The sequence below is a fragment of the Populus trichocarpa genome, chromosome 2 (assembly GCF_000002775.5).
Source record: "Populus trichocarpa isolate Nisqually-1 chromosome 2, P.trichocarpa_v4.1, whole genome shotgun sequence".
NCBI classification, from domain to species: domain Eukaryota; kingdom Viridiplantae; phylum Streptophyta; class Magnoliopsida; order Malpighiales; family Salicaceae; genus Populus; species Populus trichocarpa.
The window spans coordinates 24,117,950-24,259,119 of NC_037286.2; the positions used below are offsets into that span (position 1 = coordinate 24,117,950).

At 33.6% G+C, this 141,170-nt stretch overlaps 15 protein-coding genes and 2 long non-coding RNA genes across 35 annotated transcripts; 7 read left to right on the forward strand and 10 right to left on the reverse strand.

The window, feature by feature from the left end:
- Positions 1-4,193: 4,193 nt before the first annotated feature.
- LOC7471190 (B3 domain-containing transcription factor ABI3) lies at positions 4,194-7,427 on the reverse strand. 2 transcript variants are annotated; one of them, XM_024595252.2, is made up of 6 exons: positions 5,666-7,427; positions 5,488-5,580; positions 5,305-5,405; positions 5,040-5,086; positions 4,821-4,897; positions 4,194-4,692 (listed from the first exon to the last, which is right to left on the reverse strand). In XM_024595252.2, exons 1-6 carry the CDS (start codon positions 7,406-7,408, stop codon positions 4,549-4,551), a joined length of 2,205 nt encoding a protein of 734 aa, XP_024451020.2. In that variant the 5' UTR covers positions 7,409-7,427; the 3' UTR covers positions 4,194-4,548. The 2 variants fall into 2 exon arrangements, with proteins under 2 accessions (XP_024451020.2, XP_024451019.2); XM_024595251.2 differs by having other exon boundaries at positions 5,040-5,092.
- A 3,966-nt stretch (positions 7,428-11,393) lies between these two features.
- LOC7471191 (uncharacterized protein At4g13230) lies at positions 11,394-12,346 on the reverse strand. The gene is made up of 3 exons (XM_002303053.4): positions 12,165-12,346; positions 11,968-12,075; positions 11,394-11,850 (listed from the first exon to the last, which is right to left on the reverse strand). Exons 1-3 carry the CDS (start codon positions 12,276-12,278, stop codon positions 11,635-11,637), a joined length of 438 nt encoding a protein of 145 aa, XP_002303089.1. The 5' UTR covers positions 12,279-12,346; the 3' UTR covers positions 11,394-11,634.
- A 7,434-nt stretch (positions 12,347-19,780) lies between these two features.
- On the forward strand, positions 19,781-20,458 carry LOC7471192 (glycine-rich protein 5). The gene has a single exon (XM_002301790.4). The coding sequence runs from the start codon at positions 19,935-19,937 to the stop codon at positions 20,268-20,270; it is 336 nt and encodes a 111-aa protein (XP_002301826.2). The 5' UTR covers positions 19,781-19,934; the 3' UTR covers positions 20,271-20,458.
- A 3,456-nt stretch (positions 20,459-23,914) lies between these two features.
- LOC7459521 (glycine-rich protein 5) lies at positions 23,915-24,772 on the forward strand. Of its 2 annotated transcripts, XM_052450218.1 has the most exons (2): positions 23,923-24,318; positions 24,364-24,772. In XM_052450218.1, exons 1-2 carry the CDS (start codon positions 24,007-24,009, stop codon positions 24,547-24,549), a joined length of 498 nt encoding a protein of 165 aa, XP_052306178.1. In that variant the 5' UTR covers positions 23,923-24,006; the 3' UTR covers positions 24,550-24,772. The 2 variants fall into 2 exon arrangements, with proteins under 2 accessions (XP_002301827.1, XP_052306178.1); XM_002301791.4 differs by having other exon boundaries at positions 23,915-24,772.
- Positions 24,773-26,927: 2,155 nt separating this feature from the next.
- On the forward strand, positions 26,928-27,943 carry LOC127905024 (uncharacterized). Its single transcript, XR_008058633.1, has 2 exons — positions 26,928-27,189; positions 27,301-27,943. It is a non-coding gene; the product is annotated as an uncharacterized LOC127905024 (long non-coding RNA).
- Positions 27,944-33,735: 5,792 nt separating this feature from the next.
- Positions 33,736-34,206, forward strand: LOC7459522 (S-protein homolog 1). Its single transcript, XM_002301792.4, has one exon. It carries the CDS (start codon positions 33,736-33,738, stop codon positions 34,204-34,206), a length of 471 nt encoding a protein of 156 aa, XP_002301828.3.
- Positions 34,207-35,735: 1,529 nt separating this feature from the next.
- Positions 35,736-39,934, forward strand: LOC7459523 (26S proteasome regulatory subunit 4 homolog A). Its single transcript, XM_002301793.4, has 6 exons — positions 35,736-36,285; positions 37,204-37,449; positions 38,047-38,216; positions 38,322-38,538; positions 38,715-38,855; positions 39,679-39,934. Exons 1-6 carry the CDS (start codon positions 35,803-35,805, stop codon positions 39,760-39,762), a joined length of 1,341 nt encoding a protein of 446 aa, XP_002301829.1. The 5' UTR covers positions 35,736-35,802; the 3' UTR covers positions 39,763-39,934.
- Positions 39,935-42,130: 2,196 nt separating this feature from the next.
- Positions 42,131-45,219, forward strand: LOC7459524 (uncharacterized). Its single transcript, XM_006386835.3, has 7 exons — positions 42,131-42,367; positions 42,468-42,499; positions 43,082-43,123; positions 43,418-43,504; positions 44,715-44,803; positions 44,874-44,924; positions 45,023-45,219. Exons 1-7 carry the CDS (start codon positions 42,291-42,293, stop codon positions 45,044-45,046), a joined length of 402 nt encoding a protein of 133 aa, XP_006386897.1. The 5' UTR covers positions 42,131-42,290; the 3' UTR covers positions 45,047-45,219.
- A 1,348-nt stretch (positions 45,220-46,567) lies between these two features.
- On the reverse strand, positions 46,568-52,650 carry LOC7459525 (transcription factor PIF1). 9 transcript variants are annotated; one of them, XR_002980485.2, is made up of 9 exons: positions 52,141-52,647; positions 51,244-52,051; positions 50,152-50,250; positions 49,988-50,053; positions 49,824-49,889; positions 48,310-48,693; positions 47,749-47,827; positions 46,847-46,970; positions 46,568-46,754 (listed from the first exon to the last, which is right to left on the reverse strand). XR_002980485.2 is itself a non-coding variant. In XM_024595588.2 (8 exons), the coding sequence occupies exons 1-8, from the start codon at positions 52,230-52,232 to the stop codon at positions 47,457-47,459; spliced, it is 1,716 nt and encodes a 571-aa protein (XP_024451356.2). In that variant the 5' UTR covers positions 52,233-52,650; the 3' UTR covers positions 46,809-47,456. The 9 variants fall into 9 exon arrangements, 5 of the variants coding, with proteins under 5 accessions (XP_024451356.2, XP_052306581.1, XP_024451357.1 ...); XR_002980486.2 differs by lacking the exon at positions 46,568-46,754 and adding an exon at positions 47,996-48,028 and having other exon boundaries at positions 46,809-46,970; positions 52,141-52,650; XR_002980487.2 differs by lacking the exon at positions 46,568-46,754 and adding an exon at positions 47,996-48,028 and having other exon boundaries at positions 46,809-46,973; positions 52,141-52,650.
- A 5,086-nt stretch (positions 52,651-57,736) lies between these two features.
- LOC112326594 (uncharacterized) lies at positions 57,737-59,166 on the reverse strand. The gene is made up of 2 exons (XR_008058480.1): positions 58,920-59,166; positions 57,737-58,626 (listed from the first exon to the last, which is right to left on the reverse strand). It is a non-coding gene; the product is annotated as an uncharacterized LOC112326594 (long non-coding RNA).
- A 1,423-nt stretch (positions 59,167-60,589) lies between these two features.
- LOC7471193 (chaperonin CPN60-2, mitochondrial) lies at positions 60,590-65,189 on the reverse strand. Its single transcript, XM_002303055.4, has 18 exons — positions 64,929-65,189; positions 64,788-64,815; positions 64,561-64,692; positions 64,181-64,340; positions 63,800-63,975; positions 63,538-63,633; positions 63,076-63,180; positions 62,863-62,949; positions 62,693-62,782; positions 62,499-62,579; positions 62,339-62,407; positions 62,114-62,191; positions 61,938-62,033; positions 61,761-61,860; positions 61,574-61,677; positions 61,097-61,202; positions 60,912-60,990; positions 60,590-60,817 (listed from the first exon to the last, which is right to left on the reverse strand). Exons 1-18 carry the CDS (start codon positions 64,964-64,966, stop codon positions 60,715-60,717), a joined length of 1,728 nt encoding a protein of 575 aa, XP_002303091.1. The 5' UTR covers positions 64,967-65,189; the 3' UTR covers positions 60,590-60,714.
- A 1,176-nt stretch (positions 65,190-66,365) lies between these two features.
- Positions 66,366-67,685, reverse strand: LOC7471194 (two-component response regulator 24). The gene is made up of 2 exons (XM_002303056.3): positions 66,873-67,685; positions 66,366-66,765 (listed from the first exon to the last, which is right to left on the reverse strand). Exons 1-2 carry the CDS (start codon positions 67,098-67,100, stop codon positions 66,577-66,579), a joined length of 417 nt encoding a protein of 138 aa, XP_002303092.1. The 5' UTR covers positions 67,101-67,685; the 3' UTR covers positions 66,366-66,576.
- Positions 67,686-69,201: 1,516 nt separating this feature from the next.
- LOC7471195 (two-component response regulator 24) lies at positions 69,202-69,729 on the reverse strand. Its single transcript, XM_002303057.3, has 2 exons — positions 69,453-69,729; positions 69,202-69,377 (listed from the first exon to the last, which is right to left on the reverse strand). The coding sequence occupies exons 1-2, from the start codon at positions 69,727-69,729 to the stop codon at positions 69,202-69,204; spliced, it is 453 nt and encodes a 150-aa protein (XP_002303093.3).
- Positions 69,730-75,600: 5,871 nt separating this feature from the next.
- LOC7471196 (CLIP-associated protein) lies at positions 75,601-86,972 on the reverse strand. 3 transcript variants are annotated; one of them, XM_052450327.1, is made up of 21 exons: positions 86,363-86,972; positions 85,362-85,517; positions 85,199-85,261; positions 85,026-85,094; positions 84,632-84,797; positions 83,649-83,810; positions 83,297-83,394; positions 83,080-83,154; positions 82,925-82,993; positions 82,761-82,846; positions 82,546-82,663; positions 80,985-81,083; positions 80,538-80,895; positions 78,547-80,258; positions 78,306-78,407; positions 77,105-77,209; positions 76,930-77,004; positions 76,785-76,853; positions 76,591-76,659; positions 76,316-76,417; positions 75,601-76,063 (listed from the first exon to the last, which is right to left on the reverse strand). In XM_052450327.1, the coding sequence occupies exons 1-21, from the start codon at positions 86,693-86,695 to the stop codon at positions 75,902-75,904; spliced, it is 4,248 nt and encodes a 1,415-aa protein (XP_052306287.1). In that variant the 5' UTR covers positions 86,696-86,972; the 3' UTR covers positions 75,601-75,901. The 3 variants fall into 3 exon arrangements, with proteins under 3 accessions (XP_052306287.1, XP_024450000.1, XP_024450001.1); XM_024594232.2 differs by having other exon boundaries at positions 78,547-80,342; XM_024594233.2 differs by lacking the exon at positions 86,363-86,972 and having other exon boundaries at positions 78,547-80,342; positions 85,026-85,123; positions 85,362-85,448.
- Positions 86,973-106,961: 19,989 nt separating this feature from the next.
- LOC7471197 (GDSL esterase/lipase At4g28780) lies at positions 106,962-109,608 on the reverse strand. Its single transcript, XM_002303059.4, has 5 exons — positions 109,242-109,608; positions 109,007-109,134; positions 108,236-108,478; positions 107,835-108,090; positions 106,962-107,397 (listed from the first exon to the last, which is right to left on the reverse strand). Exons 1-5 carry the CDS (start codon positions 109,492-109,494, stop codon positions 107,165-107,167), a joined length of 1,113 nt encoding a protein of 370 aa, XP_002303095.1. The 5' UTR covers positions 109,495-109,608; the 3' UTR covers positions 106,962-107,164.
- A 13,555-nt stretch (positions 109,609-123,163) lies between these two features.
- Positions 123,164-128,217, forward strand: LOC7471198 (tetraspanin-20). Its single transcript, XM_002301795.4, has 6 exons — positions 123,164-123,593; positions 124,202-124,301; positions 124,586-124,666; positions 124,759-124,863; positions 126,707-126,889; positions 127,814-128,217. Exons 1-6 carry the CDS (start codon positions 123,289-123,291, stop codon positions 127,883-127,885), a joined length of 846 nt encoding a protein of 281 aa, XP_002301831.1. The 5' UTR covers positions 123,164-123,288; the 3' UTR covers positions 127,886-128,217.
- A 1,833-nt stretch (positions 128,218-130,050) lies between these two features.
- LOC7459526 (uncharacterized) lies at positions 130,051-135,663 on the reverse strand. Of its 7 annotated transcripts, none has more exons than XM_024594916.2 (6): positions 135,484-135,663; positions 134,354-134,500; positions 133,716-133,795; positions 131,679-133,571; positions 131,016-131,169; positions 130,051-130,925 (listed from the first exon to the last, which is right to left on the reverse strand). In XM_024594916.2, the coding sequence occupies exons 2-6, from the start codon at positions 134,490-134,492 to the stop codon at positions 130,198-130,200; spliced, it is 2,994 nt and encodes a 997-aa protein (XP_024450684.2). In that variant the 5' UTR covers positions 134,493-134,500; positions 135,484-135,663; the 3' UTR covers positions 130,051-130,197. The 7 variants fall into 7 exon arrangements, with proteins under 7 accessions (XP_024450684.2, XP_024450686.2, XP_024450683.2 ...); XM_024594918.2 differs by having other exon boundaries at positions 133,731-133,795; positions 134,354-134,503; positions 135,484-135,662; XM_024594915.2 differs by having other exon boundaries at positions 134,354-134,503; positions 135,484-135,662.
- Between the last annotated feature and the right edge of the window lie 5,507 nt (positions 135,664-141,170).

Below are 141,170 nucleotides of genomic sequence, written 5' to 3' on the forward strand. Positions count from 1 at the left end.
AAATAAATAAGAAATATGTTTTGGGGTAAAGCTAGGCTAACATGTGACTCGTGACCTGAACATGAGATATGTTCAGATTACAAGTCTATCATGTGTCCCAAGTCATGATATCAGGATAATTTGATAGGAAAATAAATTGATGATAAATAGAAACAAAACTGGAAAACCAAGAGATAAATGTAGATTAAAATATTTAATATTACAACACGATTCATTTACCTAATTGTGTTTAATACATTTATTTATTAAAATTAATTTGTAATAGATTCAACACACAATTAAAATTTATTGAATATAATAAAAGAATAAAAATACTATGCAAGACTTCACATATTAAAAATATTATATAAAAACTAATATTTTTAATTTTTTAAAATAAACCTAATCTATATAAAATATATAAAAAAAACCATAGATCAATCATATTAACCTCATCAAAAATTAAATACAACCAATATAATTAAAAACTAATCGCTATTTAAAAAATGTTAAATAAGCCAAAAAAACCATAGAGAAGATATATTAATTAATATATAAACTTAAAAGTTATTTTTAAAAATGCATATAAAAAAATATGAATTCAAAAATTCAAAATTAAAAAAGAAAGAAGAAAAAAAAATGAGGCCTCACGTTGCTGGCCTGGTAAGCTCAAAATGGCCCGCTTTTATCATCTCCTGAACCTCTTGTTCAACATCTAGTTTTGAGGATGGTGACGGGCAGCACTGTGAAGAAGGCACATATTTGATTGCTGTATGCAGGCCTCTGAAGATCCCTCTTCTCTGTCTTCAGCCGTTTCCTGTACTGTACCATTTGCCGAAAGAATTTTAATCTTCCTTTTACTCTAACGTAGGGCCATTTTGTGTGTCCTGGTTTGAGCTTTCGATACTTGCAGCTTGGTTATGATGTCTGTTCTGATAGAATCCTGGGGAGAACACAGTGAGGAGCTTGAATCTTGAGTCTCAAAAACCATGATCGGGTTGGGAGAAGTAGGCTGGTTTGCAATAGCCTTCTCTGTCTCAAAACTCTGTCTGTTGGTAGAACTGTCATCTTCTCCCATTAGAAGACCATTGCTGGTAGCAAGTCTTCCTTTTCTTCGATTCAAAAGCTTTTTATATGGATGAAACGTCATGATTTCTGGAAAGAGAGTCTCAATTGGCAAAGATGTAGTATATGTCTCTCAGCCCCTGTGCTGATAAAAAGAAGCATCAAAAGTATCCACTTCACTCCTGCATTCGGTCACGAAAGCAGCTTGGGCTTGACTAGTCTCAGAATCATCATCTTCTTCATCTTCCAATTGTGGGCTAAAAGAGTTCATACTTTACTCTATTGTTCCATATGCGGGGTAGTTTAGATGATCTATCTCCTGAATATTGATGATGTAGTCCCTCCCTTCCATTCTTAATTAAGACTGTATCTTCTTTGATTGGGCTTGTACATTGTGTTGCAATCAGGAATTTCAGTGTATCAAGAGTGTTGAAAAGTAGGCTTATTCTATCAAAACCAAATACTCTTCCCAGAATATGCAGAATCTTCTTGATGCAAGTAACATTCAAAGCCATAATAGGAAGATTAGAAAATGTTACCCATGCTAAATGATCATTAGGGCCATCGGTCTGTGTCCATGGTCTAAGCTCATCAAAATTGTTCTTCCAAGCTCGGGTGTCCACTTGTAGCGCCGCCATCATATCCTCAGCAGAATCAAAAGAGATCAAGGCTTGAGTGCCTCCCATAAAACAGAAACCAATGAGTTGCTTGCCACTGTCTATGAGTCCTCTCTCTTTATGCTTTTGTAGTTAACCCCATCTGATCCTCCCAAATAAGCTAGTCTTCAACCATGCTATGTCTTCCTCAACAGCAACGTGTTGCACAATGGGTAGTGGAGAGGTCTTGCACTCTGAACTCATCGATGTTGTAGTTTCAACGGTAGGGGAGTTAGGCAGTGTAGGTTGTATTGCTCTCACTACTTCTGCGTAGCTTCTATTGTCCCGCTGTCTGACTGGAATGGATGCCCTTGGGGTGGCTTGTGGTCGCCTGGGGAGAGCTATGGGTGAAGGAGGTTGACGGTGGAAACGCACTGGGTTTGCTCGTAGTTTGAATGAATCAAACAATAGATAATTGAAGTGAAGAAGTTCTGTTTGGGAGAACCATGATTTCATAGTGACAAAACCGAATCTCCATTAATCTTTCTGGTTCTTAATTTCTCCTTGAAATGAATAAATTTATAACATCAGTACCATACTTGTAGAAAGCTCTTCTAAATAGAGTAAATTAAGGCCACCCATCAAGGATGTCTTATAGCCAAAAGGCCTTAACACAATGCCGCAATTGCAGTTGATAAAGCATGATGGAAGAATGAATCATGAAATCACCATTGTAATTCCCTGTAACAAGTTTGGCCTCGTGATTTCATCCTCCCAAAATGTTTTCACTACCACCATCTACATTCTAATTATGCAGTGTACAAAAGAGGGGGAGAAAAATGAGAGCATGCATAGACAACAACGAGGGAGATTTCATCAGAATCTTCAAAGCACTTATTCACACAAAAACAAAGTAATAGTCAGCAGATATGATTCCATTATTGCTCAATGCACTCAACACTTTGTTTTTATATACTAAAAAAACTTCAAAATTCAAAGCAAAACTCAATTAATTCACCACACCCACCCACATTCGGTCGAGCAGGAGGTTACATAGATAGATGGCCGCGTTATGCGCCGCAAGCCAGGCTATATCTTTTTTAAATATAAAAGAAAATTCCATGCAAAACTTGAGATTTAAAAAAATTTAGACAATTGGGTGGTCGAGGTAATCGGATTTAATAACCTTAACTAATCTAATAATACTTAAAAAAAATAATGATAATAAAAAAATTGAATTAATAAAAAAATTAACATCCAGATATATATAAAAAAATAATAATAGAAAAAAAAAACCGAGTCAACCCATCAAATCTCTGACTCAGGATATAAGATTGAGAAAATTTCAGGAAAGAAAGGGAAAAAAATACCAAAGGTTAATTCCTAACCAATCAAATATTGAAAAACAAAATTTTAAAAAATATGTTAAAAAAATAGAAGTCAACTAAAGCTAACTTTCTAAACTTATGACGTGGCCCCATATTATTGAAGATAAACCTGAAAAAATCATGAAACAAAATCCTCGATAAACTAAATGACAATGGATGAAATAAAAATAATAATTAAAAACCACAATCAAAGGAATGATTGAGGACTAAGTTTTTTTGTTATATTTTTTCAAAACTCATGGATTTTATTTCTAAATCTTTATAAAAAAATATATAATTTTGACATTCTTGCAGAATAAAATAATTAATCGATCCGGCTAACCTTGGTCAACTTACTCGACTTGTGACTCAGGAGCTGCTTGGGGTGAACCCCTAAGCCGGGTCTGAAAACCATAATCAAAAGAATGAGGATCCAATTTCTTCGTTAAATTCTTTTTATTTTTTTTAAAACCCGTCTTAAAACCCGTTGATTTTTTTTTTGTAAACTTTTGACCAAATTATGTTATTTTTTACATATTTGTAAAATAAAAAAAATTAGTTGCCCAGTACCCCTGGCCAACCCACCTAACCTGTGACCCGGGACTTGTCCGGGGTCGACCTCCGAGCCGAGTTTAAAAAATATAATTAAAAAAATAAGGATATAAATTCTTTGTAAATGTTTTTTAAAACCCGTCGAATATTTTTTTGAGGCCAAGTTGATCTAGGTAACCCTAACCAACTTATTAGATTTGTGATTCACAACTTGCTCAGAGTCGATTTTTAGGTTGGGTTTAAAAACTAGAATTAAAAAAACAAGAATCAAATTTGACATTAAAATCAAATAAAATCAAACAATAAAGGATAAATAATAAAAAAATCACATAAGAAAATAAATGAGGGATGGTTATATATGTGGACAGTCATCCTCTTCGTCCTTAATTATGCTATCAAAACAAGTTACAAATACACAACTACTAGCTAGCTAGGGTATAATTACTTGTACATTTTAAACTCTATTTAAATATAATGACAGCATCGATCCACAGCAATGCGCAAGGACTTAATTAGCTTCGACATATATATATACTAAGTTGAGCCAGATAAAATTAAGTACAAGAACATCAACAGCAGCAAGACATTGGACGTCGTACAAAAGGAAATATTGAACAGAAGGAGAGGCAGCCAATAACATATACGGGATCGACACCCCCACCAAGTGGTTATTAACAATACAATCATACATTAGTACAGGTCCACACATTTAATATATGTGCTAGCTTGAAATTAATATCCTTAAACATGGAGAACATCATGGCTAGTAAATAGCACCACAAGCCAACCCTCCTTTATAGTCTCGGCATTTGTGATCTGCAATCTCTACTTTGACTGAGAAACCAAAGATTACATGGTGATTGTAGCTAGAGAATCTAGGGTTTCAAACAAATTAACTAACTGCCCCAGCTGGAAATCTCACCCTCCATTTGTCCACTCATTTTCATGCATGAAGGAGAGAGAGTGTGCCATCTTCCTTGTCTCTATGATCACTTTACTGTTTGTTTTTGAGAGCCAGAGCCATTATTAGCAGCAGCTGGACAATTTGCATGCGAGTTTCTTTGCGATTTTCCTGCCCTCTTGTTCTCTGGTTTGGGCCCTGCAGGTTGCCGTACCTTCACTCCTCGGATCAACTGTGATGCGATTTGAGTTAGTGTTTATCTATCTATATCATCAGCCTAGCTAGCTAATTAAATCTTTGAAGAATAAATAAAAATACGGGATAATTATTAATATTAAAGCAATTAAGGTGCTCACTCACATATTTTCCACATTTCACATCCGAGTAGATGACTATGAAATCCCCTTCTTGGAGTCCATTTGTTCTCACAAAATCTCCTGAAATCAAGAAATATATATATTATGTATATGCATGCATAGAAGCAGAAAAAAGAAAGAAAGAAAAATTATCCATGAAAAAATAATTATAATTAATTAAATCAAATAAATTTTGCTAGCTAGCTATCAAATTAATACTCACCAGTGTTTTCGAGGAGATACATCCTGCTTTTGTTGTTGGGCCAAAATCTGAAACTCCACAAGGAGGAAAAAGAGACACAGAGAGCAGAGATTTAACTCACAAGTATATTTGATCAGAAATCTAAAGATGAAAGAAATCCATCAATGATTTGAACGATTAATTAATTAAATTAAATTATTTGCAAGTATATTTGAGAAATTAAAAGATGAAAGAAATCCATGAATAATCAGAAAGGTTAATTAAATTAAATTAAATTTTAGGATACCTATAACGCATGTTCCAAACACGAGAAGTCCCTATATCTTCCATGGCGATGGAAATTCCGTCCCTTGCCTCTAGCTCCGGGAGATGTGTTTCTGCTTCTTTCTGCATAAAAACAAAAATAAAAACCTGTAATTAGCAAGAAATTAATTAATTTATGTGTGTGTGTTGATGCCATGATTTGTACCTTTGGCAACACTATCCTCCCAAGACTCCCCACATCACTCTGCTTCAACACTTTCTGAAGGAGAAACCTCAGGTTCTTCTCAGGTTTCCATCCCTAGACAAACAAACACAGACATGCACATAAGATTTCACAAAAAAGGTGATAAAACGCAACGTGGACAATCAAACCAACTGCCAACCTGTCGCCTCTCGGCCGCGGCCTGCCGGTGATTATTAGTCTGTGCTTGCATGGCTGGTCGATCCACCGGTGCATCCACAGTGGTGGAAGCAGAACCTCCACCAGCAGCTGTGGGCCAGTAAACCCAACTACCAGGATTAGATTGACCTGTTGGGGCACCATTGGGATCATCTGAGAGCCTTTCATGCGGATCGCCAGCGCCTTGATTTTGGTGCTGGATATTGTGATGATTCTGATTCCTGTGGTAAGACAAAAACCTTCTCTGCCTAGCCATTCTCTTCTTCCTTGCCTCTTTTGTAGCTGAGGAACCTAACCTCGTCAACCTGTTATCACCATTAGCCGGAACATACTGATATGGGTACTGGTTACCATACCCGGTAAAAGCAGGATTCTGGGGTTGAGCTGACTGGAGATTATTGTCTGCAAATGAGTTGAAGTGTGAAGCCGAATGAAATTGTGAGGGAGGCCATGTTTGATAGGACTGAAGCATGTGATTGCAATCCTGTGGAGTCCCGTAAGGATGGCCATTTATATTAGAAGATCCATTTGAAAACGGGTCACCCATAAATCCAACCATGGGAGAAAAACCTGGCATGACCGTTGCCGGATCTGCGGCAAGATATGGCGGGGGTGCAACGTTCCAAGGTGACTGGGTGAAGCAAGGGTTTGAATGATCAGCTGGTATAGGATTGCAGTTGAGATTTGAATTAGGGTTAGGGTTTTGGTTCTGAAGAGGGTCTTGATTGTATGGATAGAGAAGATTAACGTTGGAGGATGATTCTCTCATGCGCCTTCTTTGTAGATGATTCGTTTGGACCCATTGGAGAATGAGCTTCAAGAGTTGTTTCATGCCTTCTTTACCACCACCTAAACGCCTAGCAGCACACTCTATAGTGGTCTTCTTGAGTTTGACTCTCCTCAAATCATCAGCTGAAACAGTTTCTTTGTTGCTCTTGAGCCAGTCTAAAAACACCATGGCCAGATCATCTGATCTTCCTCCTTGGTGGTCGGCCTCCTGATCATTTTTGCCTTTTGTAATCTCTTCATTTCCAGCTTGTTCATCATATTGAAGCTGTAGCTGATCTTGTGGTTCGTTTTGCTCCATTTGAAACTCCTCAAAGATGCCTTCATCAGGATGAAATATAGATGAAGGATCAAAGAAATCATTACTCTCAAGCAGATCTATGTATCCGAAATCCTCCATCACGTCCATGCATTCAATTCCTAATTCCATCGCTTGATCAGGAGGCTGAGGGACCTCCATTGAGCAAGTGGAAGACAAGGCCGCTGTAGAAACATCCACCGGATCATCCATCGCTTGACTGTTAAAATCATCATTATTGTTATGATGATAGCAGTGATTACGATGTTGATGATTCTTTTCAACATCTTCTTCTGCCTCTGACTTCAAAACAGCCCAAGCAGCCGCTGAAGAAGAGGAGGATGCTGACGAAGAACAAGAGGAAGATGACGACGAAGTTATGGCATTGACAGGAGCCAGAGTGGATGAAGAAGAGGAAGAAGAAGACATGCAAGGAAAATCTGGGAGTGGAGGGAAGTCTTCATAGAAGATCGAAACATCACTCGCATGTAACAGATCTTCTTGCCCTCTCTCAAGCCAGATCTCCTTATCTTCAACAAGGATATCTTGCTCTTCCTCCATAGCATCAAACCCGATAGTAGGGTTTCCTTCATTTTCAACCCCTTCATGCCGATCTTCACCATGCACTTCCAAACCCTTCATCTCTCTCTCTCTCTCCCCCCCCCCCCCCCCACCCCCCCCCCCTCTAATTAAAGCAAATAAAATACAAATAAAAAAGTTACAACTTGAGAGACCCTTTTGAGTTCTGTTGAGGTAGATTTAGAGAGAGAAGAAAAGGATATCGGAGAATACTGAAGGATAGGGTTTTCCTTGTACGGATAAGTGCAATGAAGAAGATTGTTTCTGATTAAGGAAGCAAAAGAGGGTAAGGGCCCGCTCCAAGCATCAAATCCTTAAGAAACAACATAAACTATTTGAATCTATCAACAACAAAGATAACATAAATAATACCTACAAACCATGCATCAAAGAAAGTGACCCCTCCGATCTCTTCTCTAATTCTTTAATTAATTCTTAATTACCTACTAATATTTTAATATATAGGATCATTAACTACTCCAAATTAAATTGAATAAGATCGTTATTAATACCTTAACCCCATCACCAATCCAAGATCAAAAACAGAGAGATCGATCGAACGAACAAAAATCTAGCCAGGCAATCCAAATATCTAGAGAGAGACAACTAGGCCAGGCTTGGAGAATCCCCACATGGTGAAACGCTTTTGAAACACAACCCCATATGTGTTCTGGTCTGTTCCAGGAAGTTTCATACAGTTGTCTAGCCTTTAAAACCTTCTTCTGAGATAAGTCCAAACCAGTTTTTTGTGGGTTTGCAACTATTCAATTAATGTTCATTAGAGATGAGAGAGATAGAGAGTGAGAGGGTGGTTTTAGAGAGATATAGAAACAACCAAACAAAAACAAAACCTCGTGCGCCGCTACTTTCTCAGCCTGACTCCGGATTTTGTGCCACCCGCCATACGTTTTCTCCTCAGTGGTGCAAATTAGCGGTGCCTCAGCCTTCAAGTTTACGAGTGCCAGGGAGTGGACTAAAGTACGGTTCGAATCTTAGCAGTAACTTCCAATAACCCCCATGCTCAAAATACATTATGTATTATTATACGCAAATCACACATTCGGTTGTAATTCCTCGGTTTTTCGTGTTTTTATTTGGGCTGTTTCAAAAATATTTGTATATTTTTTAAATAATTCACAAAAAAAATTAATTTTTTAATTTTATTTTTTAAACACATGTAAAACCAAGTATTAATCTAGTATTAGAAAAGAAAGTTGAAATAAATTATGAAATACAATTCATATTAAATGATAAGATTAAAAAAAAATTAAAAAAACATTGATTAATTAATATTTTTTTCCCTAAATAGATAGACTTCTATGTTTTCTAAAGAAAAAAAATAGTTTTGAAAGCTTACGCATCATATAAAGTAAAAAAAAATGATTTTTTTTATAAATATCTTAAAATTGATTGATGGATAAATAAATTGAAATCTTGGAAATATTTCATATTATCTTAATTTGGCTTCCAACTAATAGCAATAACTGTATGTCTTTCGAATATTAATTTGAATTTTAAGTTTAAAATTGAATGATAAACAGGTAATAATTTAAAGAACTAAGCTTATTTATTATCTTTTAAATTATTTTAATGCATGATAATCTATGGAATTTGCTAAAATTTGAATTTACAGTCGTTAAATTAATCCCCTTTTAGAATACATATAATTATATGGATTTGATCTCCCAGGATTTAAGTTTTGAGTGACTATACAATGCCATTTTTTCTCTCAAATTAAATAATTAAAAAATTGATGTTAATTTTTCCCCTGCAATATTCTATATTAATTCATTTAAATCTATTTTATTTATACAACGTAGAGCAGCACGAGTACTCTGAACTATAGAGATCAATCCCAAGCACCAAAAACCCTTTCTCCATCTCCATATTCACAGTTACATAATAATTTCTGAACTCTAACGACCTCTTTCTCTCTTCAGTTGAGTAATTTGAAATCTTGCAGAGCAGGGAAAAATGGATTCCCTCCCTCATGACATAATTTTCTATTGGTTTAACAACCAACATCCAATAAGGAGGTTGTCTTGATTCGTGGGCAAAGCGGTGCAAGGCAGGCGGTGCCCACTTTGACATTACAAATTCAGCTGCTCCTCTAGGAAACGTGTCCATGCAATGCCTGACGTAACCCTAGATCTGTCTCTCTATCCCGTATCTCTCCCTGATCTGTAGCCAATAACAGTGCTCTTCCGTTTCGATTTCCCCTCTTGATCTGATGCCCACCCATGGGTGTGATTACGTTCACCTCACAAAAGAGCAAGGCGTCTGACAGACTTCTTGAATCCTGCCACGAGTGCTGTTCGTCGTCCTGGAAGACTGCGATTGGTGCCTGTTTAGGTTTATATCAAATTGGAGTTGGGTTTTCGATTTCTTAATTTATGATCTTAAATGTGACAGAACATGTGCGCGTGGGGTTTGTGTATAGCTTGTTGACCTATGGTATCTTGCCACTGTTTTGGATGCCAATTTCACCCGTTTCAAAATTAGAATATATCGTATTTTTTGTAATTAACTCCGTCGCTAATCCCATCTGTATTTGAGAAGGGAGCGTTGGAGAAGACGAGAGCCCCGTCATGGCTAGATCATGATGTACCACAATGCGTTGTCTGTGAGTCAAGGATGTTTAAAAATTCTATCCATGGTTAAATACTGATGAGAAACCAACAGCAAACAAGCACAGCAAGATGTAATATATCCAGTTGTTGAGATAGATACAGAAATGACGCAAAAGAATAAATGAAGGAATAAATAATTAAAGTTTTCGAAGTTTTACTCTTTATATATTTTATAATTTCAATATTGTATTTGAAATTTGTAATATTAATCTTGTATGATTTATTTTGCTCCCTTAGAATTAGATACTGAAAAAAATCTGAACTTGTTAGAATTATGTTTATACAATATGCGGTGGGAACACCAGATCTATATCACAAACTACACGAGTATATGGACGGAGACGACGTAGGATGGCCCAGCCTGTCATGCTTTGGTTGGGAGACTAAGCTCATTTAAGCTTATTTTATTGTTATTTTATTTATTTAGCCCATTTGGACCTGCTCATTGTTATTTTATTATTTATGTTAAACAGTTTGACTTGATGGGCTGAATCCAATAGCGAGATGGTTTAAAGTTTACTATTTATATGTTCTTCTGTCATCTTGAGAGACAGTTTTGGATGATTAATGAAAATATTGCAGATTTTGCACATCTCCAATTCTTTTTTTTTTTTTTTTTTAATTTTATTATTTATTGCTCCGCATCATATGTATTTTGTATGTGTTTTATAAATAATAATAAAAAAAACATTGCACTTTATTTATGGAATATAATTAACAAGCAACAAATGGGGGAATGGGGGGGACTTGATGGGCTGAATCCAATAGCGAGATGGTTTAGAGTTTATTATTTATATGTTCTTCTGTCATATTGAGAGACAGTTTTGGATGATTAATGAAAATATTGCAGATTTTGTACATCTCCAATTCTTTTTTTTTCTTTTTTTAATTTTATTATTTATTGCTCCGTATCATATGTATTTTGTATGTGTTTTATAAATTAAAAAGAAAAACATTGCACTTTATTTATGGAATATGATTAACAAGCAACAAATGGGGGAATGGGGGGGGGGGGGGGGGGGACCAAAGCAACAAGCACTCTCTATAAAGAAGGTAACAATTGTTTTTAATAACCATTGAAATGCAAAAAAAAAAAATAAGAGGTGGAAATTAAAACACAGACTCAATGGTTAATATGAACAGAGGAGTCCTATGGTTGTTTTTTCGGTACAATCATGGTTTTAAAAAACTTTGAATTATTTTTTTTGAATTAATTATTTTTAATATTTTTGAATTGTTTTAATATACTGATATTAAAAATAATTTTTTATAAATAAAAAATTATTATTTTAATATAATTTCAAATAAAATTTATTTTAAAAAACAACGGCAAAAGTGAAATAGAAAAGGAGGTAGAGTGAATCAACAGCAGTTTTCAGTTTTCACAGTAAAGTGAAATAGACAGAGGAGCTGCAGTGTGGCACCAAAAATGTTATTAGTTTATTGAGAACTAGTTATGGTCTTACAAATGTCAAATGCCGATGCCTGTAAGCCCGGTATTTATTACAACAGACGTCACTCTAAACAGAAATGCAGTGATGTAAATCTATAGAGCTAGGAAATAAATAAAAGTAGGAGGAAAACTACAAATAAGAAATCAAGAATCAAGGGATTTGAACTTGATCAAAGGAGGCACAACATACGAGAATGTTGTGCAGCTCAGTTTTTGGTGTTCATGCTGCTCTTGACTGTCTCTGCATTTTCTTTGATGAATTCCTTTGATTCCTCAGCTTTGCCAACTACTGTGTCCTTGATCTTTGCTGTGGTATCTTTTACGGCTCCCCAAGCATCTTGAGCAGTTTGTTTTGCCTTGTCTGCTAGATCGTTTGAGGCCTCCGATGCCTTTCCAGCCACCTCTTTTGTTTTCTGGGTCGCCTGCTCCTCATCAAGTAGCCAAAAGATTAGTCTAAATTGTCAAACATTTAAGAAAACAAATTATAAACACAGTCATACAAATTAATTATCCATTTAGTGTTGTGATTTTCTTATTACATCTTCGACCACAGATTCACCAGCAGCCTTTGCTTCACTGGCTCCTTCTTTTGTGGCCTTACGAGCCATCTCAAAGCCACCTGATGAAGCCTCCTTGCGAGAACTTGCCTGCAATTTCACAGCAAGATTAGTGTTTAACACTCATTGTCAATCACAACCCAACATTACATTACTAGTCATGAGGTGACTTGATCTACCTGAAAACGTCTTGTTAAAGGGATGAAAACTCCAGAGCTCCTTTGGCTCCTAACTATCATAGCACCGAGTTGACCATACCTGGGAAGGGATGTGGTTAGGGCTAGGCTTGCCATTTTCAATATTTTTGTTTCTCAAAGGGAAGAAAAATGCTTTAGTTTTTTATTTTATTTTATTTTTGAAACCATCCACACTGCTTTATATAGGAAGGAAGTGAGTGAGATTTGCAAGTAGAATTCCATGCGGATTCATTGCTAGTGTTGGTGATGGGAACCCTTAGCGCTTTCATCTCGTAATCCCTTTTGAATAGCTACGACCCAGTATTCTAGGCTAGTCATTGGAACTCTAATTTTAGTTCATTCCAAGGCTAATTAATTAAGTGCATGGAATATTATTATCTAAAAAAAACTGAGTATTTACTAAATTAGCAAAAATAATTACAATACATTAATATAAAGAATTAAGTTTATATATATATAAAATTTGTGGATGATTAAGGCTAAGGGTGAATATTTTCAGTTCAGTTCGGTTTTTATAAAATAAAAGTAACCAAACCGAAATTATTTTTTTAAAAAAAACCGAAACCGGTTCAAACCGACCGGTTTCGGTTTGGTTCAGTTTTTTAGGACAAAAACCGGTTCAAATTGGTTTCGGCTCTGTTTTTTCCGGTTTGGCTGGCTCGGTTTTTTTTTGTTTGGGTTCGGTTTGGTTTTTTTGGTTTTAGGCTTATAAAACCGAAACCAAACCGGCCGGTTTTTTCACAATTTTAATCAGTTTTTTTTCATGATTCAGTTTTTTTTGTTTTTTTCCTAATTTTCTCAGTTTTTTTTGTTTTTTTGCTTACTCTTAACGCTATAGAATCTATCCATCTCTGGATTAGAGGTGTGTGCTTTTGACCTTTATTTTTGTTTATCTTAAAGAACATTAATTGTTTATTTTGGTGTTCGGTTCACAGAATTTAACTTTTCTCCTTAAAATCAATCTTCCAAAAGAAAGTGAACATTCTTGAAGTGAGATTTCTAGAAAAGTATATTTTAATATTTGGTTGAAATATGAGATTCATAGGATCATTCCTGCATTTATTTTACTCTTGAAATTCTATAAAAACCTGAAATCAAATTACCGTTTATTTTTAATATTAATTCTATTTTCCTGGTTTCTTAAAAAGATATATCAATACCATTTTATAATTAAATAACAAGGAGGAAGTTCATTGGTGGTTAACCAAGGTGTAACAATAGTTATAATATGTCGGCCGAGCAAGGAGTTCTTAGACAAGATAATTTAAATATTGCATTGTTATACCTTTTTTCTCATATAATTTTTTTATTATTATGATTATGATATTGGTTTTTATCTATGTATGTATATTTTCTCACTCTTTGAGATTTTATATTCTCTTATTTGTGAAGCTATGTTATTATCGGTTATAACAGTTGATTTCTCTCGTATTTCATAAAAAAAAAAAAACAAGTTGCAATGTGTTCATTTTATCTTTTTAGTCACTGTTATATTTTTTAATTATTTTGATGTGCTGATATTAAAAATAATATTTTAAAAAAATTATTTTTTTAATATATTTATAAATAAAAAATATTTTAAAAATTAAATAACCACAACTATATTTTCAAATACCCTCTCGTATATTAAATGATAACAGGAAGGTGAAAGAACACTATTTGTGAAGTAAATAAACTGAGTGGCTGCAAAGAGATTCATAACCTAAAACAAAAAACTATTTGAATGTTGAAAGCGCGAGCAAATTACAAGAATTTCTTTTATAATTGGTAATGAAGCACCAAAATTGCTATTATCAAAACCAAGAACATGTAGTGGCCAGACCTTTACAAACCCGATTCTATTCAAGTTATAGATTCAGCATGTAAACCAGGTTTGGAGTCCTGGACACCTTCGTCATTGGGGGAGGGCTAGGGTAGAATAGTTGTTTTTGGGCTCAAATGCCTGTATTTTAGGCCCAATTATTATTCTATAATTCTATATATTTTATGGAATGAGAATCTATCGCTTATAAAAAAAAATATTCTAAAGAAAGGCTGCAAGGATATAAATTTTGAATACACTGGGAGGAATTCAATTTCATGGATAGGTTGGCTCGCAGCCTAATCTTTTGCATACACCATACAGAAAAAAAATCGAAAAACCAGGAAAACTGAAAAAAAAAATCAAAAAAACCGAATTGTGAAAAAAACCCGACCGGTTCGGTTCGGTTTCGGTTTTATAAGTCTGAAATCAAAAAACCGAACTGAACCGAACCGAAACTGAAAAAAACCGAGCCAAACCGGAAAAAAACCGAGCCAAACCAGTTTGAACTGGTTTTTGTCCTAAAAAACCGAACCAAAACCGGTCGGTTTGAACCGGTTTCGGTTTTTTAAAAAAAAATTCAATTTAATTATTTTTTTTTAATAAAAACCGAACAAAAAATTATCATTCGTCATCCTCCTCTTTGCTTATTTGCTTAATTATTTGACCGCTCTCCTTCAAATATGAACCAGTCAGAGGCTCGTTCTCCATTACCAAAGCTTTCAAAACTAATCAAGATAACATATAGCTAAATTGGTCAGGTAGTACTGTTCTAGTACTACAAACCAAACCTTAGGTTACTGGAATTTTAGGATTACGCTTACATGATTACACGATTATTAATTTCAAAGTCTCATACCCATTACTTGCAGTTAAAAAAAAGAAACTAATTATGACCTCCAGAGAGATTTTCCAAGGTCAAGACAGGGCTTGATTATGAAATAAAGATCTTTTCTAGAACAAAATTCACTGTAACAACAAACCAAGTCCAAGATCACTTCCAAATCTCTCTTGTAAATTTTTATAACTGATTCTATCCTTCCATGGAATTCAGGGTATGATCAGCACTTGGACGAAAAAGAAAAAAAGAAACTCCAAGATTGTGTGTTAGCACCAGCATGCATGCAGCTAGATAACTAGCTCAGAGATACTTCAACAGCAGCTACAATGTTGGAGTTTCCAGGAAGAATGTGGCTGCGCTGGGAGATGAGAGGAGGACATTGTAGCTGAGACATGAGCATTAATTCAGAGCGTTGGTTTTGGTTGAGAATGAAAGTGGAAGCAGGTAGAGAGAGTAACGATGTCCAGCAAACAATCTGACACAGCATTAATTGAAAACTACGTCCGCAGACAACCAGTCCATTTCCTTACCGCCATCTGCCCATATCGTATCCGGGTGTCTTTTTTTGTTATTTTTTCTTTTCAAATTAGCACTTTAAACGTAAAAAATTGGCCCAGTAATATCGTTTTTTACATAAAAACCTTAATTCTATGAGTTTTTTATTTATTTCCCATTTGTATGCTAAAAAATAAACTCCGATTCAAATCTTAAAAAATTATTGTTCACACAGTAATTATCATTTGTTTTTCAATGTTAATGATATAGTCGGATTTATGATAATAAATGATTCTGAGCAGTCACGTGTATGTGTTTACCATAACTAAATAAGGATTTGTCCTTAAATAAATTCAGATATATTTATTGATCAGTAAAACAAATATAAGCACAAGAGAAGATTAGTCACGTCATACCAGAATAACAGAATAAAATGGTCATTACTTTTGATTCGGTTGTTATATCACACTTAAATTACAGGAGTTTCAAAATATTATTTTTCTTATAATAACCACTACGTTGATACATAAATCATCAAAAAAAAATTTCCTTGGGCTCCTGGTTTTAACGGTTTTAATTTTTATTTTATTTTTTAAATTAATTGATCAATTTCACTGAATATTATCGTGCTTCATAATAACGATATGAAGCGTAACAAAGTGGAAATATGCTATATATTTCACCAATTTTTTCTTCAAATAATATTATTCCATTAATTGTTTACGTTTACTGTAGTAATTTCACAATTTATCCATCGTATCCTCGAAGTCCTCCCATTCCTGTCGGTAAGCAAGCTGTCATCATTATATGCTCCCCCACGCAGACCTCCTCTCCTTTCTCTCTGCTTCTCTGCATTTGTGGTCTCTATCTTTTCCATCTATTTTCCTTTTTTCCCTTAATTTAACCAAAGAAAAAAAACTGGTTTAACTTGAAGTACAAGGTGGTATTCTGATCGAGTAGAGATTGCGTTTAATAGATATATTTAAAAGTATTTTAAAAAAATAATAGAAGGGTGGATTGTTTTTGTGTTTTTAAAATATTTTTTAAAAAAATTTATTATTTATTTATTTATTTAATTTAATATTTTTTAGTATTTTTAGATCATTTTAACTTGTTAATGTCAAAAATAATTTTTAAAAAATAAAAACAATATTATGTTGATATATTTTTAAATAAAAAACACTTTAAAAAACATCCATTATCATACTCTCAAATACACTCTTGAACAATTGATGAGTTGACTCAGCAATTTGATATCGAATGTTTTTAATTTAAATTATTTTTTATGTTAATATGGTTAAATATAAATATCATTACAAGTTTATTCGTGATTTTATTGAACTAATCAAACTCGTTTTAAAATTAATTAAGTCAAAATTAATATTTTTTTAAAAGTAAAATAATATTATTTTGATAAAAAAACTAAATTAACCTATAATTAAAAATTAACTTGATAGCATGTAGGTTAACAATCAACCCGAGTTAAGCTTTAATTAATAGAATCTACCACCTATGATTAACGATAAGAGGTAATTGCATAATTTCCCTTCATTTTGAAGCAACATACCAAGATTTTAATGCCAAGAAGGGCATACATACAGTTGTCGTTTTGGAGTAAATAAGACCATAAAGCGGTCATGACAGGATCATGTGGTCCTGTCATTTATTTATTTATTCATTTATTTACATCATGGTCCTGCCAGCTAGCTTCTATATCTTTTCAATTATTTTTTAATATATATATATACCTAACTGTTTTTCTGATTCTTTTATCATTGATATGATTTGATTTAGAATGTTTGAAAGTATGATAACAAATTTTTTATGTTTTTTAAAATTACATTTAATTTTAAAAATATTAAATTAATTTTTTTAATAATTTTAATGTTGCAGTATCAAAAATAAAATTAAAAAATTAAAAAAATTATTTTAATATATTCTCAATAATTTTTTTAAAAAAACAGTTTACACCACCCTACATTACAATATTAATATTTATATTCTCATGTTGAGAGAAGTACGCATTCCACATCTATAGCATCTATAGCTAGCTAGCCGGCTAATAACATGCATGGTTCTTCTCTCATAGTCCCAATCCTAGTAAAATTGCTCATGTATGTGCAACAACTAGCCATTTAAGTGTGTGTTTACAATGATGGCAGTTTTTATAGTTGAGGTTTAAGAAATACTATAAATTGAAACTTTTTTCAAATTTATTTTTTACCATAATTTTAAAAACAGGTTTACACAATAAAAACCAAATAATTTTAAAATTATGGTCTATTAAAAAAAACATTTTCAATTGCGCTACTCCACAATCCCAAACGATAGTTTTATTAAAAAAAACTGAGAGGGGTGATGAATTCATTGCTCCCTTAGACATATTTTACTGTGGACAGGAACAATGAATTTACCATCTTACCTTTTAGAAAAAAGTTTTAGTCTAATGGTTTAGAATATAGTTGTCTTTGCAACGGGGGCATTTTGACATTTTTAAATGGACGGAGGGCAAGATGTGTATTTGCCTTTTAAATTATACAGTAAATTATCTTAAATACCCTTAAGATTATAATATTGTTGGATGTTATTGAGGGGTAGGTTTGTGTTTTTAATTATGAAGTGTATACTTAAATAACCAATTTGTCCAATATATACGAAAATACTTTGATTGTCAAAGAAGGTTGTTTTGGTCTTATCCTTTTAATTTGAACAATCAGAATTCCTCCTTGTCCTTGGGGTTCGAATTTTTTTTCCTGTTGGATTTGAGGGCATTTTCGTTACTGCATTAGTGGTTTTTTTGTTTTTGATATTAGGTAAAGTGGAGGTTAGTTTTGTCTTCTAATAAATTAAAAGTATTTAAAAAATAATTGTTGACGCGTGATGAGTACGCATCAGTGTGTTTTGCACTCTACCGTATTTGGATGGCACATGCAACTAATTCTGACAACCAAAAATGTCATTCCAGAACGTCTTTAGATTCGTCTCATTGTCTCCTTCATGTAACGGTGGAATGTGTAGAAAACAGAATTCGAGTTTGGCTTCGACAGCCATTTCATTTTTTTTCTTCTTTCTTTCCTCTCTCTCCCTCGAGTTTTGCGTCTTGCCCTGCAATTTTTCAAACCAACCCCTTTTTTTATTTAGTCCCTGATCTTCTAGTTGATGTTTGTTTTATTTCAAATAACTTATAAAAATCACATTTTGTTTCAATTTCATTCTTATTGGATTTTTTTTACTTCTCTTTTTTTATTTAGTCCCTGATCTTTTGGTTGCTATTTATTTTATTTGAAATAACTTATGAAAATTAAAAGTTGTTTCAATTTAATCCTTATTTGATTTTTTAATTTGTCAGATTTGATCTCTATTTTTTAATTGCTATTTATGTTATCTGACATAATTTTTATAATTTAATTTTTTTGGCGATTTCACCCTCAATCATTTTTTCCTATAATGTTTTATCCTTATTCTTTTGATTTTTTTTGTTTTGCCAAATTTTTTAGTTTGATATTTTTTTTACACTTAATTCCATCATTCAACATTAAGTTAATTTGGATTTGAGTCTCCACTTAAGCCCGTTTTGGAATTTCATGAGTTGTAGTTTGAAAAATTAACTCAATTTAAGGATGTTCGCTAGGGTTTGCTTTGGTTTTTTTTTTTTTGTCATTCTTTAACGATAATATTTTTTTTAATTTTATCATTCAATATTTATTTTATTGGAGATTAAGGCTCTATGTTTTCTTTATATGCTTTATACATTCTTTGTTTATATATATATATATATATATATATATATATTTGGTTGAGTTATTTGGGGTCTTTTTATTTTTTGTTCTTTGTTAAATATATTTTCTCTAAATAAGGTTTTTTTTCTTAAATAAAATAGAATTGATTAATTGAATAGACGAATACTCATTTTATTGTGTTTTTTTTTCAATTTGCTTTTCCAGGGCTTTACTCTAATGAAGGTGGAGCTTGAATCATCTCACCAAACTCTTTTGGTTATGAGTGATGTCCACGGTGGAATGACGGCGGGTCTCTAATGATCTTTTTTTTCTTTTCTTTACAAATATAATACCGATATCTTATTTTTTTAGTTAATTATTGCCAAGTATTTTTTTATGATTCATTTGCTATTGTTAATTTCAATTTAAATTAAATTATTAAATTAACCAATCTTATTAGATATAGACAAGTTAATGACTTGAGTGCCAGAGTTTTTTATTTTTTAAGAAAAACATTGCATGAACATTTCTTTTTTACATTAAAATAAAATAAAATTAGCATGAGGCATTACGCGAGCTCCTAGTCTAGCTGCTACTAAGTGGCATACTGTCCTGACAATATAAGCCAATGTGTTTTCTTGCCTGTAATGATTTCTTTTTCAATAATAATTAGGTATTGAGATCTGCTGTACAAATCTTTGGAAAACAGTTAAATTCATTTTTAACGAACCACTATGTGCTCTCATTCAATATACATTTAATTCAAGAAACCTTCTCCCACATGTAAACCTGCCTTTAAAAGGAGCTTCAATGCATGGCAGTACTGGCACACCATTACTACAGCAGCAAATACTTTCTTGATCAGATTTAGTACGATAGAAATATAGAGAGACAACATGGCAAGGTGTTATTGCATTCTAGTTTTAATTGCTCTTGTTATTGCTCAAGCAAGTGCTAGGGACGTGCCCATAGACGCTGGCCTCGATGACCAAAAGAACTTCATCGCATATGGCGGTGTAGGTGGCTTTGCTGGAGTTGGTGGTCTGCCAAACCTTGGCGGTGTTGCTGGTGGCCTCGGTGGACTTGGTGGGGTTGGTGGCTTGGGTGGAGACTCAGGTAGTGGTGGAGCTCTTGGTGGAGGTGTTGGTGGAGGCGTTGGTGTTGGTGGAGGCTTGGGCGGTGGCAGTGGAGATTGTGCTGATGGTGATGCTGGCTCTCTCTTCCACCCTTGATTTCGCTCCTCATTGGCTCTTCGTTATATATCTACTTTAATAAGTTGCTATACGTAGACATTGTGCTTTTTAATTCTTCTCCTGTCATCTTTCATTGCTTTCGGATTACATAGGTAATTTGTCAGCAGGCTCTTCATTTGATTTGCGAGGATCTTTATCTATCTATCTATTTATCTGTCCTTCCTGTACTACGTTTTTCTTGATCAAGCCAATTTGTATTCAAGTCTTACTATTTCATTGAAAAATAAGAAATTAAAATTAGCATAAAATTGGTCCATTTGTTAATGTGGAAGAGCATTACAAGTTTACAACAGCTCAGAGGAGCTATAACAATGGTGCCCTGGAGACAATTCTCCAGAAGCACTCACCAGTCAATGTCAAAGAATTAGCCATCACAGCACTCAGTCATCTATATATGAATACAATGGAGCAAATAGTTTTCAAACAAGCTGCAACAGTAGTAGACAATTGTATTAGAAACCAAGAGGATCAAAATCAGTAAGCATCACTACTAGTAGGCTAGTAGCAGAAAATAGTATGCATACTAAGCTGTAGTAGCAGAAGAGGGGCAGCGCCCAAAGATAGCAACGATCAGTGCCTAAGTAAGCAGCACTTGAGACAATTAAGTATCCAATGGTGCGAGGATAAATGGGAGCATCAGGGAAAATTCTGACAAGAGAAAAAAATTCCAAGACACTCAGCAAAGAGGAAAATCCCATTCTGTCCCTGCTCCCAGAATCAATGACCGAGCTTAACATTGTTACTACTGACAGCTAAAAATTGGAAGGATTTCTTGACGTATGCTTCTTAACACAGACAAAACTAAGGGTTGCAGACGTGACCACAAAGAATTTCAGGACAGTACTGTAGCCAATCTTAATTCTGCAATTTCACCACCGAATCTTGTTCCTGATTTGACCAAAAGATGTTGTCATCAACTTGGATTAATTCATCTCGGATCGAGTAAGTTAATTTCTTTAATCCTAGTTGTATTTGTTGCCTTAATGTAATTGCAAAGTAATCAGAAGTTTTTGTTATCCAAATTCATGAATTAAGCTTCAGCTGGAAAGCTCAAATTAATGCATTACATATAGCCAACCAGTAATGATTAATATTATATAGTTGTCCCGAGCCATGCAAGTTATATCAAATATTTTTAATATAAAAAAAATATCATAGTGTTGCTAATATTTTCCTAGTAGAATAAAATTTAAATTGTTTGAGAGTTAACTTGAAGTAATTCGATCAACATGACAGTTTCCAAGACAATCTAGATGGCCTATAAAAATATAATTTAACTAAATAATTTTAAAAGACATCTTTTTTAAAATAAATATTAAAATAATAACATATTAGAACAGAGTCAGCCCAAGTTATCTTGTTAAATTTGTATTATAAATCATGATAACCTTATATAAACAAACAAAAACAAAATATGAAGTCAAACTCTCAATTAATAATATGTTGAATAATGAAATTGAAAAAAAAATCAATAAAATCTAATATCCACATAGAAAAAAAGAGAAAAAAAACCTCAAGTTGACTCGCGAAACGGATCATGAGGTGAGATAACCACATAGAAAGCAAACAGTGATAAATCATGAAGTCTAATATCCAATAAACCACATGTTAAATGATGAAATTACAGAAAAAAAAATAGATTAAAAAAGGCAAAAAACAAAATCTACTATAATGAATAATGTTTTGTGAGGTGGTGCTCATAAAAAACACCACCTCATTTACTTTTTTAGCAAACCACAATAAATCATGAGACTCAATCTCCAACAAATCAAATGTTGAATGATAAAATTAGATTAAAAAAATATTATTGCAATTAATAGTATTTTGTGAGGTGGTGCACAGTAAAAACACCACCTCTTTAAGTTTTTTAGCAATCCACAACAAATTATAAAGTTCAATCCCCAACAAATTAAATTTTGAATGATGAAAATTAGAGAAAAAAACATAGATTAAAAAAAAGACAAAAAATATACTATTATAATAAATAATGTTTTGTGAGGTGATGCAAAATCAATCTCCAATAAATCATGAAACTCAATTTCCAACAAATCAAATATCGAATGATGAAATTAAAGAAAAAAAACATATTTTTTAAAAAAGAGAAAAACACTATTGCAATGAATAGTATTTTTGTGAGGTAATGCACAGTAAAATTACAACCTTTTTTTTGTTTTTTGTTTTTGTTAATTTATCATAGTTAATTGAGAAAATGTTAAGAATAACTTTTGTTAAATAATAATATAAATCATATCTTCGGATCTCACTTAACAATATAAACTTTTTGATTGAGATGATTCTTTGACAAGGTATCAAAACCTTATCCACCCAGTAGTTACGAGTTTGAATCTCACCATTCACATTATATTTAATAAAAGTAAGCACAAGAAAGTAATAGCTCTATGCAAATTCCAAGTTCAAAAAGCTTTTACTTGAGAAATGTATTAAAAAATAATATAAATCATATATTGGAGCTCCACCTAATAATTTAAACTTTTGGATTGAAATAGTTCTTTGACAATCTCCAATTTTATATATATATGTTAATATTGCCTCAAAATAAATCTTTTATTATCAATTTTACCTTTTAATTTAATAAAAAAGTTATTAAAGACTTTCATCCTATTGTTCTTTTTTTTAATAAGTGAATTCATTTTGCAAAAAAAAAATTCATTAATTAGTCTACTAAAAATCTTAATTGAAAAATTAAAATAATTTATAAATAACATTAACGACGGTATCATAATAACATGGGATATATTTCTATATAAAGATGATTTAAAAATTCTTTTTGTTAAAAAATAATGAAGATTAAAACAATAAAGACTATTTAATTTTACTTTATTTATTGGGTGGTTAATTTAAAATGCTCAAGTATTGTTTTTATTCGTTTTTAATTTTCATGTCTTTAATTGCGGATCTTTTATTTTCTTTATAAGTTTCCTGACTTGAAAAACTATTTATATTTTTTCTATTATATCATGTTCTTAATGGTTATAACATATGCTTTATAATCATGCATAATTCATAATTCATAATTCATAATTCATAAAAATAAAAGTATGGGTATATATTTTGATGTTCTGCCCTGATGATCTGTAAACGAGGACCGGCCCTTGCATTCCAACCACATGTCATAATGGGGACAGTCGTGAAGTGCCCTGCTGCCTGCCAACAAACCATGTGTCACAATCAGCCATCCATCTTACTGGCAAACCCATGCCTGCATGAGGACACCTCTGGCCTAAATTTAAATTAACTACACTGTTGATTTCCTTGTAATTGTGTTTATTAGCTTATAATCAAGGCTGTTAAGACTAATTAAAAGCATGTTTAGAAGTGTAATTGTTTTTTTAAATATTTTTTTATTTAAAAATATATTAGAATAATATTTTTTTTTTTAAATCATTTTTAATATAGGATATTAAAATGATTTAAAAATATATAAAAAAAAATTAAATTTTACAAAACAGCATTTGAAACGCTACGGAGGCCAAGTCCCAAGACACGAACTTGAATGTCCATCCACATATACAACCAAAAAAGCCTTTAGACGAACACACAAACTCGGTGCATGGAAAATTTGAGAGCTCAAAACTCTGAACACGCATTCAACTCCATTTACTACCCTCAACTGCCCCTACTGCTCAGTTGGCCTTTAAAAAGAGGAACCCAACAAGCACTGAGGTACTAAGAAAAAAGATTCAGAGCTAGAGAGATGGCAAGGAGTTACGTTTGTGTTGTGTTAGTGCTTGCTCTTGCAGCAGTGCACACTAGTGCTAGAGACGTGCCTACTGAAAAGAACATGCATGTTGCTAGCACCAAAAATGCGCCAAGTGATGCTGGTCTCACTGACCAAAAGAACTTTGTTTCATATGGTGGTGTTGGTGGCTATTCTGGAATTGGTGCTGGTGGTCTCCCATTTGGTGGCGTAGGGGGGATTGGTGGAGTTGCTCCTTTAGATGGTGGGTTCGGAGGACTGGGTGGTGGAGGCGGCTTGGGCGGCTTGGGTGGCGGTATTGGAGGCTTGGGTGGCGGTGTTGGAGGCTTGGGTGGCGGTGTTGGAGGCTTGGGTGGTGGTGTTGGAGGCTTGGGTGGTGTTGGCGGTGGTGTTGGTGGCTTGGGTGGTGTTGGCGGTGGTGTTGGTGGCTTGGGTGGTGTTGGCGGTGGTGTTGGTGCTGGAGGCGGTGTAGGTGGGGGTGTTGGTGGTGGAGTAGGCGGTGGTGTTGGTGGTGGAAGTGGTGTTCTTCCTTACCCTTGAAATTAATATTTGCTCTCAAGTTTAGTTCCTTTTTAGTTTGTCTCAGTTAAGTTAGCTGAACGTGCAAGTGAGGTTGTCGTCTATGCTTTAGTTACCATACTGTTCCTTTTGCTGCTGTATCTGGTTTTACTTGTATTTCCTTAATTTGGTGTCTTTTACTTTGAGATATCGTTATTGTCATGTTTGAATGGATATCAATTAATTATGTCTAAAAGGTTAATTAGTTCCTTGTCGTTCTTGCAAGTCTTCTACATTTGAGTTTGATGTATTTTCTACATTGCCAATAACTCAAGAACTGATAGCAACACTAACTGATAAATAGTTCTTTCCGTTAGCAGGTAAATTAAGTTAAAAATACTTTCCTTTAATGCCGATTCTGGGTAAGTAAATTTCCTATAACTTTGCAGATGTTTCTGTGTTTTTTTTTTCTCTTTTAATGGTTATAACAGGTTTTTAATAGATCAATCGTAATTACCTGGGACGATTTGTCATGCCAATTAAAGAGTGGTACTAGCTAGCAATCCCATGAAGAAAAAACACAGGTATAATTTAAGAAGAAACATGTTTTCAAGCTGTGTCAAATGCAGAATGTTTTGATTAATGAGATACTGGCCCAGCATTTTGTCTACCTTAATTACGAGGAAAATCTTGGTGATATATAGTTTTGTACGTGCACCATTAGTATTTTTGCCTGGTGGCCTCTCTCCGGACACAACGCTGCATGCACTTAATTCCTTGAATGAAAATCTTCAAGTCGGTAGGGCATGCATCAGGTATTTCGGGGTTTTACCTCTGATCAGGGGCTTAAAGCATCAGAGACCTCGTCCTCAATCAACCTGATCAACCCTTGATTTCTAGTTTTATTTTTCTCTTCAATCCAAATACTCCATGGCTAGCTGGACAACCATCCAAATTAAAGAATTGATGGCCAGCAATCACTTGTTACAGTACTGTTAAATACTTTCGATCATCCTCGCTGTTGTGAGCTTGGGTTCGAGCCCTGCTGGATATCAGCAACTCTCCATCCTGTGACCTTTTCAGCCCTAACTAGAACTACAAAAATGTCCCCAGAAGCGTTCGAGCAATACTGAATTATAAGAAAGTAATGTTAAAACATTTTTGAGCCTGCTTAAGTCTTTTGATTTAAGATCATATATAGTTGTTTAATATAATAATCAAATGGCTATTAAAAGAATTTCAATTACAATAATCATTAAGAAATAAAATAAAATCTGTAACCTTAATTTGTTAATTTTAAATTTTTGAATGAAAATACTTGTTTAAATAATAATAAAATAGATAGGAGTAAACGATAAAAAAAACCTAGCCACGTAGTTCATTAGTAGTTTTTTAGGGTCTAGGTTTGCTCGTGCTTCCTATGACAAGTTGTGCCCGTGATGAATGTTGGGAATAGTGTTTTTTAAAAATTTAAAAATATTTTTTATATTATTTTTTTGTCTTTTAAAATAATTTTAATATAATAATGTTAAAAATAATTTTAATATATTTTTAAATAAAAAAATACTTTGATTGTAATTATTACCACACTTTCAAATACATTACATCAAAAAATATCCACCAAAAAGTTTATTATTTATAGATATGCAAAAGCATACCCTTGAAATTAAATTCCCAAAAAGCCAGACAATTCAAGTACTCCAATGTTATGATTCTTCCAACAAGAATTCCCAGAGATTTTTTATGATCGGACGGTCATCTTTGTGACCTGATCTCCAGGTTGGTGAATCCATAATGCTAGAAAACAGACAATCCGTGACAGAGATATTATTATGCTTGGTGAATCTTGCATTGATGAGGCCACCCGCTGCTAGCTAGCTCTTTGGATAGCAGCAAAGCTCTTGTGGCTATCAGGGGACATTGAATGACTTGAGTTGAATAATTCATTACCTATTGGTAAAGAAAAGCTTGCACGCACCTACCGTTATTACTGTACAGCAGGGCTGTTAGGTTCTCATTTAAGAACTTTGCTTCTTTGTAATGTACCAGTCAAAGAACATGTTGGCCTATAAATTCTGGGGAGCACACATGGTGCTCACTAGGGGTGAGCAAAAAAACCGATAAACCGAGAAAACTGAAAAAAAAATAACTGAAAAAACCGAACCGAAAAAAAAACCGAATTAACCGATTAAAAAATCACAAAAAAATTCCGGTTCGGTTCGGTTTTGGTTTCTAAAGTCTGAAACCGATTGAATCGAACCGAACCGAACTGGTTCAACCAGCCAGCACTTAAAAAAAAAAGCAAGTATAAATACAATCTTTTCTAACCCTAGAATAACATTAAGCCGCCCCCCCTCTGCATCTCTCTCATTTCACTCTCACTTTACTCTCCCCCCTCCCCTCCCCTCCCTTCTCTACATCTCTCTCATTTCACTCTCTGGCTGGTGGGCCGCCCCCCCTCCCCTCCCTTCCCTTCCCTTCCCTTCCCTTCTTTGCATCTCTCTCCCTTCACTCTCTGGCTGGTGAAAATCAAAGCAAAACAAGTTGGTCATCGTTGGCTTTACTGAGACAGAGAGTGATGAAGAAGAGTACTTGGCTGAGTTAACTCATCAAATGGCCCACTCCACCCTTGAAGATGATTTTAAGAAAAACGACCTCCCTTGCAGCACCGAAAAGACTAAGGTATTGCTTCCTTTATGTTTCTTTTTAAAGTAGAACAACCTGCTCTGGTTTCTGTGATTATGTTTTCTGGGGCTAATGTTCGAGTCTTGGGTTTTTTGCCTGATTTGCAAGGTTGGTTGCAGTTGTAGATAAGGATCTAGTCGTGGAAGCCCGAATGGGTCTTCACCTCCAGCAACTTGGGATCTGCTGTATGAGATTGCAGGAGAAGTAGAGAGGACCATTGGGTTTGAACCGGTTTGGAAGGGGAAAAAACCGAACCGAACCGAACCGAAATTAATCGGTTTGAACCGGTTTTCGGTTCGGTTCGGTTCAAAAAATTAAAAAAATAATAATTCGGTTTGGTTGTTTATTTTGATTCAAAACCGGACCGAACCGGAAATGCTCAGCCCTAGTGCTCACAGCATCACATATGGCTTTTTTTTTTTTAGTTGTAGGTGTTCGGATTAGTTTATATGCATCTCGATTAATATTTCGAGATCCTGAAATTAATGACTATGAAAGCTTTCAATGGTCCTGAAAGAACTCAAACTTATAATTATTAAAAAATAAATTTAAAATTTATCCAGTTAAGCTACGTATTCCTTTGAGTTCAGATATCGCCTTTCTTCTTTACCAGAGCAGTGGCAGCACAAAATATTGGGAGATAGGCACAAAAAGTTTTGATATTTTATAGGACATTAATTTTAGCATTAGATCGCTCGTTGTTTCCATGAATAATTGTAACCATATATAACCAGAACAATTTATTATGGTATCTATTATTGTTTTTTATTTTTGTTGTTAATGTTGGAGTCCACTATTTTTCTTAAGTACTTTTTTTTATATAATAATTAAAAATAAAAATCTTAAAATCACATTAAGTACCATATAGAAACTATTAATTTTAGTTTATTAATAATTTATTTTTTTCTGACTACGCATTAATATAGTAGGGTTAAAAATCTAAGAATTCCCTCTATTTTTTTTTTATTCTCTTAATATGATCCCTCGTCATTTTTTTTTAATAGAGCCCTCCTACTTATCCTCTCAGTTACTTAAACAAGTTATTTCATCGAAATCCATATATTGAACGCAAATCAATTGGCTTGATGCATTGGACCCAGTGCTTTCTATTAAGTTAGCCTTAATTATCTATCTACACCGCGACTCAATTATAAAATCATGATAAAATTGCATAAACTTATAAACTTAATCCTGGATTAAAAGAAATAAAGTGAGCAACTGATCCCACTCATGATATCAACTCAACTTTTAATATCCAGAGATTTGGAAGTAGTAGCGTATTTGAGTAAAAAAATATATAGAAATAGGAGGGCCATGTTACAAAAATTAATTGATAGATGGCCACTTTAAGAAAATTACAAAAATAAAAGTGACAATACTGTATAATACAACAATACCACATGAGTATGCTAGTAGCATACATGTATGGACCCATATACTACCAGAAAATTAACAAATTAAAACAAAAATACCTACGCAAACTTTTTGTCGGTAGATAATGGTTAACTTTACCGACATATTAGTCTCTCATTGTGTCCATCGTTGAATAAAAATGAAAATATTGACTCAGTATCTACTGAGGGAATTACAGTGAAAAAATAATGAATTAAAAAAAATCAAAAGGTGCAATGACATATTATTTATACAGAGGAAATTACCAGTGAAATGAACTTGTTTGTAAAATCCGTCTGTAAATCCGTTAGTAATAAAGTTATGACCTGGTGAGCGACCCACTTTCTCGTTTCTTCTTCTTCTTCCATTAGCTTTGCAACACAACAGAAACCCCCTATTTTATCACAAAATCAACCTCCCACCACAAATTCAGCCACCCTAATACTTAGTCTGTCAACATCCCTGTTCTGATTCAATTTTTTTTAGGATTCTCCATATCAAGTAAGCAAAACTACTATTTTTTTTTTATTTTCAACTCAATTTTAAAATGTTAATTTTTATTGTATATTTTTGTAGTATATATGTATTTTGTTTGTGTGTTTATTTGTTTTATAGTTTTTTTTTATAGAAATTTATTGTGTGAATGTATTATTTGTACATGTTAGGGTTTGTTTGAGATTTTAAAAAATTGTATTTTTTTATAATTTGATGAAATTACAAACAAATACAATTGTAGTTTGTTTGTGTGTTTACTTGTTTTATAGTTTTTTTTTTAATAGAAACTTGTTGTATGAATATTTGATTTGTACGTTTTAATTAGGGTTTGTTTGAGATTTTAAAAAATTATATTTGTTAGTAATTTGATGAAATTGATTTTGATTTTGTGACTTAGGTGTTTTGTAATGAAATAAATAATGACTTGTTCAATGGGTTCACTTTATATTTTATCAATTTTATTGTTGAGCTGGAAATTTCAATAAATGTATAGAAATTTAAATTTATGTAGATAATTGATAATGATTCAAGAGTACTATTAAAATAGATAGAGTAAGTTAACCAATGTTAACTAATTTATTTATTTAGTTTACATAATTAATTAATACATGTTGACATCAATATTCTACACAAGTTTGATATAAGTAATGGATTATCGTTCATGGATGTATCAAGATTCACTCGAAGGGCTGTGTATGGTGAATTATTGTAATAGGATTGAGGGCTTTATTAATTATGCATTATCTAATCCGAGAAATACTAATGGAGGCAGTATTAGACATCCATGTAAAAGGTGTAAGAATAAAAAATTTCTCGATCCAGATGTTATAACGGTGCATCTTCTACAAAAAAGAGTTCATTTAGAAATACTTGTACTTGTTTAAACACAAAAAACCATATGTTCCTTATGAGACCATGGTAGAAAAGATGGTTGAGTCAACTTTTAGTTCTAGTAATGTGTGTAGAGTTGTAGATGATAATAGTAATCTTTATAGGAATATTGTTATGGATGCGACAAAAATGAATCAGGCTTATACAAGGGAATGTTCAATCATAGATGAAGAATCAAATGAAGACGCGGCTAGATTTTTTAATCTTTTGAAAGACTTTAACGAACTATTATGGGATGGGTGCATAAATCACAGTAAATTATCAATCATTGCACATGTGTTCACCATCAAGACAGATCATGGATTGAATGAGGTCGATTACAAAAAAAATTATTGAATGGGTGGGAAGTATTTTACTTGAAAAGAATAGGCTGAAAGAGAACTTTTAAGCTACTAAATCCATGATGAAACCCTTCAGTCTATGATACCAAAAAATTAACATGTGTTTAAATTTTTGCATGTTATACAACCTTGAAAATACAGAGTTAACCAAGTATAAAACATGTGGGCATGCTCATTACAAACCCAGAACTGACAGAGAAAAAACTCTTATCACACATAGAAAATTTAGATACTTTCCAATCACTCCTAGTCTGCAAAGGTTCTTCATATCTTCAAAGATTATTGAGCACATGACATGACATCATTCATATAATACAGTAGATGAAGTCATGGTGCACCTATCCAATAGTGAAGCCTAAAAACGTTTTAACATGGTGTATCTTCAGTTTTCAATGGAATCTAGGATCATATATCTTGGGTTATGTACATATGAATTCAACCTATTTATATCATTTATTACTTTTTTTTTTTAGTTGTTGATACTCATGATTTACAACTTGTCATCGGAGATATGTATTAGGTCGGAATTCAAGTTTTTATATATGGTCATAACCGGTCCTAATAGTCCAGGTTGGAATTTAGATGTTTGTCTTCAACCATTGATTGATGAGTTGAAGTAGTTGTGGTCATCCAGGACTTTGACTTATAATGTCTCGAGAAAACCAAATTCTCAGATGAATGCAACTTTAATGTGAACTGTCAATGATTTTCCTTCGTATAAAATGGTTTCTGATTGGACCATGTATGGAAAATTAACATGTCCATATTGTATTGAAAATAACAAGGCCTTCATATTAACATATGATGGTAAAACCTTTTTTTTTTTTTTATCATCATTGATGGTTTTTGCCACTTGATCACAAGTACAGAAAGAACAAAAAAAGATGTTGCACCGCCGCTACCATCGGGTAAAGAATTATATGACGTGGTGTTATTATACGATGACATTGTGTTTGATTTGAAATCTGATAAGCAAAAGTTTTCTAGTTTTGGTTTGACCTATAATTAGGTAAAACAAAGTATTTTCTAGGATATTTCTGGTTGGAAGACCATTCTCCCCTATCATAACTTTGATGTCATGCACATTGAAAAGAATATGTTTGAAAATATTTTCAATAGATTATAGACGTTTGACAACATGTAGGCTAAAATGGATTTACCTTTGTTTTGTCACTATAAAAATATGAAGTTGGTTTATGATGGATCATGAGCTACAAAGCCCAAAGCTAGCTTCGCCTTAGATAAGAATGCATAGTTATTTTTATGCTAATGGCTTAATAGTCAATATTTTCCTGATAAACATGCTTCAAACATATCTAGATTAATGAATTTGGAGGATTGTATGTTGTATAGAATGAAGATTCATGACCGCCACGTGTTTATGTAAACACTCATTCCACTAGTTTACTAAGATTTATTGCTAAAAAGGATATAAGATGCACTCACAGAGATCAATCACTTCTTTAAATATATATGCTCCAACAAGTTGTAGACACAATACATAAAGAGAAGTTTGAAACGAATATTGTCCAGACAATCTGCAAACTTGAGATGATATTCCTTTTATCATTCTTCGACTCAATAGAGCATCTACCCATATATTTACCATTTGAAGTAAAAGTTGGAGGCCTAGTCCAATATAAATGGGTGTATCTATTCGAGATGTTAGGAATTACACATACATCATAATTAAATTTCTATTGTCTTTTTTTTTAATTCAAAACATTAATTTAATTTCATGCAGGTACTTGTTCATCCTTAAAAGAAAAGTAAAAAATAAAGTACATGTTGAAATTTCGATATGTGAGACTTATATTGTTAAATAGATCTCAACATTTATCTTGTACTATAGTTAAGGATTTGCAGACGACCCGAAATGTTTCAACCATTGGATGCTTGCAATTGGTTCCGAGTACTCAATCTCTATAGTTCCAGGCAATTTTAAACCAACAAGTTGAAGCTCAGATTGTCCATCTTGCTGCTGAGATGGCCAAACTCCGACTATTATACATGAAGCTGAAATCACACATGGGTAGTCACATGCTCCCCTTTATCGCCCCCCGGTCCCGGCAACAACCCGTCTTCTCATTCTCCTCATTCAGCCCCTTTCTTTTAGATGAATTGTATTTGAACTGATAAATCTTTAAATTTGTAATAAATCTTTGATTTTTAATTTTATTTCATTTCTTTTAACTATTTTCTACCTTGTTTAGTAGACTTTTCTTTTAAAAAAATATTTTAAAATCATTACTGACGGTTTTACCAACGGATTAAGTCTGTCTGTATGTTCTAGAGAGTTGAAAAAGAATTACTGCAAATGTCATTCTCATTGTTTAATCATCAACAATTTAATTCCATCTGTAATATTAAAAAATCACCGATGGAATTACATACAATCTTTTTGTTGGTGATATGTCATATTCATTGATGAAAATATCAATGAAATAAAACAAGTAAATTTTTTTTTATTGACATGCTTTTTCAGTTTATAAATCCATCGGTAATTATATTACCAACGAAATAATTGACAAAACAAGAATCATCGAGGAAAGTTTTTTTGACAAATAGTAATTGTCTGTGAGCCTGTCGATAGAGGTTCTTGCTGGTAGAATCAATTTCTAACTAATGATGGAATATTTTGTTGGTAAATTGTAAAATTCTAGTAGTGGATAGCTATAAAATTAGTATTATTGTAAATATAAAAGGATGGAGAAAAGAGAGAACAAAGTAGGTAATGTGAATTTTAGAATCATATTTGCGGAGTTTGGGTTTGTGATGTTTTTTAAAATAATTTTTTATTGAAAATAAATTAAAAGAATTTTTTTCAAATCTTTTATTTTTATTTTTATATTAGCACATCAAAATCATCATAAAGCACTAAAAAAACATCAATTTAATATTTTTTTTCAAGTTAAAAGAACTTTTAAAAAGCATCTAAAAGTATAGTTATTAAACTTGATCAAGTGACTGACCCGATCAAGGGTCAGGTCTTAGGTCACATGGGTCCTATTTAATTTTTTTAAATTAACTCACGGTAGGTCATAAGTTGAATTGTCGGACCTGTATCCCGTTTAACAACACTGCTAAATTCCTCTATAAATTTGAGTTAACAAGGCATGATACCAGATTGAACGAATGTCCCTAGCATTGCCCTTGTTTTAATCACGCGCATTCACCCAATTTAATGAATTTATCACCCTTTAAATTTTCGACTGATAATTTATGCCATTTTAATTCTATATCACGCTGCAAAATTAAAGCCATGATTGCACAAGAAATTAATTAATTACCCATGCAATCACATTATATATATATATATATATATAATATATATACACCTCTAAAAAGTAGATAAATATTTGAAAGATCGATCACAATCCACAAAAATCACTTGTTGGCTCATAGAAATAGCCATTTACCAATGATGAATGCCCCCAAGATCATCAACAAGGTTGTGGTTACAGCACTTGTTCTGGCGTTGGCCATCAATTTTACTCACCAATATTGTTTTGTAGCAGCCAAGAAGGAACGTATTCTATATGAATTCACAACATGGCATGTGTATGTTGTCAATGGACTAAGCAATAACAGGGAGCTGTCTGTTCATTGCAAGTCGAAAGACGATGATCTGGGCTTCCACTATCTATCAGCAGGCGATAATTTCACTTGGAGTTTCAGAGAGGATTTCTTCCTTAGAACACTGTTCTGGTGTGATGTGAACAAGGATGATGCTCATGCCGTGTTCAAAGTGTTCTGGCATGACGTTCTCCTCTTCTACAAATGCATGTGGAAGAACTGCGTTTGGACTGTAAAAGACGATGGCATTTACATAAAGAATCTTGATCATGATGGTCTTGATGAGCTTTATCGTAATTGGGAACCTGCAGGGCAGTAGATTGAATGTGTTAGCTGAAATGTTTTTATAAGGGTTTTTTTAAAGTGTTTTTTATTAGAAAATTTATTAAAATAATATTTTATTATTATTTTAAAAAAATTATTTTCGATATCAATATATTAAAATAATCTAAAAATAAATAAAAATAACTTTCAAATTTTAGCCAACCCCATTTAAAATGCAATAAGATATTTTAACGAAGAAGGATAATCTTTCTTTCTTGCTTTTGTTTTCTTTATCATTTCATTGTCATATGGAAGTATTAATAACCAAATCGTTACTTCTTATGCTATCATCCTATATTTATTTAAAAAAAACTAAAAGAAAAGGTTAATTTATTCTTAATTCTTTATAAATTACTATTCACTAAAATAATATATATAATTTTATTTTTTTAATATTAGATTTATTTAGAATTGAGCTTTGTAATTTATTTTAATTTGCTTTTAATAGGGTTGTATATCGTGTTCTTATGACTCAAGTCGTGAATTTGGTGAGTTAATTTGAGTTAAATCAAATTATTATTTTTTAAATTTTATCCTTCAATATTAAGTTGATTGAAAATTAAGTTTTATAATTTGTTTTGATTTGCTCTCCATGAATTTATCACGGTTTTATAATTTGGGTTGCGGATTTAACAGCTTAACCTAATTTGATCCAGGTCAATTTAATATGTTGTTATCTTAATTTTTTTAAAATAAATATATCATCTTAATTTTTTTTAAGTCAAATAATATTTTTATAAGTTGTTATCAACTCCACATAATTTATTTTTTATATTAATAAACACGTTCATAACATTTGTACATTTTTTTACGCTCATATAAAATTAAATCTGAACAATTTATTTATTTTGACTAAATCAAACTTTTTAATACAAGAGATTAATGGATATGCACAAATTTTAAACCGGGAAGAATTTCATTAAAATGATAAATTAAAATTACAGTAAAATCATTTTTAAGTCTCATTCAATGTGATGAGAACTTTATATCCTTTAAAAAATTGATAATAATAATTGTACGAATTTTATGATTCAAGGAGATGAGAACCTTCTATCTATAGTTTTGAAATTCGGCCTGGTTTAACGGGTTGACTAGAAACTTGACCGATCTGAGGCTGAAACTAGGCCGGGTTGAAGAAAGAACAGGAGAAGAAAAAACCCAGTGCGACCTGGCTGACCCGGCTACCCGATTGACCCAACTAGACCCGATCAAGATCCGGTTGCAAATCCGTTGACTTTTATTTTTTTTGTTTTTTTACTAAAACGACGTCGTTTTGATTTTTTTAGAAAAAAATTGAACCGGCCGACCAGGTCAAAACCCGGAACTCGGGCCTTAAACCGGGCCGGGTCTTAAAAGTATGCTTGTATCCTTTAATTTGAAACTTCAGGAAAACAAAATATTTCTAACTATTTGGGCCTAGACTCACGGGCCTAAAAATAATTAAGGCCAAGGGCCCAAACCTCAAGACAGAGAGAGTGAGAGAGAGTGACACCACTTGACTTGCCCCCAAAGCCAAACTCCTCTCTTCTTTAATAGAACACTCTACGTCTCTCTCTCTGTGTCTTGCAACAAAAATCAAGAAAATCGAAACATGGGTCAGGGACCATCGGGCGGTCTGAATCGGCAAGGGCTACCAGGAGACAGAAAACAAGATGGAAGCGACAAGAAAGACAAGAAATTTGAGCCGGCGGCGCCACCAGCGCGGGTGGGCCGAAAGCAGCGGAAGCAGAAAGGGCCGGAGGCGGCTGCACGGCTGCCCACGGTAACGCCGCATACTAAGTGTAAGTTGAGACTGCTGAAAATGGAGCGAATCAAGGATTATTTGTTGATGGAAGAAGAGTTTGTGGCAAATCAAGAGAGGTTGAAGCCACAAGAAGAGAAAGCTGAGGAGGATAGATCCAAGGTTGATGATTTGAGAGGTTCGCCTATGAGTGTGGGAAATTTGGAGGAGTTGATTGATGAGAATCATGCCATCGTTTCCTCTTCGGTTGGACCTGAGTACTATGTTGGGATTTTGTCTTTTGTTGATAAGGATCAACTCGAGCCTGGTTGTGCTATCTTGATGCATAATAAGGTAATCTTGGGGTTTATCTTTCTTGATTTTCCTTCTTTTTTTGGAAAATTTGAAGCTTTTAGGGTTTTGGATTGTAGTTGCTAGTTCAAGTGTGATGTTTTTTTTTTTTGGAGATTGTAATGTGAGGGTTTGTATGTTTTTTCTTTTTTGAGATTAGGGGTTTGTAGGTTTGGTTGTTTTTAATTTTGTTGGTTTTGAATTGTGTGGTTTTATGAGTTGCTTAGGTTTTGAACATGATTAATATGGGTTTCCTGATTTCAGACTAGAGCAGTAACTAGTTCTTTGGTCCAAGGTGCAGTAAGAAACTGATAATCTAGGTTTGGGTTGGTGATGGGTTTGTGTTTTGTGGTATTTGAATTGAATTGAGGGGTATAGTCTTGCTTGCTGGATCCTTAAGTGCTGTTGTGAACTGGGAATGTCTGCTGTGATGAGTGTTGAACGGAATCCAAAGCAATGAGCATTATCTTATACCATTATTATGATCTTAATAGATTTGGAAGTCAAGGTTTTTGCTTTTGTGTATGACATGATGGATGCTTACAACAGCATTATCAACCTCTCGCCCAGCTTGATCATATACTATCTTTCTTTGCAAATGTAGCTTCTTCTAAAATCATAGCTTTAAGTCTGGTGCAACATAATGCAATACTGTGGATTGCAAGTGGTCTGGAAAAATTAGCATTAAAGATTTCACAATGTATGCAATATGATTATTCAGGTTCTTGTGGAGTATGTAATTATTGGCTGGATGCAGGCCATATGGGTTATGTTGTTTGTCTCATGCCAAATTATGCATGTTTTCTTTAAAGAAATTGTAATTTAATTTGTTTCCTTATTAAAGTTTTCATGTCAATTGATATATCTCATTTATGAGAATGATTTCGATTATAACTTGGATGCTTCGTGACTTCTTGACAGGTTCTATCTGTTGTTGGGCTTCTTCAAGATGAAGTTGATCCAATGGTATCTGTGATGAAGGTGGAGAAGGCTCCATTAGAATCTTATGCTGACATAGGTGGTCTGGATGCCCAGATCCAGGAAATCAAAGAAGCAGTTGAGCTCCCACTGACTCATCCTGAATTATATGAAGATATTGGTATTAAGCCTCCTAAGGGAGTTATTTTGTATGGAGAGCCTGGGACTGGCAAGACCTTGCTTGCAAAGGTGTGTAATCAAAATATTTTCCATTGCACTGTTGCACTTCTTGATGTCATCTTTGACCTGAGTCTGAATCCAACATGGAGATTTTTCACCAAATTATTTGCTTTTATAGTTGGCTTTTGTTGCTGTGTCTCTTTTTGAAAGCCCAAGTAAACACTAATTTCATTGATTTTAAACCTAGAAACTGCTTATCAGATAACTACGTTAGTTTAATGTATTTCGACATCAAGCAATCATTGCCAAGTTTAACTCGCATCACATAAATTTTTGCTTTGTTCATAATGACCAGAGAGAATTTCATGCTTGCAAAATCAGTGACTTATGTTTCTACTCTAATATTCCTGGTATTTTTCATTCGATGCAGTAAATTTCTTGTTGAAAGCATACACGTAAGCATTTAGATGGTTTTTGTGCCTTGATGGGGTTGTTCTATTGAAGTGCTGAACGTTTATATGGTTTTTACATGGAGGATAGCTATCTTATCAAAAGTGGGAGAAAATTTATATTTTTTCTGTTAATTTCTCTGTAATGGAATGGCATTACAATTTTATATAAGCTGACCAAACTAAAACTGACTTCATAAGCCTTGGTGGTTTCCAGGCAGTGGCTAATTCAACATCAGCAACTTTCTTACGTGTTGTTGGAAGTGAATTGATTCAAAAGTACTTGGGAGATGGCCCAAAACTAGTGAGGGAGCTTTTCAGAGTTGCTGATGATCTCTCTCCATCTATTGTCTTCATTGATGAAATTGATGCTGTTGGTACAAAGAGGTGAGTTAGTAAAATTTACAGTTTACTCATAAAGAGGGAATAAATAAAATATTTATGTTCTTACTGATGTGATTTGAAATGTTTCTGCTTTAATATGTCTTACAGGTATGATGCCCATTCAGGCGGTGAACGTGAAATTCAGAGGACCATGTTGGAACTACTGAACCAGTTAGATGGTTTTGATTCAAGAGGAGATGTTAAAGTGATTCTTGCAACCAACCGAATTGAAAGCCTTGATCCTGCTTTGCTTCGGCCTGGTCGGATTGATAGGAAGATTGAATTCCCTCTTCCTGATATCAAAACAAGGAGGCGTATCTTCCAGGTATGCATGGCTTGATCGTGTGAAATAGCATTTGGAGATTAGCTTGATCATGTGAAATAGCATTTGGAAGCCATTCCTTTTGATTGTTTGTGATCTTATGTCTTATCGCTTTGCTTTTTTTATCATTGAATCTGTCAAGCTTGCTTTTACAATTAATGTCAATATGTGGATTGTAGATACACACAGCAAGAATGACATTAGCTGATGATGTCAACTTAGAAGAATTTGTTATGACCAAGGATGAGTTCTCTGGAGCAGATATAAAGGCAATATGCACTGAAGCTGGATTGCTTGCTTTACGAGAGCGGCGCATGAAGGTGAGCCACATTTTGATTTCCTGAACTTTTGTTAGTGAGAGTATTTGGATTTCTCTTGGTCAAGATTTAGATTGTTCCTCAATAGAAGTTTAGTCAAGCTAAAGTCACACACTTTGACATGTAGCGCTTGAATAGAAAAGGATCTAGATAAAAATACCTCATTCATTTTTCTGGGAGCTTTAAGGTACGGAAGCTTCATCCCATTGCCCACTTGAGCAGCAGTCTCTGATGGGATTTGTATGACATCCCTTTGGCAGTGGGCTTGTAGCTCCTATTTGAGATATTGTCAAACCATCTAGTAAGACTTTGCTAGGAGTATTATCAACCACCCTTCTCACAAGCAGGCTTAGACTAGCAGTTCTGTATCCGATAGCTTCCTCTGGTGAAGCATGTTCGAATCCCAATGACTCCAATTTCCTTCATTATTACTGTTATGTAATGGGGGATTGCTCCCCCCCATTGTGTAGCCCAAGGCTCATTTGGAACCCTCCCCATGAACTGAAAAAAAATAAAATAAAAAATATATATATATACACACACCCTACTCATCAACCCCCACCGCAGTGCTCCTGCCACTATTTGTTTGCTTTTTATTAGTTTGAACTTTGAACCACATACATTCAGCTGGCCTCAAGGCTGAAAAACATGGTCTGCAGTGACACCCTGTCCCTGTAAGTGCTGCTACTAGCTTCTGGCCTTCTTTAATGAGGGAACTTAATTTTTTAATGTTTTTTAAGGTAGTTTTTGAAGTTGTGCCTGTGTCTAGATATGTGTATATCGGATGGTTTTCCAGGTGGTCATGATCTAAAATTCTGCCCTGCAGGTGACACATACCGACTTCAAGAAGGCCAAGGAAAAGGTGATGTTCAAGAAGAAAGAAGGGGTGCCTGAAGGACTCTACATGTGATGATATTGTTGTCGTATCACCTGGGAAGTCCATTCTAGCCGTGGTTTTCTGTTTTTGGATTGTTTATTGTAAGTTCGAGTTCGATTATTTGTTCCTAGACTCGAGAATACAAGGTTGTCTGCCTTTGTATGAAGAAATGATGAAATTCTAATTGGGAAACACCTTAAATTTATTTTGCGATCTCCAATTTAAGTAGTTAAAACCAAGGAAATTCTTGGCATCCGCCCCGTTGTATGACAGCAGCTGTTATGACTTGTGAATGCCACACCAAAAAGAGTTTGCTTTCTTGGTAACTTGCTAAACGAGCCACTTGGTTTCTGGCAGACCTTTAAAATAGGGATCTGTATTATGAACTGGGACGGTTGATGAACATGCTTTGGCCCGGCTTGGTGTTGTTTGCGTTTTGTTCTAAAGTTAATTAATATATATCATAATCTTACGAGATTTAATGAAAACTCTTGAAATTTTATGGAAGAAAAAAAAGCTATAATTTATAGTTTTTTTTTTAAAAAAAAATTTATTTATTTTAAACTGTAATTACGGATTGATATCTCAATCTCCATTTAAACCATACTTGCTATATCCATTGACTTTAAAAGGGGCTTGATGGATTATTGAGTAAATTTTATAAATTATTTTTTTTATCAAATCCTTTACTTTTTTTTTAGAAAAAAATATTTAGTATTGACATAATTGTATTTGAATTGGATTTTATGGGATAAATCAAGGTACAAATTATTTTATTTGTTAAATCAACGAAGTTAATTATTTATTTTGGTTCAAATTAAAATTTAATTTAGATTAGATTTTAAATTATGGATATTTTAAATAAGTCAGGCCACTGCGCATGGGAGGTTTAATAACAATTCAAATAGTAATGGGTGCGCAGGTTTAATAACAATTCAAACCCATGGTGTATATCCACTTATCTTTTTAACGGTGTTTAATAAAGAGTTTGAATTTGTATTTTTTAAAAGTTTTAATCTTTTTTTTAAAATTAATTGTTTTATATTTTTAGATGTTTTAATATATTAATATTAAAAATATTTTTTAAAAATAAAAAAAATATTATTATAATATATTTCTAAATAAAAAATATTTCAAACCATAAACGATTTTGGGATCAACAGGCATTTTACTGTTAGGTAACGCTTGCGATGTCCTGGAACTTTTTTTTTATTAATGTGAGTGTCCGGGCCAGTTTGTGCGCACATCGATTAATACCACGGGCTCTGAAGTTAACGACTATGTATGCCTCCAGTGATCATCATATTAATAACCACAGGACTCGAACCTGAGATCATCGAGAAACTATTGATGCTTCACCAATTTCTTGAATGCTTCATTCCATGGCCTTTTATGATGCCTTCTCTTTTTAACCTTTGGGATTATTGATGATGACCAAATACATCCATACCCAGCGGCAGTAAGAGGCGGCGCCGGCGGCCAATAACACTAAGATAGAAATTAGGGTTAATTGATCCATCCATCAATGGAAGTATTTTCCTGTATGCACTTTTAAGAACTAATTTTCAGGCACTGTTTTGTTAGTTTTTTCTTTTCTTTTCTTAATTGATTGTTTAGAATTATTTTTAAAAGATTAGCTTTGAATGTGATGAAATTATTATAATCATATTAATTTGTTTCATTTTTAATCATATAAGATGATTTTTAAACTAGATTTAAGTAAAAAAATTAGAGAAATAAATTGAATTATTCCAAGATTTAATGATTGATAGTTATGATAAATTTATATAAGTCTTTAAAAATTAATTACTAAAAAAATTTCATCAAACATTAACCATTTTTAATTTAAACATGGATATAAAATTAACAATACATTTATGAATATTTTTTTTTAAATCACTGTCCACCTCTTTTTTTAAACATGGTATGAATGATTAAGAAAAATATAAGGTAATAAAAATAAAAGATACCTTTCTTCGTCTTCTTTTTATTTTCTGTTTTTTTTAAATTATTATTTTAAAACTAGACTGGTTTAATAATGGGTAAATTCAAAACCTAAATTCGGTCTAGATTAAAAAAATAATAATAACTCAGCTAATCTAGTCAATTTAGGCTTGACTCTGCAAAGCTTGACCATCAATTTGTTGAAATTTTTTTATTAAAAGAATATTTTTTTTATTTTTTTAAATAAAAATTAAATTGATCTTTTTAACATGTAAACCAGCCTTGCCTAGTAATATTGAATAACAATGAACTCTTATAGAAGGATCATAAGAATTGCAAAACATACAAGGACTCAATCAAATCAAAACAAAGTATCGGAACTCAATCAAAAACCTTCGAAGAATACAGGGACTAAAGTTTAAAGAAGAAGACAACGCTTATAAACCATCACAAATTCATCGTATTGAACCCCAAAAAGCTACCGCAGCAAAGAGGAGTCCCACAGAGAATCGGTGGTCGGTGAAGCGTCTCAGCCTCTCAGGGCCGCCATAGCTATTATTTCACAGTTTAGCGAGAGCTTAAAGAAGAAGGAAGAAAAACACAGAAGAAACAGCTTGATGGGAACCAAGCACAAGTGCCAAGTCTGTCATGAAGCTGAATCTAAGTACAAGTGCCCTTCTTGTCGTGTTCCATAGTAAGCAACAAAACCAGACTCATTGGCTTGCTGTTTTCTTTTGGACAGGATACAACTTTTCTTTATCTTTTGATGGAATTCGTGTTTTTCTTTTTTGCAGCTGTTCTCTTGTCTGCTTCACCAAACATAAAGGTATTTTCTTTTTTATTGTTTTATCTTATTTTTCTTTCTTTCTTTCAATATCTTGAACTTGAAGAAGTATCATGCTTGGAAATATATTCGAAATCCCAGGTGAATTATCAATTTATGTATTTATGATTGTTAGAAGAATGGAGAAGATATGAAGCATGCTTTTTTGGAGTTTATTTGGGATGGATGATAACTAGAATAATTAGAGGCAGAACACAAAGTTGCTATCAGGGGATGCTAGGCTTTCTTTTGATTTTACAGACCGGGGCACGGAATATGAACATAGAAAATATTAGGTGGTGGGGGCAATGAAGTTTGTTTTTTTGCAGTAATAGTGGTGCTCGTTTACTGATTTGTGAGGATGTTGTTGGAAACTTTTGTACACATGAGGTTTGAAGAAAAACTCATCATTTTATAATTCAGAGGGGAAAGAAAACCTTTCAGAGGTTGAGGCTTCTGGTCTAGTTTAGATTTAGGTAAAGCTGACCAGAGTTTATTGTATCACATATTTGTCATACTGCTATTGTTGGAAGTGGAATGGTATCTGGTACATGGACTAATGTGAGTTTTAAATGAATGGTGCAGAAACCCCTTGTGCAATACCAGTATCTGTGGAGGAAAAGCCAGGTAAGATTTTGTTCCTCGATGAATGTTGATGGATGATGTGATTCAGTGCTGTACTTCATGTTCTTGCAACTTTGTGATGTGTTTTTTTAATTACATGGTTCGTTTCTCCTTGCCACCTCCTTATATACTCTGTAGGCTGCTTGTAGCTCTATAACGATTAAAACTTTTAACAGAACAGAATATAACTGTTAATGTCCTTTCAGCTCAAGGAACTTCATTGTTATATGATACTTAATTCAAGATTTTATCTTAGAAGTTTATATTTGGAATTTTGTTTTACTTTGAATTTGTCAGTTGCTGATGTGAAAGTGGTGGAAAAAAGGCCAGTTAAAGTTGATGAACCGGGCGAGGTGCTGCTAAAGTTGCAACTAGAGTCTATAGGTATGTTCTTGTGACTATTGTTGAAGGTGATACTTTTAATATTTCTTTGTAGGAGAGATAATTTGCACTTACTGTCACATCTTTTGTAAAGAAGCTTTTAAACGCTGAGGAAAGTGACTGCCTTTTATTTCCCCTCAATTTCTCCATTTTTCAAGCAATATAGAGGCTCTTGAAGTTATAGTAGCATGGATTTTATACTGATGTCTAGGTCAATAAGTATCAAACTTATAAAAACATGGTAAAAAGAAGCAAATTCAGAGCGACTAGGATGCAAATTCAGAAAAATAGTTCTTGCCAAATGCCATTGGTTCCCAATGAGAATGATTTGCAGTCATCATTTTGTAAATTAAAATAGAAAGCATTCACAACTATGTGTGAGGTTTGCTCCTTGTAAGCCTTTCTTTGTTTCAGCATTATATAAAATTCTCAAATCCAAAACATGGTAAAACCTAAAGGAAATGGGAGCATTGCACTAAGCTCTGTACCTTGTCAAAGTGCTGCTTAACTGTAAAATAAAATAACAGGGCATTAAAATAACAAATACCTTGGCTTAAGGAGATTTATTGCATCTAAAACATGGCAATGAGATGATGAGTTAATGAAAGCAAGAAGAAGTGGAAAGGCTACTCTAGGAACCACTCTAAAGTACTTGTGAACCAAATAGGTGAACATGTTTCTTGTTTCTGCTATTACAATTTATACTTGAGGCATTTAAACTACCACTATATGTGTGAGGGCTCTGCCTGTTTGTTAATTGACAAAAAAATTATCCCAAGTTTTCTGGCTCACGCTGTTTATATCTTGTCCCGCAGCTCCTTGTTAAAACAACTCTGATCCTGTTCCCATTGAGACATCTTGGTCTCTTCTACCATTGATGTATAAGTTTGGTCATTAATTAGCGTAGTGTGCAGTGCAATGAATGACTAATCGTGTTGGCATATTTTCTCTTGTAATTTGTTAGTTGAATGTCTTTGTTATGTGTTACTTCATTTATAATTGTCAATTGCCTAGTGACATAATAAATTATTTGGGAATACAAGATTCTTTTATCTCGACACACATGTTATACGACAGAAGTTCGATGTTGTCTGATTAAGATAACTGGTCAGGGTTAGGAGCATTACTGGGTCCTAATATTTTAACTCCTGAAACCGTGACTGGTAAGATGCTCTTCTACAAGGAATGAATCATTGTCTTCTTTGGCATGCAGCTTCTTCCAGCGAAATTCGTAATGATTTGATGGACGAGAGCCTTCAAAAGCTCATACATAAGATCGATTGTTCCACGGACCCAGAAAGTGTAAGTACTCTGATTTCCACTTAAATGAGAGGAAGATGTCCTGTTAAAATCTGTTGTTTCCTCTGGATAGGAACTCGACGTAGCTATGGGAGTTGATGTATTCCGCATTTTCACTGACAAGGTAGCTACCTTATATTGCCAATTAGAGTTTAACATTCAGAGCTATAATGGTGAATACTTGTTGATAATGATGTTGCACTGCTTTTTCTCTGTTCCCAGATTCTGTCTGCTATTGGTTCATGACTGCCAGCATTCGTAGACAGAAGCGGAAGACATGGCTTGAAAGAAATTCGACATTCTGTATGATGTGGGCCTGGAATATTTTGCGCTATAATCTTTGAGCCCGTTCAACCGTTTCCAGAGTTTTGAGAAACTTACGGATGTGTTTAGCAATGTAAAATTATTTTCCTTTTCCAGTTTTCTTCGCCTTATCTAATGAAAAATTAAAAAACATGTTCATTTATTAAAAACGAAGATGAGTTTTTTCACTTAAAAAATACATAGAGATTACAACTATTTTTTTTTATAAGTAAAAATTATCATGAAAAAGAAAATTATATTGTAACTCAAAAAAAAAAATCTTTATAAATTATTATAAAAAGTAAATTTCTGACACTAACTAAATATAAAAATGTTAAAAAAGTAATTTTAATATTTTATATTGCTAAAAAATATCTATTTTTTCACATTTTTTTCATTTAAAAAGCAGTGAAAAACTTATAGAAGAATATTAAAGAGAATTTGTAGAATGTGTTTTCTAAACCAAAAAACCAGTTTTTTTTTATGAAATATTATATTTTAAAAAGAAGTTTTAATTATGTATTTATTTTTCCTTAACAGCCTTTATGTGATGATTCACTTCTTCCATCACCTTGTTGTCCCTTGTGTCATATTGTAGTTGGAATTTACTAGTGATGAGAAATATCGTTCACAAAATCCTCACCAACATAAAGAAACAGAGGATGTGATGGTGCATGCTCCCATTGATATATAGGTTAAACTTCCCTATCCTGTATGAGCAAGCAAAGCATTCCTTGTATCAGACGTTGAGATCTCTTCTGACAAGGAAAAGTAACCCTGGCAGATTTCACACAAAGGCATATCCTAGGAGACCTAAGGGAAAATAGCATTAGACAACAAGTTTTGGTCCACAACATCACTTGTCTGGACTCCATGGTTCGAGGGTTTATGATCACACAAATTATTCCATTCTGATACATGATATCTTGTATGGCAAAGTGTTCAATGAATCAAAACTTGATAAGTCTCTCTTGAAAGCAACTAATGGACCTGGATTCTTGAGGTGAATCTCCAAAAGCATACCTAAGTGGCTCCCTCTTGTGGAATCAAAAGTAGGCAAGTTAAATCATTTAGTAGGTGGCTTAGTAGTAAGAGCTTGAAACCAAGGAGTTTGATTCTTCTATGATCTCAGGTTCGAGCCCTGTAATTGTTAATATAATGGCGACTTGAGACTTACATGGTCGTTACTTTCAGGATCCGTGGGATTAGTCGAGATACGCGCAAGCTGGCCCCGACACCCACATTAATAATAATAAAAAAATAGACAGGTCAAACTCGAATGACTTCGTGATCCTGTAAAAAATCATGTTATTTGAATTTTTTTTAAAATAAAAAAAATAATATTGTTTTGATTGGTCCGAGTTAACCCCCTAGCCCGAGGCTTTAATTCACGTCGAGATTAATAACTTCAATAAAAAATCTCTTTTCAACTTCTTTACTTTATTCACAGGTTGAGATTTTCAGCTCAGGAATATGAAGAGACATGTCCTGTTCTTTTCATAACACAAGTTGACAGCAGAAAAATTATGTATGGGAAAGCCAGTTCAGCGTCACCAGCCTGGATTCAAGGCTTCATCTCTCTGTTCAAGAGGTTGTGAGCCCCCTTAATTAGGCTTGGTATTCATCATGTTCTATCATCCACCATATTTCACTGGTTTTGAGTAAATAAAAATGTTAACATAAGAGAGAACAGAAGTAAAAAAGATTAGAGAAAATTGGATTCTATTAGAGTGTAATAATTACATGTTAGCTGTGTTATGGTTGTATTAGACAGTTGGAAAAAAAACAGCTCTCTCCAATGTTGCTCTCTTACACTACAAAACTCAACAGGCAAGAGCCTTCCAAGGTAATCGGGAAAAACTTCAACCTGCTAAGCACAAGAAGCACCGTCATTACTACATATGTTCTCGAGGAGGGGCAGTCCACAAGCAATCCATAGACACAACTGATACCATAACGCACTACCAATCTGAGAGGCCAAGACCAGCTACAAAATGTAGTGCCGTGAGTTGTTAATCATTAGCCAACTAGGGATTCTATTATCAGCATATCATGTCGATTCAGGAAAAGGTTGACAACATTCAGAATCTCACCAAGAGTGATCCTTTCATGCAACTCCTGAATTGAATCTATTCCATGATCTTTAAGTATAACTTCAACACATATCATTCAATATAAAAGAGAACATGCAGAACCGAGTAGTAAATCCATATCATTTGGCTTTGATTGGTGGGAGGAATAGTGAAGAGAAAAGAGGGAAAGGGGGGGGGGGGGGGGAAGGAAAAGAAAATTGGTGACAGAATAGGAGAAATCCTGTATTTCAGTCGCGTTAGCACAACTTTTGAGAAGGGCTCTATTGAGATAGAGGTGGACACCCACGTAGCATAACTCCATTTATTCCTTTCCCCATTTTCCACTCCTGTTTTTTAGCCTGACTTGAAGGAAAAGCTTGAGCCATTTTTTCCCCATCACAACCTAAAAGAGAACCAATTAAGCCATCCAAGACATGACACAACGGTCACAAGCCAAAAACAGCACTGTGACACCAACACATACATTCCTATCTCAACTTATTCCGTTTATTTATTTCTATATCATATCCAATGGTGATCGTAAGAAGATAGATATATGATAGAGCATCTTACCTGACTGGTGATTGCCAGGATTCTCAGCTACTCGACTAGTACTTGGCTTGCTGGTACTTGGCTGAGCCATAGCTTGGTTCTGCAGACAAAAGCGGGCTTATCAACATGGTAACAACCAGAGCTTCTAAAACAAAATGATGATGGGGTGGCTTCGATTAAATTGACCCTGAGCTTGCGATTAACTCAGAACATAAAACAATATGATTGATTGGGGAAAAAAAACGATTTGAAAAGTTTGTATCCCCACCCCAGACATGTCCATGAAGTAACAAGCTCAGGCCTGAAAAACAAAAACTCTTCAAAAAACTATAATTGAAAATCTAATATGTCAAAAAATGAAGTCGCGCCAGAACATAAATGGATGCAAATCTTCCTTGTGTATGTTTATTTGCATTTTGCTTGCAATAAAGACCACCCACGATCAAACATGAAACAACTGAAAGCTTGGCAATTTCTTGTCAAGAAGTGATAATGGAATGGTGAACAAAGATATAAACACATAAAAGCTCTTGTTAAGTTGATGTAAAATGAGAAGCTTAAAAAGAATAAGTGTATATATACCCGTGGTACTCCTGGTAAATGCATCTGGTAGAGGCCAAGATAGTGCTGATATGGATCAACAAAATTTGGGACTCGTGGTTGGTTTGGATTCTGTTGACCTGGTGAGCCTAGCATAGGATCTACCTGGTTGGTTGGTTGGACTCTGGATGGATCAGGAGCAGGGATGGGGGGCACATGAAAGGGCGGCACAGGGAACCTAGGGACCAAATGAGCTGCTGCAGCTGGTGTTGCTGAGGGTGCACCCGCCAAAATATTGGGAAATGGCATCATTGGCCGACTCAATCCCATTTCCATGCCCATGCCCATCCCTATCCCCATTGGCGGCATGTACTGCTGGAAGCCAGGAAACATCATGGGGACCATGCTGCATCCCATAGACATCATCTGCAAAAAATAATCAGAATCTAATGCTAGCTGTATCTAATGCATGAGCTCAGATTGTATCAGTCAAATTTTAAGGCAGGCATACCATGGATATGCATGCAAAAATAAAATAGACAATTTTATCTATGAATTATAAACTATCGAGAGCCGAAAGATACCATAAAAATTATGAGAAGCCCATCCTGCAGAGACAACACTCTTTTTTCCCTGAGAGAACATGTTGTCATTGCCGTCTTAAAATTACTACCCTAGAAACCACCTAATACTTATTGCTGAGGAAAACAAAAACTTAGGGAAACCATATCTACAAGGCAAGATCAATGGTGGTGTGTTTAACTAAGATCACACTTTAGTTTCTTCTTAAAAAGAAATGCAGTCTTTCTAAATTTAAATTGGACCGAACCCCTGGGTTTTTCAAAATTTCACCAGATCATGGAATTTGGCATACTTTTTCTTCATTAATTTCACTATGACATAATCCCTGGGAGAGGGAGAGATATTGTGTTAATAATTCTCGAGCACGCGAACAGAAGACAACGTTGCTGTGTGGAAAATATTGAACTCACACTCTCTCCTCCTATTTGCCGAAGACACCACCCCCCACCCCCTTCCCCAAACCCAAAAATAAATAAATAAATCAGAAGGGCTTTAGAAATAGATGTCGAATCCACCATCCATCCCAACATAAACACCAAACTGACAAATAGAGCAACCTTGCATTGCAAGCTTGGCAAGTTTTGACAAATAGTTAATGCATGATTCTAATCACCTTCATTGGCAGGTCATTACGATTTATACATATCCTCTCAACTTTCAAGGATCCATTTGGAAAATGGAGTTGAGTAAGGCATTCTGAATGCAGGAACTTGTAGTCCCATATTCATGGCATATGATATGTGTCCATAGAAACATGTAATGCAGAGAATGCAAGAACAGGATAACTTACTCGAATGCAGTACAAACAACTCATCTAGATACCATCATCCAATAATATAGAACCATCAATTGTGCTAACTCAACAGTTTATTGGATGCAGAGTTATTTCAAACCCTAACCATTCTTTCAAACCATTTGACATAGTCAGTTTATCTAAGGAAACCCCAATGAAACATAAGATAGGAAATATACACCTGTACTTGCAACTGAAGCGATTTCAGGTACTCAATTGCCTCATCTAACATAGAAGCTTTGTCCGACTGAAAATTGGAAAGCGAGGAGAAAACTCATTATAAGGGGCAGATAAACGAGGTGAAGTGCGATACATAAAAATTGATCTTCAGCAAGATGAGAGAACCTTGTTGCAACGAGGTATGAGCTCTTGCAAAGCCCTCATCTTTTCATTGATCCGATCTCGGCGTCTCTGCAAGAATGTAGGGTCACTTCGTTTAAGGACGCCGACCACATGGAAAGCAACCAATATTTCATCAACAATTCGACAATAGTAGTAGCAGTACAAACCCTTTCTGATAGGTTGTGAACTTCTGCTGCACGAGATCTCTTCGAAGACATTGATCCACGAATTCGTTTCTTTGCATCAGCAGATTCAAACTCAGCATCCTTGAAGGGAAAAAGAAAAGGGAGATCATATTAAAGACTAATGGAAGAAAGAAATGATGAAATGCAATACCACTCTATACATGCACGCTTCCTTTATCTAAAAGACCTTTAGTGGATTTGCGGCATCTCTTCTACCCTGAAGAGGTTTCGAGCTGTCTATCGAGTTGGAGTTTTAAAGCATCAAAATGGCACAAACACAATTCAATAATCACGCAGCTCGAGTTCCTGTACAAATTTTGCCATTCTAGAGCACCTGCACTGTTTTGGGTTTTCTGCCTGATTGCTACTGACTGAGGTTGATTACCATGTGCCATTGTAATGCTTATTGCAATAAACTGTACAAATTATAGTTTTTTTTAACTCGAGTTTTTACGATGAAAAACAGATTTAAACAATCAAAACAAAATAATTTTTAAAATTATAATCTATTTAAAAGCATCTTCAACCACATAACATACAAAACACCATTGTTCACTCAATCATGAGATAAGGATATTTGACGTTCGTAGATGGATGCAAAACCTTATCCTATCAAATTTCTATCAGTACATGTATGTTTGTTTTTATTTTTTAAAAATATTTTTTAAAAAAATTAAATATTTTTTAATTTTTTACTTTAAATTATTTTTTTTATTTTCAAATCATATTAACATATATCAAAAATAAATTTAAAAAAATAAAAAAATATTATTTTAATATATTTTTAAATAAAAAAATATTTAAAAAAACAACTCTCACAACAATATCATACAAACATTCAATTCAACCCATTTTTTTTGTTTTTTTTTTGTTTTTTTAAAAAGTAAAGAAAATCCGGAAGGAAAAAAAACGTGCTCACGTTTACCAACGTCACTTACTCGGCGCACGATAGCCAAGGACATGATAATATTGCCTAATTTGTTATTATTTTTTAATAATGATTTAATAATAAAACATTAAACATACTTAATATGGTATTTAACTCGGTAATTAACAAAAGATTGACTCATTTACCTCGCTATGACACTCAGCTTCCTCTTCTCTTCCCTTCCGCTTCCGGTCTTCCACTGGAGACATCAGAGCCGGCAGCTCAGCGCTAGCACTCGAGCAACCAGGTGATGACGTGGAGGTCATCTCACAAGGATTCGTCATCGTCTCTCTATTACTTGAGGGAGCACTAGAAACCGTGCCTGCTACAGCAGCGCCGTTAATGGTCCCACACGTGTTATCCGCACTTCTAGCAAACGCCGTCTCCGAAATTCTCGCTGTTGGAGTCTCACACGAGTCAACAACCGTCGATTCCCTCACCACGCTCTTCGAATTAGACCGTCCAGATTCCGAAACTCCTCCCGCTCGGTGCCTCGAGAAGTACGCGAAGTTCTGCACCACCTCCGCTCTCCTCACAGGCGGTATCGGCGGCCTCGGCGCCGATACCGCCGGATAACTCCTAGCTTCCATTCTCTGAGTCGCACCTCGAACAGTAGACGCAGCGGCGTTGGTGACAGCAGCTTCCCTGGTGATGGAAGCGGTGGAAGCTGTCGGAGGATATAGCAAATCGGCGCAGAAATCATGGTCGAAATTGGTGTCGTTTAGAGGATGATTAAGCCAAGAAGCCATCTCATCTTCTTGCATAAAAAGATGGTGATGTTCTTGTTGTTGATCATGTGATGATCGGATCTCTTTAGTACCAGGTAATTGATCAGCTGGGAGCACCGCATCATCCAACTCGGACGGTGGAGGAGATGATTTCTTTTGAGATCTTTGACTATGCATCACTACTTGGCCGTTCTGCCATAGTAGCTCCATGATCTCTTCTTCCTGCCTGCACTTCATCAAGCACGCAAATCACTTCATCAAATCACATAATAATCAAAGTGAGCATGGATTTAAAAGAAAAGAAAAGGGAATTACATGGCTGGTTTTCTGGGGCGAGTATGGGTTGAAGGAGGAGGTGGGAGAGAGTAATCATCGTCCATTTCAAAATCAGGAACATAAGGATTCATGGTGTCTTTCTTTTCTTAGCAGCTGCTATGGAGGAGATGCGAGAGATGCAAGGTGACTAGTGCTTTAACCAACAGACTCAACTGTGAAATAAATAGCGATAATATTGTTATGGAGATAATTGGTCAGTTGGCAAAATCATGGACACAATTGTCAAGTACTGCCACTAAAGGCAACAGCACCCGCTTGTCGCTGCTGCTGCTGCTTAAACATGTCTGGACTGCTGTAACTAACAGATTATTAGAGCTACAGCTTGTTTTCTCTTTTTTCACATATAATTTTTTCTTGCCGATGCTCTAGACACGTTTCGGTGAAATTGTATTTATGGATGTGTGCATGGTTATTAAACCTAGTTTGGATAGGTTAATTTACTCGGCAAATATGTTAGTTTTGATCATAATCACCCGATCAGTGATCCAGTGGATTGATCCGTCACTTGAATGATATTAAAATGGGTCTTTTTGATAGATTTACCCAACAAGCTTGTGATCCAAAACTTGATCTAGATAGGTTTTAATTTGAATAGATTTTGATGTTGGCTCGATCAAATCTAAATGACTATATGGGTTTTGATTGATATTAAACTTGATAAAACTTAGTAGATTAACTCAACAAACACATAATCCATGATCTAGCATGGTTTGAATTTAATTTGAATCGGTTTTGATACTCACCCTACTAAACTTAAATGATCTTGAGGATTTGATTTGATTTGTGACCTAATTTAAACTTGACTAGGTTTAAATTAAGTAATATTTTTTTAAAAAAACCATTGCTTTAAACAAAAATAATAAAATATAAATTGACTGATAACCTTTAAGTTGATCTAACAACTTAATGATCCAGAATGGATTAACCCAACAAACACATAATCTATGATTTAGCATAAATTGAATTTAATTTGAATGGTTTTCATCCTGACTCTACTAAACTTGAATAATTTTGATGATTTGATTTGTGACTCGATTTAAATCTGATGATGTTTAAATTAAATAATATTTAAAAGAAAACTATTGGTTTAGATAAAAAATAATAAATATAAATTGATAAATAACATTTAAGTTGATGCAACAACTCAATGACACAGGTTTTGAGGATAAACATGGTATTTTTGAGGATAAACATGGTTGTTATCTACTTGAGAGCCTGAGTAGAAATTGGAAATGGGGAAGTTTCTTTTCCTTTTACGGATTTTCTGTTGGCTGCTCGTGCTGGCTCATGAATTTTTCGACTGTTTGTGCTGAAGATAAGGTCTCTCTCTCTCTCTCTCTCTCTCTCTCTCTCTGACACACATATGGTGTATAGGACTCCGAGCACACTATGAAGATAAAAAAAAGGGACGAGATTTTTTTGTTTCTTCTTTCCCGAGGCTCTGTTTTTAACTCAGGATGAGGCCATCTGGGGCCATTCATTCATACGCAGCATGAGCTCAACAGGGCTTGCAGTAAATGCAACCTTGTTTTATCCAATACTAGAAACTTAGCTGCGATCTAGTGGTAGTGTTGCCCCTGTCATATTCCTAGTTTTGTCAACAGATAGATGCCAAGTATTCTGGTGCCCCTGCCGATCTCCAGTGCTGCAGACAGACAATTTGTTGCTACCTAGGGTTTTGAGTCCAAGTACCCATGTTTAGACTAAAATTCACCTCGGTACAATTTTATCTTTTTTTGTTCTTTAACCACCTTGTTGATTCGTCAACCCCACCCCCCTCCCTCCTGCAGTTCAGGTCAAGACAGGATTTTTCGCTGCTCGTTATGTGTTTGTTTTTCCTTAGCTTTTATATTAGCGGTGAAATAAATACAATAGCATGTTTGTTATAGCAAAAAATTAAGTTTTATACCGAATGATTCATTAAAAAATTGAGTTAAAAATCCAGGTTTTATACAGTAGTTTTTATATATTTTTTTAATTGAGTTTCATAAGTATTTCTTAATGGTCTTCTTTTTACTGTTTTTAAAAAAATCTAAATATTTTATCTAAATATTTTATACATGTTTTTTACTATATATAGACTTCAACCACAATTTTTACCAAATACGTATTTAAATCCAACTAACTACAGCTAAAAATACTTTTTCTAAACTTACTTTTTTCAAATCACAACCACAAAAGCTACGTTAAAAACAAACACACCCTTAACAACCAATCAATCTAGATATATTCTGAAATTAAAATGATGTTTTTTGAATTTCTTTAGAAAAAAAAATTCTTTTAAGGAAAATAATGTTAGTTTTTGATAAAAATAAAAAAAATCTTAAAATTAATCCGATTAGGTTTCATTTATATTTGACAAAATTAATCAAGTCATGAGATAACTTGTCAGGTCAACTCTCGACTTGATTTGAAAACGAACTTGGCCCAATTAAGTTGTACGTCGACATGTTATATAGATCTCGGGTCAATTCACCGAACCTATCAAGGTTTTATATCTATGGTTATGGCAACGTGGAAGGGCTAGAGTGCATCTGGAAAATGTGATGATCAAACGGAAAGTTAGCAAGGAGATCGGAGGTTAATATGAACAATAGATTATATGCTCTCCTACCCTTTTCAAAGTGGATGGGCACTTTTCACGTCAAAAGTTCTTTAGGCAAAAAGTAGACGTTAACAAGACTAGACGTGCAGTTAAACCGTTAATTGTCATTTTCTAGTTAAAAACGATCCCATTTGGCGTGCGATTAATTAAATAATAAAACTTTTCAAAATTAATTAGTTAAATAGCTGGAGGTCAACTTCCAATCATTTAGCACTAATAAAAAATTCAAAAGAGTATTAAAGTTAATAGCTATCGTTATCACAATTTTTTTTTATTGAAATATATATATATATATATATATATATATATATATATATATATATAATGTTTATCATTTTATCATTTAATTCCAGGATTTTAACTGGTTGAAGTTGAAAACACAGCTAATTTAATTAAAAATTCAAAGATAAAATCTAGTTAGTTTCTCAAGTGTGATAAAAAAAATGATTTTGGTAAAAACAAAATCGGTTTTTGACAAAATCTTTGAATGAAAATCTTAGATATTTCTTGATTATTGATTCTAATAACATAAACTATACGAAAAATAAAAATAATTTTATGAGTTTTAGTGTTAAAATATATAATTTTGATAGTTATAGATTCCATCAAAAGTAAAGAACAATCAAAATTAAACCTTAATTTTTCTTTTTAATGTCAATTTATATATATATATATATATATAAAATCTTAATTGGAAAACGAGATAATTATTTAATATCATGTTTTTTAATCATAACTTTTTTATATCGTTCTTTTTGAAACTCTAATAAACACTAATTATATTATTTTAAAAAAAATTGATGGACGTTATTTCACCAAATTTCTTAAAAATATTTATGCTACCAATATATATAGCCAAAGTAGAAACATGAGAGTTGATAAAAATATAACAACGAGGCAGCACGCCATTAAGTTTTTGCTTCGTAAGGCGTGCAAACGTGGCAAGGACTTAGCGTGCCATGTTGGCCGGTTAGCCGACATTAGCGGTTCCATGCGGGTGTGCCCCCACTTATCTTCTTTTTTTGCCTTTTCTTTTCTTTAAAGAAAAGAAAATTATACAAATAAATAGTATTAGCAATGAAAAAATAATAATGAACAATATATATTTTTTTATCTAGTGGTAATGAGACATTTGTATTTATAAAGAAGGTATGAGATAAAAACAATTTGTGAAGATTTCGAACGTTAAAAAAATCTATTATAAGAGAAGATTACATTAAATTTTCATTTATCTTAGAAATAATAATGCTAAATATCAAGAAAATATAACAAATAATAATCTTAACATGGGATATCTATCACATGTATGTTAATATCATTACTTAATGTAACAATAATATTACAAAAGGTTTGGCATTCAATTATAAATCCGTCAGTATTTTAATTTCCTACTTAACAATAATTTCTGATGAAAAACTTGATAACAACAATTTTCATTACAAATTATATTGGCAATTCAAATACCAATAAGTTTTTTTTCTAAACCTCAATGAAATATTCCTTCAGCATTTTTTAATATTTTTATGGTAGTTAACCTCAAAGAGTTAACTAGATGGTTAATGAAATACACATATTTTCTTGAATTTTAAGGTTTAAATTTTGTGATCAACACCTAAAAAGATTTATTTTTCTAACCCAACAAGACGATGTGAGGATTGCGTCTTGACGTTATTGAAAATAATTTAATCTAATAATCACGTAAACTAATCCGAGAACACTCGTTAACATCAAATCAAAAACCAAAAATATCACTTATAAATTCCACTAATCTAATATTTCATTATATATATATATATATATATATATATATATATATATATATATATATATATATATTTAAAAGCTTATTCAAGTGTTTTCTTATCATACATGTAGCATTCCTCAATTGAAAATAAAGAAAAAGACACTAACTAGCCATATACATCATCACCAAACGACTTCTTGGCTCGAGGGAATGGGCGGGCAGACGAGCCAGTCCCGCATGAGCTTAGTCCAAGGCCACAGGTAAGTAGTAGTATTTGTAAATTGGCTGCCGTCAAGTTCCAATGCTTTTCATTATAACTAGATGCGTTTTGTAGTGTTCTCATTCCACTTCCAAAATTGCTCACTCCCTCGTTTTTTTTTTTCAACATCAAGAAAAATTTATATTTTTTAATAGCGGGTTTCTCAAAAAATTCTCATGGGTTAGGTAAACGTAGTGTGACATTAGTGGATCCGATAAATTAATTATTTAATTAATTAAATGATAGTTGAATTATTTAAAAATGTTTTGAGTATGATTAGAAATGGGACATATCTAATGATGAGGGGGATTCTTAATGTAAGCAATCTGCAGCTTATTATTACTCCAACTCATTAGGCTGCTCAAAATGTAAATGGTACAAACTACAAACCCAACTCATAAGTTTGATTAGTTTTTTTTTTTTAATAATAAGTAATGATTGTTTTTTTAAATGTTTTTTATTTAAAAATATATTAAAATAATATTTTTATAAATTTATTTTTGATATTATCACATTAAAATGATACTAAACATTAAAAAATATAATTTAAGGTAAAAAAAAATTAAAAGTTTTCAAAAACGCAAAAACAAACTTAAAATGTAAATAGTGTTTCGTATGTGTCTGGTATTATTACGACGCATAATACTTTTCAAAAATGTTTTTTTTTAATAATGCATTAAAAAAATTAGATTTTTTTATTTTTAATACCATTATATTAAAATCGTTAAAAATTCTAAAAAAATATTAATTTAATTTTTTAAACCAAACATGCTTTTAAAGCGGATCCATGCCTAAAAACTAATCGTCAAAGCTGATGACATCTTACCACATTGATAGTTTGATTGATGACAAGGTTGTCAAAAACGCTTTTTTGACACGACACGGAACATACAATATAAACTCAACTCGTAAACTCGAATCGTAAAATTGTAAAACCACAAGTAAAAATTTTTAACTAAAAATCGTAAAACTACAAGTAAAATATTTTAACTAAAATCGTAAAATCGCAAGTAAAATATTTTAACAATACAAATATCCAAACATCTTAAAATACATAATTGAAATAAAAATTCATACATGTCATAGAATTTCAATAACTAAAAGTTAACAAACCTAAAACAAACAATTTGTAGGTGTGTCATGTAAACTAAACACACCCTCTTTACCTTTATCTCCCTCATTATTCCTAAAACAGTCATCAAAATCATTACCATCTAAAGGATTCACAATTTGTATTAAGCACAATTTGAATTACAAAGCACTGTATTTTATTCTATATTAAGCATAGATGCATAGATTCAACAAAAAAAAAATATTATCTTATCAACACAGAAAACTGGTGTTTTATTCCATATTACTAAACTAATGGGGTCTGATGAACATTTTCCACTCTTCTAATCCAATCTCCTCAAGTGTCAACAATGGTGGCCATGGCTATATATGAGCATGTATAAACTCCCTCAAAAGCTCAAACTTTCCAAATTATCATCCTCTCCACCTATCCAACTCTAATCAAATATGGTTTTAATTCACACATCAGGAACTTATCAAGTGCTAGGTTATATTCATTCAACAGAAGTACTGCAAAAGACATTAGGAATAAATTACTACTAACGCTTGCAGTTTTCTCTGGAGAATTAAATGCAAAATATAAAAAACCTTAAAACATTGAGAACCAGCAATCTTACACCTAAATTCACAGAATACTTAGATAAATTACACCTAAATTCCCTTCACATTCAGTTTTCTCTCAAAATTTCATATAATTAAGAAGCTTAGTTAAAGATAATCTTACACGGTTACACCAGCAATCCTGGAATGCTTCGTTGCTTCGTTGTCTATGCAGAATTGCAGACTCTGCAACACCATAGCAAGCAAGATCAAACAGAGCATAGGTGAACATTACAAGTAATTACAACACACATAAGCAAAAAATTACCAGAAATTACAACACAGAAGTAAAAAATTACTAGCAGTAGTAAGATAAACACAGATAATTACCCTCCGAGAAAATGCCCAGAAGCAAACCAATTAATAGTAGAATACCCAGAAGATAAACACAGATTCACAGAATACCTAGATAATTTTTGTCTCTAATCACCACCATTAGACAGAAAAAACAAAGCTTGGGATTAGGAATAAATTCTTACTTTCATCTCGCCAAGAACGCTCCGGATCGGGGGGAAAGTGCTTTTTTAATCTACTGGGAAAAGGGGAAGGGAGTCGGGGAGAGTGGGAGACGGGGACGAAGTCTTGACTATGGAGTAACTGGAGTGGACTGTTGAATGTGGAGTGTCTGTGGACTGTGGAGTGTTGGTCAGTGAGTCACGGGTGGGGTGGGGGTGGAAAAAGACTGTTGAGTCAGAGGGCATTTCAAAATTTCTGCATTTGTTGAAACTTTTGGTTAACTCGTGAAAACGTTACGTTTTTACTGTTTTTTACGAGTTTAACCGGGTTTGATCGATTTTACACGTTTTATGTGTTTTGACTTGTAAAATCGGGTCCGATTTTACGAGTTAATACGTATTTTAAATAACCATGATTGATGAAGACTTGACTTATCTTTGACCGAGGACAACCCGTGTAGCATGGGCTGAACAGGGCGCATGGGATCCCTGTGTGGTTTCATGAGTTGGACGTAGCCCCGGGTTCGAGTTAGGTGACTCAGGAGTGAGTGTTACCATCCAAGGGTATGGCTAGTCTGCTGGTGAATTTGTCCCACCTTTGGGCCAAAACCTAAGCTCCATCCCTGAGTGCTACTAGTTTTCTTCAAATGGTTGTGCTACACTAATTTAAGATAAAATAAATGTTGACGCATAAGACTTACACTTTGTTCCTCAAGAGAGATCAAGAGGGAAGGAATGAATCGTGGAGGAGAGACAGAGTTCATTCATCGTTTAGCAAGAAGCATAAGAACTCCATGAATGATTTAGAGGGATCCCTCCAAATCCTCCCTTGTTTATAATTCTCAATCCTTTCAATCTGAATGGATTGGTTCATGCCCTTCAATTACTTGTTATTTTACAGTAGTTTCAATTTAGATGGATTGACTCACACGTCAATGGATAGTAAGATCCATCTTCTCTCCTCTTCATATCCGTTCTTCCTCTTATTCATCACTCCGCACAGCACATATCCTTAATTGGGAAGCGGCTACAAGTGCCGGCTTGTAATTAGAACCCATTATAGTGGTTGTAGTGTTAAATGAGAAAGTTAAGAGGAAGGGCTCAAGAAAGGAAACCCAGATGATAACCCTTTGCAAGTTGCAGCTCGGGGATATCTATTTTTAATGCCAAAACTGACAGTGGATGGTTAATCATTGAAGACACAACTCACCAAACAGAACCTCCCTGTCCCCTTCCAATTCACTCATTCTTGAATGACAGTGTATGCAATTATAATTTAAAGCATCCCCTCTATCTTGCTCTCTTGCTTGTATCCCAAGGTGTGAAACAGAGACCAGCACTCCATGTTGCTTCACACTACAACATGTTCGAGGAGTGGCTTCTTGCCCTTTTGCCAGGCCGCATCCACGACCTTTTCCAAGTAAAGAATCGAATCCTGTGTACATCGTATCTTATTTTACCAGATCAAATCAGCATTTCAAAGTTGTGGGCCTGGCATTCTCTACAGCCATTATTGTTACTGCATGCCATGTTCTTTCATCTGTTCTCATCCTTGGCGATGGACTTGCTGTCAAGGATGACAGTTTTTGCCATGGATTCCTAGCCAGTAACCAGGGCTAGTAGAAGCAGAGAACATATGCAGAAAAGGATCAGCAGGACAAAATTACACGATTACACAGGTATGAAGGGGCCAATTTTCAGGAAAAAATGAATCACCTTTCTTAACTTATAAAAGCATATGTTTGAATAATTGAAGAACAGGTAAAATTTGTGTCAATAATGTTTAAATCAGCGCTGATTTGTAATGCTCTAAAGAGTTTCAAAATCCCATGCCGCTCATGCCATTGCTTGCTGGGGTTTCCTTTTCAACCTTGGGAAGTTCATACACAATTGCCTCAGTTGTAGTCATCAAGGAAGACACACTGCATACAATGGAAATTAAATGGTGGTTGCTTCAAGAATGAAAACAAGGTTTAGAAAAATAAGGATACCCTCTTGAAAAGGATTTATAAATACCTCGCAGCATCTACCAAGGCTGTTCTAATGACTTTCAAAGGATCGATAATTCCTGATTTCACCATGTCTACATACTCGCCTATCACAAATAGGAAGCAAGTTAATATCAACGCAACATGACATATAACAATCCATGATATCATACTACTTCTTTCCATTTGGATATTGAAAGGAGAATGGCAAACCTTTGGCTGCATCATATCCAAGGTCAGGGTTGTCCTGCTCCAATAGCTTGCCAACAACAACTGCTCCCTCTACCCCCGCATTGCTAGCAATAGTGTGAACAGGTGTCTACAGACAAAAACATGCTCAATTGAGAACAGACTTATGAAGTGTATAAAACTAGGTTCACATCCTAAGACTATAGACGACACTGCTTGCTTCATTCTGTAAGGAAAAATGATTGATTGCATTCCTTGATAAAAAGAAACTTCAGCAAAATTGTATTTCTAGTAACTTGACAGAATGCGAGTTTAATAAATATCCATTGTCATCATAAATTATGCAACTTCTTGTCACTCCTCCAACCATGTGCGGTGTTAAAAACTTTTAATTACATGAATGGATCATCCATAAAAATGATTCTCTCACATCTTAAAATCAGAAAAAATGTCAATACGCATCAAAGATGAAAATTTGACCAGAAGAACAAAGGTCCGAACCTTGAGAGCATTCTGGATAATCTGGACACCGATCTTCTGATCAAAATTTGCAGTATGCAATTTGTCAAGCTCCTTAGAGGCGTAAAGAAGTGCAACACCCCCACCTGAACAAATGAAGGTTTTTACAGGTTGATGCACCATTACAAACTTAGAAAGAGGTGACCAACCCAGTCAAAGATAGGCTTACCAGGTACAATGCCCTCCTCTACAGCAGCCTTGGTGGCATTCAGAGCATCAGTAACTCTGTCTTTCTTCTCACCAACTTCAGCTTCGCTGGCTCCACCAATCTATCAAGCATAACAGTAAAGCTTGGTTCTGTATAGCAACAATCTGTGGCAGATGATTATCTAAAAGAGAAACCAACCTTTAAAACTGCAACACCACCAGAAAGTTTTGCTAGCCGCTCCTGTAACTTCTCTTTATCATAATCGGAGGTGCTGGTTCCGATAGCAGATCTCAACTGTTTTAACAATTGTACATTAGAAAACTATTACCTACAAAAATTAATCAAGGCAGAGCTTGAGCTTGAGGGAGACAAACCTGCTCACATCTTTCTTCAATGGTTTTCTTGTCACCAAGCCCATCAAGAATAATAGTGTCATCCTTTGATACCGTCACCTACAATTTAGCATATGGAAATGAGTCATAAGGTGAGCATCATGGCAATGGGCCGAAAGGGAAAGAGTGCCAAAAACCGTATTTTCACATGCAAGTCTTGGTCAATTGATATACACAAACAAATAATAGATTTATAGTTTATCTTACCTTTTTGCATGAGCCAAGCATTTCCAATCCCACATTATCAAGGTTCAAGCCGAGCTCTTCGGTTATAACCTACAAATCATTAAAAAAAAAATCAGAGACCAGTTCATGCACAATTCATGTAAAAGTTAAAAGGGAAACATAACTAATCACATGAACCTACCTGACCCCCTGTGAGAATGGAAAGATCCTGCAGACTGGCCTTCCTATTTTCTCCAAATCCAGGTGCTTTGATGGCACAAACCTTGAACCAATTCAAAATCCATTACCCTTAGTAAAACACATAAATCTCGCATAAAGGTCAGCCTTTTCTTTGATTCGGAAACCGGTTTTTTATATGAGAGAATTACATGATACCTTGATTCCAGCACGAAGCTTGTTCAAAATGAGAGTTGCGAGTACCTCACCCTCCAAATCTTCAGCAACAATCAGCAAAGGTCTTTGCCTCTGAGAAACATAGCAAATTGGTTCAAAAATTGGAGAACATAATCAACTCATTTCAATCCTCCCAGTAAACAACCACTGACCTTCAAGGCCAATTCTAAAACTTTGACAGTAGAACTCATGCTTGAGATCTTCTTTTCGTGAATTAAAATGAGAGGATCTTCTAATTCCTGAAAAAGAATAAAAAAGAATTAAGTCTTGGAAAATTTGCATAAAGCACTGTGACTTGAAACAGCACCCATGAGTTCGTTATAAATATTATGAGTTAACTAATTATTAAAGCATGAAGTGCTTACACATTTCTGGTTCTTGTCATTGGTGATAAAATAAGGGGATATATAGCCCCTGTCCAGCTTCATTCCCTCAACAACCTCCAATTCATTATCCATTGTTTTTCCATCCTGACATGAATTTGAGAGAGAAAAGTTCTCAAAATGATAGAAATGAGAAGGAAAGCAAAAGTTTGTTTTGACAGGATAAAAAGGCACCAACGTTGCTAATAGTAAAGACCAATAAAATTCATAAAGCCATGAAAAAATAAACCTATGGGAACTAAATAGCATAAAGGAAGAGATTGACACAAATTCACAAAATAAGGAATAGAGGTGGCAAAGTAATTTCCACCAAAGTTGCTTCTTCCTAAATTTAAGCATCCAATAAATACAGGAAAAACATAGAGAGTCTAGCAGGTTTCTGATGATATAAGCAAGCACAATGATATAGGAGAAAATAATGAAAGAATTCCAAAAGCAGCTTACAGAGATTGTAATGACACCCTCTTTGCCAACTTTCTCCATAGCCTTGGCTATAAGTTCACCAATCTCTCTTTCTCCATTTGCTGATATTGTCCCAACCTTATTACAAAAACATAATTTTAGTAATGCTTAAACTATATCCAATACAAATCTGTTTATTCCATCTAATTCTAACTACTACTTGAGCATTACTTCTCTGTTTTTCTTGGTATTACTAGTCCTATCTCTCGCACTTTGAAACAAAAGTAGGACACAGCAAACCCACCTGGGCTATTTCCTCAGATGTGCTGATCATCCTTGCTCTGCTCTTCAAGCTTGTCACAACAGCTTCAACTGCCATTGAGATGCCACGTCTAAGGTCCATGGCATTCATTCCAGCTGCCACAGACTTGCATCCTTCAGCGAATATTGCACGGGTAAGGACAGTTGCACATGTGGTACCTGCAAACATGTGAAAGAAAGCTCCTTCAACAACCCATCACAAAAGGTTCGACCATTATAATTTACAAAGAAAGAAGACTCTGATCATTCCTAACATTTGCAAGAACAAACACATTATTGCCCACAAAACATGTAAAAATTCATGGCCTTTCAACCTCAAAAAAGATAAATACTGAAAGTTCATATTCAAAATATGAAATCTCACCATCGCCTGCCACATCATTAGTAGCATTTGCAACCTGCTTCACAAGGCTAGCACCAATGTTCTTAACTCTGTCTTGGAATTCAATACTCTTTGCTACAGTTACACCATCTTTTGTCACTTTAGGAGCCCCCCAGCTTTGTTCCAAAACTACATTACGTCCCTGTGGAGAAGCCAAACATTGAAATTTCACGAAATATTTAATTGCAAATGAAGATTGAACCTCCTCCCATCAAAACGAACCACACAATCAACTCATCAATGCACAAACCATACAAGGTACATTTAATCACCAACCTAGTTTGTAAAACCAATTCCACAAAAGAACATAGAAACACATGATCACAACCAAAAAACAACATCAACCAAATAAAGTCGCTCACTTTAGGCCCCATGGTAACTTGAACAGCATCAGCAAGCTCTTCAACACCTCTAAGCATCAAAGCACGAGCTTCAACACCAAATTTGATGTCTTTAGCCGCGTAATTTCTCCTCCAAGCCAATCTACTACCAATCTAAACTCCCACCAAAAAAACAACACACAACCCCCATTAGATTTACACAAACAAAATCAAAATCAACCGTAAACAGATTGAGATTAAAAAATTACCTGCTTGGCGTTGTTGCCAGCCACCCCACTAACAAAAAATGAACAAATAAGAGAGACCCAGATGAGAAAACAACCAAAGTAATCAACTTTCTAGTTTAAGCCATTAACAGAGATACATAGGCAAATTGAAAGTTTACTTACCTGGCTTTGGAGGCGAGGCCAGAGGCAAAACGATACATGGCTCTCTGTAAGTAGAGTAGTGACAGAAAGAGAGTGCGGGTTTATTAGCAAGTAGACGTGGGGTTTAGTGATGGCGAGAGATAGAGAGAGAGAGACAACAATAATGAGGCAGAAAAGCAAAGAAGGAAGAGGAAGGAAAGAGAAGCTGGTTAGGGTTTAGGGTTTTGTGTGGGGGCTAAGGCACCAATCCGGAGCAGTGAGCACACGGAAGTGAAGTCAAGAATCTCTGAGACCAGTAACTGGGCTTGCTGCAAAGATGAAGGGGCCAAGAAAACATTTGGGCTAAAAATAATGAGATATGGGTTTTTTTAATTAATTAATTAATGGGTATTTCTTATTTTTAAGCAAACACAAATTTTACTTCAGAAAATATTTTTTCCATCTCTATTTTTTTTAAGAATGTATTTCTTACATGGAGAATTAAAAAATATATTTTTATTATATATAAATTTTTCAAAATAGAAAACAAGGGCTCCTGTTTGGTTTAAGTTGAAAATATTGAAACGAATTATCATAAAAAATTAAATGAACCAAATAAGATTTTATTTTTATAGTGGAATTTTTTTTCCAATTTTTAGAAAAGCAAATAATTATAAAAAAATAAATTAAAAAACAGCTTTTATTCCTAGTCAGTAAATGTGTTTCTTTAATTTTCTTTTCTTAAAAAAACTGTGAAAAAAAAAACTAAAATTTGTGAACCAATAATCCTCAACTCTTTCTATCTCTTTTTTCTTTAATTTAAATTTAAACATAGGATTTAATTATAATTTCTAACATTTAAATTCTAGGATCAACATGTAACAAAATTTATTAAAAAAATTTAAATGCAGATACGAGGATGTACCTTTAAAATTGTTTAAAATAAAATATTATTCTTTAATGGATAAATCGATATGAAAATATAAAAATAGAAATTATAAATAAAAAATACTTACTAATAAATCATAATAGCTGAAATGATTTTTTTGGTTCTTCAAAATATGTTAGGATTTACTTTAGCTACCCTATCAACCTCACGCTTCACAATAACAAATATATAATCAATGACAAATAATTAAATGTACCTAATTAATTGCTTTTAAAAATTTATTTATCAAATTAAAGAGTTTAATTAATAATTAATATTAGGATATTAATTAGGTTTGATTTGGTCAACTAGATCATGAATTGATCAAATCAGTTTAAAAAAAAAACTTGATTTAGACTAAACTCTGATTAATTATTAATAAATTATCGAGTTGATCTAAAAAGCATATTTGAATTTATTATTTATGATCACAATCCACGGAAAGCTTATAACTATAAGTTGCTTGCTAGTAGGAATTTGGGGTTCAAGTAGAATTTGCAGAGCTGAAAGACATCAAGAGAAGAATTTTAGAGAGCAAACAGAGAAGGAAAAGACAGAACTGAATCAAAATCTCATTCAAGAACTTGGCTTGGCAGAACACATGCTGCTAATTACATTAATACAACATCAAACACCAAATTGTAGGACTTAGACTATATGAGACTCACACAAACACAAAAACTACAACAGACCATGCATAGATTAACCTCCCTACTAACGTTAAACTACACACATATAAAATAGTACCATAAAAGAGGTAAGCTAGTATGAAATTGAGCCACTGTGATCGATCTTATGGAGGATGGAGATGATCTTAGCACTCGTCAAAGGCTTCTCCTGGTAATCATCCAGGCCAGCTTCCATAAATTCTTGAATTTCTTGTTTTACGCAGCGTGTTGATACACCGGCAATCATGCTACGTATGCCCATAGCTCGGAGTTTCCTTGTTGCCTGCCATCAAAGTACTATTTGGTTAGATCCTGCATCTACTTGCAGCTATTAAACATGGTATATATTTCACTGAATGTTGATTGATTGAGATAATAAGGTTGACATACCTCAATGCCATTCATGATAGGCATGTCTCTATCCATCAGAATGAGATCAAACTTTTTTCCCGAGCAATGGATATCAATAGCTTCCTTCCCATTTCTGGCCACCTGGTTTTCTATCCCAAGTTGTTCCAAGAGTCTGTGGTGAATAGTTTGATTGATTGAATCATCGTCCACGACAAGTGCAGTCATCTTGGTTCCCAATTTCCAGCTGCTATTGAAGTTTGTTGCCATTTGTTTTCTCTGACAGCCCTTGCTAGTCTTATTCTCCTGTGGTTCAACTCAGAACAAGTTATAGTGTCAAGCTATTTAAGTCTTAAATATATAGATGAAAAAGTTAAACTAAGAGAGAAACAATTAACCAATGGAATTGATTAAGTTAGTGATTTTTGAGCATATTCTCCAGTCAATGTGTGCACCTCTTGTTTGGTAAATAAGGGAAATGAATGTGATGTCACAACTAAATGCATGCATCTACGAAATGAGACATGCAACTAGAACCTTAAGACAAAATAACCCATCAAGGTATGCTTCATGCCTGGCTCCAATATTATTGCTTACAGTCCACAGAAAAAGTTGTGAGCATGCATCTTCAGGATATTAATTTTTATCCATAGAGGAGGGTTTGGACCTGGCTTGGCATTAGTATCATGTATTTTCGTAAAGGAAAAAGGGTTTAGGAAACATTCAATAGTATTGTATATAAACAATACAGTGTGGCTGGAGATGCTTTAGAGGAAGAAGAAAAACTGATCTGAGACTGGCGGATTCCAAGGAAAGTGATCTCTCCGACTGATTCAACAGTGAAAATGCAAGACATGATCATATATGTGGAAACAGTATCTTTTCCATGGCAAACATTGCAGTTTAAAAAGGTTCCATACCAGCCAATGACTTGGATTGTGTTGAAGATCACAAGATCTACAAAATGAGATTTTATCCCTATTTAGGGATGGCCACAATGAAGAGGTTTCCACAAAATCTTTAAACTTTTTTGCTTAGAATGGATAGCAGCACGCTTTAAAGATTTGAACCAATATTTCTAGCCTGCTTTAGCATTTCTTTCAGTTAATCAGTCCTTGGAAGGTATCCGATTTTTCATTTTAAAGGAAAAGGTTTGAGCTGAAATGATTATTGTTGTGATGCATCATTTCGAAAACCACGTCAATTTCCTTTCCTTTGTGAGTAGATATGCTAGCATCCTGCTTTGCAGATCTGCATCACAATCTAGTATGTAATCTGCTCTTGTTTGCCCAAAAGCGACCTGCTATTAATTATCTTCCCTGTCATTTTACTAAAATCAATACCATAGTAGGTGCATTATCAATGCCAATCCTTCCTCTTTTGTCATGATAATCCAATTTCTCAGTTCAATAAACAGAAACAATATCTAGGAATGAATTAAGACAAAATCTCACAGAAATCTTAGTGGTTTGCAGCTTTCAGGCTTCCATTCTGGTGGCAACTTAAAAGTTAAGCAACTACAAGATGTTTGATTAAGTTTTGGTAATCAATCAAGGTCCCGAATATCATAAAAGATTTGCATACCAGAATTGATGAAACCAACCATATCCCTTCGGTAGCATTTGATTACTGTCTCAGGGCAAAAAAGATGGAGATAATTCGGATAGTAACTATTTTAGAATGATAGAAAGTCATTCCAAAACTATCTCAAATACTGATTTATTTTTATGTTTCCGTCTCCATCTCTTCAACCAAACACGTACTTGTCCCTTATATGCTTGTCTCTTTTTTCATAAAACACTAATCAAACACAACCTCAAAGTATATTATTCACTGGTTAGACTGGGTGACAGACATGCTATGGATTTGAACCTTTTTGAAAGGTTAAGTTGGATGTTCACATTGCAACCCAATGAAAGAATTTTACCAATAAGCTATCATTTGGCTTGCTCATTTTATTTGACTGCCACCCATCACACATGCATCAAACTCTAATGTCTTAAGCAATGTTTTTTAGGTTTGATAAATCAGAGATCATTTCATTTCTAATTAGGTGAGGAAGAGAGCATGCCTCCTTAACCACCGGGTCAATTCTTAAGGTTAGGAAGTACAAGTGTCGCCATACTAGGTTAATAAAGCTCCAAAGCATTTTATAATGGAGATTCAGAGGAGATAATTAAGAGGACTCGACTTTATTGATATCATAGTCGCTGCTGCTACAGCTTCGTGGACTTGTTACTTCTTACTTTAACATTGGACTCATGACAAGTAAGCAAGGCAGGAAAAAAGAAAGAGAAGAAAGGACCAACTTAAACTAATAAATGTACCATAATTTATTGACTTGTGAAGTCCTCTATCAGATCCACAGTTCTTAAAGTTCATCATCAAGCTCCCTCAGAATCGGCAACAGGGTCGCTGGGAAGAATGGCTTCTCAATTGCTTTATTAGCCCCAGCATCAAGAATTGCTTGCTCATGCATTTCACACCAGCAACCAGTCATGCCTATGATCTTACAATTTATGCCCTGGCACGCATATACCTGATAGCCTATCATAAATCATAAAAGATTATAACATATCAGAAGTATGAGTTAGCAGATGCTTGATCATTTAAATCAAACACTTGCTACCCCAAGCCCATTCATGACAGGAAGGCTAATGTCAATGATAATGAGGTCAAAGGTGGAAGATGAAGCTGAAGCGAGGACAAATGCAGATAGGCCATTGCTAGCAGTCTGGGTGTCAACACCATAATATCGAAGAAAGCTCGACTGTGCTATCTGAGAAGACCTGTCACTGTCAACCAGAAGTGCTGAGATCCGGTTCCTCAACTGCAGAACAGGTATTCCACTTCGGCATCGATCATCTGATCGCCTAACAGGGATCATTTCAGGTGCCATTGTTCCTCCAGGATGAAAAATCACAAGAAAGAAAAAAATAAGTCAGCATTTTATTTTATTTTATTTAAAAAAAAAAAAAAAGTCAGCATTTTATTGAAAGCAACAGTGTTGGCACAAATTTATGCATACAGGTTCTTCTATAGGTCATAAATTTGCCCTTGATCGGCAGAGCTAACAACAGTTTTGTTCAATGTCTATATTAGCCAACTTGTTAATTGTATCTGTAAACCCTGTCAAGATCAAGACCATGACTAATAACGGGCAACAAGATTGGACTGTCTCAATGTTAATCTACAGAGTTTATGCCTGGACATGGTATTTTCTTGCCAATAACAGTAACAACGACAAAACAACCCGAATGCAGCAACAAGCATGAAAGAAAAATATTTTCTTTATTTTTCTTTAGAAACAAAGTGCAGTTATAAATGATTCTTCAGTTGCAATAATGGAAAGAAAAAACATAATAAATGCAGCTTATTCAATGGAAGAACTAGTAAGAGAAGCGTTTTTCAGCAGAAAAACACCTCAATCTTCTATCTGTTTGGAGATTTGATGCGGAATAATGAACCAAAAAAATTAAAGCAAGAAAGAAAGAAGTTTTTAGAGAAAAAAACTAAGAATTAAAAGTAGAGAAAAGGAAGAAAAAGCCAAAAAAAAGAGAGAATAATGGTGAAAAAATATGCAACTATGTAATTTTTATTCAAAGCATCAAAATTGTCTCACAAGCCAAAAGAAAAAACATATAAATAGCATAACTATAAATATCTAACTATTAAACTCAACTCATCAATTAAAAATATCTAACATAAATAATTCAAATAAATAAAATAAAACAATGAAAGAGACCCAAATGGATCCAGTCTGTCAACTAAAGAGTGACAGGTTGAGTCATCCTATGTCTTTTTCATCCATGTACTCGTGTAATTGACGGTGTGGATCTGGTATCCCCACCAACTCTCCTGGGATTGGAAAAACTTGACCCCATCGAGTGTAGCTATGGGCAACTCTAATAGTACTATCAATGATCTAGGTCAATCTGCTACAAAGTATCTATAGTGATCCAAGTGCAATCTGAATTAAATCAGCCTATCCAATGAACTAGAAACCGTTGAACCTTACCATTGCTGGTAAAACAAGTTGTTCATCTAAAATAGCATCAATATTATCCTTTTGTGTTGAGCTCAAGGTGAAAAGGGTAAAGGTTTCAATAGGATCATCAAGGTGGAATTTAGGTGGCATCTCAAAGGGATCATTTGGAATAGGATGTGGTTTCTGGTATGCAACTAAATTCTCAATATTAAATGTAGAGTTAATGTCAAAATAAATAACATACATATTTGGATCAACTCGTTGTAACACTTTAAATGGCCCTGCATTACATGAATGCAATTTTTTATTAGTTCCCTAAGGAAACTGCTCGGGTCTAATCCATATCATAACATAGTCTCCCACATTAAATTTATTTTGTCATCTATGTAAATCAGCTTGAAGTTTATATTGCACATTACTTACTTGAATTTGTTTAGTGATCTCAACATGCAAATCTTGAATTATATGTGCAAAATACTAGGCTAACTCAGACACCCTAGCAAGAAGAGACATGGGAAAAAGGTCTAAAGGTTTCTTACGCTTGTAACCATGTACAACTTCAAAAGGACTCATGCCTATTGACATAATTATTAAAGGCAAATTAGGTCATATGAAGAACCAAATCTCAATTTTTATTATGATTATTCACTTGACACCTCAAAAGGTTGCTTAAACTCCTATTAATCACCTTAGTTTGACCATCAGTTTGAGGGTGGTAGGCACTAAAAAACTTCAATTTAGTTCCCATTATATGTCAAAGGATTTCCAGAAATGACTCGTAAATCTAACATCCCTATTCGAGACTATGGTTTAGGGAAGATAATATAACTTGACAATCTCGTCAAAATAGAGTTTTGCAACTTTGGGAGCTGCTGTAATCTTAGTACAAGGGATAAAATGGGTCATCTTAGAGAAGCGATCGACAACCACAAAAATAGAATCATGCTTCTTTGTAGTACGTGGAAGCCTAAATACAAACTTCATACTTACATCCTGCCATGGGCAAAAAGGAACAAGCAATGGGGTGTAAAGACCAGTATTCTATTTTTTATGCATAGCTAGTTGACATGTTTGACATTGACCTACCAACTTAGCTACATTTCTTTTCAAACTAGACCAAAAAAATTGACATTCCACCTCTTCAATGCTTTTATTTCTTCCAAAGTGTCCTGAAAGACCTCCAACATGAATCTCTCATATCAAAAACTCACGCACGGATGTTTTCGGGATATAAAGCTTATTGTCCCGAAATAAATACCCTTCTTGGAGGTGATAACCATTTACAACACGGTTATTCTTATCCTTCAAAGTCATGTATATTTCTTCAAATTCTGGGCAAGATTCATACTCCTCTTTGAGTCTCTCAAATCCAGTAATTTCAACACTTATCATGGATAACAGCATTACCCGGCGACTCAAGGCATTTGCAGTTTTATTCTCCATTCTAGATTTATATTTCAAAACAAATGAATACTCTTGCAAATATTCAACCCAACGACCATGTCTATGATTGAGTTTCTTTTGGGAGTTGATATAGCGGAGGGCCTCATGGTCGGAGTAAAGAACAAGCTCATATGGTAGCAAATAATGATGCCAATAACGTAGGGCTTGAACCATCACATAAAACTTTTTATCATAGGTTGAGTACTTTTGTTTGGCCTGATTATGTTTCTCACTAAAGTAGCTACATGATGATGTTCCTGACTAAGTACTCCACCTAGCTATATCAACTCCTGAGGCATCACATTCTACTTCAAACACCTTAGTAAAGTCGGGGAGCAGCATCACTGGGGCCTCCATCATCTTTTTCTTAACCTCCTCAAATGTCTTATTAGCTTCTTTACTCCATTGAAACTCACCTCGTTTCAAACAATGTAATAGGCAATATGATGGTGTTAAATCCTTTGATGAAACGATGATAAATAGTCGCAAGCCCAAGAAAACTACAAACCTCATGAATAGTCTTAGGCTCTGGCCAATCTATTATCATTTGGAATTTTTGGGGATCCGTAGAGACTCCCTTACATGAAACTATAAACCCTATAAAAACCACTCGATCTGTAAGGAAAGAACACCTTTTGATATTGGCAAACAAACTTTCCTTCCGTGGGGTGGAACAAACTTGAATAAGATGATTTAAATGTTTTTCCTTGGTTTGGCTATAAATAAGGATATTATCAAAATACACCACCAAGAATTTTCTCATAAATGGCCTAAACACCTATGTCATTACTCTCGTAAAAGTGCTTGGTGCATTGGAAATGCTAAAAGGCATGACTAGCCACTCATATAATCCATCCTTAGTCTTAACTCTTAAATGCAGTTTTTCATTTATCTACCGAACGGATCCTAATCTGATGATACCCACTCTTCAGGTTAATCTTAGAAAAAATTTGAGCTCATGCCATCATATTTAGCTTGTCATTCAATCAAGGAATGAGAAAACAATACTTGATTGCAATTCTATTGATGGCTCGGCTATCTATATACATTCATCATTATCCATCTTTCTTAGGTGTTAACAGAGCATGCACTGCATAAGGGCTCAAACTCTCTCGAAGAAATCTCTTTTAAACAAGCCCATAGATCATTTAACTGTAAGAACAATTAAAACTCTAAGCACTGATATTAAATTTAACGCGGAACAATGAACCAAAAGAATTAAAGCAGGAGAGAAAGAAGCAAAGAAAGAGAAGAAAATGCCAAAAAAAGAGAGGAATGGGGGTTAAAAAAATATGAAACTCTGCAATTTTTATTTAATTCATCAAAATTATCTCACAAGTTGAGAGAGAAACATTTAAATAGCATAATCATAAACTTCCAACTATTAGATTCAACCCATTAATTAAAACTATTTAATATAAATAAAATAAAATAATAAAATATACCCAAATAAAATCAACCAAAATATAACAGGGATACCGGGGGTAATAATCCCAAAGCTCAAAGAGAAATGCAAGGGACTTACCAGCAAAGTCTTGCAAAGCTAGTGTTGATGCCAATACAAGTGCCTGCACATAGCTTATATAGGCAGAGCAGGGCTAACCTTTTCCACCTACTTTCAGAATTCCAGTGAGCAAAATGCACAGGCAATGGCAAAAAGTCCTGTCAGAAAACCGAGATTCGCGGAAAAGTGGCTATGCTGAAGGATTCAGAAAAACTGGTAGCTAGATTTTTCTTTCTTTCTTTTAATAGTATATCAGATTTTGTTTTGCCTTTCCCATTAAAACACATAAAATTGAAAAATCACCACGTTCTCGACGAGCAGGCTACTGTTGGTTACCTCCATTTTTGTCTCTGTGCATATCTGGAATTTAAGTTTTAATAAACCCTTGACCGTCAGGGGAAAAAAAATAAATATTTCCTTCTTTTCCTGTATTCATAATATTTTACACCAGCAAAACATGTTTCAGCAAAAAAATGTTTCGAAATGCAGGAGAGCATGGTTTTCGTATTTGCAGTGAAAGGATTGATAACATCCCTGTGGATCAGTCTGGAATGAACACCTCCATCCTTTCTTGTCGTCGGTAATTTTCTTCCTCGAATCCCATTGTGTTGACAGCTTAACTCTGATGAATTGTTCTTGATCCAATACATTACAGAAATTCATGTTTACTTCAGCATGCACATCATTTTCACTAAAACTCTTTATCAACGACAATACAATCATCATTAAAGAAGATGATTTACTATTATGAACCCTCTAAAATTCTGATCAACTAGAACGGAAGAAACACAAGGTGAAGGAAATTAGCTTAGTAAAACGGAGTTCTGCACGGTTCGCGAAACAATAGAGATAATGCCCAGCATTGCATGTCATAGGAGGACGGCAGTCCCACTACTTGACTCTTTCTTCTTCGTTCTTACGCATGCCTCCATAAACCCAAGAAGATTTCTCAGCAGTTTCTAGCCACGTTTGATTCACCACTGTCACTAAGACACTAAGATAGATTGATAGCCGTTTCAAGCAACTTTCTTCATTTGATTACCCTTGTCGTAATTTTTTTCTTGATCATGTGGGGGTTAAAGTTGGTGTTTTCATGATCTGATAAATGGCAATTTGGACTTGGGAGCTCTATTCCGACAGTCAAATGCATATTACATATCGTCTCCTTTGTAGTGCAGGAAACACATTCTTCAAGAAGACTACTAGGGGACAGAATTGTTGGGCACACGTATCCTAGGGCGTCGCCACCTCTAAAGAGCCGCTGTGTTTATGTTCGCTGAGCTTTTGCTCAGCTTCGTCCTTCATTGACAACTGCGCGTCTTTTTCAGCCATAATTATATAGCTCATAACAAGTAGCTAGAAATTTCAGTTTGGGAGACCCAAAATTATTTTTTAAAAAATAAAACTAAAACTTTAAATTTTCTATTTGAGTTATGGAAGGGTAAGAAAAAAAAATCTTTACAGGAGTGGGGCCCTTGCCAGCCCCCCTAATTAACCCCATTTTTTTATTAAAAAAAAACATAATTTTTTTAAAAAAATTAACGGCAATTCATTTTAAAAAAAAATATCAACAATTTTGTATCATGTTATAACTAGATTGATCATCGATCAAACTAGATTAAAACGACTCAATCGCCTCTATTTATAGTGAAACTAGCTCAAGTCAGATCCCAGTTCCACCCACCAGCCAGACGGGGCGGGTTTAATTAACAAGGTTTCCAGGTACTGAACTGAGTGTTCTTCCAAGTCTTTAAATTTCTTTTATTTTAAAAAAGTGCTTGGTGTGGATATGTTTCCATTACCATAATAAAGCACAAATCAACTTCCACAAGGGATAAAAAATTTCTTTCATATAACTAATACTCTTCTCAAAATAGTGATTACAAAATATTTGCAAAATAATACAATTCAATTTTTGTTTCCCACTGAAGCACTCTTCCCTCCAAACCAAACAAACACGAGGGTTTACACGCACACAAAAGAAAAGGGAAATCAATATACCGAGGGATCAAAAAGAAAATGAGAACGGAAAAGAAGATAATCACTCTCACAACGCATTCTCACAGATATACAAAATACACAACAATGAATTAACCAACACCACAAACCAACAATTCCTTCCTAGACGAAACCGAACTAATCATGGCTAGCATCTATTGCAGTACCTGTTCTTGCCTGTGATATCCGATTAGCATAAATGGTCACCAAACGCAGCTGTGTACTGTTAAGCCCTTCCAAGTGCGGCAAAAATGCTTTTCCAAGCATGATATATATATCCACCAGACAGAAAACCACAGTCTGCAGCACCAAACACCAACACGTAATGTGTTAAGAACTAGAAAACAAAAACAGATTCTTAGGTAGTGAAAAACCCCTGAAAGAGGATGTCAAGGTGTTTGACAGGGCACTTGGTCATTGACAAATAGCGTCATTGCCAATTAATTGTGATATGTTCGGTCATCATTTTTTTGTTTTATTTATACCCGAGCTAACGCATTTGTAAAGCGAGAAATATGAACTATCAAACAAGGACAAACAGTTCCCTATTACCTTGCGAACATCAGCACTCTGGTTTCCAAAAGCTTCAAAAAGCGCGGGCAAAAATGATGGTAACTGGACCATCAGCTCCTCTTGTGAAAGACGACCCACAAGCTGAAGTGGAAAACAAAGAGTAAAAAACAACCAATCCTTTATTAATATAGCAGAGAGTTTCCAGTTTGATACTTGAATGAAACTGTGTTTAGAGAATGAACAGACGATATGGAATCGCATAAGACATCAAAACTTAATCCTTCTCAATTTAGTCAATGGTTTAAGTGAAATACCTTAGTTAAACAGTTTATGCAGGTTACAAGAGTTTTCTCATCTTCAGTAACCAATAAAGGGACAATCACCTGTGAATCAGTTATTGCCAGTATCAGAATAATGCAAGTGTTACAGGAAACAAATCCATAAACTCTTATTTAAGAAAAAATGAGAATGTTTAGAGAGGGAGACACGGAATATCACAACCACATACACTTAAGCATCTGAATGGATCATACTGAGACAATGCAACAGTCAAGCAGTGCTCGGCTTCATTGGAAACCTGGATACGGACCAGAAACCAATGAGACATAAAGCAAAGAAGAATAATCACAGCACATGTTTGGAAAGAGAGTTACTTTTGGAACAATATCCTCTGTAACATGAAGCAGCTTCTCAATAGCAATCTCAATAGAATCTTCCATGGCATCTTTCTGGAAACATGGCAAGAAAAAAGAAAAGATTTTGCAATGATTATTACTAAATAAACAAAGGGAGCATTTCATTCAGAATCACATAAAGATGATGATGCACCTGATTTTTTAGCATTTCCACAATCAATGAAAGAGTAAGTTCTCGGATTGATGAATCAGAATCATCCAACACCTCCAGTACAGCCGTTAAAATTTGATTGAAGTACTGAAATTATAAATGAATCATCAACATTAAGCTAGAACTGATATAACAGCACAAAAGTGTCTACTCGCACAAACAAGACACTTTTTCAGAAGAACATGAAAAATAGAATGACCATGAGAGCACAAAATGATCAATGTACGAAAACTCAATCTGCAGAAGTAGTAAGAGACAGTAAATTTTATTGCTAATCATAATGTCTACCCCCACAATGTTGCAGTGTCCCTTTTTATGATGGAAAAACACACAATCCTAATAAACTTCAGATCATAGCTCTTAATTATAATTAATAGGAGCCACACATTATGGTTTAAATGCGCTAGAAAGACTTGAACATCCTGAAATCATTCCAGCTAAATTTGTCTAAACAAATATTACTACCAGAGTAAAGACACAAGGCACATCTACCATTATGCCCCTCACACCCCTCAATTCCAGGCCAAGTAAAGACAGATGCCAGGCTCTAAACCTGGACAGACTTCATCCCATTTGCAAAATTGCAGGTTGGACAGGGCAACCATCAGACAAAAGAGGCAGCGCCGTTGGCTATAATAACACAATCATTATCAACTTTTCGTTTCTTTGTTTTTTTATATAAAAAATTAAAATGAAATTCATTTTCCCAAAATCTGAACCTGTCCAATTAATTGAGGTGTCCCTCCAACATTCAACAAGAGCTGTTCGCTATGAATAATGCTAGGGGAACTTAAATCTTCAGAGATTTTCTTACTAAATGACATGGTATTTACTATATAGGAAGGTGTTTCTAATCATGGAATGTACAAATTCACATTTAATGGAAAATTTATAATAATGGATTGAGTGGTTAACAAAACAACAATTACAAGATGCCATGTCATTTAGTAAAGAAGTTTGCAACAACAAAAAAATGAGTACCCCTAGCATTACTCTTCCACTATAAAGACAAGGAATCATGGACAAGCTTAATAAAAGATGCAAAATGCCAAGAACTAGTTTCTCAATTATGACCAAGAAGCACCCTATTGCATAATAGTGCCAGCCAGAAAAATGAGTGCGAGTGCGCGCGTGCATTTGTGTGTGTGTGAGAGGAGGGGGGGGGCACTGAAAATGAGCATACTTTGGACCAAACAGAGGGATCGTTAGCCATAGAAGCTTCAATTAACTGCTGAAGTGCACCACGCTTGCTTGAGGTAGGGCTTTCATCATTACCATTGCATATCTAGAAACAAAAGGGAGGTGAGTATTCATTGAGAGGCTTTATCAATTATTTCTATTAAACTAACTATGTTACTATATATAAGCATTTTTAATGGAAAATTAATTATCAATAAGGAAACTGTTGATGTTAAATATCTCACCAGATGAAGAATTTGAGGAATGCTAGGACCAGTGTCAGCCAAAGAATTAATCTTCACAGCTGCAGGTTTATGATTATTAAGGTCCAACTCAGAAAGAACATTATTGTCATGCCCATAGCCTTCAGCAGCACGTAGAGGTTCAGAACTCATCAATCCATTAATGTCCATACCTGGGGTCAACAGCCCTTCAAAGTTAAGGCCATTGTCCATGTTTTCCAGCCGGCCAGGCCGGGATCCCAAGTTCAGACCGGTAGAACCAACCACATAATTCGAATCCCTATTTTTTGAACTATAGACATCAGTATTAGAACTAGTCTCAAAATTCTGATACAAGTTCTCCTGAGTTTCATCAGGAGCTGCTTGGCCAATACTTCCCGATATCAGGGTTGATTCTTGGGTAGAACTCCACTTCCTGCCGCCATCACTATCAACAGAACCACCAGAATACCTTCCAAAATAGTGACTCTTCTTTGATGCACCAATATATCCTTCTTCTGATGATGTTCCAACAACATCAGATGGGTCATAAGAGGACTTAGATCGCTGTCGCTCTTTCTTGCTCTGCACAAAGTTCATTAGGTCCACTTCAATACGAGGAGTGTACTGTTTAAGGGCTCGTCGCAAGGAATTTTGTTCTTCAACCGATAAACTAAGAATGAAATTGAGGACAGCTATGGAATCAAAGTGTGAATAGACCGATATAATGCAAGTAATAGCAGCTTCCTTGAGCTTAGTATTTTTATCATGTACTAACGGTGTCAGCTTAGCAAGCCATAACTTCAAAATGCCAGTATTCCCAGAGCCTTCAGAGTTCATTGCATGCTTGTTAAATGAACTGAGGGCAAACTCAATAACAGCCAATTTGGCTTTTGGTGACCTCTGCTCATCTAGTGAACGGAGCAATGCTGGTAAAAGAATATCAACCCCATAAGTTTTGCTGACAATTTCCAAAGTTGTGGAGCAAGGTTGCCTGACTAGCTCCTTTGGGTCAATTAATCGGGAGAAAACATGGGGTAAGATCCGTTCCATGTAACTCTCAAATGGCTTTCGGCAAGATGGAATAATATCTGCAAGTGTCGAGAGAGCTGCTTGTGCAACTTTATGATGCGGATCATCCAGATGCTGGAAAAACAACTTCATTACCTTCTCAAAATTCTGAATTACTTCTTGAACACCTTTTGGGCCTTGCTGCAGCAAAGAATGGAGGTAATTGAAAGCAGCAACCCTAGCATTCCAGTCAGAACTTGGACTAAGTCCCTCGCTCAATGCGTCGCTGAGAGATGCTGGACCTTCTACATAACTTGACACCTCTCCAAGTGAGAGTTGACTATCATCAAAACTCTTTCGCCTGCCCGCAGACATTCGTCCAGCCACATGCTTTCTCAAAAGTGGTCTCTGGAAGTTGGGGATGTGACTGCTATGTGAATCCCTGTAGTTTAAATCTTTGTAAGGCGTGTCCATATACTGCCTGTCTACATGTGGGTTCGCAAATCGCCTAGGTTCCCTAATGTCATTGTCCTCTTCAACTGAACCTCTTTCAGAAATCCTCTTTGTTGAATATGATGAAAATGTTGGCAAAGACTCGGCTGCCATATTATTCCGATATGATAGCTTAGCAGAATCTTTGGAAGCTTGAATTTGGGTAATAATATCAGACAAGACCAAGCCACCATTGCGGTTACTGCCTTTACCAATACCAGAAGCAGTTGATTCTGCTGTCAAAGAGTTTGTGAGATGATTAGAGGCAGGAACAGATGCAGGGAATGGTGGATCACGAGATGATGGAGGGTCAACTCCTGCACTAGGGGCAATAAGAGAGAAATTTAGCCGTTCACAAAACAATGTGAAGCTACAGTCCTCAATCATTTTGAAATTGAGTATTCTTTTTTAGAATGATTTATTGTTGAATTAAAGAAAAGGCTTGTATACTGATAATGACAAATAATTTATGAGATTGAGGAAGAAAATTGACAGGCAAAGTCATTTGATACCTAGATCCAAACTTGATGAACGGAGAGCTGAAGGATTTTGTTTGTCGGATAATTCCAAACCTCTAAGCATGCTTTCAATTGCAGTGACCTTCTGCTTACTAGCGTGCAACACACTTTCCAGACTACGTTCAGTACCTTTACCAAGGGACTTTGCTTGTGAGAGCAAAAGACCAGAAGACAGAGATGTCCCAGAGGATAAACTTGAAGTTCTATCCATTGCAACAATAGCCGAAGTTCCATATCCAGGTACATGTGAAGCCGCAGATGCCTGAGGGGTAAATGATGTTTGAGCACTTCTATCACGGATGGAAGGAGATGCATGTCTCCTGTGCAAGCCTCCATCCTCTTCGTTAACAATCTGTTCCAAAAAATAAAGAACACATAAGGAAAATATGATCTAATCAGTGAAGTTATTAAGATAAATGCATTGGGTACACAAGAATATACCCGTTGAATAACAGGATCAAAGGACATAAATAAACGACGGGAACGCTCTGGCCAAGTTTTTGCAAACATTCTGTAGCACATCCTTGCAGTTGAGCGCACCTGCCAAGTTACATATATCAGGCACACTTCCAGAGCCTTCACAGACACATACTAAGAATTAATGGAAAATAAGGTGAAAAACAAAATAAGAAAAAGAAGTACAAACAACAGATGCATCATACAGAGGAACTGTATGGAAGAAACTTTCCTTATTTTATGACATTTAACAACTCATCAAAGTTGATCATATAATATACATAGAACACTCATCCACTTCAAATCATTTTTTTCTTGGGTGTTGGAGCCTTACAGAGAAAACCAATGATTGAGAGAATAAAAGAAAAGTCCATAGACCAATAAAATACATCTCATGCTGAAATATATAGTATCATGATGAACCAAAGGAGATTGGCTAGAAGGAAGCTACACATACAAAACAACTGACTTCATCTCAAGCCAAGATTCATGCTCTTGCAATCCAAAATTCCTTCCATGGCAGCATTAACAAAGATTATTCTAGAATCAAGATACAGTTCTGATCATTATTCCACCTAGATGAAACTTTCTACGTTCTTCCTCACATTCATTGAGAGAAAGATGCATTCATAGTTTCAGAAACACTGCCAAGTCTTACCCTAACAGAGAAATGCAGCAAAGATCTAGTATTTAAAGGAAGACAGGACCATACAAGTATCAGTAATATACAAGAGATGCTCCATGAAAGAAGACAAGGGAAAAGAAAGTAACTAGTGAATATGGCAGAAAAGATTAGGCCAAAGTAGGAAATCAGGGGAAAATAAGTGCAAAACTTGGCAGGCCAAGGAAGCCAAAAACAGAAAAGAACATGTAAAATGGTTGCTTCACACTGTGCACCCTCAAAACTGTGATTAGTCCTCTCACACAAAATGCTCCACACCAGACATAGCAGAGCCACATTCCATACAGGTCCATTTCTATGCTCTCCATGCCTCACATCCCAAGCAAGCACACAAAATTGCAGTAAAGTTAATTACTTATCCTGCCATCTTCAACATCTCAAGTCTTTTGGGTCTAGCAACCATCTCCAACTTGACCCAGTTATTGTGCGGGAGAAAAAACCCAATTACTCCTACCATTTGACAGCTCCACCTGATGTAAGCTCCTCGATACAGCCATGGATGTTAAAATTAAATGATTTGAACAATTCCTTCTCTTAGAGATGCTTGTTGTTAGCTAATTGAAATTATATCCTACCAGATGTATATTTACCCTCAGCCATTTGTGGTCTGCACTTTACATCATTTTGAAACTAAACTTCCACCTCTCTGAAGTTAGATTAGGCCAGTATCCACACAGTCCCTTCAATATATTTTCCTTTTTACTCATTCACAAAAAAATAGTTGAGAAAAACTTCATCAGAACACAGTTTTTGCTTGTTGAAGCATGAAAGGCAAAGCAAAATCATAACGCAATAGCCTGACAAAACTGACAGACACGACAAACATACATGCATGCACAACATCAAAGATCTGAACACACATACCTCGCTCATTGCGTCTGCAACACAACATCTTATCAGATCTTCATAGAGATCAGCAGATCGCTGTATTTCAGGAGCATCGGGCCAATGTTCAAGTATCAATAGTGCATATTCGCAACATCTGCAATCCAAAGAGAGACATAATAGTGACCAAAATCAATTATATCCTAGACAAAAAATCGAATGCCAGACTTGGAGAACAAGTCGCATTGCCTTACCTTGCACGGAGTACTGCAGCGCGGTCATTCTTTGCACAATCAGCTATGCGAGGAAGCACACGAGCAACTTTACAGTTACGCAACATCTGAGAAGCCAAAAAGGAAACTATGAGGGAGTAGCATTTAAAAGAATTTTTTTGCACGTAATAATAAAAATCCATTACCGTTTTTATGCAGTTATCTGCAGATTCTGCAATTACAAGTACAGTAATCACAACGAGCTTGAAAAGGGCCTGATTATCATAGCACAGAATTAACAGAACTCTTTGAGCATATTAGATTTGCAACAATCAGTGAAATAAAAATGAAAGTAACTTACAGGAATGAACATCTCGGCACATGCCTCAAAATCTCCCAACAGATCCTTCGATAAAAAGCATAATAGATGGCAAGCCTTGAAAACACAAACACACACACACACACACTTAGCAACTATAAACCTTGAACTGGTGGATGAGGAGCTAATCTCTAAAGGAAGAGACCAAAAGAAGAAATCTATAAACCACCATCTACAGCAGAAGAAAATGCTGGCTGACCTGCTTCACAACGCTAGACCTTCGATCAGATAACTGTGTGTTTAGAGGGCCAACAAATTGCTTCAGAAGCCCCCGAAAACATGGGTAATCAGTAGCACCTGATATGAAGAAATCATTAACATCCCTTTCTTGAGGAAATTATTAAAAAAAAAACCTCAGTCTGTGTACTTTAGCATCCTCGAATGATCGGCAGAAGGGATTTTCCAACAATTTCAATCATTCAATTGCACATTCTACTAATTATAAGAAATAAGAAGATTTAACAGAATATCATAGATCAGGCTAACAATAATCTGATAGCATAATACTTTGGCAGGGAAAGAAGGATACAAGGAGAAAAAAGAAGGGCTACCTCCCAAAACAAGGCCTTCAACTCTCTGCATGGCAGCTATGCGGATAGTCCAATCCTTTTCAGGAACAAGGGTAGCCGCAATCTTCTCAAATTCCCTAATTAGCTCCTTTTCTGAGTAAACTTTAATTGGCTCTATGGGTTTCTCGGTGACATCACTCTCCGCTGCATAATGTGAAATAGCAACCATAGTGAACAACAATAATTCATGCTATAACAGTTTTCCTTACTTCGCCAAACAAGGACACTAGCTACAGTGTAGCTTGTATCAATATATACACAATTTTTTGCAACATCAAGACTTGAATTAAAGAAATTTTTTAATACCACAAAATATTTAAAAACAAATTAAAGATTTCATTTGATGCAATTATAGCGGATTCCAAGAATAAGAAATTAGAAAAAAAAATCTACAGGAATAAAAAAGAAATAAGTAAACAAATTCCTCGTTGGCCAAACAAATTAATCGACCATTTGCAACAACATGAGGATGAAAATGAAGGGAACGTGGCAGAGGATCATGGGATTCATTCATAAAAATAAAAAACTTGTAGTAATTTTTACTGATAATCAAGAAAATCTTCATCCTAATGTTTATAATAATTCCTAAACTAAAGATACAACTAATTTTGATCAAACAGGTGAAGTGGCTTTGATACAATTGTTGTGAAGACTTTTGTCGAGATATAATAAAAGGCTCCATGCAAACACAAAGGCACAAAATAGCTATTTGGAAGCTGTTTCAAGCAAATTTAAGTTTTCCAACTTATTCTAAGTAGAGGAGGGGATGAACATTAATTCTACACTCAATGTTCGAAATTGATGTGCTCCCTGGGGATGTTAAAGTTATTAATTTACCATGATTGGAGAAAGAAAAAAACAGAAAATGGAGGACAGAAAGTATTAAATAACACAGAATCAAACGTACCATAATAATGTCTAGGATATCTTAACATCCACAGTATTTTAGATAAAAGAATGCTAACCTCCAAAAAGAGATATCTCCCTCGTGGAACTTTTGGCTTTTGGACTGCTTTTCTTGGAATGAAGGCTTGTGGGCTTCATCTCAACAGGAGCAAAGTTACCGCCAAGTCCATCTGAAGGGCGTACTTGTGGTTCAATCCTCTCTAGTCTGGCATTGATATCTTTCATCTGCAGTTATGTATTGTACTACCACGTTAAAAATAAAGCTATAGCTTCCTTTCTTTGGCAGGCAGTGGTAAGACATTCATTAATCAGAGAATAATTTCAATGAGTACTACATTACATCTAGATATGGTGGACATGAGCACTAAAGACCAAACTAGCCTACATTTGAAGATCCTAGCACCTAATAATATAGAAGAGGGAACTGCAGATTGGTTTTTGCTAAATCTTCACCATGGAATTAGGAAGATGATGGCGATGAAGCTCGTCACGGAATTGGGGCCCGGCCTGTGAGTACATCTCCTGAAAGACGAATAGTCGGATTAATGCGACTGAAAAGCAATGAAAAATAGTTAAGCTCGCAGAAACAATAACATGGGAACGACAATGCAACAACTTCCACTGACCTCGATGCATAATATAGCTGCTTCCCTAACACCAGGATTCGGGTCATTCAACATCTGCAAAATCTGGTTGAAGAAATTTTTCAATAATTAATTTATCTCCACCCAAAGAACTATTTATGCAAATGGTGTAAGTTTGGAAAATCAGAAATGTTTTGGATCATACAGGAGGTAGAATAGCCCGCTGAAGAGGAAGCTCAGTAGATGCAAAAAGATTAATTGCAGATGTTACTGTTCGAGCAAACTCTTCCCGAACTCTCCAGCTTCTGTGTGTCCAGGCAAATGAGCCAGCTCTCTCAACAATTATTGTAGGCGAAGAAACCTGAATCACAAACACATATTGATATAACCCCATATTTAATATTTGTCCATTCTCTTTGCACACACAAACATGCAACTCATGAGCATGGTGTCATTGACTCCTAAAGGAATTAGAGGCAAGAAAAAAATATAACAAATTCCACCCAAACATATACTCAATCAACACCAATCAAATACATTGCCACTACCCCGTGTCTAAATTATAAAGATTTTACAAGTCCTGTACTATTGTCCCTGCTGAGCTACAAAATTCAAGCGACCATCTACAACTACAACTACAACTGAGTGTTTGTGTTCTTTCACTAAAATTAACAATGTATACGGAGGCCATTATCAAGATAAGTTATGCACAAAGAAACTCGGTCTAATTTTTAGAGAAGATTCGAGCCGCTCTACAAGGACAAGATGAAAAAGTATCTCTACCACAAAGAGAATGAACCGGTGCTTTTAGATCCCAGATTATTCATATTCTTCCAATGTCAACCTAAATTAATGCATGGTATTATGCTATTACGATTTCAACCCAAGGATAAAACAGTAATTCAATTGAGATCAATGAAAGAGAGTAATCAATCGTAATGACTTTTGATTCAAATTATTTAATTCTACTCAGAACAAATTCAGTAAATCTTTCTTTCAAAGTGAAAGATTAATTAAAACCAACAAAAATAACTAACAGTTTACTATTAAAAAAAACATAATTAATTCTCTTAACTAGATAAAAAGTATCAAATTAATTACAGTTTAAACTTTTAACTAAATAAATAAAAATCCAACCATTTGTGTGTGTGCGCGTGTATAAAAACATTTCAAATTTGAAAAAAAAAAGTGAAAAGTAAGAAAAACCTCCATGAGAGTGAGCAAGAGGCGTCGAGCGGCGTCACGAACGGGCTGTTTACCGTCACCTAGGCGTTCAACAACAGCAGGAACAAGCGCATTGAAATGCAACTTAAAGTAGTCACCAGACAAAACAGCAGCAGAAGCCAACGCCTGTAAAGCACCTTGAGAAACCTTGAAATTGTTGTCTTTCAAAAGATCCAAGCAGCAATCGACAAGCGACGTCGTTTCGGACGAACTCAAACTCTTTCTACAAGCTTCAAGAAGTTGGTGTAGCCTCTCGACTCCTGCCATCCTCTCCTTCGTGTCCTTCGCGCGCGCCAGTTCCAGCGCCTCCTCCATTTTGAAGTCTCTTGATTGTCGGATCTGGTGCGGTTCGCTCAGATCTGACGACGAATTAACTGAATTTAACTTAATTTAGTTAATTAATGAGGATTAAACAAGATTAGCGAAGAGGCTGTGTTGGTGACAGCGAAGTAAAGAGAGGAAGATTTAGCGGAGGAGAAAGTGGTGGTTTAGAGAGAGTGAAGTAAAGTGGCTCCGCTGCTTTGACAGGCGGAGTAGGAGGAGATAGTGCGACGCTTTTTTTTCTTTTCTTTTCTTTTTTCTCCCTGTCTCTCTCTCTCTCTAACTATAAAATGGTGGGGGTTGGAGTGGTTGCGGTTTTGCCACCAGTTTTGTGGTTAATTTACGGAATGTACCACTGTGGGTTGGAGGAGTGGTTAGGGTGTGTTTGGCAACAAATTCTGAATTTTTAAAATATTTTTTTATTAATTTAAAGTGCTAATATTAAAAATAAATTTTAAAAATATATATATTATTTTAATACATTTCTAAATAAAAAATATTTTAAAAAACAATCACTATCACAATACTAAACACTACTTTAATGCAATGACAGGAAACAAGATAGATAATAAATCTATTGTTTATAGATTCTAGGTATTATTAAACCCGGTCTAATTTAGTGAGTTAACTTGGTGATTTTTTACATGAAATTAAAGCCTTGTTTATTTACTGAAAAGTGTTTTTTAAATGGTTTTTTAGAAAATAAATTTCTAAAAAATGAATTATTTTTCAATATTTAGTAGTGTTATAAAAAAATGAGTTAGAAAGACTTTCTAATGTTTAGCTAGGTCATGAAAAATGAGTTTAAAAATAACGTATTAATATTTTGAATTTTTTTTCAAGTTTATTAAAATAATAAGGACAAAATTTTACAAATAAAAACGTTAGAGGATGAAATTAAAAAAAATAATTTAATACATTATTTTAAATAATATAAATAATAATTAAAATAATGAAGATCAAATCAAACATGTTTAAAAGTTGAAAGATGGCGAAATTTAAAAAAAATATAATTTCATAAATTATTTTAAATAATAATAAATAGCAATCAAAATAATATGAATCATATATGATAGGTAAAAAATTTCAATTAAGAAAATGATAAGAGAAAAGCAAATAACAATAAATAAAATAAGGATCAAAATTTATATAAAAATCAAATTAAATGAAATTCTAAATGATAAAATTGAAAAAAAAATCAAAACTAAATATAGAGCAATAAAAAAATTGTGAACCAAATTTGATATTATCAATAAATAACAAGATATTTCTGAGTTTTTCACAATTCCTAAAAAATGTTGTCCTCCCAAAATAAAAGAAAAATACTTTTCTAGAACACAAAAGTAAATTTTCTTTTTAACTGGAAAGTGTTTTTCGTTAACTAATTTTTCTAATGATAAACAAACATAAAAAATTTTAAAAAATGGTTTCCAGATGAAACAAACGAGCCCTAATATAAGCTAGGTTTTATGTCGAACTACATAAAAGTTGACCCTTTCAAACTTGTCGACCAGTCAAAACCCAAGTTAAACCTAATTCCACTCTAAAAAAATCAAAACAATATTATTTCAAATTAAGAAATAAATTAATTAAAATAATATTATTTTTTTATTAATCCATATTAATTTAAATTTTATTTGCCTAACTTGATCTGAAACTTGAAACTTGAGTCGGGTCATGAGACATACCAAGTTTTATAGCATTGGTTTAATTTAGAGGCATAATAAAGGAACGAGAGCATAAAAAATATCCAGTTTTGTTATAAAAAATTATTCAAGTTATAAAATGTGAATCTTGTCATGTGATGTCTAATAAAAGATCAAATATAATTTTTAAAAAATAAAAAAAAACAATCGCAAGTTGTTATGTCATATAGTCAAACAAATCTAGTAAAATTAAATGTCTCTCTGGCATCTTGTAAGATCAATTGACTAAAATTAATTTTTTTTTTGACAATCTTAAAAACACATCTTATATCAATTTAATATATTTTAAAATATAATTTTTTTTTTTAGATGTTGATTTCAATATTAGAGTTCAAAAATCCAAGATATATTGATGGGTAAGTAGTTTTCTTATACTACCATTTAAGCTAAACTAAGACCATGACTTTAATTTGCCTTCAAGGAATTAGGACGTGATAAAACTTTCATAACTCTCATTACCTTGAAAGCTATAATACAGGCTATATTTGCATGTTTAGAAATGTTGTTATAGTTGTTTTTTAAAGTATTTTTCGTATCGAAATGTATTAAAATAATATTTTTTTATTTTTTTAAAATTATTTTTTAAATCAGCGTATCATAACGATCCAAAACACATAAAAAATTTATTTTTTAGCAAAAAAAATTAAATTTTTTAGGAACGCGATTTGCACCGTGTTCCTTTTGTTTTTGTTTTGGTTTTTTCACTTTGAGGTTCATAATGTTTTTATTGTTTTCTCTTTATTGGAATATAATTTTAAGAAATTGTTTTAATGGTTAAAAAAGTTTACTCTCTCTTTTATTTTTTTAATTCAAATCCCAGAACTAACATTTAAAATATCTAAAATTCCTTTAAATATATCAGATCGGTAAGAAAAAATGTTTTTTTAAAATAATTCAAAGAAAATTTAATTTTAGTTTCTGTCGATACACAAAGAAATCCGACAATAAAAACTTTGCTGGAATATACACATTGCTAGTATTGTGCCAAATCACATGCCTTGTGTTACCCGACTTAATAAACGATCCGCTATTATTTTTTCATGGACAGAGTTTATAGTTGCTCATGACCACCATGAAAGAACACTCGGCTAGCATGCCTTTTCTTTACTAGCCGATGGTCTGACTAAGTTTTGCCCGGCCGGCCGCATGTTACCTTATGCTTTTTTATTTATTTATTTTCCCGGTGGCATGGGGTCATCAAGGTATTTAACAAATGTTACTTTGCATAGTTAAAACCTTGCTTGTGGGTTGACTAGGAAAAATAAAAGAGTGCAAGAACTTGGATAATCCGGTCAAAAATCTTGGTTGGCCCGGCAATAGCTAGACAAAAACTTGGTTGTAATCCATTGATAATTTATTTTTTTAACAAAAAAGACATTGTCTTGCTTAATAAAAAAAGTTAAAGTTAACTTAGAATGACTTGGTAACCTGGTCAAGACCCGTAACCTGGATCTTGAATTAGATCGATCGCCAAACCGAGTTTAAAAAACATGATTGCATGAGATGATTATGTGGGACTGCAACAATTTTTTCTGTAATGATAAGGAATTATACCTAAGAAATTGTTTGTTCACGGGTCAATTAATCAATCATACAACGGTAGTTAAATTAAAAGAGTTTTGTGGGGAGATAAGCTTCGAAAAGGGGATCATTGATGCAAACACAAACAAATATAAAGCTAACTTCATGACAAAGCCAAGCCACCAAACCTCTCCTACACATAGCTTGAGAGAAAGCATGTAAAAAGCAAAAGGGAGGTGTCCACTTCGGCCTTTTTCTATTAATTACCATTTCACCTAGGTTTGCTAAACTAGTTGGAATTAATTTAAATTTAAAGGGTTTCAAGCCTGACCTTTACAGGTTGGCTCCAAAGGGTTTTCGCTGTGTAGATCAGAATGTTCCTTAGCTTATGGTACAATTACTTGATTGTTTTCGCTCAGAAGAGTATGTGAGCATCACTTGCGGTTCACCCACTTTCGAATAACATTTTTTTAATAGTTTTGATTGTTTTTATGTTTTAAAAATATTTTTGAAATAAATTAAATTTTATTTTTTTTTGCTTCAAATTAATATGTTTTTGGTATTTTTAAATTGTTTTGATGCACTAATATCAAAAATAATTTTTAAAAAATAAAAAATATATATTATTTTGATACATTTTATGAGTGGAAAAACACTTTAAAAAGCAACCGCAACCACACTCCTACAAGACTTAGCCATCGTTTTGGTATTATGTTCCAAACAAGATTGGTCAAAAAAATTTTAAAAATTTAAAATTATTTTTATATATATATTTTTTATTGTTTTGATGTGCTGATATCAAAAATATTTTTTTAAAAAAATAAAAATTATTTTGATACATTTTCAAATGAAAAACATTTTGAAAAACAACCACTACTACACTTCCAAACAACCCAGTTTTTTTTTTCCCAAATCAATGTTGCTTCATTTTTTTAAGCCGAAACTTCGATTGGATGAGTCAACCGTTCAACCATTCTAGACCTTGAATCGGTTGAACCGTTCATTTGCTTCAAATACTCTTAAAAAAAGAAGGGAGGATGCATTTTATCATCTTTTAAATCCTTGACAGATGGGGCAGGCTTAGTATAATATCACATAGTTAATTGGGTTTGTATGAATTATATGAGATTAAATATCTAATTAAATCATCGTAATTTTATTAGATAGTTCTTAATAAAATAAAATAAATGACAAATGAGTTTGCATGAGTTGTAAATCCCGAAAAGAATGAATTGAGCTAAATGCTCTTAATTATAGCTTCCTTTTGTGCCAGTTTTGGCAGCCATACTGAGTCACTGACTCGATGTTTTTTTAGTAATAAAAATGAAAAGATCCATAAATTATTCCATACTTTATGATAGGAAATATTATGTCCATATCAAACCTATCTTTTATTTACAAAGATCTCAGTATATCTATATTAAAATTTAGAAAGTTTTTAAAAATCTTAACGTTATATCTATTTATTAGATTTTTTAATCTGTAATTTTAATGAATTGAACAGGTTAAATAATACAAATATTATAAAATGAGTTAATTTTTTAAACACACATAATGGATGCATGATTATAATGTAACTAAACCGATTAATATGATGATCCATTTACTTATTTTATTCTATTCTGGGATTATGATCCTATAAATTTTAAAAATGCAATAAAAAATAAATTAGAAAAAGACTATTGATGATGAAATTGATTTTATTAAAAAACCAATACTCTAGACGTAGCTTTCAAAAACACAAAAAATCACAAGTGTAAAATGGATGTGCAAGATAATGTCAGACAAATTTTTATCATTATTATTAACGTGGGTGCTCGAGCCAGCTTGCGTGCACCTCAACTAATCCCACAATCCTAAAATGCCAAAGACAAATTCTTCATTGTTAAATTGAGTGAGAGTTTGTTAAATAAAATTCTAGTTAATGGAGGAATTCTTAATGAAAAAAAATAATGTTTTACTAGTCAACTAGAATGTTTATTTAAATATTGATAAATCCTTATTATATTATAGTATGACGGTTAGAGTAGCAAATCTCCATATAAATATAAAAGCCAATGCATCCAAATTCTGAAAATAAAAGGCATGCTGATAAGAAGTATGTTAACAAGTGTGTTGATGTGAGGGTAAATCAATCAAATAAAGCATGGCAGTGACCTCTGCCTGATTTGTTCAAAGTATATGCAGCCGGGGCTCCTAGAGGAGGAGGAGATTCAGCTCACAGGTTCCATGAAGCTCGCTTGATGGCCCGGTGGCCGTCTATCAGGCATGATTTTGGACTGGAAAAGACTTCTTCCAAGTGTTTGAAGGGTTCAAGTTAACATGAATTGCAGGGTTTAAGGGAATATCTTCTTATAAATGGTTAGATTGCAGCTCGTCTTTTTTTCTGATCTCCAGCTTTTAGGGAAGTGGATTTATGAACCTGCTACTGCATATATAAGCCAAACCATGTAAACTGGCTAGCATACTACTGAAAATTGAAATATTCCATTGGTATTTTTCGATGCATACGGAATACTGTCGTCAAAAACTTACTCGTCGGGTTTTTTTTTTATTTTAGTTTAACGTGGGTGTTCGGGTTAGCTTGCGCGCACCTCGACTAATCCCACGGGCCCTGAAGTTAACGACCATGTAAACTTCCAGTGGCCATCATATGAATAACCACAAGGTTCGAACCTGAGACCACAGAGGGAGCAAACCTCTTGGTCCCAAGCTCTTACCACTGGGTCACCACCTAGATGGTTCGTTGGGTTTTTTTTTTTATCTACACGTAATGTATTTTAAACCATGTTTTTCTTTAATCATAATTTTAAAAATGCTTTTTAATCAAGACAACCTATTTTTACATGGATCCCAGTACTTGCTTGTTAGGGTTTTTGTTTTATCTACCCGTAATATGTTTGAACTATGTTTTTTTTTCTAATCATAATTTTAAAAGTGTTTTTAATCAAAACATTATAGTTTTGCATGATCCCGTCAAAAACTTTCTCTTAAAATATTAATTATAAAAAAACTATAATTTATAATATTTTTTTAAATTTATTTTTTGAAATCATAACTCCAGAAATTATCACAAATCTAAACACACACGAACTTGAAATCTCAACAGAAGGTTATGCGAGAAACTGTGCTGCAACTACTCAAATTTTAACATTTTATAGAAGAGGGAGTAGTGATCGGTTAGTATAATAATAATAATAATAATAAAAGATTGTTATTGCAATAATAAAAAGCTCTGAAAATAAAAGGTAGTGTTTCTGTACAAAGATCGATAAAGAAAAGGAGGAGAAGCCAGTGCGTGCGTGCGTGCGTGCGTGCGTGAGTGCTTGTGGGTGGATTCACTTGAGTTTGGCAAAAAAAAAACATCACAGAGTACAAACAACACTGAAAACAATGCTTGCACTAAATGAAAATGAAATGGTACATATCAAAATTCGTGACAATGCATCTTTGCATCCTGAAGCATTAACGAGTAAAATAATCGTTTAACCAAATTTAAAAAAATATTTAAAATTAATAAGAAAATTAACTCGAGACATTAAACCAAAAAAATTGGTAAGGGATTTTCTTTTTAAATCAATTCAATTTAGTTTTGGTTTTAAATTCAAAAATTAAAATCAAATAAAACTAGAACAAACTGATTTTTTTTAAATATAAAATAAAAAAAACTCATTAATTAGCATTGCATCAAAGCTTATCAAAAAAGTCCAACTAAAAGAATTATAGACTAATTTGATCTTTTTAAATAAAAAATCAAACCAAATTATTTGATTTGAATTGTTTGTTCAGTTAATTCGATTCAAATATGAAAAAAAATCCAATCCAATTTGATTTTGATTTTGATTTTAAATTTAAAAAACAAGAAAAATCAAATAGAACTAAACCAAATCGATTTCCTTCTAAATAAAAAATAAAAAAACTCATTCTCATTATATCAAAGCCTAAACAAGAAAAATCAAATAGAACTAAACCAAATGGAATTCTTATTAAATAAAAAATTAAAAAAAAATTTATTCTCGTTATATCAAAGCCTAAAATAAAATAAACTAGAAAAAATCATGAACTAATTTGGTTTTGTATACCAAACTAAAACGAATCATCCGATTTGAACTGGTTATTCATTTCAGTTCAAATATTAAAAAAAAAAATTGATTTGGTTGGAATATTTTGATCTAATCCGAACTTAACCAGCAGATGATCACCCTTCTTTGCATCTAACTTTCAAGAAAAATGCCCGTCCAGCTACCAGCTGGGAACAGGTCATGTGATCTACAGCTTGGCCAGATGAAACATCAACATTAAACAATTTGAATGCCACAGGCGACACTCTACAACCTTTAACGGAAGGCAGCCCACATGATACACTGACCCTTTACCATTAAAATGCAATGAAATGATTGAGATCAGCCGTCTGGTACAATGCTTGAAACACCATCCAATTCCATGATTTACAGCTCTGTGCAAACTTTTTCAGATCGATGGCGAGGAGAGACACAGATTAGCAGCAACATAGATTTGCCCAGGACATTTTCAACCTTCAAGCCTTGCCACGATGTGCTGCAAACCAACTGGATAATTTATAAAATTGATTTCAAAAATAACCCAGCAACTGTTTATACAGTAGTAAAGAACCAGCATACTCATGTAGAAGAAAAAAAACTAAGAAAAATAGGGAAAACCTGAAAATAACACTGAATAATGAAAAATGAAAAATCAGCATCTTCCGAATCTAACACAAGGGCCTTCCCAACCTCGTTTGGTTATAGACTAGTCACATAACCCGCGCGATGACGCGAGTTAATTTTTTTTATATAAAAAATACAAAAAAAAAACTAAGATCTAAAAGTGTTAGGTTTTTCTGCAAAGCTATATCCAAGAATCTTGGATTTGGTTATAATGTCTGATCCAAAAGTAATATTTATAATAATAATAATAATAATATTAAACTTGCATGACCCAGTAGGTCTAGGTCTAGCTCTAATACCAGACCCAATAGCCTTGGGTGTGGATCTGACTGCAAAGTCATGTCATAAAAATATGATAATTAAATAAATTAATTAAAAAGAAAAAAACCAATAGAAAGAAAAAAAAGCTAATGAAGAAAAAGAAAAAAAATCTGAATTAACTGGGTTAACCCGTCAAACCTTGGATTCGTGTCGTGAAAGTTTGATAACTAAATAGAAAAAAAAAATTGACGGGTTAACCCAGAATTAACCAGGCTAACCCGTCAAACCAGGTTACCTGTCAAACCCGGGATCCGTATCATGAAAGTCTGATAACTAAATAGAAAAAAAATTGAACATTAACAACTTAAACTAAACGAAAAAAATTAATTAAAAATAATAAAAAACAAAAACAAACAAAAGACATAAGCCTGTTACTAATGAGGAAAAAGAAAAAAAATCTGAATCAACTGAGTTAACCCGTCAAATCAGGTTAACCCGTCAAACCTGGGATTCGCGTCATGAAAGTTTGATAACTAAATAGAAAACAAAATCGATAAATGATTAAAAAGGAAAAAAACAAAAAAAAATTCAGGTTAACCCGTCAAACCCGAGATCCGTGTCATGAAAGTATGATAACTAAATAAATTTTTTTTTTTCACATTAACAAACTAAATTAAACAAAAAAAAATTCATTAAAAGAAATAGAAAAAAATGTGAACATTAACAACCTAAACTAAACGAAAAAAATTAATTAAAAAAAAAACAAAAACAAACAAAAGACATAAGCATATTACCAATGAGGAAAAAGAAAAAAAATCTGAATCAACTGAGTTAACCCGTCAAATCAGGTTAACCCGTCAAACCTGGGATTCGCGTCATGAAAGTTTGATAACTAAATAGAAAAAAAAAAATCGATGGGTCAAACGAAAAAAATTGATTAAAAAGGAAAAAAAACAAAAAAAAATTCAGGTTAACTCGTCAAACCCGAGATCTGTGTAATAAAAATATGATAACTAAATAAAAAAAATTCATTAAAGGAAAAAAAAACACAAAGAAAAAAAAAACCTATAGGCGAAAAAAAAAGGAAAAAAAAAACAAAAAAAAAGAAGAAAAAGTCAAGTGTTTCACTGTGCACCGTGTGCACAGTGATACATTATATGTAAAGAAACAGAAGAAACAAAAGCGAAAAAAAAAAACTTGCTGCTATGGTGAAAAATCCACGCGTTTTAGAGTATTCTATAATAACCAAACTTCTATAAATTTGAAACCGTAAAATTCCCTAGAAAAATTTAAGCATATCAACGTGTTCAAATTAAGGTTGTCAATTCCGTTTTGGTAGGTGTTTTGTTTTTTCAATTGGAATGAAATGTTTCAGTTTCAGAGTGTTTCGGCGTGCCGTTTCGGGGTTATACTGTTCATATATATTCAACAAACATAGTTCAAATTTAAGATAAATAAATTATAAATTATGCAATACAAACACAATGCCAAACAAATATAATTTCAAAATTTAAAATATTTCTAAATAGTCAAGATTAAATAGATCTTTAACTTAAAGTAATTCAATTTAAACAAAATATCAAAATATTATGAAAGTAAAATGTTTTAACACAAATATTTTAAATATAAAGTTAGGTCAATGTTATCAAGGCTAATGGAATCTAAAACATCCCTTGTTTTGCTCAAATTCTTACAAAGTATAAACATGAAAAAAACAACATGAACATAAACCATATATATTAGTGATAAATCTTATTTTAAAAAATTAATATCATTGTTAATGAAAATAGTAATAATAATTTTCAATATTATTATTAATATCATTGTTATTGAAAATAGTAATGAAAAAGAGCTTTTTATAATTGAGTGATTTAATTAATTAAATTGAACAAGGTTCAATTTGATTCAATGACTTTTCAAGAGCGGAACGGAACATGTGGAATGAAAACGGAACGTTCCGGGCAGAATTTAGCCGAAAAATCCGGAACGGATCGAGATTTAAAGTGAGATGAAATTTGTTCCGTTTTGTTCCGTTTTTTGAATTGGTATGGAATGTTTCAGCCATTCCGGGCGAAACGGAACGGAATTGACAACCATGGTTCAAATCTCTTCTTGGATTTTTCTTCATTTATCTAATCCGTAAACACATTTATAACACATTACTCATCAATAACAAATAAACACTTCTCTTTAAGAAACCGCCAATCAACACTAAATATATAATATACATTCGTCCGCGTTCCGCTGCGGTTCAGACTATTCTTTTTCTCAACTTAAAAAAAAAATGTTAAGAGTATGGAGATGTTTTTGGTAGTATCATTAAATCTAATCAAGCGATTCGATCTTAAAACCTGCCAACCCAGCTAATGGTCGTGGGAAACAATGTTTCCCTCACACCTGTTAGCTTAATATACTTAATATTTAATTACATGAAACATACTTCAAGCTTAAATGCTCATGTTGAAATAAAAGCAACCCCATAAATCTCTGTAGAGTACTGTATTAACTTAGAAGGGATAATAATAGTGAAGGTAAAAATATATTTGGTTGAAGAGATAAAGATATAAAAATAAATCTGTCTCTAAAATAATTTTAAAGTGAATTTCTGTACTTTTAAAATATAAGGCATAAAAGAGATATGTCTCCATAAACAATATTTTTTTTCTATTCCTAAAATATAATTGTAAAAAATTCTCAATTCTAAAATTATCAAATTAAGACATTTAAGGATAAAAATTATTACTATCATAGTTTTAAAACTTAACTTAGAGATTAATTTGAAGTAAGGCCCGATTCACAAGTTGAAAATGAAAAAATGAATTGACCTATGTCAATGTAAGAATAAGAGTGATTATTATTATAATTTTAAAATTTTACTCAGGGATAAACCTAGTGCAAGGACCAAGTGGATCAACCTTAGTTTTTCTGGGTCAATGTAATGATAAAATGATTATTATTGTAGTTTTAAAACTCGATTTGGGGGTTGACCTAGGGCCGAGAGGGTCAACCTGGTTAATGTATGAATAAAAATTGTTATTGTTATATTTTTAAAACCTGACTAGTGAGTCGATCCGGGGCAAGGCTTGAGTCACGAGTCAACCCGAGTTTCACTCAAGTCAATGTAAGAACAAAAGTGGTTATTATCATAGCTTAAAACTCGATTCAGGGATAAACCCAAGGCAAGTCTCGGGTCATGAGTCGGGTTGATCATTGACTTGTGTCAATATATGGATAAAAGTTATTATTATATTTTAAAACCCAACCTGGGATTCAACCCAAGGTTAGGCTCGAGTCACAAGTCAGGAAGGTCAACATAAGAATAAAAATGATTATAATCATAGTTTTAAATCCCAAATCGAGGGTCAATCTGGAGCAAGGCCCGAGTCACTAGTTAAAAGGATCAACTCGGGTTGACCGAAATTTTCTTTTTTTAAAAAAAAAAAATCAAAGCAAGCTTGTTTTGGCAAAAAAAATTCAAAAAAAGCCAACGAGTTTTTGACCTATGCTTTTTCCTAGTTTGACCCTGGTTTTTGATATGGTCAGGTCGAGTTAATTCTTCATTTGTTTTTTCTTTAAACCCAGACCGATCTAGGTCCCGGGTAGACCCGCCTAGCCAATCTGGATTTATAAATAGGGTTATTATAAAATCATTATTCTCAACATTCAATATAAACTAAAGTGAAAAAAATAATATTTAATTATTTTTTAATATGTAAAGTTGATAGTAATAAATATTAAGGATAAAATATATATTTTTATATTTTATTTTGTTTTGTTCAACATAACCAAATAATATACAAAAATAATCACTTTATCTTGTACACCACTACCAAATACAATTTTATGTTCGTTTTATTTTATATCTTATCTTTTCTATTTTTACCATCTTCATCTTTTCCATTCCAAATTAGTAATCAAATGATACCTTGAATATCATCATAAGGGACATTCACGACAAAAGATGAAGGAAGAATTAAAATTGGGCTTCCATTATGATGAAATTTAGCAACCACTGAATCATGACTTGGCAGATAGGACTGGGTATCACCAGTCGAGTCCAAGCACTCAGGACTACCAAAGTATTAACAAGTTTAATATTGGTTTAGATTTAAGCACACATTTCACATAACATCAAGGGGCATTAGCATAATATCCAAAAGAACATTCATTTCATTTTGTACTACTACCACTTTCAACATTTGAAATCTGGTTAGTGTCATAATACTCATTCTGATCTAATAAGTCAACTTGATAACCATTAAATTTAAAAGGGTATCTACAAACTATAGTTGGGTCGCTCCACTATAGATAAACCCACAATTCTCCACAATATAATCAACCAAGGGAAGAACATCTTTCATGAGCCTCGACAAAGTAAAGGGATTAAACATCTACAAAGTTCATCTGCAGCTTTGAGACTTTTGCCTAATACATTAAAAGTGTTGGTGGCAAATGGAAATTCAACTAACCTGATGCCATTATCCTTAATGAGATTCTCACTTGGCATACAAACAAGTTCATATCTAAGACTTTTCACATTATCCTTGCAAAGATCATTTCTCCTGAAACCAGACAAGAATTTTGATCATTATAACGTTTTCTGGAAGCATAGAATGTGGCCATACATTCTTATTAACCTGATTATTGTTATTCTATAAATTGAACAGTGGCAAAAAAGGAAGAAAATGGTGGATCCTGGTTATGCCAAAATCAGGATAACTTGGTTTAAAATAGTGTTCAAGAAATGAGAAAATTACAACATATCATATCACCTTATATTGAGCACACATAATGATTGTAAAGACTTTTATATGCCTGAAGATAATGGAAGTTTGCTTTCTTCATTCCCATTGAAATTATAAAGCCTTCTTACTATCTGTAGGAATATTTATCCTCTAGATACTAACATACTAACAACTCAATACAACACATTAGATTAGGTAGTTATGGGCATCTCACCAACCTCAAGTAGTCAGCAAAAATATATATAGAGGTTAATCAAGAACGGAGCATAAGTTGAGAAGAATGGATATACCTACATGATGAAAGGAATTATACAAATCCAGGAGGTAAGGAAACTTGATTAATCTCAAGAAAGCTAGATGTGTTGATAGTGAAGTGTTGTATTTCATATGCGTGCATATCAACTATTTTTACAGAACCACATATTGCACTCGTGAATGTTGATAAAAGCTTACAGGAAATGTACTCTATTGATGTCAACGTTTCACTGTTTTGGATCAACAGTTTGCGTAACCCATAAACCTATTGACAAGATAATCAAGATTTGGCCTCTTTCATTAAATCTAGACTTGGATAATGTTCAAAAATACAATGTGTGTGTGTGTGTGTGTGTGTGTGTAACATGTTATTTAGTGTCTTGAATAATGGTTATTTAATATATTCAAATACTTATATTTCATTTCTCTAGTCTCAGGAATTTCAAACTTATGGTAAAAGTTTGAGCACCTGCAAAGACAATCTCAAATAGGGGGACTTAAATATTCCCCGGTGATAAAGTCAATATATATGGGAAAGACAATAAATGTCTTAAAAGAACCTTTAATTCAATGAACAAAAATGTTTGTTCTGAAGTTTTAAGTAGGTTAATACTCTGAAATCTATAAGAGTTTATGTTACAAAATAAAAAGTTATGAAGCCTTATCTAGATGATTTAGAGGGTGTTTATACCCCATGAACTTTGTTATTTTTAGAGAAGAGAAGGATTGAAAAGCCCTATGTTTTCAGTAGCATTAATGAGGGACAAATATCTCTTACATATATTAATGAGACAATAAATATGGTAGGTACCTTAAGAGATCTTGTATACACTTATAAGTATAGGGAAATCATTATATCAATACGAATGATTATTCTAGATGAAGATGTATGAAAATTTATCATACCTTCAATAATTTTATTTTAGGGGTTGTCTAGGATTAGACACATAGCCTTACAACTTGGTAATGGTTGAATTCAAATGCTTTGGATCTAATATATTTGCCAAACCTATGTTTTTTGGGCTTGACTAACTGTTAAGCTCAAATTCTTTAGGTCTGGTATGTTTGTTAGACCCACACTATCTTGGGCTTGGCTGATTGTCAAGTACAAGTTCTTTGGGTCTGACTTGACTGGCAAGGTCAGACCCATGCTATCTTAGACTTAATTGATTGTCATGCCCAATTCCTTTAGATTTGGCTTGTTTGCCAAACTCATACTACCTTGGGTTTGGTTGACTGCCAAGTCTAAGCTCTTTGGGTCTAGCATGTTTGGCAGATTCGTGTTATCTTGGACTTGACTGACTGTCAAATCCAAGCTTTTTGGATCTGACATGCTTGCCAGATCCAAGCTACTTAGAGCTTGGTCAACTACCAAGCCCAAGTTCTTTGGGTCTGGTGTGTTTGCCAGACTCATTTTATTTGGTTAAGATTTTTATAAAAAAATTAACTGAATATTTTAACTTATCAATTACTCTTTAAGCCTTTAATACATAATCTTGCATTGAAGGCTTTAAAGAATTTTAAGGAGATAATTGATCAGTACATATCTTGTCTTTCTTTGAGAAGATGCATTATTGATTGATCTAAAAGATTTTCTAGGAAAATAAAAGGAAAAATATTTTTGGAAGACCACCCGACGGTGCAGAATAAATATTGCAGGCTTTTGAGCTTCTTAGGGCTATAGATGAGGTGTCATCTGTCTTTTATTCTTATCTTCACTCCCTTCTATGAATTTTACAAAACCTTTTTTCCAGTATTCTCTTAACTTAGGAATTTTCAATTTTTTATGATAAGAGAGTAATTTTACACCAGAGAGGATTTCTTTAGCTAGGTAAACCATATTTTATTCCTTTGTGTTTATGTAAAACCTCTTTCAATCTCTTTTTTCTTATACCATTAAAACTTCTAGAAAAGAAAAAGGAAACATATCTCCTGAAGGTTATTTCAATTTTAGACCCGAAACTAAAACCACTCGTCGAATATCTTTGACCATAAAAATTAACCATAGATTTAAGAGAGACAATGCTCAACCTTCTTCCACTGGAAAAAGAGATGAGGATGTTCCTCAAGAGGTTTCAAATCTAAGGGGACAATTAAGGTTGCTCATGACTCGTGTAGACGATACTCAATATCCTTTATAGTCAGCTAGAAGATTACACAGTGGCCGTGACCGTATTTCTTAGGTCACTAGCAAATATAGTGGGGGTGATATTATCATTACTGCCCCTTATGCTTATATGAGTTCAGATACTCATTTCTTTTACATGGATTTATAAAGGATATTCTGAGGTACTACAACTTTAGTCTTGCTTAGATTCATCCTAATGGACGGATCATTCTATCCTCATTTCAAAAGTTATTGAGGATCTTAAATGAAAAGTTTACGGTTAGGATATTTAGGTAGTGTTTTACCTTAATCAGTAGCACTGAAGGGGGACCTTCAATCTCTTGGTTTTTTATTTTATTTTTACCAATAAGCAAAATGGGTCAATAATGAATACCTTGAGGGGATAATCCACTCGCTTTAAAAAAATAGATGAAGCAAGGGGTAACAATAAGGTCTGATGGCCCAACCAAACCTCAAAATGGGTATAATCCAATCTGGAGTTGTACCCACTATTACAGGATATCCCAAACAGATGTAAATGACAACCCCTATTGGGCCAAGATAAGGAGAGAGTTTGCACCAGGTTGAACAACCTTTATACTAAATATGACAATGGTTGTATGACTAAAGGGCTATATGGCATTTTGGGTAATTTCGTTTTCATATGTTTTTTTAATTTCAATACCTTTCATTCCCTGACTATTTCTTTATATAAGGTCTTTACTTGGGACTGCTGGATTTGAATTTAGTGGGTCTACTCCTTCTAACCCAGTCACGTGTCTATGTCCTCTTCCAATAGCAGCTCTTCTTTTGAAGATAATTAACCATTAACACAAAGAAAAAGGGTTAGGTCTTTTATTTAAATGAACATTAAGGAGATTTCCACAGTCCAAGCTGAGGATGTCCCTGAAGACATCCGCGTAACTAACATTCCTACTAATGAGGTGTGTCAAGAGGCAGCAGGAGGGGTCATATTCTCCCTTATCAGGAGGCCCCGGGTGCTAACGCCAACCCAGTCATTCTGAAGGTCGCTTCATGATGGAAGAGAATAAGAGTCTTCATCTCTTTAGATTCTAATGTGATGATTATTCCTCCTTTACATAGCGCTCTTGCTCTTGCAAATCCAATTTACTTATTTCCTGGATCTTCTAGTTACTCTTTTACCCTCCAGAGTGGAGGATATCTTCTCCAATCTTAAGTTGGACCACGTTCCTATCCGTTTCTCTACTCTGAATGAGAAAGAGGGGTGGATAATGAAGATTATTCTCTAGGAAAATCTACTCTGGCACCTGATGGGTTAGATGTGATGGAGACATTAGAAAAACTCCTCACCTTTTTTTTTTTTTCCTGATATGGAAGAACTGACTGACTCAAGTTTCTAGCACTATTTGGCCATTATTGGACATATGAATTTTTAGGTAAGATAACAAACTAAGTTTTTTTTAATACTATTTTAAAAAATGACTTATCTTATCTCTTTTGTTATTTAGACTATTATGATATGTGCCTACTCCAAAAGTAGATGGGCCAAGGAGATAAGGGCTATAGAGGAGGTCATTAAGTAGTGTTGTGCTAACAAGTCTAAAGTACATAGACTTAAAGAAGAAAATATTGTTTAAAATATTGAGATGAACTCTCTTAGGACTGCTTACTCCAAGCTGTAAGGGTAGATGGGAGCCCAAACCTATATCTTGGAGTTAACTAAGTAAAAGTTGGCAGAGATTTACAATCATATTAACTTCTTAAAGATGCCTCAACCAAGAATGGAGTTTATTTGGCCTAGGGACCTGGTATAGAGATGTAGGTTCCTTCAGGGTTTGTTTTTGTTATTTCCTTAAATGTATTACAATATATTGAATACTTGAGCTTTTAAAGCCTTAAATTTGGCCATAAGACCTATAATTTATATATTGGTTTTTGAAATTTATGTTACATTACTTGCAACATTATTGTTTTAAGTATGTTAATAGGTTTTGTTAAGTAGCTAAATGGGTCCAACACCCACTTTTAGATTTCTCCAATACTTAGAAAAAAAATACAAAACAACATGGCTCAACACAGGTCCAATGCCTATAATTGGAAAGCATACATCCCATAAAATTTTTAACACCAATAGGGAAAGTTTAAATAACCAACATCCAACAATGGTTGTACATCCATGTTGGTCCCTACTAGGGGTGGAGATGATTTCTCTACACTGGGTAATAGTCTACATGTTATTAAGACCCAAGGCTTAGATAAAGGGACTATTGTCTTTAGAAAGAGCATTTAACAATTGGAGATTGCCCTTTGAGAGAACACATTCCATTCTCTAAGACTTTATAAGGGCTACTGCCCTAAAAAAGACCACATATCAATCCCTTGAAAATTGTCCTTGGAAAGAACACACAATATCCCCTGGGACTTTGTAGGGGCTACTACCTTAAGAGAGACCATATATCAACCCATTGAAGATTGCCTTTGAAGAGAACACATATCATCTCCTGGGACTTTGTAAGAGCTACTTCTCTGGGGGAGACCATATACCAATCCTTTAGAGATTGTCATTGAGAAAAACATGTACTATCCCTTGGGACTTTGTAGGAGTTCCTACCCTAAGGGAGACCACATATTAATCCTTTAGAGATTGCCCTTAGGGAGAATACATACCATCCTCTAGGACTTTGTACGATACACAGTGATAAAAAGATGAAAATATACATTTTTAGATGGTCTGAGTGCTAGACATGAAAGATATTCTTCCCTTCAATATCTTTTAAATGGTAAGTATTGGCTTTGATCACTCTTATAACTTTGAAGTGATCATCCTATTTTGAAGCTAATTTTCCCTAACTCTCTATGTTGTCTGTAGCCTCTAGTTTTCTGAGTACCAAGTCTCCAAACTTGAATATTCTATTCTTAACCTTGGCATTGTGATACTGGGTAGCTCTGAGCTTATAGGCTTCATTCTTAATTGCAATTGTCAAATGGAGAAGCATGTGTTATTGGTTGTGTGGGGGTTATAGTATTTGTTGTGGCAAAGAGATTAATAACAAGTTTTATTCCAGAAGTGTCCTGATTATTTGCCATTGATAATGATAATTAGATAAAAACAATTAAAAAATAAAGTTATATATGACTTTTTGTAAGTGTTCCCATAGACAATACAACTAATGATGTTCTAAAATCCAAGATATGTAAATAACAAGTTATTTAGTGTTTTGAGTGGTGGTTAATCAATATGTTCCAGTATTTTGATTTCATCTCTTTAGTCTCAGGAATTCTAGACTTATGGTAAAAAATTAAATACCTACAGAGATAATTTCAATTAGGAGGACTTAAAGATCATCCAATGATAAAGTCAGTATATATGAGAAAGACAATAAATGTCTTAAAATAACTTTAAATTCAAGGAACAAAGATGTTTGTTCTTGAGTTAATGCTTTGAAGAATGGTAGGTCTCTTAAGAGACCTTATATACACTTATAAGTATAGGGAAATCATTACATCAATACGAACAATTATTCTAGATGAAGAGGACGATGGTTTATCATACCTTCAAAACTTTTATTTTAGGGAATTATCTAGAATTGGGCACATAGTCTTAAAACTTAGTAATGATTGAGTTCAAATGCTTTGGGTCTGATATATTTGTCAAACTTATTCTACCTTGGGCTTAATTGACCACCAAGGTTATACTCTTTAGGTTTGACATGTTTGTCAGATTCACGCTACCTTGAGCTTGACTGACTGTCAAGGCTATACTTTTTAGGTTCAACATATTTGTTAGACTCACGTTATCTTGAACTTGGCTGGCTACCAAGTCCAAACTCTTTGGTTCTGACATACTTGCCAGACCCAATTAGACTTGGCCGATTACCAAACCCAAGTGTTTTACACTTGACATATTTACTAGATCCGTTTTATTCGGTCAAGATTTTTATAAAAATCTTAACCAAATTTGTAACTCATGAATCATATAGTAATCAAACATTAGCATTTGGAGCTTGACAACATTATGACAAGGAGAATTTCCCATTTTCAAGCATAATCACTCATAGGTTGCGTGAATTTGGTATTTGATTACACGGTTTCACCAAACGAAAGAATTATCATCCATGTAAAAAATCTATAGCAACATAGAAGAGCATCTAGATCTACCAAGAAAGTCATATTCAGAAGATCAAAATGTCTTCCAAACATGAGTGCTAAAATTGCTTCTCGACAGAAAAATACAAGAAGAGAATGATACCTGAGGTTGAATCTTCTCTCCCTCTTGCAACTTCAGTGCACAGGGAACAGACAGGTGCTATCATTATATCGAACATCAGGTTTTTTGTCATATTCTTTGCTAATTTCTATGAACCCACAAAACCATTTAATTTCTATGAGTAAACGAAAACTCCTTTCTATGATTGGTGGGGACAACTGCAAGAAAATCCCAAGTCCATTGTCCACTGGTGGGACAATAAAGTGAACTAGAGTTCTTCGAAAGTCAAGAAAACGAACTTTTAAGCCATTAAAATTAAGCCGTGACAAGAGGTTGAAGATTCGAACTCAAAACCTTTTAAGAAGAGCATTACATATTGACTTTGTAACTCTAATAAATACCACTCCCTCCAAGAAAGAACAAAACAGACAACGCAAATTATTAAATACATGTATATATCTAAACAATTTTGCATTATCTAAAATCAGACAAGCTGTAAAAAGTTTCACTACCGGTAACGTGCCTGGAACGGTTCCCTCCGAGCTTGTCTCAGTTCATGTTTTATAATTAACAGAAGAGGAGTTGATTATGTAATTAAAAAATCCGGGTTGACTCATTATCCAATAATCTTGTAATAAACTCATTGATTTTTAGTAATTTTGTTTTAAACAAGTTTAAAAAACCTAAATTAAATAAGATAAATTCACTTGATACATAACCCGGATCTTATCCTAAATTAATTAACTTTCAAATTAAGTTTAATAACTATAATATATGGAGCACTGGAAATATAAGGAGATTACAGAAAATTATTACCGAAGAAACATCCAACAGTTACATAACAAAAAAAAAAAAAACACAGACAGAAATCTTATCACATTACTAAATCCCTTGAATTATTTGTCTAATAGCTTGCCTGCAGTGATGACACAATTGAATCGATCAGAGTTCCAATTTAACTAGGACCGAAACAGGCATACGATGATAACTTAATTTAGAGCTTGGCATCCAGGGCCATGATGGTGCTAAGGTTCATCGGGTTCATGTACTCGGTAGTCCCTGTCATCAGCTGCTGCACAAGGACTCGGTTAGCCCTTTCTGTTGGATGGAAAGCATCCCAGAATACATAGACGTTCCTGTTGGGACACAGGTTCGAAACCACTGTGCATAATCCGAGTCCATTGTACAGACCTTGGCCACAGCACGCTACCTTTGATGTAACAAAGCCTGCACCAGTAATTGCCAGGAAATATCAGATATTGCAGAATTAACATTAATTTGATTAGCTGATTTAGAACATTTACAGTGGGCTTACAAAGAAGCATAGTTATTAAAACTAACCCAACCCAGCAGAGATAATTTAGAACCTGATCCGGCGGATTTTTTTCCAAACAGTTTTGAAGTTGACTTGTTTAAATTTGGATCAGCTAATGAATTAACTTATAATCTAATTGAACCGACTCCATTAAGATCCAAGGATATTTTAAAACTTTTTTTCTAAAATAAAAGTGATTTGAGTATAAAACGACAATGTTTTAGTTTTTTTTATAAATAGAACTATGTTGTTTTAGAATAGATTTGGGCTGACCGGCAAACTTGTAATCTATAAAGAAGTGAAGAACTTGTTCGTATAAGAAAAATCAAGATAGCGGCATCAAACAAACCAAATCTTTGGGGACTATTGATCAAGTCAGTATTCATTGCAAATGCATTAGCAGTAATGAAAACATCAGAGCCTAATTCTCTGTTGAGATTCTGAAGCATTTGGAAGAGCTGAGGATTAAATATCTGCGCAGCTCTTTGCGGCTCCGGTGCACATTCTCCGTTCGTGCTTCCAGACATGGCTAACTCCGCAGGAACACAACCCAATGGTCCAGTTCCAGTCACCAGGATCCTTCTGCCCCCCAAATCATACAGCCTCTGCAAAAGAAATAAAAAGAAAACCATGAAGCCAAAATCAAGACAAGCAAACACCTAATTAATAACACAACCTAGATTTTACAGAGTCGGGCTAGTCCCCGCACTGAAAGAGAATAAAAAATGAAGGAACTATGAGAATGATCACCATGAGGAGTTTCCTATACTCTGAGACAAGAAACCGGCAATAATCGGGAAGGGAGAATTGTCTTCTTCTAGGTGCGAATGGTGTCAAGAAATAGTTGTTAACGAAGTCATTACCACCAAGTGTTATAAGGACCAGGGCATTATTCACTAACTGCTGTGTCCGGTCTGTTCCTATAATTGCACTGACTCGTTGCTGGTATTCTTCAAACAGCTGAAATTGCCTGAACATTCTTAATATGTTTACCTGCAAAATGAAAATTTGAAAATTTTGCTTCACTAATTGATACTTAAAATCAATTCTTTAGCTAATTGTAACATGGAAAATTGCTCATCTTTCTAAAAAAAAAATTTAAAAAAAAAAAATTCTTATGCACAGTACGTACAAAAGTTGTTAAAGCTGGTTTGGCTCCATAGGTTGATTCACAAACCCAGGATTCGAGGGATCAACTATGTACAAGTTATCAGCAGAAAAAGGTAAAAAATGTGCTCAGAGGAAGAGTCTGAGAGGCTACAAATTGCTCATATCTAAACCCCAAGTAAACGTCAAGATCATGTTGCAACTTGAAAGCAAACTTAATTATTAATGAAGGGGACAGGGACCAACTGCTTCTTAAAAGTTGTCAAAAAAGGGTTGTAGTTCCATATATAAGTGTTGTCACATGCGCGCCAAGGCTTTCCATATCAAGCAACATAATTGAAAGAAGTGGCGTGTCAAGATATAGAGAATTAGAGATATGTAGTGAAATTTGCTTGAGCTCAGTATTGAACTTACAAATTGAATTCCGGTGTCATTGAGGATTCCAATTCCGGCAGAAGCAAAGTTGGCACCATTGAGTAGTCTTTGTCCATTGAGTTCTGGACTTAAGTATGGCAATGTTGGCTCTAAACCCATTGACTGACCTAAACACGTACATACAACAATATATAATATCATGTGTTAAATTAAGAAAGAAATTAATGCATCATTGCTTACAGTACATGGCACATGCAAAGATTTGGAAACTTACTGATGATATCAGGGAAGTTGAAGCCATTAGAGAAGCGGCCAGTTGGTCTGTGGGTTGGATAATCAATGCCATAAGGTGGAGAATCAGCACGAGCAGTAGTGGCCAAGTAATTGTTGTTGCCACTGTCAACAAGTGAGTCACCAAACACAAAGAAAGCACGAGCTGCCTCTGCTTGAGGTACAATTGTTGCAACCATTGCCATTGCTAGGGCAACAGTCAGGGTGGTGATGAGAAAAATCCTAGGAATTGACATGGAGACGAATTAATAATGTGAGCACGTACCGAGTGTCTCTCCCTCTCTCAGCTTTTTTCCCCTCTCAAGTACCTATGTCTCTATGGGAAGAGTGGACGATAAGATCGATATAGATTTGGTTGATATATATAAGGGTTTAGCTGTGAATTTTTTTCCCTTTTTTCCTTTTCTTTTTGTTCAAAATTACACTTATTAATTAGGCTAGCCAGTGCGCCTCAATGCCTTCATTTGGGATCAGATCAGGTAGGGACCAAACGAAGGTACTATCAACAAGGCAACTATGGCAAAATTGTAGCCAAGCACTTTTGCAGAGATCTATTGCTTAATTGGAAATGGAACATCGGAAAATTACTATTCGAGGCTGTTGGCATATATAACATATATATATAGTCTAGCTAGGTCAAAGTTATTGTGACGAGTCCCGCCATGGATGCATTATGATCTTTCTCAACCAAACATATGCATCTAGGCCGCATAATAAACCCAAAAGTTCACCTGCTACATATACAGGAGAGAACAAATTTCTAACCCTTTTTTGAGAAACTTAATTATGGCAACTTTCTTTGTGCAGAGGAAAGAAGAAATCATGACTTGTCCAAGAAAAAGAGTACATTTTTAGACTCCTATTAAGTGCATGTATCCTCTGATGCAGTACGCATGGTGCAGTCTGCGCAACCATAAATTTAAACATAATTGGTTAATTAATATATCTTTCATTAAAAATTCTCTTTTAAAATATTAATAATTTTTTTATATAATTTACAGCATTTTTTTAAATTATAACCTCATAAACTTTCACAAAATCAAGCCTACAGTACTGCGTTATTATTGTATAGAACCTATAGCAATACATTAATTATAGCATCATAGTCTTTTTAATCACTCTTTTTTTTCTTTGTAAACATCATATATCTAAAAAAATCTTCATGGCATCTATGTTGAGTCGACCAAAGCTCATGATACCTTTGTAAATGGGGTCAAAGGATATAGGGTTACTGTTAACAAAAGACTCGAATCCAAACTCTTAGATATGTATACGAGATTATTTACCTTTTGCCAACAATTCAAAAATATAAAATAAAAGAAAACTTGAGTTTTAGGCTCTTTTTTGTGGTGTGATTTGTATTTTACTTTAATTATATATATTTAAAAGTGTTTAATTAAACTTTTTCCCCAACTTTAATTAAAAAAACTATAATTTAAAATTTTTTTTAAAGCATAGCGGCAAAAACTATCTTAATGCCAAACATAAACACACATGCATATATACTAATATATATCCATGCCACCCACAGCCAAGTTAATTTTGTGATACAGGAGGAAAGTTATAGCTTGTAATTGCATGTACTAATTTAATTGATTATAAAACTTTGTTTGTTTTGTATTTGAAAATTATTTTTGAAAAAAAATAAAAATTTTTTTGTTTCAATTTAACTTTTTTTGGTGTTTTCAAATTGTTTTAATATGTTGATGTTAAAAATAAATTAAAAAAATATTATTTTAATTATATTTTTAAACAAAAAAATAATTTAAAAAACAACTAAAGTATATTAGCTGCAATGCATTTCCATGATTCCAGTGGGAAGTGCAAGACAAGTTGTCAATCAATTTCGCAACTTATATGGCATGCAAGATCTCTTTAGCCGTGGGTGCACAGAAGCTTCATTGTAAGAATCTTTCGTCCATAGCTAGAGTAGCTAGGTGCTGCATATATAGACACTACGTGAACTGGCTTAGGGTTATATATTTTCATGGCGCACAGGGTTAGGACTAATTAAGAAGGGCCTCAACCTTGAACAACATCGATGATTAATTTCCGCACCCGTGATATATAGTTGTCGGCAACTAATTAAGCCTTCTTCAACGATACATATATGGTGTAAATGCTGCCCTAAGCAAGGCCTATATATATGGTTACGTATATAGCTGGCAATATGTTGGATCGGTTGTGCATTTATATGCTAGTTCCTAAGGATCTTGATCCTGACCATTTAATTACTGGTGTCATGCAGCTAGCTAGCTAACCATTGAATTTGATTATGAAAGATGTTGTTCATATGCAGACATGAAAATAATCAATTCCCTCATCACGAAACTAAAAGTAGATGAAATTATATTCTAACTACATTGACATTATAGGCCTTTATACGTATAAATTTAAATTTTTGAATTAAAAGTAATATTCATCTAATGTATAGGCCTTTATATGTATAAATTTAAAGTCTGTTTAGAAATATAGTTGGAGTGCTCTGCATGAAATTCATGTTTCTAGAAGATCACATATGAATTTTATTTTTTTTTAGTTTAACGTGGGTGTCCGGGCCAGCTTGCGCGCACCTCGACTAATCCCACGGGCCCTGAAGTTAACGACCATGTAAGCCTCCAGTGGCCATCATATGAGCAACCACGTGGCTCGAACCTGAGACCACAGAGGGAGCAAACCTCTTGATCCCAAGCTCTTATCACTGGGTCACCACCTAGATGGTTATGAATCTTTGTACAGTCAAAAAGTGTCCTCACATAAAAGTTGATTTAAGCAGGTCTCTATCTGATTCAAAGAGTCTGGTTGCAAGGTTGTCAAATTAATCATTTAATATATACACCAGTGGCTGATTAAGCAACTAATAGATTAGCAGTAGTTTAACTATACTCGATCGGATGTCTGATCATCAGGACTGCACTAGTCCACGACTCCATGGAAGTGTTACAGATTCAAGGATGGCTGAAAACTTTCAAGCATAGGGTGGTCACAGATGAGGTCCTCAGAACTTGCATTAATGGAAACTATACACTTAACACCTTTTGACTTCCATTGAATCACACTGTTGGTACCAGCAACTGCAATTGGCCATGTTTTCCTTAGAGAGACGATCGACCACAGCCACCAAACCCGCAAGCTTCGATCTCTACTTGGCTCGAGGGTTTATTTATTGGGATGGCAGATCATAAAGTCCTATATAAAGTTAAGATGCCATGTGAATTACATAAATGGGGAGGGCCATTGGTAGATGAATTCCATCTATCCCCTTATCTATCTATCTCTCCGCATATTTAATCCTCCTCTTCCTTTCTCCTTGACAAGTCCATTGCTATGACTGGACTTGCTAAAAGGACGACTAGTGCAAGAACTAGTCATCTCAGTGTTCAGTCACTGATGTCCGAAACAACAAATATAGCATTTGGCTGATGTCAGCCCTAGCTAGGGGGCTTTGCTAGTGGTAGGGAGGAACCAAAAGTTGAGGATTGAGGGAAAATAAATGATTCTTGGGGTGCGAAACATGTAAAATTAAAGGGTATAATTATAGCTTTTCAGAATTCTAGGGCTATAATGTAAGGTTTTCTAGCTTTTAATCGGGGGTTGCCATGGCCCCCCACCCTTCAATGTAGTTCTTCTGCCCCTGGCTAGTGGGGCTGTAATTTGGCAGCAAAATATCAAAGTACCCTTATGGATGAATGGTATTTTGTATAAGCTGTGTAACTAGAGATTCTATGGGGATCCATCCATCATTTTCAACTGGATAGGCCAATTAATAGTGTGATCAGTGTCTAACACAGTCCATCATCAATCATCATCTATCTATGTGCATATACAGTCCATCAATCTATTGGATAGATACATCTACACACACATAAATTGATTTTATTTTAATTAGATTATAAAAAATGATAACACATGTGAATTAAGTTTTTTAAACAAAATTATATATCACGATAACCTAGAAAAATATATTTTTTAAAAAATAAAATAAATGATGTAACTCAATTCCGAACTCATTAAATATGGCAAGACAAACTAGAATAAAAAAATGATTTAAAAAAATCAACATCGGTCAACCCGAGTTAAAATTACAAACTTGTAACCTTGTTTATTAAAGTCGAGCCAACCTGAGATATTCGGTCAATCGCGCAACCTAAATATTCAATAGATCGGAATAACCTGATAGAAAAAAATAAAGAAAATTTAAAGGCTATTTTTTAAGAAAAATATCAACTCGATTGGTAAAAATAGCATATCATAAATTTAGATTGAAAAATAAAATTAAAAGCAAATTTTCCTAAGCTGACATAATAATAACTACAAAATCATTATGGAAAAACAAAAGGCCCTTTAACACTTGTTTTAATATTTTTACATGGATCATGATCAACCATGTAAAACTTCACTGCAATATGTACTTAATTGCTTGTGGTATATCTCTCAAAGGGATTTGAATGTTTTGATGAAAAAGCATAGGTTAAATCAATTCAATCAAGAAAAATACTAAAATAGTATTTGCCCACGTATTAATTTCCAGGTGATGAATCACCAGAGATCCCCCTTCCCTAGTGCGCTCCACAGAGTAGAACCCCCTGTTTTGTTTAATTCTTGCCACCAACCTTCGCTTGGTTAGCCCTAGCTTTTAATATCGAGATGACACCTCACCACTAGATATCATCGTGAAACCTACATATCCACGTGGTTCCACTATTTCATGCTAGTGACATCTAAGTATATAAAAATAATTGAAGTAGTTCATGTTTTTTAAATTGTTTTTTTTAATAAATATATTAAAATAATATTTTTTATTTTTAAAATTTAATTTTAATATTGTGCATTAAAATAATTCAAAAAATATAAAAAAACATTAAAAAAAAATTCAATTATATGCTTTTGAAAAGCATAATCACACCTCAAAACAAACAATATCTTAATATAAGCTTGGGAATGAGATGTGTTGATGTGATGTTAAGTTTTTTATAGGTAAAATTCGTTTAAAGCACAAATAACACCTCATTAAAGCTAAAAATCATGTTTTTCGTTATTTTTTTTAGATTCAATCATATTAACTCAACCACATCTCACCTGTTAAACAACAAAGAGGGACTAATATATATATATATATATATATATACTCACTCAAAAGGCTTTTTCCTCGCAGATGCGAGGATTGTTTAAAAACATGGTTCAACTCATGTTTTTAAAAAAATTAATTTTTTAATATTTTTAAATTATTTTGATATACTAATTTCAAAAATAATTTTTTAAAAATAAAAAAAACAATATTCATTCTTTTGTTGAATCCTAAAACATCTACATTGTATAAAACAAGATGTTTGGAGCAAGCCAGAGAAACATAGACAGTCCCTCAGGTGGCATCGTCGGTCGATTGTCAGATGTTATTGAGTCATCATGAGTGCTAGATGATCATCAAACTGGAAATTCCTGTGTCCTTACTCATCATCACCAGCTCAAATACCCCTGACCCTACACCTCTCTGTGCTGTGTAAAACTCTGAGGATGCATGCATATTTATTAATATACAGTACAACACAAGATCAGTGGTCATGAACTCATGATCTTGGTTAAGTTTTACGTCATATCTGCCTTAAATATAGATGACAGTGCTGTTGCATTCAGTAGTCCAATATTTCTGGAGTCCCCAAAAGAAATATCTCCAATGGTATGAGACCCATATCCAATTATATATACGGGAAAAAATGTAGTATAAAGGTAAGAGATGGAAAAAAATAGGGTTTTTTAAACCTATGTTGTAATCTTAAACTATAAATAAAAATATATGTTTTATAAATGTTGGATAATATAAAATATGCTCCGAAATAACTTATAAATATGTGTAAATCAGAGTTAAATCGACTGAAAAGAAATCCCAGAATAACTAGAGAAATAAATAATAAAAAAAAAAAAACAAGAAAAGTAGAGAGAAGAAAATCTGAATTCAAGCGTGTTCTTGACTTGGTGGGCTCTTGATAAAATTTTAACCTGATACAAGAATCAAATCAAATTTATGAATTAGAAATCTCATTTTGACACATTCAAACTTTTTCTTGAATTTCGTCTTGTCTGTGAACATAATCTTCATAATTTTGATTGACTATGCTGGGCTCTACTGCGTGCATGATGAGTGCTCAATTTAAAGTGGAGTACAATTTCTCAGCAGTACTGAAGCCGACACAAAGTTAGCTCGCGGCTGTGACAGGCAAAATCTAACTTCTCGGCCATTGAATACCCTTTTAGCACTTGCAAATTTAATTCTATGGACCACTGGCCTTCAGATTTTATTTTTTTATCAGACATTACTTCACCTTGGTTGCTTTGAGCCAAAAAAATATAGAAAAAGAAGAACCTCTTAATTTATTTAAGTACACCAATTAATTAACTACTCAAAGATTCATTCCTTAATAATGTGATTAATATGATATCTCAACAAGTAATATATAGACATACATGTATTTATTAAGTCGGGCTCGGATTCACGCCGAAGACCTATTCAAGGTCAAGGTTGAGATTATCAAACTCATGACGGTCCTTGACCATCTATAACCAGATTCAAGGTTCAAGTCACGAGTTGAACATGATATTATATATTATTTATACTATGCTTGTACCATGCTTTATCTTTAATTAATTGGTTAGACAGGTCATGGATGGGGAGTTGGCAATAAGTACTAGTGAGCATCTTGTGGTGGTGTACATGATTCCAATGATATATTGCGTTTATAACCTTTGGAAAACCAGTGATCGATGAATCGAATATGAGGTTAAATTTAGGTTGTTAAGAGTGTGTTTGGTATTGTGGTAGCTGTTGTGGTTGTAGTTTGAAAAAAATTGTTTTATAAAAAGTACTTTTAGTTGAGGTTGGTTTAAAAAAATAAGTGTTTGGTTAAAACTGTGATTAAAATTGAGGTTGAAGAAAAAGTTGTTTAATGTGTTTGATTAATAATGCTTTTAAAATTAAGGTTATAAAATAATTTTAAAAATATATATTAATATTGATGATTTTTAATTTAAATATTGTGGATTTAACTATTGTTATTATATCATGAAATAAATCATACTTTATATAAAATATTTTTTATTATTCCATGAAACCATTTATAATTTCATTACGTACGAAATACATCCGACAAAAACTATAGTTTCCATAATATTTTTAGCATGTAATAAAATTAGATAAAATATTATCAGGTATAAAATTCACTCTAAACTAGTTTTTTTTTTTTAAAAAATAAATGTTAAAAAAATTAACACACCACTTAAAAAAAAAAAAAAAAGTTCATGCAGGCAAATGAACAGTGCAAGAGAATTGCACTGTTCACTATTTTTAAGTGAACAATGAAAAAAAGTAAGAAATCGTTGCTTTTCTTTTACTGCGTTTCTAACGCAGAAATTAAGTGGAGCCTAGTGAATAGTATATTGATTTTTTCCTTAACCAAACGGCTGCAAACTGCGTTTTAAATAAAACGCAGCCGCAACCACAGCCACAGAGCCAAACGGGCTCTAAGTCTAGAGAATACATGAAAAATAGATTGCTAAATAGTGATGTAGTAATGATTGTAGTGTTTTTTAGGAATTTAAAGCATAATTGTAAAACCTGACATGAGGTTGACTAATGATTAAGATTGCGTCATTGATTAAGAGGGTTAACTCATAAATTTTATTTAAAAAGACAAGTTGAAGATTAAGTTTCGACTGAATTAGACCCGTGTTAACCTGAATTTTTTATTAGATCATCTAAATTTTTTCCTTTTATTCTTTTTCATTTCTAAACCAATTCAATTATGAGATCAAACCATGAGTCTTAGGTCAATCTACTAGGTTAGTCTAGGTTCTATAATTGTGATCTGAATATGCCCAACTACTTCAACATGGAAAAAAGAACTCTTTAATTTATTAGATATCGTAGTGGGGAGGACTTAGACTCTATTTGTTTTTGTTGTTGGAAAGTGTTTTTGTAAAAAAATTGAAATTTTTAAAAAAAAATTAATTATTTTTTTTGTGTTTTTAAATTGTTTTAATATGTTAATGTTAAAAATAAATTTTAAAAAATAAAAAAAATATTATTTTAATATATTTTTAAATAAAAAACACTTTAAAGCAGGTACAAGCTTACAATACTTACATAGTCACTCAACTATTTCAATGACTCGAAAACCTGATAACTAGGGCAACCAACTTTAACAACATAGATCAGGCCCAGCAGACATTGTGGCCTAGGAACCCTAAATAATTAAACAGTAATTATTGCATGCATGGTTGCTACTTTTGGATTTCCCAGAAACTGTAGGAGAGCAATTCCAGCCTGGAGCTTCACTTCCCTGTATCCTTTTGTTCTTTAAAGTGGAGAACATTAATTCAAGGCATTAAAATTATAAAACTCAATCCATGGCAAATCCATGGCAAGGTTTAAATTACGAATCAAGATAATTAATCATAATTTTAAAAAAAAAATGGATTGATTGTCAGGTTTTGAATGAATCACTGGATCAATCCTAGGTTTTTACCGAATTAACTAGTTTTTTTCATTTTTTGTTTTTTTCTTTAATCCAAACCGGTTCAAATCCCGGGTCATCTCATAATTTCATTCCAGGCTAGAAACAATGCTTACCATCAATGGAATATTAGATGAAGTTCAACCGTCTGGTTGGATTTTTGAGAGACACGTTGCCCCTCCCATGTCACTCTAGCACGTGGCATCATTATTTAAGCACCTTGCAAAATATCGAAATCGAATTTTTTTTCTTCAACAGTTTTTTATTAGTTTGCTTAAATTATTTGACAAGAGGTTTTTTCCTCTTTTTTTTTCTTAAAAAAAACAGATTTTACGTTTCAAAAACACTTTTAAAAAAATTTAAATTTTTTTATTTTTTTCTTTATTTCAAATTAATATTTTTCAGTGTTTTTAAATCATTTTGATGTGCTAATATCAAAAATAATTTTAAAAAAAATAAAAAAAACATTATTTTAATGCATTTTCAAGTCAAAAGTACTTTGAAATGTAATCGCAATCACACTCCCAAACGGGCTAAGTATTGATAAAAACAAAGGGGATGATTGCACTGTTTTTTCATCTGTTTTTTAATTGAGTTTATGAATTTTAATTTTTTTTTTTACTTTTATGCACCTTCCATCGATTTTTCTATTATTTGATAACGTGTTATTTTTTCTTAAATCACTATAGATACTCTAACTTTTATTTTATTTCAATCAAGTATATTAACTTTGTATTTTTTATTGACATAAAATAAAATTCGAAGTACCAATGATAATTAAAAAAAAAACATTAGATGTCATCAAATAACATAAAAATTGACGAAAGGTGGACAAAAGTAGTTGATTGAAAGTTTTTAAGAAAGTTAGTGTATTCGAATTCAAAAAAAATTAAGTACATGTACTCAATTGAGAAAATATATAAAGTTAGTATGTTAGTAGTGCAATCATCCCAAAAATGAAATCATGTGACATTGACCAATATGCTTTGGGTTAATTGTGATATATGCACTTCCAAATCCAACCTTTCTCGAAATTAGTTTAATTAAATGAGTTGTTTTTTAATATTTGACGATAAAAAAATATTTCCGGATCAAATTTATTTTTTTTAACCAATTGAGATTTAGGCTGAAAAGACATAAAGTTTGAAACTTTTTAGATATTTTTTAAAATTATTTTAGCATCTCCATATAAAAATTATATCTGAAATATTTTAGTGAATGTTTATTACTATAGTGTAGTATGTTTTTCAAAAGACTTTTTAATTGAAATTATATTAAAATAATATTTTATTTTATTTTTTATATAAATATATCAAAATAATACATAAACATCTAAAATCATTATTTATTTAATATATTTTCATGCGAAAAGAAATTTGAAAAATAAATTTAAATGTAAAAACAAACACTATTTAAAAGGGATCGATGTAGTGTTTTGTCAACATGCCAGAGAGTAGTATAAAACCATTATTAGAACCTTATTTAATATTTTAAATCTTTGGGTTGAGATTAATCTTTTACATAGTATTAAAATTTTAATGACCAAATAGTTAGAGTTCAAATCTTATCATTCAATTTTATATAATTAAATTAACAAAATTAATCATAAAATAATGATAAATTTATGTACTAGCTTTCACTTTAAAAAATATATTAAAAAATAATATAAAACCGTTTTTGAGATTTCCTCTAGCAAACTCACTTTCAGATTTCTTAATTTAATTCCGGCCCGATCTAAAAAAATTTAATTATTAAAAAAATTAATATAACTCATCCCTTTTTTATTCCATCTTTGTAAGTAATAGTTTCTAATTTGTAATGTCAAAATAGTAAAAACAAAAAGTAAAGACAAAATAAACAATAAAGATTCATTTAGCTTATACACAATATCCGAAATAAAATCACACGTTGAGTTAATTATAATTTAATCCTTTTAATTCCTTGAATATATATATATATATATATATATATATATATATATATATATATATATTATTCTTTTCTCTCCTCAACTCCTTCTCTTCTCCTTCATGCTCAGGTATGTCTTCTTCTCCTTTCTTCTTTTTTCTTCTTAATTTTTTTTATTTAGTATACTTTACGAATTTATTTATTTTTCTTCTTAGCTTCACTTGCAACTACGTTAAGATAAGATTTTTTTGTTTCATGTTTTTTTCACTATATTTGTTTTTTATTTTATTTTTAATTGTTTTTGTTCTTAATAATTGTATGAATGTTGTTGTATGATTTTTTTTTCATATGAGATCAATTTTTAGTTGATTTATTTGTAGGATTTTTAAATTTTTTTCATATGAAATTTTTTAGTTGAATTTATTTGTTGCAAATTTGTTTGAGTTGATTTTCTTCTTCTTTTTTCCAAGCATTTTGAGTATTATAGAGTGTTGATTTATATTAATTTAATTATTTATAGTTTTGTAAAATAGATTTTTTTTAATATTTTTAAATAATTACAGACGGAATTACATATGGTATTTTGCTGAGGGAAATACCGACAGAATGAAGCAGGTAATTTTTTTTTTGCTCGCTTTTTTCATCAATAAATCCATCGGTAATAAAATTTTTTTTATTACAAACGGACTTACCGACGGACAAAAAATTACCTACGCAGATTCACCGACAAAGCATTTTCGTCGGTGATTTCGTTGGTAAATTAATTACCAACGGAATGATAGTGCAAATACCGACGGAAAATTCCTTTGGTAAATCTAAAGATTGTGGTAGTGTGCGCGCGCGTGTATAACCTTTATATTTTTAATATATCTATAACTTTCATCAGTTTTATATTATTTTCAATTTATTTAATTTTCTTTTGTTTTAAGAAACAAAAACGAAAAAAAGAGAAAGTAATTTTTGAAATAAAATACTTTTGAGATATCATTTCCCGCATTGTTATAAAACGCAAATTGACCTAATAAGTCAGTTTGAGACCTTGCCAACTTGAGGTTTGGACTGATTTGAGTTGAAGAAAAAATAGGTTAAGACGACCAGGTGGACCCTTGACCTAGGTAAAACTTGGTCCTTGTTTCGTTGATTATTTTTTTATTAAAATGATATCATTTTAATCCTTTTAAAAAAAAACTTTTATGGGTCAATCTTGATTAATCTTTCTGATTTGTGACTCAAGCCTTATCTAAGGTTGGACATCTATTATGATTTTATAACTATGCATCATATACATTTGCCAAATTTGCAAAATTAAAAAAAAATACAAAAAAAATACTACAATGGAAGGGAAAAACATTAGGGCTATAGACTCGTATTACTATTTACTACTACAATGTGATTACATTTTTACCTTTTCCATTAAAAAAAAAAACCAATGAACTTACATTTAAGGGTAATCCAATCTTTGCATGTAATCCATTAGTCATTATGAAATTACCTAGGGCAACTCTTCTTTTTGAATTTTTTTGCATAGTTAATTTATTGGATTACTTTTAGAAAGAAAAAAAAATAATAAGCTAAACACTAAAATGGCGATCATGCCTTTAAAAAGCAAAAATGAATAAATAGTTTCCACAAGGCTTTTTGTTTTTCACTAAGATTTTTTATATATATTTATGTTAACTTGAGGTCAATTTAGTCTTTTACTAAGTATAAGGTATTTTTATATATATATAAAAAGGTTGTGGATGTGTTCATAGCGAGTACTAGATGCTCCATCGTATTTGAGCGACGCGTGTGGATGATTCTAGTGGTTAACTATTAATAGGTCCCAACGACATCTTCCTTCCATGGCGGTGCATGTGGCATTCTGACTTTTGATCTTGTGTCAATTGTTTTTTCTCTCTCCCTACCTCAGTTTTCGTGCATGCCACCTTGAAATTTCAAAATAGTCAATCAATTTGTATTTCATCCGGATTTGATCCTTATTTTTTTATTTGAAATGGTTTATAGATTTGAAATTATTTTTCAATTTCATCTTCTTTTTGTGTCAAATTTGGTTCTCAATCTTTGGATTTTTATTTATTGTGTTTTAGATAAGTTTTTGAATTGAAGTTTTTTTTTACGATTTCATCCACCTTCAATTTTTTTCTTATATGATTTGATCCTCATTATTTTTTTCTTTACAAATTTTTTTAATTACTTTTTTTTTCAAGATTTGATACTTCAAAATTAAATTGGTTGGAAATTGAGCTTTTTAATTAGACCAGGGTCTAAGATTTTGCTAGTTGCAAGTTTGAAAGATTAACCTAATTTTAGGAGATTCACACTGGTTTACATGATTTTTTTTATTTCTTTTTTTCATGCTAATATTCTTTCAGTTTTATCATTCAATATTTATTTATTTTCAATATCACCCTCCGTTAAATTTTTATTTGTCATATTTGGTAATCATTTTTTTTATTTCTATTTGTTTTTGTTTTAAATGGTTTTAAAATTTTAAGCATTTTCATGATTTCATCCTCCTTCAATTTATTTTCCGATGTGATTTGATCCTCTTTCTTTTATGTTGCAATTATGTTTTATTTGACAAATATTTTAGAATTTCATCTTACAACATTAAATTGACTGGGAATTAACTTTTTAGATTAAACTTGCTAGAATTTCATGGGTTGTGAGTTGGAATAGTTAACCTCGGTAGGAAATTCACATTGACTTGCTTTTTTTTTTCTCTTTTTTTTTAACTGGTATTGTTTTGGTTTCATACTTCGGCATTTATGTATGTCTTAAACTTTTTCTCCATTCTTTAATCGGACCCGGGGTTAGTTGAGACTCAGTCGAGTTAGTTGAGACTCAGTCAAGGCCTAATCGAGAAGGGAATAAGAAAAGAAAAAACAAAGACATAGATTTTCCAACAAGTTAACTCATTGTTATTGTATTCATTGCTTGAGTCATTGATTTCGCGGGTTAGCTCGAGTCAATATAGCGTTTCATCATCTTTTCATTTCACACTTTAAACTTTTTTTGAATGTCCATTCTTTCATGTTTGTTGGTTGTTTCACAATGTCAATGCCATATTCTTTTCATAATCAGATTGTTGTTTGAATAGGCTGATAATTTCTTTTCTATTTCATCAAGTCACTCTAATATTTTTTTTTTACCAAGATTAATTTGATCTTATATATTTGTTGAATTTCTTATTTTCATTTCAAATATTTTATCATGTACATAAAAAAATATTGGTGATAAAATATTTTTTAATATAATAGTAGGGTTTTGAACCGACACGCGCTGGATTAGTTTAGATCCCGTTTGGCATTTGCAAAAATTTGTTTTTTTTTTTTAAATTAATTTTATTTTATATTTAAATTATTTTAATATATTGATGTAAATTTTTTTTTTAATATATTTATAAAAAAAAAATACATAAAAAAAAATACATCCACTAACTTATATCTATTTTTAAAACTAAAAGCACTACTAACTTATAATTACCCAATAAATTTCAAAAATCACTTTTACTTTTTCCACGGAACATAAAAATAAATTCTCCAAAAATCTACAATCTTTCACCACCATTTCTCTGCTCCGAGCAAATCCTCGTTAGGGTTTGGAAAAAAAATGGAACGCAATTGCTGCCATGTACCATTAGCATTCGTCCTAAAACTCTTGAATTTCCTTCAAGCATTTATCGGAATTTCAATAATTATTTACTCATTTTGGATGCTTGATCAATGGAACAACAAAGTCCCCGTCTTTCCACCTTCTGCTCCTTCTCCAGATTCTTCGTTTTCCTCTTCTTCTCTCTTGCTTTTGCCGGGCTCTGAGTCTCACTCGATTCGGGATCTTGTCTTCTCCGATGTGGTTCCTCGGTTTGAAAACGGGCTCGACTTCGACTTGAATTCCTTCCAGCTTCCGGCTCCTTGGTAATTTCGATTTTCTTTCTTAATTTTACTAGTAATTGCTTTGGATTTAATGATTTTTTCGTGTGTGATTTGATTGGTTTGGTTTAGGGTTTTGAATTGCGTGATTTTATGTAATTAATATAAAAGGAAGGATTTTTAATGCTTAGGGTTTTGAATTTTGTGATTTTTTGTAATTAATATAAAAGGAAGGATATTTAATGTTTTTTTTTTTGTTTTTGGTTCCTTGGGAGGCCCGTTAAGCATTGTGCTATACAACGGGGTAGCCCTGACCTGATTACACAATAATCAATTGAACTAGAGTCACTGGGAATAGAACCTGCTTCACTGAAGGAATTTTAGGCTTGTTGCATTCAGTAGCTTTCAATTTTGGTTAGATTGATCTCTGCTGTAATTTTATCTTGGATTTTTTTTAACTGATTTTTGTGTGTGTGAATCATGAGTGATTTTATAAGATTCATATTGTGTGGAATGGCCCGCATGATTTTTTGCATTAATTCTGCTAAATCGTGAGTGTTTTTGTGGTTGTTGTGGCTAAACGTGTGGCATTTGAGGGACCTGCACGGAGGGTGTTAATTCTCTCACTCTCTCTCTCTCTCTTTTTATGGCAGGTTCATCTACTCTTTTATGGGAGTGGGCGTTATATTGTGTTGCATTACCTTCATCGGCTGTATTGCAGCTGAATCCATTAATGGCTGTTGCCTTTGCTTTGTATCCGACATATATTCACCGCACTCTGTTTATTTATTTCCACTTTTTTTCACTAACAAAGGCTCTGCAGATACTTTGAGTTGCTTCAACTTAAAAATAACATAATATTCCTTCTTTTTTTTTTTTTTTTTACTTTATACTGGTAAAAGGATCAGACCGAAAATACAAAACACAAAAAAACTTTTACGGTTTCATTATTCTTACGAGTCAAACTGGCAGCCTATAACATATAATTTGTGGTCTGCACTCACTTAACTTGTTTACCTTGACCTAATCAATTTCAGTACACAATACTCAAAATTGTATTCATTCTGCTAGAAGCAGCCTTGGTTGCATTCATTGCAATTGATCGTCGTTGGGAAAAGGTAATTTATTTTTCTTTTAATAAAGATGCAGGTTGGCAGTTTCATTCCTTTGTACATGTAACTTAAAACTCCTTTGGGTTACTCTGTTACAGGATCTTCCATTTGATCCAACTGGAGAACTGCAGAGCCTTCGTATTTTCGTTGAAGAAAATGTTGATATATGTAAATGGGTTGGTATCACAGTGCTCATAATTCAGGTATGTTCCACAGTGATTTATAAACGAGAATTCTGTCACATCTTTGAAAATAAGTCAGTTCCACAATCATGATCCAGAAGTGAAGTTTTGCAAATTAAAGATGCTGGTCCTGCTATGTATATATTTTTATTCCGTGAGTTTCAAATTTTGCGCTTTAAAAACTTTAATCACAACTTTAAAAAAAAATGATATGTTACATGCATGTAAAATGAAGGAGATGAAAACATTATCAAGATCAAAAGATTTTGTGAAACATGTAAAATGAGTTACTTTCGTCGGAAACTAGGTAAACAAATCTAGTCCTTTTTTCCCCCCTCAAGTATATTGAAAAATATCTAAATAATCCTAATATCAAGATTGCTTCTTCCTTTTGACGTGTCTTCTTGTGCCCAGTGGAAACAAGTTAATCATCTGTTTAAATTCAAGTGAAAATTTACTGAAATAAAGAAGACGAGAAAAATATTCAAATGAAATCAGTGGATAATGAGGTGCACAAGGACTGAATTTTGATGCAGGCAGGCTCTCTATCATTTTTCCATGTACTGAATATGAGCAGCTCAATGACAACCTATCTTTATTGTCCAGACAATTGAGATTTATTTTTGTTTTGCTAAATTTATTGCCATTGGGACCTCCATGATCCTGTCATTTCAATCCGAGACGCTATCTGCCTTCCACACACTGGCCACCTGAAGCAAAGGAGCTGTAAACTGTGCACTTAGAATTTGATGGGATTAACTACTCTTAAAATTATGCATAGTTCATGGATTTTCCATTGAAATGCATGTCATCCTAGAATCCATCAAGTTATGTAAGAGTGAATATATTTTAATCTCAATTAGTCATATAAGATCCTATTGTTCTACCCTTGTAATGGTGCCACACATCCAGAGTCAAACTGTGAAATCTTTTCCTGGTCAGGGGTGCTAATTCCTACCACCGGTGCCTCATAGATAAACGAGTCAAACATTTGTTAGAGCCTAGAGGCCTACTTTCTCCTAGCAAGGTAGAAGTTCTTTGCCCGGAGAAGGGCCGATTGAGAGAAGATATTTTTTTCCAGACTAAGCGTTAAAGAAACCAGAGAGGAAAGGGTGCAATTACTGTAAGAACAACAATATGTGTGTTCTTTTCATTCATACTTGTGCATTTTATATCAATAGCGGGTTGCATGTGAAACTATAATTCACGGCAATAAAATATAATGGTTCTCCACAGTCAGGAAGTTATCTTGAGGGACCAAAAGTATGAGTCCATCATTAATGAATCTTTTTGTCCAGCCATTTTTAGAAAAGATGAACCCACTGAATGCCTCAATGACCACAGTTGGGGATCAGTCCTCAACATGCAGCCTGAAGGCCAAGCAAATGGTTTTCAGTGGCTTCTAGAATTAGGTCACTCTGCTTAGTTGTTTTTTTTTTGTTGAATTTATTTCTTCGGAGTATTTAAATTGAAGAACAAGAAAAATTGATTATGCTCTGTGCTGGTATTTAATTTAGTGAGATGCTAGAAATATGATCATATTCTCTACTGTGATTTTTTCTCAACAATTTTTTTTTGCATCAAGGGAAATGAAAGTGTACTTTAATTGCTATAGGAGATCCAAAGAAGGAAGGCCAACCACTAATAGTTTTGAAGTCAAAAACTGGATGACATTATTCTAGATATCTATTTCTTATAAAGGAAGATATCAACTCTTTTTCACAATATAAATGCCTTTTCACTTGTAGTATATTTTTATAAAGATTCTATATATTTCCTTGATATTTTACTAGGAACCATGGGCATGGAATATTGATGATTTCACAACTGCTTTTTCTAATTCTATCTTTGGTATTAATTCCAGGCACTAGCTCTGTTACTAGCAATGATTCTGCGAGCTATGGTTTCCACTCGGAGAAATGAGTTTGATGAGGATGATTTTGAGAATGTTAGAGGTAGAACTAGGGAGCCACTCCTAAACCAGTCAGGCCAAACATTTAGTCCAGGGACTCATTCAGACATCTGGACCTCACGGATGAGAGAGAAGGTATTTTTCATTTAGACACATTGTACATAAATTGAAAATTCTATAGTTAAGAGCACACGTTTGGCTTTCTGTTACTTATTTTAATCTGGTTGACTGGCATATATATGCTTAAGTGAAAAGGAGGTGGTTTGCATGATGCTTGGCCAATGTGCTATCACAGTTTTACTTGAGCATATGTTAAGATTTGCAACAACTAATAACAGTTGCCTTGTTGATGACTATGTAAATCAGCTGCTTTTTATAACCATTGGAACTGGGAGCTGTAGCATTGCTAAATGAAATGTTGTAGCAGTAATGATTGCTGATAGTAGCTTTGAAAATGTAACTTTCTAGCGGTAATAAGTGCTGATCGTTGAAAGTTCACTAAACCAGGATGAAATCAAAGTGGGCAGTGTTGTTTGATTGATGAAATTTTTTAGCAAACTAATTGCTTTGATTTCGCTCTTGCTCTCAAGCAGAGAAGACTGGCTAGTAATTGTATAATTATTTTTTATTGAAACAAAATCCGCATTTCGTGTACGTAAAACAACCAGCTATTAAACTTAGTTTTTCTCGTATTTTAAGTGTTAACCCTTTATTACTGTATTATTAACTTTACTATTAAAATCTATAATATATAAATAATTAGCCTTTAAATCATTGGTTATGCTATTCCAATGAATAACATAACATTAATATATAACGGGTTTGTTATATGATTATTTTGTACTTTTATGTAAAAAATAAAAAATAAAAAAATATTGGATTGGGATGATGAGCAATCATGTAGATTACAAATTAATGTTGTTATGGATATTAAGCTGATTGAACATCTCAAGGCATTCATGCATTTCGTGCTGAACTTAGTCAGCTTTCTTCACATATTAAAAATCTACTTGTTTGTTGATTGAACTTCTGATGGCATTCATGCATTTTGTGGTGCAGTATGGGTTGAGCACTGGAGATAAACCCAATCTACTTAATCAGAATGCATCAATGAGCACGAAATCCAAGTAATGAAGATCAGAAAAGTTTCTGTCTCACAAGGTGGGAAGAAGGACACCAAAGTATAGACTCGTTGTCTCGCCTCTTACTGACGTACATATAATTGCCTTTTAGTTGTTTTTTCTTGAGCTTTTCTGGAGGAAGTTGTGATATGTATAGGTCCTTAGAAGCTCCCGTGCACGTCGATTTGTACTGATTGGGGAAAACATACTTCGTAAGGTAAAAGCTTTTCATTTTGTGTTGCTATTATGCTCTCACTTCTCAGTGTCCTCATGTGTGGTTTGTTAATTGTTGTACACATTTGCTGAAATAATACATTGTGTGTTTATTCAATGTGTTAAAAACACCCATGTTATCCTCGCTAGTTTATACTCTGTGATCACCTCAACCAAATAATTATAAGCTAAAATGATTAGAGATGTAGAAATTTTTGTAGAACCCTGAATGGGTTGTGCTTATATTTGTTTGGTAGTTTGTTGAGATGTGATTGAAACTGTGTTTTGTTCTAACCATTAATTTTTTTAAAAAATGTTTGGCTAATCAACACCTTATAGTTTTGCATTTTGCATAGATTTTACTGAAAATTCTCTATTAAAAACCTTGTTTATGAAAAAACTATATCATCTATTTTTTCAATCCGCAATCTCCGCAATGCAAAACACAAACTTTTATGCAAGTGGAAGTGTGTTGAGTGGACATATGAAACAGACTTATGGGATCTGCCTGCTGCAAGAAGTGTTTTGGTGGATCCAAGGGATTACGGAAATCTCTTTCTGTAGATTTCCTCTGTCAACATCTGTTTTAGAGATCAGAGCCACAGATGCTCCTCTCTCTGCCTCATAGGTACTCCAAGCTCTTCTAATTTATCCATAGATACCGCTGTAAGTCACGTGATCTGTACCTGTTCATTAATTTTGTCAAAAAATGTCCTTGTCTTGCATCAAGTTTTTCTCTCTTCACCCTCACAGAGACTTGAAAAAAAAAGTGTTATTTTCGTAGTATACCATGTTTTTTTCACTCCGTAATAGAACCAAAATATCTTTAATTACATATAATTCTTTTTATAAATAACGATATTAGATGTTGCCTTTATATTTATATTCAGAAACTATATATAGCTATTTAAAAAAAAATAATCATATTTACGTAGTTTTTAAGGATAGCTATTTTTAAAAATTAAAATTTTACAGGCAGGCCATGGGACCTCTCTTCTATTGGCTCTATTTTATAAGCTTAACAGCTGAAGATTTTTGGCTGGTAACAGTAGATTCCAAGTACACACTGGCTTGTGTCAGCCATCATGGAATATTCTCCCCCTCTTTTTTTCTTTTAATTTATTGGTGTTATGACTTATGAAGTGTATCGTACTCATAGTAGTTCAATGCTGAGTCGATCGAACAACTGAAATTGTATATTTGGTATTGTGTTAAAAATGTTTTTTTATTTGAAAATATATTAAAATATAATTTTACATGTTAAACATATTGCTAAAAAAACAAATCAATTTGATAGAAATTTGCTCACTTTCTTTCATCAGTAGCTGTTAAATCTGCCGTGATTTGATGAGCTGATCAGAGAAACTTGCAAAATAGAATCCTGTATGAGTTTGAGTTCCTAGTTGAAGTAACAAAAAAAACACAAAATTGATATAAACAAGTTTTAAACACTTCAGTTTCCCTGATTAAACCTGATTGGTATATCACAAAATCATTTTAATGATTTTATTTTAATAAAAAAACAATCTACTCAAACACCGAGTCCATTTCTTTACCGAGTCAAGCCAGATCTGACAACTTCGCTATTTTTAATTGAATTTTAATTTGGACTCGGTTACATGTCCATTCTACATTTCAAACAATGATACTCTACAATTTTGATGATAAATTAATTTATAACCTTATCACAAATTTATTGTTGATTTATAGTATAAATGAACACCTCAAGCCAACTTAACCATATCCCTCTTTACTGGATTTAAACGCTAGCATTTATTTAAATAATAAAAGATGAGTAGAAGGGATTGATTCATGAGAGACCACATTAAGAAAATTATGTAGAGAGAATTCTGAGCTTAACAACTCATCTTCAATGGTCAGTAGCAGTACAATTCCACTAAAACCTCACACAACAGGATATCTTCGATGGACCATCAGCAGCTATCAAAAAGTGAACTCACATTTGCCAAATAGCACATATTTATTTACTAATTTAGGCACTTACAGGTATTGAACAAATAAGGTGGGGGGATCCTCATTGTTGAAATTCAATTACACAAATAGATAGCTTGATGCAATAAATAGGGAAAAAAGAGTTAAAAAGCCTCATCACATCCTACCTGCGAAATCAATGACAGTCTCCTCAACAAGTTCATCCAGCAGCTTTCCTTCTATTTCGTTCTGTAAAGTATCTAACTCCACTCTCATCTTATCTATCCACCCTTTCCCTACCACCTCCTTCCTCACCACCATCTCCACCACCAGGCTGTTGCTGTCCCCACCACCATCCCCAGAAGCACATCTCACATCACTACAAAACCATTCCTTCATCTGAGCCCACACGTATTCAGCTACCATGGGTTGTGCATCCTCTACCAACCTGTTTTGTACCCCACTGCTCGTCATAGCCCTTGTGCTCCTGTCTGATCCATGACCTGTGATTTCAACAAGTGCTGCATTCACACTGTCAAATACAAGTTTCTGATTCGATCGTCTCTGCCTTCGCTTTGCCTCGTGCAAAAGCTCCTTGTCATTTGGATTTGCGTATTTGTCTCTCAATGATGGGTCCAATGGGCTTTCAGGTGAATGCCATCTGGAAAAAAATGAATCTAATTGCACTTCGCAATCAAGGCCAGCTGCTGTTAGTAGAGTTTGGACAAAGGAAAACCAGTACTTTTCATCTTCCTCAGCACCCAAGGAGACCGGAGAGGGAGTGGGTTTTAGTGGATAAGAACTAGCTGTCTCCGCACAAGAATTATCCCATGTTAGGGTTCGAGCTACTGATTCTATAGGTGGTGATTTACCAATCAAGTTAGACTTAAGAGGCACCTCTATTCCTGCATTAAAGAAAAATTTCATATGATCTGACTAGGAACTTGGCAAGTGTACAGGAAATTTCTCAAAAGTTCCTAAAATGGGATATTTACCTCTACAATCTGGCTTCTGTATCAAGCCAGAAGCCTCCAGAATTGCGTTGTCATCCTCTTCAAATGGGGGTTCTAAAACTGAGATTGGACTTGGCTGATCCTGATTCTCATTCATATTCCCAGGCACCACAGGCTTTGTTACAGATAGCCCTCCCTGCAAAAAGTTGTAAAATGAATATCAGATCAACAGACATTTAGAAAGAAAGAAATGATATTCAACTGGGAGTGGCAACTGGGAAGTATAAATCCAGAAAAAAAATGTATTATGACATTGCTGCATTGCTTAAAATAGGATCACGTAAAAAATGAAGATGTGTTCCATATTACACGGCAAGAGTACAGACTGTAAGACTTGTACTGTTTCATTTAAACATTATCAAAATTGATGCATTACGCACCAACCCAAACTCATTTCCTAGCCCACATGATGACTTGATTTGTACTGTCCAACCCCACAGCAATTAATCAACAAACTGTAAGAGGTAGGAAGTACAGGCTGGGATTTGACAATGGTAGTTAGGAAATACAGTAGTCATGTCTCTCGATCATGTTTCCATAAATTATCAACTGTAGACAAACCTTTTGATTTAATAACAACAGCAGCATGCATGATTAAAAGAGAACAAAAAACAGAGCAAAAGGACAGAAAGAAGATAGAACTACCTCATGAGAAACAATGTCTTGTTTTGTTTCCATGCTGATAAAATCTGGATAGGTATGTATGCCTGCTGACGCATGTAAACCATGAGATGAACAATTTTCATGGCCAGAGTTATTAGTACATTGAGCTGCACCATCACTAACTTTTTCAGTCAGAGGAATTGGTAAACTAGGGGTTTCAGGGATGGCAGACTGAAATTCATCTTTAGATTGACATGCAACAGATTTATCTTTACTTGGTTTCTTGTTCCTCGAGAAAAATAAACTAGAAACTTTCCCCTTCAGAGAAGATTTCACGCTCTTTGCCCTTGTCAGATCCTTCGGAACTTCAGTTTTGCCAGCATCAGGGGGTGAAACTTCAACATTGGGCCTAGCACCATGCACCGTGGTAGAGACAGGCAAAGACTTGGACCTTAGAAGAGTTCTAGGAGAATCAGCCGTGCCATCTTCCTTATTTAAATGACTAGTGATGCAAGAGGTAGATCCTCTTGGTTGTAGTTCCTTAATACTATCCTCTTCCTCAGCTCTCATAAATTTCTTTGTATCCGAAAGCGCAAGCATCTCCCCCAAAGTGCTAGAGCTTCTCCGGGCATTTTTTTGCTCCAGAGCTCTCCCATTTGATGCCATCATTGCCCATCTTTCAGAAAGTCGCTTCTTTGCTTCTCTGCAAACAGATGACTCTGGAGAACAAGATGCACGGCTGAAGGAGGAAGTGGAGTAGGGGCTATCAAACCTATTGATGTAATCCCATGAATGTCTAGAAGTTGGTGACATGATTTCCGTATCACTTAGATTTTCCACTGCATAGTCATTTACTGATTTGTTAAATGAACTGTCATCACCAGTGTAGCCATTGGAATACACGGAAGAAAGAAGAGTTTCATCCCTCCGGTGGCCCATCAGGTTTTCACGCATGTTCCGAGTGATCAACTTTGCCACCTCTCTTGGTTCCTGACCCTCAACATCTTCAGGTTCATCATAAAAATCTTCACCATGTAACATTCTTGGTGGTGATGAGGGAGGTGATACCAGAGCCTTGATGTCATGGATCTTCCCAGGGCTAGGTTTCAATACTACTATTCGAGTAGGTTGAGCAGGAGGATATTCAACAATCTTCTCATTGGGAAAGGCAGGAGAATATCCAAGATTGCTTTCCCACCCAGTAGCTTGCCCAGTATGTGCCTGTTGCTTTGTAGGTTTATCACTCTTCTTCCCTGGCCCAGCAAACCTTTCATTATCAACCACCTTAGAAGGCCTAAGAACTGTGATGTGCTTTGTCTCAGGAGATGGAGGCATAGATTGCATGTCATGCAGATGTTGAGAGAACAATGAATTTGGTTCCTGCAGAAACTTGAGGAATAAATCTTTATTGGAACTTAACACTTCTAGTGCATCTTGGAATTCCTTGGACTGGCGGCCCTTTTCATCTGTTGACAGACGTTTTGCTTCCATGAACTTCTGGCGAACAAGAGCCATCTTTTTTGTATTTACATTTTCATTGTGATTTCGTTTTTGAGGTGAACTGTGTCTCACCATTGTCTTTTGGGATTGCTGCCAGATTTCATAGACATCTTTGTATTCACTTTGCTCTTGGCACACGTGACCTTCACTAGGCATCTGCTTGTCCAAACAACTATGATCTTCATCCCAAGACTCCACAAATATCCCAGAGTGACTTAAAGAACGCCTCGAATAACCTCTAGAGTGGCTTCTTTGTGCATCAGCTGCAACAGGCTGTTGGTGAGGGAGGGAATCAAGTCCCATCAACTTGGCAACCAAATTGGGTGGATTATGCTTAGATTCCACTTCTTTGGACATTTCTTGGGCAATGAGTGTCTTCATAGGTGTTGCATTTGCTTTCTTATTCAAGGAGCTTCTCTTTAACTCAGATACAATCTGCAGACCATACAAAGATCAGTACACACTGTATTGTAGTATCCTATAATGCAGGTGTGAGAAATGCAGACAAGTTCTGCAAAGAATCTCTCCCTTCACTGGACTATGGTCAGTATTACAAATAAACAATTTCCAATAATTTACCATTTTATCCTCAACCTGATCTCCAAAGGGTACACTCAACATCCTTGCCACATCTGATTGACTCCTTGAGATTGAAGAACCTGCCAAACCACCATCTCCATGTCAGCAACAGTTGGCTTGACATAATATAATGCAAGATGCACCACCAACAATAATAGAAAAATAAACAGCCACCATTATTCCTACACAGGACAAGTTAGGAAGGATCTGCTCCTACGTAAAATAAAACAGGCATTCAGACCCAGTCAGGCCTGAAAGGTAATTATTCCTAACCATCTCCCGCAAACAAGTTAAAATGTAATGTGTTCCAGTGGTGCATGTAAGAGCTCCAATCGAATCGAGTTAAGCAAACCAGAAGGGGCAAATCGAGATTCTGTGATGGCTGGAAAAGACAGAATGCCCACAAAAGCAGACAACAACAGATGCAAAACATGCTAGATGACTCATTTATATTGCTTAAACACCCTGAATAACAAAACCGTAACAACAGATGACTGAAGCTGTTTGAATCAGCAAATTGCGAAGCAGTTAAAAAAATTAAAATCAACACCTACTAAAGCCAGGCAACAGCTGCTTGTCCGAAACGAGAATCTCAACTACAGAATTTCAAGCAAGAGCAATTTGGACAAAATAATCACCATCATGATGTGGCTTATCTGTGAGCAGCCTGTTTCCAGCGACCCCATTGCTTAAATCAAAAAGATTCACCATCCTGCCCAAGCATCCTGGAAATGGTTTCTCTATTTTCTGACCCTTTCTGTACTGCATCCCGTTCATCTCAACACCTACTGTAAAACACAATTCATCAGATCAATTGCCAGTTTAGCACCTCGTGAAAAAACAGAAACTCCAACTCTAAAACAAGACATCTGTTCAGAGACACAAAAAAGCACAGAGAGAAACAACATACTGCTAAAATGATTGCATTAACAGATTAAAGGGGAAAAACAAAAGTGGAGTTTCTAAAAAGTTAAACAGAAACCCCAAATCTTATTATTGTCAATGATTGCATAGGAAAGACATGACATGGAAATTACATAGGAAAGACAGGACATGAAGAAAGTAGCTTCTCCAAATCAGGCAAAGCCCTCTGCAGACTTAGATCAATCAGAACCAAATGACATCCGTTTTTATCAAAACTTGAACTCACTACTACCTACCCTTCCCCTTCTTATCCCTCTTTCTGCAGAAGTATGAGAGCTCAGAAGATACCACTAATGATTTGGATTTTGCAGTGAAAGAAAAGGAAATGGGCACGAGAATCAAGTAAATCAATAAAAGAAACCGCTTGTTAAGAAAGTAAAAGAATCCAAACAAATCAAAACAAAGAAGCCACCTTGATTTAAGAGAAAAGCAAACCAAAAAGACAGCTCTCTTTTACTGCAAACAATATTCCCTATTCCCATGTTCTGTCAATTTCTCCAATCAGTAACAAAAACAAAACAAAACCCATTTTTGTTTTGAAAAAAGTAATCAAGAACCCAATTCAGTCAAAAAAAATTGAAATTCAGTCAAAATTTTTGAAAAGGTATAGGTTATAAAGCTAATCAGCTTCCAAAAAAGCTTGACAGAGTCCATCCATTGCAGCCATTTTTTTTACAGAGCCGGAAAAGAAGAGCAAAGGGAGTTAAGAGAAAAGGAGAGATCAGAGAAAGGGAGGAAAAAGTAGAGAGGTGATGAACAGAAAAAAGTGATTGTGTGCTCTAAAAGAGCAGCAGCTGACACAATATAGAAAGAGAGTTCTTTAGAGAGAGACAGAGATAGAGACCTGGCAGACGGAATCTGACATTCCGGTGGAATGTGACCGGAGATTCGCGCTGTAGAGCAAGGATGATGTCACAGACACAGGCACAGCGTGTGATTTTAGCAGAGAGAAGGAAGAGACTTTGGTGTTTTGTTTTTTTGCTCACCGACTAGGAAGTGAGAGAGAAGGAAGGAAGTGTCGGACTTGAAATGGTTTCCTTAATTCTGATTTATTTACGCGTTTCGATTACGAGTTCGTTAACGTTCGATTTTACTTCGAAAATGTTTTTTTTTTTTCATTTTTAGAATAAAACAAATATTAAAAATAAGCTAACAAAAAATATTTTTAGCTAATCTAAAAGAATATATATATTTTAAACTCGTGTGACCGTGTCAAATAAAAAAAATACTTTTCCAAGCATCATTAATTCACAATATGATAACTTTTCTCGTATTAATTTTTAATAATGTCAAAAGGTGAAAAATAAAGAATCTACAGGACTACCCTTCTTATTCTTTTTTTTCTCTATTTTAATGATTTTTTTTCTTTTGATATGGAACATTGATTTTTAGTACTTCTTGTGTTAATTTGTAAAATTATTGTAGGCTAATTAATGAATTATCCTAGTTTTTTTTTTTTAACACATACAACTCGACTAATCCTACGGATTCTGAAGTTAACGATCATGTAAGCCTCCAGTAGCCATCATATTAGCAACCATAGAGCTCGAATCTAAAACCACATAGGAAACAAACTCTTTGATTTCCAAATTCTTACCGCTAGGTCACCTACTAGATGGTTAATTACCCTGGTTATTTGATTTGTAAATTGATGGTTAATACTTAATACAGTAAAACCAGAAAAAAAATATTTAATATAATATTAATTAATACTGTAACAAATATTTAATACATGTTAATTAAAAATGCTTGAGCAAAAATAAACTAGACCAGAAGAGAAAAAAAATGCTCTTTATCTATAAAATTCGATCATGGAACAAAAAAAAAGAAGTATATTATTTATTATTGTCAATCATTAGTTTTTTTTCCAGTAATCTTTAATGCAGTAGGTTTTTCCTTTTCTATTTATCATCTTTACAATACAAGCATAAAGTGGTCAAATCTAATATATTTACTACCTAGTTTCAAGTATTTTCAAGAAATCTCTTACGAAAATTTTCCAAGGAAAATATTCATATCGAAACTTCTTTTTCAGGAGAATGAAACTATTTAAAAAATTTTATTAAAATTTAACTCGAATCACAGCTTTAACAATTAATTATTAAATTAACAAGTCAGTCTAGATCTATATTTTTTTGAAAAATATTTGGATTAAAAAAATGATATTAAACCCTAAAAGAATGCAAGTACGTGATATTTGCAATTCAAATTGAACAGTAGTTATAATAATAACCACCACGTTCATGTAATGTTAGCAATGATTTGGGAGACATCAAAGGATAAGATGCAACGGGAAAAAAATCACTGAAAGGTGAAAACATGGAGGATATGAGTACATTCACTGCCTTTGCTGCAAAAATAATGTGACTCCATGATTGAGCTCTCTGGCCATAAGAGGCTCTTGCATTCAAATTTTGGCTCTTGCATGCCCTTCATTTCTTGTTCTTGACATGACAAGAAGAGGAGCCTGCAATGTTCATCAATGACAAGATTTTAAAACCTGATTGAAAGTGTGGTTGCGATTGCTTTTTAAAATGTTTTTCATGCTGAAATATATCAAAATGATATTTTTTTATTTTTTTAAAAATTATTTTTAAAATCAACGCATCAAAACGATCCAAAACATATAAAAAAATTGATTTTTTATGGAACACGATTTGCACCGCATTTCCGAACGGTGCCTCAATCCATCATTATAAGAAAGAATGATTGGTTTTGTATTTGAAATTGTGTTTGATTATATTTTAAAAGTGTGTATAACTTAAAAAAACATCAAATTGGATTTTCTTATTATTTTTCGATGATTTTGATGCGCTAATATTAAAAATAATAAAAATATACATATATATATAATGTATTTTTAAGCAAGAAGTACTTTTAAAAAAAACTTCCTGGTCCATAATAGTTTTCACGGTAATAATTTAAAAAAACAAGTTAAAAAAAAGTTATAAATTATAATTTTTTTTAAAATACAAGTTGTTATTATAAGTCTAAATAAAAAATAAATTTAAACAATGAAAACTAAATAACTTTTTAAGTCGTGGTCAGTTTAAATATAATACAAAATGGAGCCCTTAGGGCACATTTTTATTCAAACCACATTTATTCTTCAGAACATGTAATTTATGGTGAACATTCATTCCGTAGATTTGTGTTAGGATTTTCTTTTATTTCTTAGCCAACACCATTGAATTGAATTAATATCTATTCCACCAGTGTCGTCTATAGGGAAAGCAACTCTTTCTTTTCTTTTCTTTTCTTTTCTTTTCGGCCCCATACCAAATTAATTAATAAATGCCAACTTATTATTTTATTATGAAGTAACAAATCCAATTGACTTGATATGATTTAAGAATGTGTATTTTGTATAGTTACGGGGAGATCTTGAGTAATTATCGCGGTTTTGATCCGAACATTGATTCCCAAAAACCAAGCTCGGGATGAAGGAAAAATTATTTTTAACATCAGCATATCAAAATAATTTAAAAAAATAAAAAAATTAAATTTTTAAAAAACATGATTTCAACTATGTTGAGAATCACATCGACGGCCAGCAATGCTTCCTACGACCCTAACTTGTCGTGATCGGAGGGTTGAATCTTACTGAAATTTTTCCACATCGTTCCACCTACCCTGTTCCCTGCTTTCCTGGCCCGGAGGACACTTGTGATAATGTAGTCGTAATAATTATTTATTAATAAAACATCAACTCGTCTCGTCTCGGACAAACTCCTTAATTGTCATGCATAAACAAGTAATTTAAGTTGCTCTTAACTTGTGGGTTTTGTAGTTTCCCCTCCTCGGGTTGCAAGAGGATGAGATTCTCCATTTTTCTTTGCCATCTGGCGAGGACGAGGACAAAAGAGGATGCTCCTCTCCATGTATGAATAATATATCCCACCTAAAAATAATATGCAAATTTGTTAACAAATTCAACTGCGTGTAATGTTTCCAATATAAAACTTAAAATAATTGAATTTTATAATAAACTTTATGTTAGTTGAGCTTTCATGGGGTTACATCAATAATTAACAAGTTGTTGCCTATGGTATGGTTGGCTCATTTTCCATTAGTCTTGGTATTAACTAGACTTGTTAATTGTGCTCTTCCGTGGGCCGAACATATGTCGATGTTAAAAAATGTTGGGGTAAAAATAATTAAAGTCATGAGTTATTAATTTAGTTGGTAATTTAGATAATATAAAAAAAAATTAAGCCTATTCGAATTATCAAACTACATAGTGCCAACTTAATAGAATACAAACAAAACTCCAAAAGAATAAGAATAAAATATCATTTAAAAAAAAACAATCAAACTCAAGTGAAACTTCTAAACCTAGTCTAATCTGTAAAACTCATAACTCGTTAAATTCTAAACTCGGCTTCAATCAAGAATCTTAACTCTCAACCATTTTAATTTTGAATGATAAAATCGTTAGAAAATATCAATAAAAAAACTTGTCAAGGCAAAAAAAAGAACAATGGTAGAATTTGAGAGAGAAAAAACCTAAGAAAATTTTAAAAAAAACAATTTTTAAAATGAATCCAAACAAAATAAATATCAATTAAAAGAATGAGGATCAAATTTGAAAGATAAAAAATTATAAGGGTGAAATTGAAAAAAAAATGTAATTTGATAGATTATTTATAGATTAAAAAATAGTAGGGATGAAATTGAAAAACATTATAGAGTACTAACAATACAGAATCAAACTGCAAAAATCAAAACCCAAAAAATGGATAAAAAATTAGAAAACATCAACTTAAAAAAAAAAAATTAAGCAAACCCGGACAAAGCTCCTAAACCTGATATAATCTTTAAAACCTACAACTTGTGAGATCCTGAACCTGAGTTCAATTAAGAAGCTTAACTCTCAACAAATTTAATTCTGAATGATAAAATCATGGAAAAAAGATAAATAAAAAACTTGCAAAAGAAAAAAAAGCAACAAAAATAATGGAAATAAAATTTGATTAAAAAAACCCAAAAATAATGAAATTTGTAAGGAAAAATTAAAAAAATGATCCCAAATAAAATAAATAACAATTAAAAGAAAGATGACCAAATTTAAAATATAAAAAATCGCATGAGGTAAAATTGAAAAACATTTGTAATTTGATAGATTATTTATAAATTAAAAAATAGCAGGGGTTAAATTGAAAAAAAAATGTAATGTGATAGATTATGTATATATTAAAAAATGAGAGGGATGAAGTTGAAAAACATTTATAATTTTATAGTTTATTCTGAAATAAAAAAGATAGAGACTAAACGTGAAGGAGATAAAAATTGAAGGGGTTGCTCTAAAATTTTGCAAGGGTGGCGCAAGTCTCGAGGTGGATAAATAGAAGAATAAAGAGTAAAAAAGGTCTCCAGCGCCAAACCAACAACGCTTCTAATACACTCGTCATACCACCGTGTAAAGGACGCTGAGATCTTCTAAACGGCTTCCTATAAGGCGATGTTTGATGACCGAACGGCCTCGCACGAGCTGACTGAATGGCACGAGGGTCGTCTACACGCTGGCGCATGCGTTGCAAGCACCAACAAGTTTTTTTAAAATAATACGTATATGACAATTACAATAATACTCTTGAGCAACCTCAAAATCTACAACAAAACCAATCTAAAATTACCAGAAAACCTTTACGAGAAAGTTATATTGTTTTTGTCTCAAAAAACATCAAAGTAATTGCATTATTCTTTAAAAAAATGACAAAAACATCCTTAAGGCAAAAACATTAGAACTTTTTATTCCAAGGTCAAAACAATAATTTTACCGTGTATAAAAAAAATATCAAATATAACCCATATAATATGTTAAGGACAATTATATCATTTAATTTTACCTCTTAAAACTTGGTGCACTGTTTATTTTCAAAGAAAAATTCATAATTATACTACTATAATAAATAATAATTTGTTTCTAGATACACAATAACTTAGTAGATTTTTTTTGTTTTTGTTAATGATGTTTAGGTGTACTGACTTCATTCCTTGCCTGTATACACACAACAAGAAGCACCAATGGAGGAGAGAGATACGGCTAAGTTTAATGTCACGAACATCCCATCTCTCAACCTAATGGTATCGTGCTTTAAAATCTAATTAAAATTTTAAAAATTAATTAAATTATAGATATTAAACAAGATATGTGTTACAAGTCAAGCGTGCTACCCTATTTTGTTTTTTAAGACTCAAAACAACATTATTTTAAAATTTTATTAAAAAAAGAGTTATTAAATTGATAGTCTAACTAAGCCATGAATAGAGTATTTAAGGGTGCGGTAAAAGTAATCATTAGGAGTAGTGTTTAATTGATCAGATTATGAGTTTATTTTTTAATAGTCACGAATTTGAGTCTCCTCAGAGCCATTATAAGTTTACATGGTCGTTAACTTCAGGGCCCGTGGAATTAATTGAGTTGCGCGCAACCTGGTCTGGACACTCATGTTAATTAAAAAAAGTATGGTAAAAGTTAATTTTTAGAGGGTTTTTTACTTTAAAAATATATTAAAATAATATATTTTT

What these genes read in the sequence shown, in the direction of transcription:
- LOC7471190 (XM_024595251.2), bottom strand. Translation starts at nt 7,408, where the DNA reads ATGAAGGGTTTGGAAGTGCATGGTGAAGATCGGCATGAAGGGGTTGAA. An exon ending in GGAGGATAGTGTTGCCAAAG is followed by an intron (nt 5,406 to 5,487) that starts GTACAAATCATG and finishes GTTTTTATGCAG; the next exon opens with AAAGAAGCAGAAACACATCT. An exon ending in ATGTGAAATGTGGAAAATAT is followed by an intron (nt 4,693 to 4,820) that starts GTGAGTGAGCAC and finishes ATCGCATCACAG; the next exon opens with TTGATCCGAGGAGTGAAGGT.
- LOC7471191 (XM_002303053.4), bottom strand. Translation starts at nt 12,278, where the DNA reads ATGGCAAGCCTAGCCCTAACCACATCCCTTCCCAGGTATGGTCAACTC. An exon ending in CTTTAACAAGACGTTTTCAG is followed by an intron (nt 12,076 to 12,164) that starts GTAGATCAAGTC and finishes GTGAAATTGCAG; the next exon opens with GCAAGTTCTCGCAAGGAGGC. An exon ending in GTGAATCTGTGGTCGAAGAT is followed by an intron (nt 11,851 to 11,967) that starts GTAATAAGAAAA and finishes GATGAGGAGCAG; the next exon opens with GCGACCCAGAAAACAAAAGA.
- LOC7471192 (XM_002301790.4), top strand. Translation starts at nt 19,935, where the DNA reads ATGGCAAGGTGTTATTGCATTCTAGTTTTAATTGCTCTTGTTATTGCT.
- LOC7459521 (XM_002301791.4), top strand. Translation starts at nt 24,007, where the DNA reads ATGGCAAGGAGTTACGTTTGTGTTGTGTTAGTGCTTGCTCTTGCAGCA.
- LOC7459522 (XM_002301792.4), top strand. Translation starts at nt 33,736, where the DNA reads ATGAATGCCCCCAAGATCATCAACAAGGTTGTGGTTACAGCACTTGTT.
- LOC7459523 (XM_002301793.4), top strand. Translation starts at nt 35,803, where the DNA reads ATGGGTCAGGGACCATCGGGCGGTCTGAATCGGCAAGGGCTACCAGGA. An exon ending in CTATCTTGATGCATAATAAG is followed by an intron (nt 36,286 to 37,203) that starts GTAATCTTGGGG and finishes ACTTCTTGACAG; the next exon opens with GTTCTATCTGTTGTTGGGCT. An exon ending in CAAGGAGGCGTATCTTCCAG is followed by an intron (nt 38,539 to 38,714) that starts GTATGCATGGCT and finishes TGTGGATTGTAG; the next exon opens with ATACACACAGCAAGAATGAC.
- LOC7459524 (XM_006386835.3), top strand. Translation starts at nt 42,291, where the DNA reads ATGGGAACCAAGCACAAGTGCCAAGTCTGTCATGAAGCTGAATCTAAG. An exon ending in ATCTGTGGAGGAAAAGCCAG is followed by an intron (nt 43,124 to 43,417) that starts GTAAGATTTTGT and finishes TGAATTTGTCAG; the next exon opens with TTGCTGATGTGAAAGTGGTG. An exon ending in TCCGCATTTTCACTGACAAG is followed by an intron (nt 44,925 to 45,022) that starts GTAGCTACCTTA and finishes CTCTGTTCCCAG; the next exon opens with ATTCTGTCTGCTATTGGTTC.
- LOC7459525 (XM_024595588.2), bottom strand. Translation starts at nt 52,232, where the DNA reads ATGAATCCTTATGTTCCTGATTTTGAAATGGACGATGATTACTCTCTC. An exon ending in TCATACCTCGTTGCAACAAG is followed by an intron (nt 49,890 to 49,987) that starts GTTCTCTCATCT and finishes TCCAATTTTCAG; the next exon opens with TCGGACAAAGCTTCTATGTT. An exon ending in CGCTTCAGTTGCAAGTACAG is followed by an intron (nt 48,694 to 49,823) that starts GTGTATATTTCC and finishes TATTTTTTGCAG; the next exon opens with ATGATGTCTATGGGATGCAG.
- LOC7471193 (XM_002303055.4), bottom strand. Translation starts at nt 64,966, where the DNA reads ATGTATCGTTTTGCCTCTGGCCTCGCCTCCAAAGCCAG. An exon ending in GTGGTGTTGCAGTTTTAAAG is followed by an intron (nt 61,861 to 61,937) that starts GTTGGTTTCTCT and finishes TATGCTTGATAG; the next exon opens with ATTGGTGGAGCCAGCGAAGC. An exon ending in AGAGGAGGGCATTGTACCTG is followed by an intron (nt 61,678 to 61,760) that starts GTAAGCCTATCT and finishes TCATTTGTTCAG; the next exon opens with GTGGGGGTGTTGCACTTCTT.
- LOC7471194 (XM_002303056.3), bottom strand. Translation starts at nt 67,100, where the DNA reads ATGGCAACAAACTTCAATAGCAGCTGGAAATTGGGAACCAAGATGACT. An exon ending in CTATCATGAATGGCATTGAG is followed by an intron (nt 66,766 to 66,872) that starts GTATGTCAACCT and finishes CTTTGATGGCAG; the next exon opens with GCAACAAGGAAACTCCGAGC.
- LOC7471195 (XM_002303057.3), bottom strand. Translation starts at nt 69,729, where the DNA reads ATGGCACCTGAAATGATCCCTGTTAGGCGATCAGATGATCGATGCCGA. An exon ending in GAATGGGCTTGGGGTAGCAA is followed by an intron (nt 69,378 to 69,452) that starts GTGTTTGATTTA and finishes GATTTATGATAG; the next exon opens with GCTATCAGGTATATGCGTGC.
- LOC7471196 (XM_024594232.2), bottom strand. Translation starts at nt 86,695, where the DNA reads ATGGAGGAGGCGCTGGAACTGGCGCGCGCGAAGGACACGAAGGAGAGG. An exon ending in CAGATAACTGCATAAAAACG is followed by an intron (nt 82,847 to 82,924) that starts GTAATGGATTTT and finishes TTGGCTTCTCAG; the next exon opens with ATGTTGCGTAACTGTAAAGT. An exon ending in GCATAAACTGTTTAACTAAG is followed by an intron (nt 76,418 to 76,590) that starts GTATTTCACTTA and finishes TTTCCACTTCAG; the next exon opens with CTTGTGGGTCGTCTTTCACA.
- LOC7471197 (XM_002303059.4), bottom strand. Translation starts at nt 109,494, where the DNA reads ATGTCAATTCCTAGGATTTTTCTCATCACCACCCTGACTGTTGCCCTA. An exon ending in ATGACACCGGAATTCAATTT is followed by an intron (nt 108,479 to 109,006) that starts GTAAGTTCAATA and finishes TTCATTTTGCAG; the next exon opens with GTAAACATATTAAGAATGTT. An exon ending in AGTATAGGAAACTCCTCATG is followed by an intron (nt 108,091 to 108,235) that starts GTGATCATTCTC and finishes TTTCTTTTGCAG; the next exon opens with AGGCTGTATGATTTGGGGGG.
- LOC7471198 (XM_002301795.4), top strand. Translation starts at nt 123,289, where the DNA reads ATGGAACGCAATTGCTGCCATGTACCATTAGCATTCGTCCTAAAACTC. An exon ending in TTCCAGCTTCCGGCTCCTTG is followed by an intron (nt 123,594 to 124,201) that starts GTAATTTCGATT and finishes TTTTTATGGCAG; the next exon opens with GTTCATCTACTCTTTTATGG. An exon ending in TCACAGTGCTCATAATTCAG is followed by an intron (nt 124,864 to 126,706) that starts GTATGTTCCACA and finishes TATTAATTCCAG; the next exon opens with GCACTAGCTCTGTTACTAGC.
- LOC7459526 (XM_024594916.2), bottom strand. Translation starts at nt 134,492, where the DNA reads ATGAACGGGATGCAGTACAGAAAGGGTCAGAAAATAGAGAAACCATTT. An exon ending in AAGACATTGTTTCTCATGAG is followed by an intron (nt 131,170 to 131,678) that starts GTAGTTCTATCT and finishes AACTTTTTGCAG; the next exon opens with GGAGGGCTATCTGTAACAAA. An exon ending in ACAGAAGCCAGATTGTAGAG is followed by an intron (nt 130,926 to 131,015) that starts GTAAATATCCCA and finishes TCTTTAATGCAG; the next exon opens with GAATAGAGGTGCCTCTTAAG.